This window comes from Peromyscus leucopus, chromosome X (genome assembly GCF_004664715.2).
Source record: "Peromyscus leucopus breed LL Stock chromosome X, UCI_PerLeu_2.1, whole genome shotgun sequence".
NCBI classification, from domain to species: Eukaryota; Metazoa; Chordata; class Mammalia; order Rodentia; family Cricetidae; genus Peromyscus; species Peromyscus leucopus.
In genome coordinates this window covers 74890044-75034222 of record NC_051083.1, presented here as the reverse complement: position 1 = coordinate 75034222, position 144179 = coordinate 74890044, and the positions used below count along the sequence as shown (strand labels likewise).

The following is a 144179-nucleotide window of genomic DNA, read 5'->3' as shown; positions in this document are numbered from 1 at the left end:
ATTCAAAATGGGAAAATATTGCAATGGGTATTTCTTTATAGAGATACATAACATTTTTTCCACAGGAACCAGCTACAGGGGACTCAGGCCAAAACCTGCAACATGCTCTTGGGACCTGTGTGTTCCAAATATGTGAGTCAAACATTTTTTTTAATATAAAGTTTTAAAAAAGCTCATGTAATGTTTAGTTTACAAAATGGAGTCCATGAGTTTGAAGAACATCAAACCAAGGAGAAAATTTGGATTTCCAGCTATATGTCATCCAAAATAAAAGGCAGGACATATTAAGCCTGACTCATTCAGTTTGATTAAATCAATTCTTATGCCTTGCTTAGGAGGGATAAACTAATTGGAATTATACTTTCAGGAAAAAAATTTTGTCTTCAACAAAAAATAAAACATAACAGTATTTATGTGGAAGCTCTATGATGACATGGACAATAGATGTTTAACTTCTAATTTATTCTCAGTATCTAACATGAAACATAGTAATGTATGAAACATTCCATATAGTAATTTATTGCTGTTTTTATTTTTTCTTTGGAAACTTCATAGGATTATACAGTGGTGACCCTATCCATCCATGATTCTCTCCAGTTGTCCCCAGGACTCCCCATCAAATCCCTCTCCAAACTTCATAAAAGGTTTTTATTTGTATAAAATTAAGGAAAAAATACATAATATAGAGCAAGGTAAATGGGAAAGAATTGCAAAACCTTGGAAAAGCATCAGAATTAGCAGAACATGGTGGCACAGACCAGTTGATCTCAACACCAGGGAGTGGATGCAGGAGTATGAATGAGTTTCTGGCCTAATGGGCTATATGGTGAATATGAGGCTAACATGAGCTACATAAGGAGATCCAGAAAAAATGGAAAGAAAGAAGAAAAAATGAGAGAAGAAAGAAAAATCATGAGAAGTGTTAATACATCCAAGGAAAGAAAGGTTAGCTTCTATGATGGGGTAGGATTTGGGGGGTTACCAGATGTTTTAAAGTCACTTACACTCCTGCATGTAACCACCTGTGATGCTTGGTAAGTAAACCCAATATACAAATTGGTTCACCAGGAAGAAGAAAAGAAAGTAAGAGAAGAGAGAGGAAAGAAGTGAGGGAGAAAAGACAAAGGGGCAAAGTGTGAACATAGTTGAAATTTTGGCTGATGTCTGAATCTGGAGAGTATGAGATAATTATAGGCTTTGCACAAAGAGGAATAAGACCAGATATAGTTAAATTTGAACAAGGCAACTTCATTGTCTTTTTTTTTGTGATGTATATTTTTTATTTTACAATATCATTCAGTTCTACATATCAGCCATGGGTTCCCCTGTTTTCCCCCCTCCCACGTCCTCCCCTTACCCCCAGCCCACCCTCCATTCCCACCTCCTCCAGGACAAGTCCTCCCCCGAGGACTGTGATCAACTTGGTAGACTCAGTCCAGGGAGGTCCACTCCCTTCCTCCCAGACTAAGCCAAGTGTCCCTGCCTAAGTTCCAGGTTTCAGACAGCCAACTCATGCAATGAGCACAGGACTTGGTCCCACTGCCTAGATGCCTCCCAAACTGATCAAGCCAATCAACTGTCTCACCTATTCAGAGGGCCTGATCCAGCTGAGAGCCCCTCAGCCTTTGGTTCATAGTTCATGTGTTTCCATTCATTTGGCTATTTTTTTCAATAATTGAGTAAAACTGAAATTTATTATATGCCACAGTCGTCCTAGGGACCTCCATGCTATATATATAGCCTCTATGGTTCTATGGGTTGTGGTCTGATTGTTCTTTATTTTATATCTAGAATCCACCAATGAGTGAGTACATACCATAACTGTCTTTCTGGGTTTGGGTTACCTCACTCGGGATGATTTTTTCTAGTTCCATCCATTTGCCTGCAAATTTCATGCTTTCATTGTTTTTCTCTGCTGAGTAGTACTCCATTGTGTATATGTACCACATTTTTTTCATCCATTCTTCCGTTGATGGGCATCTAGGTTGTTTCCAGGTTCTGGATATTACAAATAGTGCTGCTATGAACATAGCTGAGCATGTATCTTTATGGTATAAATCAGCATTCCTTGGGTAGATGCCCAAGAGTGGGATGGCTGGGTCTTGAGGTAGTTCGATTCCTAATTTTCTGAGAAACCGCCATACTGATTTCCACAGTGGTTGTACTAGTTTACATTCCCACCAACAGTGGAGGAGTATTCCCTTTGCTCCACATCCTCTCCAACATTGGTTGTCATTGGTGTTTTTGATCGTAGCCATTCTGACAGGTGTAAGGTGGTATCTCAGAGTCGTTTTGATTTGCATTTCTCTGATGATTAAGGATGTTGAGCATTTCTTTAAATGTCTTTCAGCCATTTGTAGTTCTTGTTTTGTGAATTCTCTGTTTAGCTCTTTAGCCCATTTTTTAATTGGACTGTTCAGTGCTTTTATGTCTAGTTTCTTGAGTTCTTTATATATTGTGGAGATCAATCCTCTGTCAGATGTGGGGTTGGTGAAGATCTTTTCCCAATCTGTTGGCTGTCTTTTTGTCTTATTGTCTGTGTCTTTTGCCCTGCAAAAGCTTCTCAGTTTCGAGAGGTCCCATTTATTAATGGTTGTGCTCAGGGTCTGTGCTGTCGGTGTTTTATTTAGGAAATGGTCTCCAGTGCCAATGCGTTCAAGAGTGCTTCCTATTTTCTTTTCTATTAAGTTTAGTGTAACTGGATTTATGTTTAGGTCTTTGATCCACTTGGACTTGAGTTTTGTGCATGGTGACAGATATGGATCTATTTGTAGTCTTTTACATATTGACATCCAGTTATGCCAGCACCATTTGTTGAAGATACTTTCTTTGTTCCATTGTATAGTTTTGGCTCCTTTGTCAAAAACCAGGTGTTCAGATGTGCATGGATTAATGTCAGGGTCTTCAATTCGATTCCATTGGTCCATATGTTGGTTTTTATACCAGTACCAAGCTGTTTTTATTACTATAGCTCTATAGTAGAGTTTGAGGTCCGGGATGGTGATGCCTCCAAGGGTTGCTTTATCGTATAGGATTCTTTTAGCTATCCTGGGTCTTTTGTTTTTCCATATAAAGTTGAGTATTTTTCTTTCCAAGTCTGTGAAGAATTGTGTTGGGATTTTGATGGGGATTGCATTGAATCTGTAGATTGCTTTTGGTAAGATTGCCATTTTTACTATGGTAATCTTACCTATCCATGAGCATGGGAGATCCTTCCATTTTCTGATATCTTCTTCAATTTCTTTCTTTAGAGATTTAAAGTTCTTATCAAAAAGGTCTTTCACTTGTTTAGTTAGTGTTATCCCAAGGTATTTTATATTATTTGTGGCTATTGTAAAGGGTGATGTTTCTCTGACTTCTTTCTCAGCCCTTTTATCATTTGTGTATAGGAGGGCTACTGATTTTTTTGAGTTGATCTTGTATCCTGCCACTTTACTGAAGGAGTTTATCAGCTGTAGGAGTTCCCTGGTAGAGTTTTTGGGGTCACTTATGTATACTATCATATCATCTGCAAATAGTGAAAGTTTGACTTCTTCCTTGCCAATTTGTATCCCTTTGATCTCCTTTTGTTGTCTTATTGCTCTAGCTAGAACTTCTAGTACTATATTGAATAAGTATGGGGAGAGTGGACAGCCTTGTCTTGTTTCTGAATTTAGTGGTATCACTTTGAGTTTCTCTCCATTTAATTTGATGTTTGCTGTTGGCTTGCTATAAATTGCTTTTATTATGTTTAGAAATGTTCCTTGTATTCCTAATCTTTCTAAGACCTTTATCATGAAGGGGTGTTGGATTTTGTCAAAGACTTTTTCAGCATCTAACGAGATGATCATGTGGTTTTTTTCTTTCAGTTTGTTTATATGGTGTATTACATTGACTGATTTCCGTATGTTGAACCATCCTTGAATCCCTAGGATGAATCCTACTTGGTCGTGATGGATGATTGTTTTGATGTATTCTTGGATTCGGTTTGCCAATATTTTGTTGAGTATTTTTGCATCAATGTTCATGAGGGAGATTGGTCTGTAGTTCTCTTTCTTTGTTGCATCTTTGTGTGGTTTGGGTATCATGGTAATTGTAGCCTCATAAAAAGAGTTTGGTAGTGTTCCTTCTGTTTCTATTGTGTGGAACACTTTGAAGAGAATTGGTATTAGTTCTTCTTTGAAAGTCTGGTAGAATTCTGCACTGAAACCATCTGGTCCTGGGCTTTTTTTGGTTGGGAAACTTTTGATGACTGTTTCTATTTCTTTAGGGGCTATTGGTCTATTTAAATGGTTTATCTGGTCTTGATTTAATTTTGGTATGTGGTATTTATCCAGAAAATTGTCCATTTCTTCCTGGTTTTCCATTTTTGTGGAGTACAGGTTTTTGAAGTATGATCTGATGATTCTCTGGATTTCCTCATTGTCTGTTGTTATGTCTCCCTTTTCATTTCTGATTTTGTGAATTTGGATGCTCTCTCTTTGCCTTTTGGTTAATTTGGCTAGTGGTTTGTCTATCTTGTTGATTTTTTCAAAGAACCAACTCTTTGTTTCATTGATTTTTTGTATTGTTCTCTTGTTTTCTATTTCGTTGATTTCAGCCCTCAATTTGATTATTTCCTGGCGTCTATTTCTCCTGGGTGAGTTTGTTTCTTTTTGTTCTAGAGCTTTCAGTTGTGCTGTTAATTCATTGGTATGGGATTGCTCCATCTTCTTTATGTGTGCATTTAGAGCTATGAATTTTCCTCTTAGCACTGCTTTCATAGTGTCTCATAAGTTTGGGTATGTTGTACTTTCATTTTCATTGAATTCTAGGAACTCTTTAATTTCTGTTTTTATTTCTTCCTTGACTCATTGATGTTTCAGGTGGGCATTATTCAGTTTCCATGAGTTTGTGGGTTTTCTATAATTTTTGTTGTTATTGAGTTCTAACTTTAAGGCATGGTGGTCTGATAAGATACAGGAGGTTATTCTAATTTTTTTGTATCTATTGAGATTTGTTTTGTGTCCAAGCATGTGGTCAATTTTTGAGAAGGTTCCATGGGGTGCTGAGAAGAAGGTATATTCTTTTGTGTTAGGATGGAATATTCTGTAGATATCTATTAGGTCCATTTGAGTCATAACATCTGTTAGGTCCTTTATTTCTTTGTTAAGTTTCAGTCTGGTAGATCTGTCTTTTGGTGAGAGTGGTGTGTTAAAATCTCCCACTACTAATGTGTGGGGTGTGATGTGCGTTTTAAACTTTAGTAGTGTTTCTTTTATGAATGTGGGTGCTTTTGTATTTGGAGCATAAATGTTTAGAATCGAGACTTCATCTTGGTGGATTTTTCCCGTGATGAATATGTAATGTCCATCCTGGTCTCTTTTGATTGATTTTAGTTTGAAGTCTATTTTATTAGATATTAGGATAGCTACACCAGCTTGTTTCTTAGGTCCATTTGCTTGGAAAACCTTTTCCCAGCCCTTTACTCGGAGGTAGTGTCTGTCTTTGGAGTTAAGGTGTGTTTCTTGTATGCAGCATATGGATGGGTCCTGTTTTCTTATCCATTCTGTTAGCCTGTGTCTTTTTATAGGTGAGTTGAGACCATTGATATTGATGGATATTAATGACCAGTGATTGTTAATTCCTGTTATTTTTTTGGTTGTGTTGTGTTGTCCTTCTGTGGTGTATGTTGGTGTAGGATTATCTATTGCTTGATTTTTCATGGATGTGTTTAACTTCTTTGGGTTGAATTTTCCCTTCTAGTGCTTTCTGTAGGGCTGGGTTTGTGGACAGGTATTGATTAAATCTGGTTTTATCCTGGAATATTTTGTTTACTCCGCCTATGGTGATTGAGAGTTTTGCTGGGTATAATAGTCTGGGTTGGCATCCGTGGTCTCTTAGTGTCTGCATGAGGTTTGTCCATGATCTTCTAGCTTTCATAGTCTCTATTGAGTAGTCTGGTGTTATTCTGATGGGTTTGCCTTTATATGTTACTTGGTCCTTTTCCTTTGCAGCTCTTAATATTTTTTCTTTATTCTGTGTGTTTAGTGTTTTGATTATTATGTGGCAAGGGGACTTTTTTGGGGGGTCCAGCCTATTCGGTGTTCTGTAAGCTTCTTGTATCTTCATAGGTATTTCTTTCTTTAGGTTAGGAAAGCATTCTTCTATGATTTTGTTGAATATATTTTCTGTGCCTTTGAGTTGGTATTCTTCTCCTTCTTCTATCCCTATTATTCTTAGGTTTGGTCTTTTCATGGTGTCCCAAATTTCCTGGATGTTTTGTGTTAGGACTTTTTTGTCTTTATTGTTTTCTTTGACTGACGAATCTATTTTCTCTTTCGTGTCTTCAGCATCAGAGATTCTCTGTTCCATCTCTTGCAATCGGTTGGTTATGCTTGTTTCTGTAGTTCCTGTTCGTTTAGTCAGGATTTCTATTTCCAGCATTCCCTCAGCATGTGTTTTCTTTATTGTCTCATATTCATTTTTCAGATCTTGGAATGTTTCTTTCATCTGTTTATTTGCTTTTTCTTGGCTTGATTTGATTTCTTCCCATTTTTTGTTCGTTTTTCTTCCATTTCTTTAAGGGAGTTTTTTATTTCCTCTTTAATGGGGTTTTTCATTTCCTCTTTAAGGGAAGTTTTTATTTCCTCTTTAAGGGAGTTTTTTATTTCCTCTTTAAGGTAGTTTTTCATTTCCTCTTTAAGGAAAGTTTTTATTTCCTCATTGAGGGAATGTTTTATTTCTTCTTTAAGGGCCTCTATCATCTTCTTAAAGTCATTTTTAGGGTTAATTTCTTCTGTTTCTTCTGTCATGGTATGTTTAGGTCTTGCAGGTGTAGAATCACTAGGTTCTGATGTTGCCATATAGGTCTTTATGTTGTTGCCTGTATTTTTGCACTGGCGTCTACTCATCTCTTCCTCTGTGCGGTGCAGGTGGTGTCTGCGTCTGAGAGTGCCTCTCTTGTTCTAATTTTTAGTCTTGGTTTAGTAGTGGTTCTTGGTTAAATTGGTGCTATTGGGCTATTTCTTCAGGGGCAGCTGATTTCAATCAGTGAATTATACACTTATGATTCTGGTGATCTGGTTTGGTGTCTGGGTAGCGCCTTCTGTGTTCCCAGGTCACGTTTTGTTCATTTGTCAACTCCTCAGCTGATCTTGTTTCTTCAGACTTTAAACTGTAGGCATCTGAATCCTCTCCCAGATGGGTTTCAGCTGAGCAGGGTAGTCTCACCAACACCTCCAAGTTGTTGGGTTTCACAGGATCAGCAGCTGGGCCCTGGGTTGTCCTCAGAAGGAGTGTTCAGATTCGTTCTGGTTCTGACCCACGGAGATAGCTTCTTCCCCAGATGTTGGGGTTAGGGGCGTCCCTGTTCCAAGCTGCGTCTGCTTGTCTCCGTCCCTGGGTCTGTCTGCCTCTGGGGGCCGCCACCAGGCCTGAATGTCTCTGCCAGCTGCAGCCAGGTCTGAATATCCCTGTCGGCTGCCGCTGCTGGGCCCGTCTACCTCCACGGGCCGCCGCCACAGGCTTACCTGCGTCTGCTTGTCTCTGCCGCCGGGCCTGTCTACTTCTGTGGGCCGTTGCTGGGCCTGAATGTCTCTGCTGGCTGCCACTGGGCCTGAATAGCCCTGTTGGCTGCTGCTGCTGGGCACGTCTACCTCAGCGGGCTGCTGCTGGGCCTGTCTACCTCTGCGGGCTGCCGCCGCAGGCCTACCTGCGTCTGCTTGTGTCTGCCGCCGGGCCTGTCTACCTCTGTGGGCTGCCACTGGGCCTGAATGTCTCTGCCGGCTGCCGCCAGCCCTGAATATCCCTGTTGGCTGCTGCCGGGCCCATTTACCTCAGCGGGCCGCCGCTGGGCCCGTCTACCTCCTCATTGTCTTTTTGTGTTATGTCTGAATTACTTAGATAAAGAGAATCAGTGGAAGAAAAAAGAACACAGAGATAGACAAACACAAAGAAAGCCATTTATTTTAAGACAACTGTTCACATGATTTTGGGAGGACTGAAATCTAACATTCTAAGGGCAGAATGGAAGCTGCAAAATTCTGGTAACAGTCTTTGGCTTGAGTCTGAAGTGCTCTCACAAAAGCTTTCTATGTTGAAGGCTTGTTTCTCAGTTGTTGGATCCAATTAATGGGAGATGACTGGATCAATAAAGCTTTGACCTAGTGGCTGGATTAATCCAATGAAGGATTCATAAACCCATTGGCATGATTAGAAGGTGATGGAATTTTTGGAGGTGTGACCTAGCTGGAGGAAATAGGTCACTGGGCATATGCCTGTGTCTTCTTTCTGCTTTCTGTCCTCCCTCCATGAGGGGGAATCCTTTGCTCTACTGCATGCTCCCTCTATTTATATCCTGCTTCCCTGTCATCCATGAATCTCAGTTTCCACAGACTGAAACCATAAACCAAAAAAGATGTCCTCTGTATAAGTAGATTTCTCTCAGGTGTTTGTTGCAGCAACAGAAAACACATGACTAACACAATTGACATTACTGTGTTGACACTAAATTTAACAGAGCAGCAAATGCAAATACTTCAGGGTCTGTGTGTTGCCAGTTATGGAGAAAATTTCTTCTTGCATGAAAAATTGTAATTAATGCCCTAAAGCCTTCAAGTCCTTGGGTAAGGCACTCTCATTTACTCAAAGTCCACTGATTTAAATGTTAATACTATCTAGCAAACACTTTCACAGGAACCTTTATATTGTTTGACTAAATAGCTGGTAATCACAAGCTGTTTGTGATACAAACTGGCAAACATTATTTTGTGACCAGTTCTACTTATGTGTCTCCTATTTACCAAAGACCCAACATAATGTTTGCTTCTCACTATTTTCCACTAAAATGTGAAAATAGCCTTTATAATACATGCTTTGTTTAAGACCATATATCCATTTTTTTCTGAATAAAATTTCAAATATTTTCACACTGTGTCCCTCTGTCTTTTCTTCCCCCACTTCCTTTCTCTCTTCTCTTTTTTTTTTCTTCCTGGTGAACTAATTTGTATATTGGGCTTACTTACAGAGCATCATAAGTGGTCACTTACAGGAGTGTGAGTGACTTTAAAACATCTGGCTTCAAATGAATAGTGCAATGTAATTAGATTGCTAATGCTATTAAATTATTAGTTTATTTTTAATTTTTTTTATTTTTGATGTTACAAATATAAAAGTTCACCCTTCCCTTTCCTACCTCCAAATTCTCCAATATAACCCTCTTTAAAAATTGTTTCCTCTTTTTTCATTAATTGTTGTGGTTGTTGTTGTTATTGTTGTTGTTGTTGGTGGTGGTGGTGGTGTGTGTGTGTGTGTGTGTGTGTGTGTGTGTCTGTGTCTGTGTATTTCTAAACACATAAATAAAATCTGCTTTGTATGTATAATGTTACTTGTACGGATCTTTTCTGGGCTATTAGACATTGGATAAAAAATTGCTATACTTTCCCCTCTGGGGGACTATTTCTCCCACACTCTTGCTCTCTGAAGTCCTTAATTGCCTGTAGTTCTAGGTTGAAGCCTAATGGTCTTTTACTTGTCCACTTTGACATATCCACTGTTGTTGTTTTAGTTCAGCTCAGTTTGGGGCATTCATGATGGTGAGAATTTATGGTACAGCCTCTGATATTACTTGGTGACACAGTCTCATAGCAAATCCCCTTCTTCTGCAGTCATCCCATACCCTCCTCTGCAATGATCCATTTTGTAGATGTATCCATTGTGACTGGGTTCCACAACTCTGCATTTTCTTTGGTTGTGGTTTTTGTAGCAAGTATTATCTGTTGAAAAGAAAAATTTCCTTGATGAGGAGTAAAGGCTACACTTATCTGTGGGTATAAGGATTACTATTTAGAATGTAGTTATGGATTTTGCTGGTTTAGTCAAGTGTTAGCATTGTCAGCCTAGATGAGATTTTTTTAAAATTATATATGCATATTGATACAGAGACTTATGTGTATTATACTTCTAGATTTTTTTTAGACAAATCACGAATATTGTGATTCCTTATGCTTTTTTTCAGACATCTTTATTATTATTTTACTTACTTCTTCCTCTTCTTCTTCTTCTTCTTTTTCTTCTTCTTCTTCTCCTCCTCCTCCTCCTCCTCCTCCTCCTCCTCCTCCTCCTTCTGTTTTTATTAGCTTTAAGGGATTCCAGGTTTGGCTCAAAATGGGTTTAAAGATAAAATCATCTGTTCCTTCATAATACAGAAAATCCAGAGTTCATAGGTATAGCAAGATCACAAACTGTAGTGAATTAAATTTTCAGTACCAGATCTGTGAAGCCATGCTCGTTTTAATTACAGCTCTGCAATTTACTTGTTAGTTCCACTTTGAGACAGCTAACAGGTAATTTTGATTCAGTACATTTGGTGAACCAGTGATACTTTTTATATTACACAAGGACGTGTACTTAATCTATAATATGAGGATCAGAAATTCAATATCATCCTCAATTCAAGGTCATCTTCAACAATGTGTGTGTGTGTGTGTGTGTGTGTGTGTGTGTGTGTGAGAGAGAGAGACAGAGACAGAGAGACAGAGAGACAGAGAAACAGAGACAGAGACAGAGAACCAACTGACCTAATTTGATCTAATTGTATAATCAGATTTCCTCGAGATATATGAGTGAATTTGACACAGAAGTGAAATGCTAATTAGGAATTTAAAAGATAATGAATCCTAGGATTACAATGAACATGATGCTAACAGCATTTTTACCTAGTTGAAAAGAGTCTACACTTGTATATGATTGTGGTGCTTTGAATGATAATGGCCCCCATAGGCTCAGATGATTAAATGTCTGATACCAGTTGGTGGACAATGTAGAAAGGACCAAAGAGTGTGAACTTTTTAAAGGAGGTGTGTGGGGGTATTGTGTTCCCCAAAATATTGTGTACTCTAATAAATTTATCTGGGGTCAGAGAACAGACAGCCACTAGATACAAAGGCTAGAAAATGGTAGCACTCACACCTTTAATCCTAGCATTCCAGATATAGAAATCCCTCTGGATCTCTGTAAGTTCAAGGCCACATTGGAAATAGCCAAGCATGGTGACACGCCTTTAATCCCAGAAAGCCAGCCTTTAATCCCAGGGAGAGGTGGTAGAAAGCAAAAAGATATATAAGGCGTGAGGACCAGAAACTAGAAGCATTTGGCTGGTTAAGATTTTGGCTGGTTAAGCATTCAGGCTTTTGAGCAGTAATTCAGCTGAGATCCATTCCAGATGAGGACTCAGAGGCCTCCAGTCTGAGGAGACAAGACCAGCTGAGGATCCGGCGAGGTGAGATAGCTGTGGCTTGTTCTGTCTCTCTGATCTACCAGCATGGACCCCAATAACTGGCCTCAGGTTTGATTTTATTAATAAGAACTTTTAAGATTCCTGCTACAGAGGTGTGTCACTGAGGGTGAATTATGAGGTTTCAAAGCTCATACCAGGCCCAGTCTTGCTATCATTCTGCCTCCTGTCTTCTGATCAAGATGTAAGCTCTTAGCTACTGCCTTAGCTACATGCCTGCTGACTATCATGTTCCCTGCCATCATGGTCACAGATTTAACCCTCTAAAACTGTAAGCAAGCCCTTAACTAAATGCCTTCCTTTATAAGTTTCCTTGATAGTGGTGTTTCTTCACAGCAATAGAACAGTAACTAATATAATGATACAGTTGACACTGATGAAGAAGAAACACATTTATTAGCTTAATTGAGAAGTTAAGGAATACAAGCTAACCTTAACAACCAAATATGTTACTGTAAAGTTTCAATATCATGTTTTGCAATTGAAAACTTTTATTTACCCATGGTTGTGCTATGGTTCCAATTAGTTTTCCATTCATTTCATAGTACACATACTCATTCAAACTAAGTTAAGAAAATGTAAACATTGTCATAAAAAGGAAGACCAGAAGATACAACTGAGTTGTTCAAAGTCAGGAGCTGAGAAATGGAAAAGATTATAAGTTTTAGTGTTTTTTATTGGCTATGTTTATTTTGACATATCTGATGATTTGGTATTCTTTTGCCATTTAAATTGTTGTCTTGACTACTATGTTTTGACAATTTCTGTTTGAATATACCTTTGTTATGCCATGAAACCACCAATTGCTCTTATTTTCTATGAGTTTTGTATTCAAATATTGTAATAGTTAATGTTACAAACAACTTGAGTGGATGAAAAGATACCCAGAACGTTTGTTAAACATCATTTGTGTATAGGTTTCTGAGGGTAGTTCCATAGCAGACTGGTCTATTGCTTAGACAGAGAATGAACATTCTGTACTCAATGTGCATTCAAGTCTTCAAAGAGGAAAAGGGCAGAAGAAGTCATAATCATATTCATAGCTCTCTTTTTGCCTTTCCCTCTCTCTGTCCTCTTCTCACCCTTTCACTCACAACTCGCTTACTAATAGCTATTAAAGCTGGGAGACCCTAATCTCCTACGTTTCAAAACCAGAATTCAAGTTTCTCTGGCCTGGTAAACGGCAAGAAATATTCTAGCACACCAGTTTCTCAACCAATTGGCTGTAAACTATGTTGATTCTGAGTTCTTTTAATTTAGACTGGGCCATGCTATGAATTTCTCTTCTTCCTCCTCCAATCATAGGCCTTCTCTTTCTATATAAGGATAAGACTTAATTACACTGAGAAGTTCTTATATGTCTACCTACTTAAATGTATTCTATTAGTTTTGTCTCTTTATAGATTCTTAATTAATAAAAATTCTACTCTAAACCAATTAGTTTCTCTGTTTAAACTCATAGTATAATCTACTTGGTTACTGGTTAGATTTTAATTCAACCTTAAGTAACACATTCTTCCCTGAGCTACGTAGTCATTTTTGTAGGTAAAAGCTTCCTAGTGATATTAGTGCGACTCTTCTGATGAGTGCTGGGTTATGTATATAATAAAATATTCCTAGGACATGGATAAAGGTTAGTATCATTTAAGTGACACTAAGTTCCCAATGAATTACTTTGATTCATTCTAGTTAATCTTCAATTGTCATTGACCTAGGCCTCATTACACTTCTTTTTCCACCTGAACTTTCTTTAAAATGCTTAATGAGCTATAGGTATTCATTTAAAAAGATTGCCCTTTCTCTCTTTAAAATAACCTTGTTTAAATAGCCATAAATCATCAGTAATATTTGATGGTCATTTAATTGTTATTTTTTTCAAAATTTACTTATGTCAATTAAATTTGTAAAACATAGTCAATGCAAATATATAGTCTCTAATATATATGTATAATTTATTCTGGCCTGTTGCCCATCTTAGTATTCCAGCAGGTATAGTTGATGCTGGATTATGACTGCAAATGGGTACACTAGAGGTAGTAAGAATACATAAAACCAGTGCAAACAGATGCTTGTATATTTAAGTATACAGGGATTTAAAAGCACCCAGTAATGATGAATGTAGCTAAACTTTATAGATGTCTCAATCCTGGGGTGGAAATTGTAAATTGAAGAAATGAAGATATCCTAACTCTGTTGTTGGAGACATAGGGTGACTCAGTTCTTTTGTCAGAATTTTTCTTTCTTTTTATAGACTCATGAAATACAACTACAATTGGGTACCTATCAGAGACTGGTAGATACATTTCCTAGCTCTTTTGTTTTATTTCTTAATTACCGGAAAGTATCATATTTATTAAGATTAGTTTGGGAAGTTGACACCTCATGTCTCATCTCCTTTCAGCAAGAGCTGCAATAATAGAGTTCTCTAAAGAATGCTCTGTGTAATCAGAATGCAACAATGTGTGAAACAAATTATTCTTTCTTCACATGTTAAAATAAATAGTGATAATAAAGACATTTCTGTAACAAGAGAAGTTTTATTCTGTTACCTTCCTCTGGAATATGTGCTGGTACAGTGTCTATAACTGAAGGAGAAACACTGAGTCTGAAATTTCAATGAAAAATACCTTTTATCTAACTGCTTTACCATATCTTGAAATCCCACTTACCAAAGACCTAAAACCAGTTGCACCTAAATGTAAGGAGACCAATTGATATTTTTCTTTCATGTTTTACATTCCTCATTAAAACTAAATTCTTTAGAGTTATGAATGTTCTAGTTGCCTTAAGAAAACACATTATGCTGTGGAAAAATACCATTTATCACCAATACATCTTACCTATGTAAAACTGGAGATTTACATAACCGTATTTCATATGCATTCTTTTTTCAATGGAGTTGTGTACAAGGACTGAAAATTGCATCTTATTCATGTCTGATTTTTAACTTATTCTCACTCCCCTCATCATATGGTACATTTCTTATCCATGAAGAGTAGAATAATAAACTTTTCATAAATTTATTTTATTCGAAATGATATTTACCAATATGTATATGCAAATTCTGTCCCATATAAGAGGATGCAACATAAAAATCATTAAATATCAATGATTCTTTTAACTATAATGAAAATATAAGGATGGGGAGGGAAACAAGTACTCACTGACTTTCATATCATTAAATTTAGACACTCTCCATAGTAAGAGTAACAGAAAATGAGATTCATTTATTAGGTTAATCAGTGAGTATAGGAACAAAAAAACTCTCCAGTGGAAAAGATATTTTTTTCTATTACCTTTGTTTTTTTCCTCACTCCTATCATGCATGCAAAGCATAATGGGGCTATTATATTCAGCCTCATATATAAAATAATTAATGCTGACATTTTACTTCTTCCACTCACTTTGAAAGTGTATTTGGTTTCCTTAGTTTTTAACTTTTCCAATATGATGTGGTGTGATGTCGAGCCTGAGTACTGAATTTTATTGCATTTGAGATCAAGTAAGAGACATTCCTCTGGGTAGGTATGGTCAAATATTTCTTACAAAGATTAACTGATTGGATAAAGACCCTTGAGCAAAGAGGGCAACATCTTCCAGTGGCAGCCCAGATATGAACAGGAGTTAGGAGAAAACTGCTGCTTTTCATATGCCTCCTTACTCCTTAGTGCGTATATCTGTGTTATTGCTGTAATTAGAACTGCTGGGACATCCAACCTCAAGGACTGAGAAGCTACTGAGTTCTCAGACTCTTTAGCATGCAGATAGCTGACTATTAAAAAATCCTATCCCATATAATGTATCCAATTTATTTAATCATTTTTTGTACTATTTCTAAAGGTACCATTCCTCTTGAAAGAACAAATACACAAGATGAATCAATGACTTCGGGAATACATGTAATATGTATGATTTGCCTGAAGTTAGAAGTAGAATAAATATATTTCTGACACTTAATATAGCATTAGCAATATTATATTAATTCATTTTACTTTCCTAAATTCAAATACAGTTAGGATATGCTGTTTTCTTTGTTCAACTGACCACCCTTTTTCTCCATAAAAGTTACTTAGATTATGTTTTTGCAATTATAAAATTTATTACTTGCTTCTATTTGAACAAGTCCTTTAAATCATAAATACTTTTGTTTTTTGCTTGTTTATTTGTTTGTTTTCTCTATCTGTACACATACATGTACTATAATTGATGAGAATCTTTTTTTCTGTTTGCATTTGATTGGACTTCCTAAAAGAAATTTCTGATACATTATAAAACTAGATTACTGTAGGACTGTTAGTGCTTAAGTGTGTTAATATGAATGTCCTTACCAAAAGTCTCTTTAAAAAGCCAGAGTTCTAGGACAGGCACCAAAACTACACAGAGAAACCCTGTCTCGAAAAAAACAAAACAAAAAGCCATTTTTTTTTAAATCTCCACAAGTTTTTTTTTTTTTTTTTTTTTTTTTAATGAAAAGAATCTCAGGACTAGGGAGAGGTGTTTCAGATATTTGACTCAGACAGACAGAAAAAAATAGAAACAAAGAGACACAGAAAGTGTATGTGTATGTGTATGGTGGTACATACTTATAAAATGCAAACTACTTTAACTAACAAGCTCCAGGTTAATGAGTACCTATCACAAAAACAAGGTGGACGACTTCTGAGGATAACAACTCAGATTGACCTCATGTCTTTACACGCACTCATGTGGACAACAGAGAGAGAGAGAGAGAGAGAGAGAGAGAGAGAGAGAGAGAGAGAGAGAAGAAGAAGGAGGAGGAGGAGGAGGAGGAGGGGGAGGAGGAGGAGGAAGAGGAGAAGAAGAAGAAGAAGAAGAAGAAGAAGAAGAAGAAGAAGAAGAAGAAGAAGAAGAAGAAGAAGAAGAAGGAGGAGAAAAGATTAAGGAAAGACAAAAAGATTACTTCATAGAGTTCAGAATGAAGTCAAAAAATGAGTACATGACTACAAGAATTTAAAAATGAAGCAAACAAACTCCTATTCTCATTGTTTTTTTTATAACCCATGACTTATTCCTTTGGGAAAATTACTTAATTTATACTTCATTTTCCATACCAGAATAATATAGTTCTTGACTTGTTGATATCAATGTCTTCTATTTCTCTTCAGTAAATTAGGGGGAAAATGAGAGCTTGCCAGGCATGGTGGCACACACTTTTCAGGAGGCAGAAGCAGTTGTATTTCTAGGAGCTTGAGGCTATCCTGATCTACATATTGGGTTCCATGACACCATATATTCTTTCAAAAACATAAACAAATAAACAATAAGAAAAATGAGAATTTTTGATAGATCTAGATTTTAATTCTGACTCTGCTTTATTAAAAATTTATTTATTTGACTTTGTTTTCTGTGCTTTGCTGTTCTTTCTTGTTTTAGAATTTTCTTTTGTGTTGAAATATATGATGTTAGCAGCCACATAAATGGCACTTCTCTACTATAGTTTAGATCCAAAATGAAGACTGAAACTCTTAGGAACTGCAGATATATTTCAAGCTAATATATCTAGGAACCTAAGTCAAAGAAGCCTTTTTCAATTGAGCTAATAAAAGAAAGGAATTGACTCTAGTGAACAGCTCATTGAAGTCTTGATAGAAATTAATTGAGTGCCAGACTTCTCTGCACACCCAGAGTAGCATCATCAATATGGTGCCACTGCACACAATGACAGGCACTGTAGGGCATTTTTAAATACAATCTGGGGACTATGTGAATGTTTCTATTGGAATGATTTTTTTCTGTCCCCAGAAACACTAACCTCCTATGTGGATTTTATCTAAGTGTTAAAGTCCTTTATTTGGGAGAGCTTTTCTAAGTACTTGTGCTAATTTTGATGTTTTCCTTCTAAACCCCAGAGCATCCATGAAGTTAAAGATCAAAATAACTCCACTTACTACAGCATTCTCACTAGGAGATTATTAATATATGTCAGTGAATAAAAATTAGATATACAAATGGAAATAATCACTTTAAGAAGTTTAATCCAGCCGGGCAGTGGTGGTGCACGCCTTTAATCCCAGCACTCGGGAGGCAGAGGCAGGCGGATCTTGGTGAGTTCGAGGCCAGCCTGGGCTACCAAGTGAGTTCCAGGAAAGGCGCAAAGCTACACAGAGAAACCCTGTCTTGAAAAACCACAAAAAAAAAGAAGTTTAATCCAGTCTCAGAAACAAAACTATCTTAATTTTTTCTAATTTGTGGTTTCTAGAATGTATATAGCCACACACAAAATCATGTATACATAAATTAAATCAAAGTAGAGTTAAAATAAATTTAGAGGGTTTTGATATGACTGTAAACTTAAAAAATAAGGAAATAATTGGATTGGTTATCATTTTGAAACTACAACATAATCTATTTTCAAATTTGTTGTTGTTGTTGATCTGAAAATTATGGCACAGAAAACAACCCTGCTCCCTCTAAGGAGAAGCATGTAGTTAAGCATGGGTCCAGGATTTATTTCTTCTGCTGAGGCATGCAAAAATGAGGATGATACAAGGTTTTCAATTTACTTAATCTTACTTAGCTTTAGTTAACTCATCTATAAATGGGTAATATGTGTAAGACATTCTTTCCTACTTAGAGTCTCCGGCATTGTGATGTAAAATCAGTAAGAAAAGTAATCAAATATAATGAAAATATAAACTTTATTCAGAAATCATATAATTATTGAAATAATGACTATGACTCACATGTTAACCTTATATAGATATGACACAAGAAACAGAACTCTTATGTCAAAGGAGATAATTGTTTATTCTAAAATCTAACATGAGTGATCACAGCTTAGGAATACAAATTTGTGTTACCCCAAATTTCAAGTTCCAATGTAGTAACAGTAATAGCAACAGAACCAAGAAAATCATAAAGCAAGACACTTTCTAAATTCAGTGTTGGAAACATCATTTAGCAAATTTACAGGAAAGTAGAGAAATCCCACATATGCTGAAAATATTCTTAGCCTTTTGGTTGGTGGAAACTAGTTATCTGTTAAATTAACACATTTCAAGGTTTTCACCTGATGGTCAGAGGGATGTTAGGTCAGACACAGATATTGGCAAGAAATGGCCATTAAGGGACCTAAAGATAGCACAAGGAAAATTATAACCATATTTGGGAGCAGTGACAACCTTCCTCTCCAAAATCACTAAAATTCTATTCATTTATTCAGCTTTGCAGAAGGTTCAACTTAGAGTCATTCTTTCCAGGAAATTTAACTCACATGAGTATACCATGCTTTTGTTCACATGAATATCACATGTTTGTATAATTTCAATGTTAAACAAAAGTGATTCCTAGATATTATATGAAGAAAAATTCCTTATAACTATGGAAAGAATGCATATATATATATATATATATATATATATATATATATATATATATGATGAACAAAATTGGTGAGTAAACAGATTGTACCTATGCCTGTGATTTTATTGAAATTTAGAAAAGGTCAGTGAAATCTATTTGTGAATAGTGATATATCACTGGAAGTTTCTTCAAACTTGCCTGGCACTGCAGTCAGAACGAATCTCTACTACCTGTTTTCCCACAACTGCTTGGCCCCAAGTAAACACAGAGAGGCTTTTATTACTTACAAACTGTATGGCCTATGGGTCAGGCTTCTTGCTAGCTAGCTCTTATAACTCAACCCATGTTTATTAATCTATATGTTGCCATGTGGCCATAGTGTTACTGGTCTGCTGGCATCTTGTTTCTCCTTGGGTAGCATGCTAGTGTCTCCTCTTAATCTCCTTTCTTCTCCTGTTTCTTCAGTTCAAATGTCCCACTTAACCTTATCCTGCCTCACCATTGGACAAACAGCTTTATTTATCAACCATTCATAGCAACACATATTCACAGTATACAGAAAGATATACCATAGCACATCTCCTTTTCTGTCTAATCAAAAAGGAAAGGTTTAACTTTAACATAGTAACATTACCTATAATAGAACAGTTATCAAGCAAGAATTACAGTTACAATACCTAGTCTATTTTTATTTGGCAAAATCAAAGAAAATATTCTATCATCTATCCTATATTTGTGAGTCTAACGTTTCATATCTAATTTATTTTTTATCATAACCAAGGAAATTATAATTATATCTAACTAGTCTTCAATTACATCAAAGACCCCAGATGGATACAATATTACCTAAGTAAACAGGAAGTGCATTGCAAGCAGATTCCATGATTCTAGAAATGACAGAGACATCTGGCTGCCTGAACAGTCATTTAAATTTCCTCTGTAATGTTGGGTCATCTATCTCTAGCCTATAGGCCTAGAGTCTCTGGCATCACTTTCAGTGAAGCAGAAAATTTGAAGGATTGTCTTGACTATTGGTGAAGTTCATCAGTTGCTGCTATCTGTGTCCTGAAGAATGTCTGGCAGTCTCCTCTATGAGACAGGAACCTGAAGGACCATCTCACCCCCTTTAGGCGAAGATTATTGGTCATTTTTCCATGGATCCTGCATGTCTATTCTATATGACACATTGTCAAGCAGTCAGGCCATAGCAGTTTCTTGCCCAAATGGCCAGTTTTACCAAGAAGAAGATAAATTCCATATAGAGTGTCTTCAATTCCCATCTTCTTCTTTGAAGTAAATCTGTGCTGCCTGGAGCAGACATGTCTCACTGTCCAGAAACGTCTAAGTGTTGCTGGAGAGCTTCTCTCCAGGTTCCACCAAACCCCGCAGTCCCACAATCCACGTATAAAATAATCACTCAGACACTTATATTACTTGTAAACTGTATGGCCATGGCAGGCTTTTTGCTAACTGTTCTTATATCTTAAATTAACCCATTTTTATAAATCTATACCTTGCCACATGGCTGGTGGCTTACCGGTGTCTTTACATGCTGCTTGTCCTGGTGGTGGCTGCAATGTCTCCCCCTCCTTCTTCCTGTTTCCCCAATTCTCCTCTCTCTTTGTCCTGCCTATACTTCCTGCCTGATCACTGGCCATCAGTGTTTTATTTATATAGAGTGATATCCACATAATCTAAGTTTTTAAAACATTTTGAATGCCATATTCTGTAAGTCTTTGAAGATTACCTACCTAATTGAAATATATCTATGTATACCTAGAAAACATAACTAACATGACTACAAGTTAGATTATTATAGATAACTATTAATCTGTATTTCTTAGTTATATATTATAATTTTAAATGAGTTGCATAAACATAATACCTTAAACAAGAGTAGAAACATATATAGTGTTAACTTTAAATTTGTATCAATAAACTAAAATTGATATCAATGTAAAACACTTTAAACAAGTTGTTACTTTTTAAAAGTGATTCAATAATCTACTCTTTCATCCTATCATATCTATAATATCCCCTTTTCTTATTGAAAAGGAAATTGTATTTATAATCAATTCCCTTTAAATAAAAATAAACATTTATAAACAATATTTTTAGAATTTGGTGATAGCTACTTCCTGCTGCTTGGAGGCACTGGCAGTCTTATAGGGATCCTGAGAAAATTAAAAATTATAGTTAAATCTTGGCTGTAGTATTCTGTGAGGCGCTATTGACCTTTCAGGGGTCTTGGTTGATCAAATCATATTAGCCTGGAAGTAATCCACAGGTTTTCATCTTCTGTGGAAACAGAAGCAGAATTTCTTTTCCAAAGCAATATATCCTTAGACATGAATTTTGGAGTCAAGATACCTTCAAAATATACATATTGGTTTATCTGAGTAGCCTTTATAATCAAATGTCTCTCCTCTGTTAAAATCCCAAAGAAAATATAATAATATGCAATATCCAGATTCTTTGTAATATTTTCATCTTTATGTGGTTTATCTTTTATATTACTTTTATTGTCTCTTTAAAGACTACTTTTAAAACTGTATAACTGCATGTATTCTTTTTCTTCTCTCTTCCAAGCCTATATACATTTTTACACACACTGTAAACCTTTTAGAGTTTTATCCCATCGGAATCTGTCTTATTATGAATCCTTCTCTGACCAAGAGATTTTAAACTGTTAAGCTGTAAGGTGACTTGACTTTGGCTGTTGACTCCGCCCCACTCAGCTTCCAAACATGGCGGAGGTACGTTTACCTCTGGGGTCCATGCTCACTGCTGTTTGGAAATCAGTGTGTTTATGTCTCCATCCAGCAGCGTGTGGCCCAGAAACTTTTTTTTTGTACTAGAAAAGGCTAAATCCACCATGCAGTATGCTGCATGTCTTGGAAACACCTCTGTGTACTGCTGCAGGAATCTGCCATGCTATAGCTCAAGCCTGCATGTCTCCGCATCTCTGTATCATGACTTATCTGAGAGATACAACTAGTAAGCCACTCTTGACTGCATTTTAGAACCCTTTTAAAAGTTTTCTCGGGTTTTGGGTGGGAATTCTTACTACCATGTTGAGCACCAGATAAAGTGATAAATCAATGGGATTTAGAATCTTAAGTAGATAAAAAGGGGGAAATGTAGTGGTCTTTGCTCTACCCATGACCTTGGACTATAGGGCCCAAAGGAGGCAGTGTTTCCTGCTGTTGTATGTGACCTCTCCCTGTTTCTGCCTGCCAGGTGAATTCGCTTCCAGTAAGATCACAGGACAACTTCAGCTGTTTAGTCCATTCTGTATTCATGAGTGCATTTCCTCAATTTACTTTAATAAATTTCCCTAATACTTCTTAAACACACTTCCATGGATTTATTGCTTTATCAATATATGGTAAGAATTTTCATACACAGAAATCCATCACAGAGGCTCATAGTGTAATAGAAGTGATGGCAACATCAGCAAGAAAAAGAAAATGGGACCATGAGTTCTATTAGATTGTCTCCTAACTCTATCATGCTAGTCTTTAAAATCCTGATTTATTTAAATTGTATTTCCACCAGTATGAAGACCATTTGAATATCTCCCAACACCTCAATTGATAATGAAAAATTAGATGGTTTTTAATTGCTCATTGGACTGACTTTACAATTAACAAAACCAACAAGGATCAGCAAATAGTCATTTTGAACTTTAAGATAGGAAAATAAATCAAGAGCATCCAATTTTCTCTCAAGAACTTACATATGTATTCTTGAGGTACTTAGCATTGCTTATTGATAGCATATATTCATCTCAATAAATGATAATTGTAGTACATTCAACATAGTTTCAGACACCAGACAATAAACTTTACATTCTAGCTAATCTAATGTAATGATAGGGTGTAACTCCATTGTGAACTTTGCTCACACAAGGGCAAAGAGTACCAGCAAATCAGCAAAATTGTAAGGTAATTGTTCTTTCAGCTTCTGAAAGCTAAAACAATATAAATGCAAGTCACAGTGTTCAACACTTCTGTTTCTTCGTAGATTTAAATTAATAAGGAACTAGAGAGCTCTGCAGTTAAGAATACTTGCCGTTTTTGCAGAAGACCTGAATTTTGTTTCCAGCACCAACATGGCAGCTCACAGTCATTTAAACTCCAGTTCTTGAGGATCTGGTTTTTGATTCTAGTGCCCATAGCCACTAGTCACAAGCATGGTGTACACGCATACATACATGAAGCAAAACATTCACAGACATAAAATAAAAGTACTAAATTCTTCAAAAAATAAAAAAATATGACTTTTCTGATTTTACCCATGAAATTGCATAGTGTATAATGTTTTGAAAAAAACTGTAAACATTTTCTCATGTTACAAATTTGCCTAAAGGTAATACTGAGACTTAAGTTAATTTTATATTTAGCCACTCAAATCCAGGATGAATTTTCCTCCTTTCAATTATTTTAGCCTTCACTCCAGATTGTAGGTGAGTTTTCCTTTAATGAAAGCTTGCCTTCTTTTATCTTTCCTTTTAACAATATTACAGACCGAATTTTAAATTTGTCACATACCATTTAGTGATTCTCACTGGTTAACATACCATTTATGAAAAATAACTGAATAAAATAGTTCACTAAAAAGGTGTTTTTGTGAATTTCATATAGACATGTCAAGTAAAATCACCAACTATGAGGAGCTTACATACCATTACAGTTTTAAAAACTTGCATTAAAATGACAGCAAACTTAAGGCTGGGAAAGGTCAGGAAAGTTTTTAGAATTTAAGTTCTGTTTTAGCTTTTGTCTCAACTATGACCATAATCACAAAAAGTACAGGTAAAGGTATTTAAGGAATAAAGAAAGTTAGTTGTAAACATTCTGAGGAACAATTATTCATAGTAACCTTGAAAAAGAGAAATAATCTCTATATGACTCTAGTGTAAGAGCTAAAAAAAAAGGCTGGGCGGTGGTGACACACACCTTTAATCCCAGCAGAGGCAGGAGGATCTCTATGAGTTCAAGGCCAGCCTGGATTACAGAGTGAGTTCCAGGAAAGATTACAAAGCTACACAGAGAAACCCTATCTCAAAAAAATTGAGGGTGTTATGATACAAAGCTAGTGAGGTTGACAAAGGCAAGAATCATGAAGTGTTTTGTCTGTCACATTGTGGGATTTTCCCTTCACTCCCATATCAGAGAATTCTCATTAGTTGATTTTGAGTGTTCCTCAAAGTAAAATGAATTGAAGGTTTATCTTCTACTATGAGGATAATGTAAAACCTTCAGGAGGTGAGAGCTAGTGTGAGGTCTTTGAGTCTTTGGAATTGTGTCTTTTAAAAATTAATCAATATGTTAGCCCTTTCTTCTTCACTTTTTCATTCTCAGTTTTGAGATATGTAGTTATAGGCCAACTTTACATAGACTGAAGTATATGAGATTGGGAGCCAAAATAAATCATTTCTCTTTAGAAGTTGATTATAACTTATTTATTAGAGTAACAGCTAAATAACACAGGATATTAACATCCAAAAGTTGGTCGTTTTCCCTAACTATATACTTGAAGATGTGGAAGTGTCAATGAATTTATTCTTTAGTAGGATTTAGTGAAAGTTTAGAGAACCATGATAGAGAAACCCAACAATGTTGTAATTGCAGCTTAGTAGGTGATTCTGATGAGTGTTCAAAATATCAGAATGCTAATGGAATAGAATCAGCAAAGGTGATGTGCTTAAGGTTTCAGAAGGAAATGGTAATAGTATTAGGAAATGCACAACTGAAATAGGAGGTGAGTTAGGATCCATGAGGATAACAGAGGTTTTTTTCACCTCAAGTAGACTTAAAAACAGGAGACTGTTAGGGTGCAGGACAATCAATGGCCACCAATACCATAGTGGGCCTGGGGATTTCAGGTTCTTTGTGAATGGAAGGAGTGAATCTTATAGACAATAGAAAGGTGAACTTTAGAAAAGAATTTTACTCTACTATAGGTGAGAGCTTAAGAGAAAGGATGTAAGCACAGCTTCCATATAGCAGGATCAGTCCCAAGGATGGATTGCACTGATGGTACCATTCTATGGGTAAATATGGTTTTACTGGATTGAGGCACTGGGGTGGGGTAAGATGATCCAAACTGTCCAATCCATGAAGAGACCATGTGCCTCCCCATTGCAGGGTCTGCACTGGAGTTTCAGCACATTTTCCAGTAGCAAGAAAGGATGCATAGAGGAAAGTAGAGTGTGTACCTCTACAAAATTCAAAAACTAAAGCATATTCAAAGATCAAAGCATTCAGTTACACACAAGGCTTTTTTAAGGTATTCAGTGATGACTCAGATTTTCTCAATCAAAGTAAAGTACCTCTAGAAATCCTAAGATCCTGCATTCATCTGAGCAGAAGCTAAAAATAATTAGGAATTATCTGAAAAAGACAGACCGCTGGAGTGGAACCGTGTTATTTGACATGGGCCCACAAGTTTCTGCAGTGAATTGATAAATACTAAGTTCAAGATAACCAGAAACAAGAAATAGGCAAGGAGATGGTTTTTTTAAAAAAGAAGATTTGAAAACAGTGAAGGAGTAATCACTAAGAGAAGAACAGCACACTAGAGAAAGAGGGACAGGGATTTGGGAGTGGGAACAGGTATTTGACATCAGAAAGCAATATGTACATTTTTCTTGTCATTTTCTCAATTGTGTATGTTTACAACATTTTCCTTACATTTGATACAATAAATAAAAAAATGAGAAAACGTTTTAAAGTCGTATCAAAAAGAAAGAATATGAACAACAACAGCAACAAAAAGCTTGTGAGGGTGAATATTTTACTGGCAGGGCGAAGATTCATAAAGCTACTCAGATACAAAAACATGTTCCATTTCATCAAAAAAGAGGGCTGACTCAAAGGATAAAATCAAGAGCTCAGAGAAAATAATGAACACACCAGTGACTTCAAGACCCCAGGGAGTTAAATAAAGGGACCAAGAGAATGGTGCCCAGACCGTGGATTAGAGTTGAAAAACATCCAAAATTTTCTTGTTTCCAAAGTGTTTGGGCCTGTGATTTCTCACCTTCTATTTCCTCTCTGCTTGAACTCTATAATCTGCTATAACCATTTGCTAGTACTTATTCGAGCATTGTGTGTTGAAAGTAAGAGGGAAAAATACCTTGCCTCTTTCATTTTGTATCTTCTTAAATGGCAAAGTTTTAGTTCCAGCTACCTTGTTTCTACCTTCACACATAAATTAAGTGGTGAAAATTTGAAATTTGAAACAAAGCACCTTAAGAGAGGCTTTATCTTAAATTTATTTAGATAATAGCATTATACTTGGAAGGTGAGATTTTGAAACAAAATGAAATGATTTTTGTTTGTTTTCACTCTCAAATTGAGAGGATCTAGGGTTAACCTAGGAAACAAACCTCAGGCTATGTCTCTAGGGGATAGAAGTCCCCTTTTAACTGTAAGGAGCACTATTCCATGGGATGGAGGCCTAGACTGAAGAAAAAAGGAGAAAGCAAACTCAGTACCAGCATGTATAGCTTTCTGTTAAGGATACCTTGTGCCCAGCTGCTTTAAGTTCCTGCCATCATGATTTCTCCCCGAAGACAGACTGTACTCTCAAATGTGTACCAAATTACATCTATCTTTCCTTAAGCTGCTTTTATGGACTATTTTGTTGCAGAAATGAGACAAGTTACTAATAAGTAGAAAGTGTAATGAGATCAAAATACAAGGAATTTAAGAGACAATAAATTTACCTTTGAATGAAGAATAGCAATACATCAAATGAAACAGATCTCTGCCAACTGATATTATCTTGCTTCTATGTTACATGGAAAACATGAGTTTGTAGATATAATTAAATTGTTAATCAACTAACCTTAAAAAAGAGAGGGAGATGATATGAATGGACCTACAAAAGTTCATATCAGAAATGTATTTTCTCGACAATTGCAAGTAGATGGATTATTTGGAAATATGGAAGCAACATGAGAAATATTCGTTTGGGTTGTAATAGATCATTTCCTTTATCAGATAAATACTATTAAGCCCACTATAATCTACTTAAACAAACAAATGAAATTAACTTTTTTTTAAGTCTGGATTTGTAGCTATGAATATCTCTAATCATTCTATATATAGAAAACCATGAAAAATGCTATCTGTTTTCTTATTTATTTCATTTTCTTCAACTCATTTCAATTATTTTTTTCCCTCCAGTAGACTTTCTAAGAACTCCGAATGTTTTGATATTAAATTCAATAACCACACTTGGTCTTCTTCTTAGTAGTGATGTTTAACACAGATCCTAATCACTGCTTTAGGTCTATCACTGCTTTAGTTACTGTTGCTGTGAGAAAATGCTCTGAAAAAAAAAAAAGAAGCTTAAAGAAGTTTTTATGTTAGCTCACAGTTCAAGACACAGTCCACCATGATAGAAAATGAAGGCAACAGGAGATTAAAGCATCTCCTTATGTGGCATGCATAATCACAAAGTAGAGAACAATGGATGTGTGGTACTATTCTACATACATCATAGTCCAAGATCTGAGCCAAGGTATGGTACATTAACAGTGGGTAAGTATTCCCACCTCAACTAATGTAATCAAGGTAATCCTCCCACCCTTAGGAATGCCTGGATGCTTAATCCCCCTAGAACACTATAAAATGTTTTGAAAAACACGTATCTTATTTTTGTCTCACAAAAGAAGTTGAACAAAGTTCAGATATTAATCTATCAACATTATTGACGATTTGACAGTTATTCTTGGGAGAGTAACATTAAATTTTTAGATTTCTCTGTTTTTTTTTTTTTTCTGTGTAAGAACAGATTGCAATTTAGTATCCAGAGACAATGCTAAAAATAAAGTAAAAATACATTGCTGCTGACCTTTTGAAATTGGGCTGATATGTATAAAGATGGTAAATGACAAGGCACCAAATAACTTTGGATGTTTTTGGTATATAGGGTTTTATTTGTCTTTCTTATTTTTTAATCACTGCTAAGTATTTTTGTTATTGCAACCAGTACCATGAAAGGAAATTCCTTGTGGTTCATATTCCATATCTATTTTGGTAGTCTCAAAAAATAGTCAAAATGCCCTATTTCAGAAACTGGAATGTTGTTTAAAAAATATAAATTAAGCTGGGTGTGGTGGTTCACACCTAAAATACTAGCACTGAAAGCTGAGGCAGAAGGATTAAGTTTGGGCTCACCTCAAATAATCCATATGTTCAAAATAATTTCATTACTATGCTCAAAAGCTCTAAATGATTTATCTTTCTCAGAAAATAAGTCAAGCAGTTTTTATAACACATAATATCATGCATGATTTATATTTCATAGTTCTCACTACCATTTACCGGATACAATTTAAGATATTCATCAGTTCAAATCCTGTACTTTGAATCTTTATGTAAATCTTGTTACCCAAAAGCTGTGCTTTCTTCACTCCTACTCTTATATTTCATATTTAGTTGTTTCACATATATTTGAGTAACAATTGTTATGTCATTTTTCATATCACTTTTGGTATAAGATATGGCTGCTCTTATATACCAACTAATCATAGTTGTGTACATTTAAGAAAGGTTTCATGGACCAGTTATTAAGGACTTATAATTTTCAAATGAGGGTGCTGGTATTCAATAGACATATTTGAATGACATAGAAAAACAAGGATATCAAACAAAATATAATAATCACACAAAAATTTATTATGGATGAACTCACTTAAGGCTCAGAGAAACACCACACAAGAAGGAGGTAGAAAGATTGAAAGAGCTAGTGGACAAGGTCAGGACATGTGCCACGATATAATGTTTTCTACCATATTACAGGAAGCTGTACCCATGAAATATCAAAAATATTGTCACCTAAATCCCTTTTGTACAATGACAACACCAATAAACATATCAGTACAGATGTGAGTAATCTCACAAGGCCCCATCCCTAGAGGAAGAACTACAGGAAAAAAAATGGTTGCTAAGAAAAGTAGAATAAGTTTTCTCCAGGGTCAGACATCATAATAGGTTATCTAATCTCAAGGTCTCAGCCCCAAACACATATAATCAACACTAGATGAACTCAGCAAGTGTTATTTATAAGTGTGTATGTGTGTCTGTGTAAAATTAATAATTAAAGAAAAGAGGCCCACATTTTTGGACATTTAAAAACAGAAAAAAGAAAGAAAAGTAATGCAAAAGTGAATCACAAAAAAACTTGCTATTAGCTCCATGGTCATTATTTTATTGAGAGTATGTCTAAAATGTTAATAAATCATGTTTAGAAGAAAATAAACCAATAATTTTAAATAAGAGTTGAAATATAGAAGAGTAATGACTATTATATATAATTTCATTGGCGTTTTGCTGTCTAAGCCAAGCAGGATTAGTATGTATGACAGTAGGGAATGATTGTTTACATTGGTGCTGAAGGAAGAAGCCTGCTGTATGGTATCACATTTTGACTGTGACAAGTAAATTGTTATGGGTCATGATGTGACCCACAGTATGCTTAGATCTTTGCTGCAACAAACCACATTGCATAGGATTCTTAATATATTATCCATTTTCCTTCAAAAGGTGATTTCCACAAAATCAACCTCATGCTACATCTCTGACCAGTGATCATTTGCGCTATAGAAAGTAATCACATTTTGTTGCTGAGGCTTTCATTTCTATCAAAAGATTTTATACAGAAACCAAAGTGGTAAATAATTTAGCAGTTGGATAAACTAAAGAGGATTTTTCAGCAAAAACATTGCTTTGCTTCATCCTTTGATGTAAAAGAGAACAGGGGGAAGATGAGAATTTAGTCAGTGCAACTTTCTCAGTAAATCTGTCTATAGTCAGTCACATAAAAAATATTTTTTGAAATCCTCTAAACTTTGCAGTCAGAGAAAAAATGAAAGGAGAAAAATAGAAAGCAGCAAAAAATGAGATTAACTTTCCCAAGGAAAGTGCCCTAGAGGAAAAAGAATTCAATTTTTCCCAAACATATCCAGCTCAGAAGATGAAAACAAACATACCTGAGTTTATAATATTCCTTCCTTTTAGAGTGGTTTAACACTCTGTGTGCTTTATATCTATTTGACTTAAGAAGGAAACATGTTAGAAATACAGTGCTTATTGGAGTTGATATCCCATAATATTTTTCATTTATCAGTGGTAGGGACAGTACAGTAATGAAACAACTGTAAATTACAGTGAATACTTGCTGATTTTTAGAAAATTATCTTAATTTTGAAATTTAGTAGAAAACTAAACTGGAAATGTCCATTGTCAATTGTGTTGTTTGTTTGCTTTGCATTTTCTTAGCCAGAATACCAAGGAAAGGAGAATACCCTCTTAAATTTAAACGTTTTCTGAGCCTTAGGTTCAGTGGTATGTTATGGATGTATCCATTAAGATTGGACTTCACAACTCTGCATTTTGACAGGCTGTGATTTACTGTAGTGATCTCCATCTGTTTCAAAGAGAAGTTTCCTTGATGAAGGTCAAGGGAATAAAAAAGAAATAAATTCACATTAAATGAACATTGAAAAAAAGAAGTTACTTATCTATTACTTATAGGTAAACTTAAATATTTTCAAATCAAAAGAATACATGTGGTAAAATGTAAAGAGTATCCATTGAATTAATAGCTGTAATGAATAATATAAAATCTAGAATATTAAACAATACACTATTTAGAACAAATTTCTTTAAGAAAAAACGTGGTTGAATGTTCTTTGTTGATAAGTAGGAATTAAGAAATGAAGCACAGATATCTTCTTTAGTCATCACATATCTGAAACAGTGAATGGAAAATGAGAAATGTTATTGTCTACAAAATGATATTAATCTGTAAAGTAAAAGGAAATGTAGCAGACTCTATATATAATATAAAATTACCAATGTTTGGTGTTATGTAAAATAAGAAGAATCAGCAAACATTTGCATGAAGGGACAGACAATAAATGTTTTCATCTCTCAGTGTGTTAAAAGACAGCTCATATGTCTATGCTCATTTCTGCCTCATCTCAGGAAGTTGTTGAAAATATAGAGACACATGATTGTGGCTGTGGCCAATTAAATTTTGTGGCCACATAAATTTGAATTTCACACATTTTCTTCTGTTTCTGAATATTCCTACCTTTCTATCTCCTCTGTATCATCTCCTTTTTTTGTGTTTTAAAATAACATTCTTAAATCACAAACAGATATAAAAATAACATGAAAGCCCTTTAAACTACATCATCTTATTTTTCTCATCTACTACCAGAAATAATTATAATTCTGTATGAAAACAACCAGGATCAATGAAATGAGACACTGTACCAATTGCCCCATCAACATATTGAAGTTAAATGTTATTCCTGCATATAATCACACACACACAAAAAAAACACTACCCAAACTTTCTGCCACACTGCCCCATTGTTTGACTATACTTTGTACTCTGTTTCAAATTGTTTGTACTCCCATAAATATATATCTTTTCTCTATAAATAACTAACACTGTGTTGAGGTTTTAGATGCAACAGATCATCAGACGATGTTGAATTAAAAGATTTGGCTTAAGAGGAAATCATTTTCTCCTTCAGTACTCAGTATCAAATAGTATGCTCCAATAAGCTCTGCCTTCTGTATCTGCAGAACACATTAGGCACAAAGTCAATGAATAATAAGGGTATGCTTTTATTTTAATTTTTATTTAACCCTCAATTTCAGAGCTCCGTTGGAGACTTGTGGTAAAGAGGGATAATTGGTAAGTCAAGATTTAGACTATTAGAGAGAAAAAACACTCAATACTTCAATTTGAGTTCCAATACTTGGCATTTAGCTTCAGAATAAATGCAGCTATTATTACTAAAGTGCTTGGTCAAGCATATTTGTATTTCTAATAATTTCACATTTTCCTTTTACTTCTTGGCTACAATGAAACACATAATTAAATTTCCAGATTGAGATTTAGTTTTCTACAATTCTAATACACAGACTTCAAGTACAAAGATTATTCATGTTTTATCTACCCAATTTTGAAGGCTCTGAACACTGTTTTATATACTTGTTCCAAAGTTCCTAAATGAACAAATCAATTTTTCAAATATATTTCAAAGACATGAGATATCTGAGTACTGTGTGCATTGGTTTAAGGTAACTTGAGTTCATGTAAAATTTTATTTCCTTTTTATCTATAACAATATCCTTTTTATTAGAAGTTTATTAGAATAAGAAATTGATGATAACAAAGGATTTTTTTCTCATAACCTTGTCATCTTAGTAGTAGAAAATCAAAGCTGGTTTCAGGCTAATTTTTGTCACATGTACAGTACAAAGTCACAAGTACAAAGATTCTACAAATACAAGATAAATAAATCACATTTATACCATTTTATTGTCTCTGGCACCTCCTTCTATAAAATTATCAACATTTTTCTAGTTGGATCATTTAAACTCTGTTATTGAAAAGAGTCCCAAGAAATATAATCAGTAAAAGACATATGATGGATGATAGAGATAGACAGCTAGCTAGCTAGATATACATTTGTTGATAGATTTCTAGATGGATAGGTAGTAGATTTGTAGGTAGATGATTAGTAGATGGGATGGTTTATTAGGAGAATTAGCATATGTGCTTAAAGAGACTATAATTTCCCTTGGTAGGCCATCTGCTAGCTGGACATCCAAGGATGCACAAAAAATGATTCAATCTATGCCTGAAATCCACGGAACAAAGAAAGATGATACTATTGTTCTCTGGGGCTTAAATACCAGGAAATACAGGAAGATTATTGACATAAATTGTCAAGCCCTAAGGCCTATGACCTGGAATTTTTTTGTCAATAGCTGACGAAGTTTATCAAAGCTGCAAAAGATAGCCAATTTCTTTCCTCTGTCCTTTTAGATATTCCTTCATCTAAATAGATGGTTATTATCTATATTTGTAAAAAGTGGCTCTTACACACTCAAATACTGTCTCCTGGAAACAGTATGCTAGTTAAACTTCTTACTGTTGTGACAAAAATTTTGACAAAAGAATCCTAAGGAAGAGGAGATTAACTTTGGCTTATAGTCTTAGAAGTTGAGCAAAGCATTATGACTGGAACCTCTCTAGCTGTTGAAGTGGGATCATCAGTCAGCCACTCCACAAGTGTTGTTAGATCAGGAAATGAGGAAAGAATAAAAAGTAGAGGACTGAGAATTTTCAAGCTCCACTCCGAGAGAGTATCCTCTGCCAGAGAGGACAGCCATTTTTTCTAAAGTTTCTAAGCTCTTAAATTAGTGTCCACAACTGGACACACTTGTTTAGAACACATTCAAAGCATAACAAAAGTAATACTTTAGAGCCAGAAACTTGGTTTAATGAATAAAAATGGTTACTGCAAAGCCTGAACACATAAATAAGTTCAATACACAGAACTCACAATACTGGGAAGAGAAAAGCAACTTCTGAGATTTTCCAATCACATTTCCAATGTGTGCTATGCCATGCATTTACTCTTCTCTCATACTAACTAGCTAGCTAGCTAGCTAACTAACTAACTAACTAAATAAATAAATAAATAAATAAATAAATAAAAAATAAATAAATAAATAAATAAATAAATGAAATATGTAAATAAATGTAATAAAGTATATCTGGCCAACTATTATTCCTATTAACAGCTAAGTGTAGCCATCACAGTCAATAAGCCTCCTCAGAAGTTGGCATCTAAATAAAGGACCACATAGAAATCAAATGCACAAGAATAATTTTAATGGTACAGATTAGTAAATGGATAAATTTTGATATTCCAAGAGTGAAAATGTAATAAATACCTTAAAATTATTTCTTTGGTCACATTTCCTCCTTTTGTCTTTTACAATACTTAGTTCTTAGACAAACCAGTTTCATTTAGGTATAAACTGATAGCATTTGTTTTTAACTAACTCTTATATTTCTTAACATTTTGCTCTAGGGTTTCACCAAATTCTACTATATGGGATGCCTGGAGAAGCCTATTGAGCACTTCCTAGTGAATGAGATACACAGATATGTACTCTATCTTACTTTTCAGGTAGATAATTCTCAGATTCAATCTATTCAATTTCTCACATTGCCCTAACTTGATGTTGCCTGTTTGCCCACAGTAATTACTAGCTTGATAGTACATTCTATCACTGGTTTGCCTTCCATCCTTAATTCACTGTCCTCTTTCTTCTTTGTTAATTCTCTAGAATCATTGTTAACAATAATCAAACATGCCAGAAATTCTTAAATTACTAGTTTTTGCTTTGTATACATGGGAAGCCAATATAAGATGGTGATGATCACTTCAAATACATACATACACACACACACATACATACACACATATGTATATATAATATATATATATATATCAACTCACTCTATGTCTTCAATATGATGAATATTAGCAATTTAAATTCATTTATAGTCTCTAACATGCTAATTTAGAACCACTTATATTGCTTCAAAATAACAAGAAAATCAATTATATTAAGTAGCTTACTATAAAGCTGTGTTTACGTGCATAATGAACACATCCTGAATGTGAAATTTTGAATAGGAAAATTGGGCTTCCCAAGACTATTGTTTAAAAATCAGTGTGCAGAATCTGCACACACTGTGAATGTTGACATGAATAAAAATAAATTATACATAGATAGCATATATTTGATTTGCTTTAATTCTTCATAGTGCATGTTCAAAATTATTTGGAGAGCTAATCCTAAATTTACTTATGACTTGTTGATGGTGTTTTCAATTTCTCTTTTTAAAACAAACTGAAACAACTGGGACATTGCTTTGTTGTTATATCTATATGACAAAACCAATTCATCAACTATGGTTACTCTACCTTGGACGCCATCCCTTCAAACTAAATGAAATCAGTAGTTAATGCAATTGTGAGAAAGCATTAAATATGATAAATATAGAAGACACAACATATATTAGGACATGTATACATATATTTATTATTATTCTCCCTAATTAATGCTAATACATTCCTCTGACTGCTTATATCAAAATTATCTGCAAACAGATAAATAATTAGATAAATAGATGTAGATGATAAATAAATGAAAATATAAGATACACAGATGCATGGATACATGTTACACAGATAGATAGGTTGTGCAGACTACTTTTTGTAAACTTAACACAAGTTAGCATCATCTGGGAAGAGGAAACTTCAATTGAGATAATATCTCCTACAGGCTGGCCTGTGAGGTATGTTCTTGGTTCATGATTGATGTGGGAGTGTCTGACATATGATAGGCAATTCCATCCCTGGGAAGGTGGTTCTGAATTGTATAAAAAAGCAAACTGAACAAGATATTGAGAGCAAGCCATTATACAATATTTTTCCTGGTCTTTGTTTCTGCTCCTACCCTGAATTCCTTTCAGGATAATGTGTAATTAGGATATGTAAGCCAAAAAAATCCATTGCTACCCAAGTTGCTTTTGCTCATGATATTTCATTGTAATAATAGAAAGAAACTTGAATACATATTACAAATAGACAAATATTCTAGGTCTATATACCTGTAACTTTGAGTCAGCCTCTCAGAATGTGTAAGCATGAAAAAAAAAAATGGGGGTGCTCAAGAGATTGCTGAGTAGTTAGGATTATGTATTATTCTACAGATGACCATAACTCATTTCTATCCACTCATGTCCGGCTTCTTTCAACTGCCAGTTACTCCAGTTCCTGGGGAGCAGATATCCTCATCTAGTCTTCTTGGATCCTGCATTCACATACAGAAACCCACACACTGACAGATGCATATATGCACAATTTAAAATGAAAAAACTCTTAAAACAACATTGTGTTTTTTTTAAACACATTCCCACATAATGTGCACCCTAAATTTAAAAAGTATAATAAAAACCTCACACTCCCTTAAGAAGGCCCCATTCATTCTGGTCATTCTGCTGCTACCTACCATGGATTATAACCTCTTCCTGGATCTTCCCCCTCCTTTTTTCATAACACAGACATCTCCCCACCAGAGACACTCCTGGTAAACAACTTGGCGTGGAGTCACAGGTAAGCTATTTGTATATTCTTTCATATCTTCCTTCCATTGTGCTTGCCAAGGACCTTTGATATCCTCATGGCCCCACTCCATCTGTAATAAATTCTCAATATGCACCACAGGAGTGACTTTCTAACTACTGTTTATACCCAAGAGATCCAGATGACTCTTTCCCTCAGGACTCACCACAGCCCTGGGAAATGTCTGATAGGGACCCTGCCTTTGACCTATATGACCTTAAGATGGAGGACCAGTCTGTGTTGCCAGGGGAAATGTATTTCATGCTCATAGACAAAGCCTCTGAAAGTATTAGACTATAGCCAACAAGTAGAAAATATGGGGAAAATATTGTAGTCCCAAGTATCAGACTAACAGATTAAATTTATATCCCAATATTTTTTATGAATTTACCCATTCATGAACATTGTAAACACCCCTAATGAGAGAAGAAAGGTGGCCTGTCAAAAAAAAAAAGATGAGAAATTCAATGAACAAAATAAATCCAGATGTTCAAATCCCAACAAAGACATAAAAACAACATCCAAAAAACCCACAAATTACATAACAATGGTCTCTGTTGAAAATGAAATAGAAGAATGCTCGTAGAATTTAGAATAATGATAATAACCATGGTCAAGTAACTCAAAGATGACAAAGAGAATGATATGAATGAAATGAAGAAGTCAATCGAAGACATGAAAATAGAGTTTGAAATTTTAAGACAACCCAAACTGAGATAATGCTGGAAATGAACACTTTAATAAGCCAATTAAAACTTCAGTGAAAAACCTTACCAACAGAATGGATTATTTTAAAAACAGTGAGTCAAAGATGCAAGACAAAGAAGAGTACCACTAGGTAAAGGTTATTGAAAACACACACACACACACACACACACACACATATATATATATATATATATATATATATATATATATATATATGGAACATGGGAAAGTTTGATGGTACCATGAAAAGAAATACATTCTGAATTACCAGTAGAAAAGCAGAATACCATAATGAAGATATAAAGAATATCTTTGGGAAATTCATAAAGGAAACTTCCCCAAACCTAAAGAAAGTGATGCCGATTCATATATAAGAGGCTAGGGTTACAGAATGATAATGTCTGAAACAATTCACTTATTTAACCTTTTTCCTGGTTCATAGAAAAGAGTCTTGAAGGTGTGAGGCATGAGTAAATTTATATCTGAGACAAACAGAAGAACATTCTAAACCATGAATGAATTCATATAGAAAACCAGAGGAAGCATGAGATCAAACAATATGCTCAATCATATATATTGTAAGAGCATAGTAACTAAATGTCTGAGAAACATAAATGGGAATCACAATGAGAGAAATGAGAATAAAGAAAAATTTGTTTGACTGAAGTTGTTAGGTATTACTAATAAACACCCCATACTTGTTCAAAATGTAAACTTTGCATCAAGTAGTTCTATATTTTCTTTTCATTTAGAATAGAGAAAAGTGCTCTAGCTGCTTACAATGTGTCAGATAGTTTTGTGTATTTGTGATTCAAACATGGCAGCACCAGCTTCAAATGTAAAGATTGGAAAGGGGAAATATTTCCCCTGTTTTATGTGTCAAAACTCTCTATTAAATTCAGGACCACATAAAATAATTCAAGTTAACTTTTGCAAATGATAAAGGTTACAGTTTTACATTAGATTAGGTTGTGCTTAAAAGGTAGTTCAGTTAAGTGGCAGTTAGAATTAAAGTTTGTATACCATTATAATATGTTCTCTTTAACAGGTCCAGAAAAGCTTCTTATTTCTCTCCAGGAAAAGTATCAAACTTACTTAAAGATAATCTGAGAATTCCAGACTGTACATTTTAAGGATGAAATGTAATATGGTTCTTCTTTGTAAAAATTTCTGAAATGGCTCCCATAGACTTCACATCCCATTGAAAGTGACAGCTTACACACATATAGTCACATAAAAGTTGCTATTTAAAAGAATTTCATGGTATTGATAAAGAAAATTACCTGTGAGGTGCATTATATGCAAGTACTTGATATTCTGTTTCACATGTAAAAATTAAGCACAGATTACTGTGTGAGTTACTTTTTCTGCTGAAGTGTTATAAAGTCCTATCAAAGCGACTTAAGAAATGAAAGGTTTATATTGGCTCACAGTTCAAGAACACAGTCAATCACTTTGGAGAAGTCACAGTAGCAAGACCTTAAAGTAGCCAGTTACACTGCATCCAGTGTCAAGCCAGACATAACAAGCCCAAGGAATGGCACCATTTACTGTGGTCAGAGATTCTCATTTCAAATAATCTAACCACAGTATTTCTCCACAGTCATGCCTGATATCCTATCTCTCAGATGATTCCGGATCTCATCAAATTCAAAACTGAAATTAAACATCAAACAAAAAAGCAAACATCCCTCTCTGCTGTTTGCTTTTCCAAACAAAAAGGATGATTTGAAATAGGAACTGAAGCACAGAGCTCAAGAATGTGCATCTTAGTTCTGTAGAGTTACCAGCACACATGTTGAAAAAAATCATACACACAAATTAAACTGAGGAAAGTACTCAAAATACATGATTATGATTTTCTAGAACACCTGAGTATTATAGAAGATCAGAGAACAGGCCATGTAGGCTAACATATGTAACATGAATTGCTAAATAGTCTTATTAATAAAAAAATGAAGCCTGATACTGGGATAAAAACTGAGAGATCAGATGAATAGGAGAAGCCATAGCTAACCTCTTCTTATTGACTCCCCGGATTATAAAGAGTCCTACTTCCTGTATACCCATACCTATATGCCTTTCTGTCCCTGAAATCTCACTTCCTCTCTCTGCCCAGCTACATCACTTCCTTTTCCTGCCCAACCCTGTCACTTCCTGTCTGTTTGTGCAGACCTCCAGACCTTTATGGTTAACTAGTGTTAGAATTCATTGCATGTGTCACCATGCCTGGCTCTGTTTCCAGTGTGGCCTTGAAGTCACAGAGATCTGTATGGACCTCTGCCTCCTGAATGCTAGGATTAAAGGCATGTGTTACCATTGCCTGACTTCTATGTTTACTATAGTGGTTGGCTTTTTCCTCTGATCCTCAGTCAAGCGTATTAGGGTGCACAATACATTGGGGGACACAATATATCACCACAAACACACTCACAGCAAGCTTTACAAGAAGGTGGAAATTATCCGGGCAGTAGTGGCACATGAATTTAATCCCAGTATTTGGGAGGCAGAGGCAGGTGGATCTCTGTGATTTCAAGGACAGCCTAGTCTACAGGGTGAGTTCTAGGACAGGCTCCAAAGCTACACAGAGAAACCCTGTCTCAAAAAACAAAAACAAAAAAGGATGGAAATTAAGCTAACCTTATATATAGGTAGAATTTGCATAGGAGAAAAATTAAGATGATTCATACAATAGCACAAAAGAAAAATAAAAATTGTAAATGAATGATAAACTTTTAGAACAGTGCTGAAAATAGTAATGATATAAAGTGTGACTGTTGCTTAGTAAAGAGATTTTCTTTTGTTTCTGACATTTGACAGAATCCTTATCATTGGTGTATTATAATGTCTTAGAGTAATTCAATTTCAGCGAATATGAACTTCATAGAGGGTATCGGGAAATTAAGATAGAAAAAGAGGCATTCTAAAAGTCATGTTGCTGCTCAGTTGGAAAGGTCACATTCAGAAGGAAATTATTAAAGGAGTATTGTAACTAAACTTTTTTTCTGTGCCCTGTTTGTTCTGCAGCAGCTCAGACCCAAGTAAACACACAGAAGCTTATATTAATTAAAACTGCTTGGCCATTAGCTCAGGCTAACTATTGACTGACTAGCTCTTACACTTAAACTCAGCCCATTTCTGTTAATCTATATGTTACCATATAGATTATGTTCATATATATTCAGTGGATTTACTTGTGTGCCATTACATGCTGTTCCCTGGATGGCAGGCTCATGTCTCCTGACTCAGCCTTCCTCTTCCCAGAATTCTTCTTGTCTGCTTATCCCACTTATACTTCCTGCCTGGCTACTGGCCAATCAGCATTTTATTTATCAACCAATCAGAGCAACACATGTTCACAGCATACAAATCATCCCACAGCAGAGTATTATAGTGCCAAAATGTCATGACATTATTAGAATTAGTAGTTAAGTTTGGACCACATGAACAAGATATTCTAGATTATCACCAATTTCTGAGTTTTGAAATTCTTGTATTATTATCCTGAAGAAGAATTAATTTTTCCTATGGAGAAAATCCTGATTATTCCTCAATTTCAAATTCTCCTCCCCTCTTTCTTTAGTTATCAAAAGTTTTGCACAAACTTTTGAATTATCCTGCTGTTTTTAACAAACCTACAGTTAATTCTCATCATAGTGAGAGTTCTCTGAATTGTTCATGAAAAAACCCATGAAACTCAGTGATGATTTCTCAATATTAATTAAATCAGCTATAACAATGATAGAGCAAAGCATCTCTCTACTGTTTCACCATTTCTTAAACTCTTCTTAATTGGTTGCCTTTAAAGGGTTGGCATCATTGTATATTTTCAAATTTATTTTCTCAATAATTTCATCACAACATCAAAAAAACCACTTTTTTATGTCTTCACTTTCCATTTAGGCTATTTCTCAAAATACCTTAAAATGTAACAAATGTTTTCCAGATCCACTGCTTGTAATCCCTTTAATTTTAGATGTGTCCTTCTGACCATCTTTCTAATTAAGTCTGATCACATTTTTTGACTGATTGTAGCATTTAAACCTATAAAGATGATACCAAAATTTTAAAACTCATTATCATTACAAGGTTCATCTTTCATCAGTATTTATGGGGTTATTAACACTTTGATTGAAATTTCTGCATTTAACTACCAGAAAACAATAACAAACTCACAAAATTAACTTTTATTTTTTTTTCCATCTGACTAGTTGCTTCTGCTTAATGTAGCCAAGATCATCTTGATATTTCTATCTTCCTCCTATTACATGGAGTATAAACTTCAGTGAATAAGGGGACTCCTCAGCCAGCTGCAGGTAACATGCACAGACCTGATACTATGTACAATATATCGGTCAACCTGACCCTAAGTGGGAAATCCTCCTGCCTTTATATCATATGGCTTCGATTATAATAATATATCACGATGTCTGCTTTCCATAGGAGAAAACACTCAGTCTCAAGAGAGGAAAGAGAAATATCTGCCAATCACCTATTAAGAAACACTGTCTGGTTACAAATGCAGAACAGATGCCATTTTGCATAACTTTCTCAAATATGCATTTGATTTAGTGGAATTTCACTTATTTTTACATTAAAATTTAGATTGCCATTTTTGATAAAACAAAGTCAAACTTATTGTATTCACGAATGATTCTCAAAATTGTTAGAAAGTTATTTCACAATAATTTATCCAGCTTTCAAACAAGTGCTAAAATATAGACACTGTTTATTGGTATAATGACTGATACTACAGTTTGGCATGCAATCCAATTATGAATGCATATAACAGCCTATTAAGAGCTTGATGCTTGAGTTCACTTTCTAATTAATTAAAACCTTGTAAATGTGACATAAATTATACTGAACAATAAAGTTTCTAATACTTATAAACAGCACTCTTAGAACCAATTACTCTCATATAGGGAGAAGGAGACCATTCATTTTTAACATTTTAAAGTGAGAAAATAGAACTTCAGACTTTCTGGAATTCATTAAATTAGAAACCTAGTCAGTGGTACAGTGAAGATATCAATTCAGGCTTTTTACAGAGCTGATTGTAGTCTGTGTTGACTATACTATGCCATTATGATACAGGAAGCATGAAATTAGCCTCAGTATTTTTACTTTACAAATTTTAACTTTAATTTAAACTAAATTTTTCTACTGCATAGAAATTATCTCAGAAATGTATCAGTGATTTCACACATATACTCTTCTATCTTTTCATTATCGTAGAATTTATCCATGTGTTTTTTCATGTTATAGGCATAAGAAACTAAGATGTGACAGGTTTTGATCATTATATATACATATGTGTGTGTGTATATATATATGTGTGTGTGTGTATATACCATATGTCTAAATATTTAAATATTTAAAAACCAAGTTCACTGTATAATAAATATATTCCTTATGATAAAATATATTCTCCTAGCGATCTAGGAGGACAAAAACAATCTAGGAGGACAGATTTCCTTAGTGTTTTATACATAAAGGTAGTGATGCCAAGGTCGCATCAATAACCTTCTCCCAATTATACCTTAAGAAATCTAGCATGCATATCTGTGGACACACCATCTTAAATGTCTTGTGTTTATCCATAACTCTACCCTGCCTTCGGCTATGTCTGTGATAAACATTATATGTAAGGATTGCTATCAAACTGAAAGAGAGGCAGATGTCACATCCTAGCTAATTGAACCAGCAAAAACTTCATACCTTCTTGGAATATACATTCAGAAACTTTTAGAAAAAATAATATTCAATGTGTAAGTTTTAAAGAAACTCTCTACTCGCTTGGGATCTGGTAAGTATATAAAACAAACTGATAGATACCATGCAGACTACTAAGAGAAATAATAGAAATTCATTTTTTTTTTTTTTTTGCATTTGGGCATCACAGAAAAAAATCTGTAAGTTCTAGGATCTCGTTCATTGTGGTCAAAGTGGAAAGAGGAAAAGAGATGTAGGTAATTTCTGTGAGAATAAATTACTTTTGGTAAGACTGAGTAGGCTTTTAGAATAATAGATTATAGTTTGTAATAGTTTTTTTGGATATGATGCATATTCTGGAGAAAGATAAAGATTTTCCTATATGTTAATCCCTCATGAGTCCTCAGTATGAGCTAATTTGCAATCTATAGTGTTGTATTTGAAAGTGTCATTTTCTGAATTCTGTTACAATGAATAAAGAATATTTTAGATACAAGATTGAAAAAAGAGACATCCCTGGTCATTTTCTTTTCAATTTGTGATCTTCCTTATCAAAGTGACATGGCCTTAACAAATCCAGAGTGAAGCTCTGCAAAGCATGGGGGGTATTAGGGATTGAGTTAGAGCATCCCAAAATATGACTACAGAAAACTACCATATGCTATCCAAAATATACGCCTTTAGTATATTGATTACGTACAAGTTCAGAAACTGTAGACACTGAAATAGCATTGAAAAACATTTATTGTAGGAAGCAAATGAAGTCTGGATTGAATGTGAGCTTATTTACATGAGGATGGCCATATGATGCACACCTGCCAAAGATAAATGGGAATAGCAATGCCTTCTCTGGGTGAGGCTCAGAAGGATGTTGAAGACTTCCTCTGATGCAAGTGCAAATGTTGATAGTGTTTGCAGAAAATGTCCACCTTAGCTATGTTCCCTTGGAAGTTTATGACCTGAAGACTGCTCCTCTACAAAATTCTCATACTGAGATTAGCCAAACTTGCCTCCTTGTTCAGCTATATATTAGAATCCTGCTACCTTGTTTGTCTGTAATTAATTAACATCCAATTCCTTGTTCAGTTGTATTTAATGACTCTGCTTCCCTGTTCAACCATTATATAATAAACACACTAGGCTTTTTCTATAAGAGAGCCCAGAGCACCTAATCCCAGCTTTCTGTGTCAAGGCATCTATCTTTCTTTAGTCTCTTGCCATTCCAGTTAGGTCAATCCCTGAAGCTGTGCAGAGCACAGAAGTTTATAGAGGAAATTTTCTTTAATAACGGTATCTATATCAGGAACAGGATGACACTAGACAATTATTATCACCTAAGACGTTCAACCACAGAGTAAGGTAAACATTATTCACCATGTACTCCTCTCTGTCCCATCATTCTTCAGTACATATGTAAGAATTTATGTTTCCACCACCATCCAGAAGCCTCACACACCTGTTCATTCCTGTAGTTGATGATGATATAGAGCAGTGGTTCCCAGCCTTCCTAATGCTGTGCCCATTTAATACAGTTCCTCATGTGTGGCGACCCCCAACCACAATATTATTTTTGTTCTTACTTCATAACTGTAATTTTGCTATTGTTATGTATCATAATGTGGATATCTATATTTCCCAATGGTCTTAGGTAATCTTTGTGAAAGGGTCACTCAACACCCAAAAGGTTTGTGACCCACAGGTTGAGAACTGCTGATAAACTTTCATCTCATGGTTCTTCTTTCAGTCATCTTGTATTTTTCGACTTTTATTTGTACATGCACAATCATTTTTTTTTTATTTCTTCTGTTAATTTGTTTTATGTCAATTTAATGCCTTGTGAAGCCAAAGAACTTAGAATACTAAAGGGAAGTCGTTCTCCCAGCCCTAAGGTCAGAAGCTATTTGCTTCTTTATCTTCTAAGAGAGATAGCTAGTAACTGGGATCCTACAAAAGTTCTGATCCAGTAAATGTTGACTCAGTGTTTCCTTTGGCATTTTATAAGAAATACTTATTCTCTTTTCAGCATTCATAAATTACAACATGTAAAAATGCCTTTTTATACCCTGGATGTATGAGACTCCTATTTATCAGGGTGAGTGAAAATGCCATTCACTCACCCCCAGTATGAATGTACAAAATTATAAATAAACCTTCCAAAAAGCTCAATCTTAAAACTATTGTTTTACAGTAAAAGGTATGGGCTTTGAAATCCAAGGCTAAATTAAAATGTAGTTCAGCTATTATCCCTTTTTGTAAACTTGCTCATGTTATTTAACATTTTAAAATTCAACTTCTTTTATCACACAACATTTATTGCAAAAAGATTTTCAACTAGTCAGGGAAACAAAAAGTTTGTTGAGGTTTACCTTAAGTTAGCATGCACCCAATTTCAGAAGATTTGCATCAGTACAAGTTGGAAAGCACGCTGACTAGAAGACATTTGAGAAAGCCTCTAGAAAGAAAAACAAGTTTCATAAACTGAAATGACAAAAGCTTAGCCTCTAGTGAGTTGGTTTCAGCAAGAAACCTGTATGCAAATCTCTTTAGCAGTAACTGGATGATTGTATTTATTTATGCAGCTGGTGTGGTTCAAAAGGATTTGGAATGCATGTATTCTGTAATAGATGCAAGTGCCTATTTAATGACAAGAGGAAGCATACATAAATTCAAAATGGTGACCTCAGGCATTTATTTTGTCATGAAAGATACTGGTAAAATGAAGACTAAGCCATTAATTCATCCTTCCAAGAGCTAGTAGACAATGGCTTTCGTTTCATCATTTATTTTTTGTGCATATATTTATAGTTTATAGAGTAGAGCTAGATGGCAGGCTGGGGTTGATAAAAATGTATGAGATGTATGACAAAAAAGGCAAGAATAGCAATGAAAGGAGTTAAAACGGAACAACTGTTAATTTTAAAATTAAAATCAAGACACAGAGAGCTGGGCTTCGTGTGTATATGATATAATTTGAGGAGGATATTCTGTGATTGTGATGCCTAATGTTACAATTTAAGTTTAAATTATTGTGCTTAAAAATCTATAAAACAAAAATGCCTTAACCTGTAAGTCCCAGTTACTTGAAGATGTATACTTCCTGGAATACTGAGTACTTTTGTTCATGTAAGATATGTAAGCTGCATGTTTTCACTTCTGTAAAAAAGCTTTGTTGCCCCCTATCATACAAGATGTGTGCTTGATCATATATAGGCATAAAACATGTCAAGATATATGCTTGCCTTGGATTGTATGATGGCAGGAACTACACAGCCTTGTGAGTTTTGCCTTTATAACCCCCTGAAAAATGGAATTCAGTGCCACACTCTGAGCATGAGTCTCGGCTGTAGATCTGGTCAGTATCCATGGTCCTGGCCAATATTTAATAAAGCCTCTTATCTGTTAAAATTTTTTTCATGGTCAGATTGGTGAATCTCTGGATGAACTTAGACATGATCTTTTGCCAACCAAAACTTTGAATTATTAAGAGATTGCCAGTCATTTAGATTGGCAAATTCTTCTTTGAAATTCTAAATCTCTGAATAATATTGAACAGTAAGTTACCTAAATTTATAAATCTTTTGAAAATTAAGTGAAATAATGGATAGCAAAAAAATTGCATTTTGGTAAATATTAGCTCTCCTGCCCCTTAGTAAGTAACATTAACTTTAATATTTCTTTGACCTGGATTTAAATATAGTTATATATTATATATATGTGGAAGTTGTATATTATAAATAGCCTTTATAATTTTATGTGGTAAGTCTAATTATCAAGCAACATACAAATCAATGGATTTAAATGCATTTCCGAGGTTTTGGAGGGTAATATGATGAAGAGCAAGTCTCCACAAGATAAGACTTGCCTGGTTAGGTATGAGGCAAGATATCCAGCAGGGAAAACCCTGGAAATATAAGAAAGGGTACAGAAGTTCTTCACCCAAGTTGAAGCCTTTGCCAGGCATGGAGCCAGAATTCTAGAATAACTAACAACTGCTTAAAACTTTTCTCTATTCCCAGGTTAAGTCAGAATCTTAGGGGAATCTCATCAGAAAACCCATTAACTGCAGAAGGTCATGTACTAAACTCTTTGTGTAACCCTAGTGATTTCTTAACAAATTATAATTCCCCCCAAGGCATCTCAGCAGTCACTTCATATATCTCCCTTACCAACAGATGGCAAGAAATGGAAAATAAAAATGGCTTATGAATAGATTTTGAGATGTAATTTGAGGGTCACCAAAATAGTATTTATGGCAAATGCTAAGATAATTAATTGCTTAATCTGTCTATGGAGAAACCACTACTCATTCTTGGGTATGTTTTCCTTTCCCCTGCTCTCCCTTGGAAAACACATGCCCCTACTTGATTATGGCTTCCTTTCCACTCTGTGCCTGTCTTTCTCTTAACCCTCATACTTAAGCATGTATTAAAATAACTTTAGGCAAATTTTCAACTCTGCTTCTTCACTATACTAGCTACTCTTGAAATTTATTTTTAACACTGAAGCCAGGAATCCCAATGTGACCAAAGTTGAGGACCCCAAAAGTCTGGAGTACATCATCAGGCTACTTATTGGCAATTTGAGCTGTGTGTCCCTATTTTCTTGTCATTGACAGACTATCACCACTGAAAAAAATCTAAGTAACTATAGAATAGTAGTATCTTGAAGATCAAAGAAACAGAAAAGTATATGTAAGGGATGATGAAAGAAAGGTTAAGTAAAAACACTGTAACTGTTTTTTAACTGGACAAAAAAAAATACTAGTAAGCAATCATATTCTCCTAGGTTCTTCAACCTGTCTTTTATACAACTTTACTATTCTAGGAAGTTTTAGCATATAGTAGGCTAGAGCTTTCCTTTCCCTTCTTTTCTTATTTATTTATTTGTTTATTTATTTGTTTAAGTCTTTTTTTCCATAGAAAGAAAATTTGTAGACATTTTTTAAATGTCTATTTCACTTACCTACTGTCTTTACAGTGTCAAGGGGACCTTAAAAATCAAAATTTCTGCAGGAGATTCCAAGGTGGGGGCCGGAAGAAGCTGAAGGTCTGGCCTCATTGGAAGAAGTGTCTTCCAAGAAAAGGTTAACATCACATTCTGATAATTTATCTCACACCTAAATCTATGTATGTTAATTTCCTGCATTGGGTTTATTATTTTTTCTATGAGTTGCAAGAAGGCTACCAGTAAAGTGGAGAAAAACTGAGGATTTTTCTCTCTTCATTGTATTTTTCCAATTCTTATGTCCTGTTCAGTGTTGATGATGATGTTTTGCGAAGCAGTAAGCAATAGCCTCAGATTCTAGTAAACTCTTTAACAAATGTAGTTTTGTTACTGGACTTGGAGTTATAGCCTCTGATCCAACAAGCCAGTTTGGCAACCATCCTTTACAAAATAATTAAAAGAGCAAAATTATTAGTGAGAAACTGAAAAAAAGATATGTATTACATGTGGCCAAATAGGAAAGAAAAATAAGAAATATAGTGAATGCCCAAGTCCATCTTCGGGGTCCCAAAGAATGATTTAAGTTTAAATAGGAGAATATTCATATTTAAATATTTATAGCCAAGTATGTGGTGATGACCACCATTGACCCACCCTAGTTTCTTCTGTAAGGTGTTCTAAAATGTTGTAAATCTGTATCTGGGAAAAAAATTTCTGCTCTGGGTGGCTGAGGCTTTAGGCTTTCTCTTCTCCCAGCATGAGATTTCTGGTGGAATTCCAGTTTCTTAGGCTTCTTGTTTAAGTTATCTAAAAGCCAAAATAATCTATGTCTCTTGAAAATATCTTTATCACTGCCAGGCCCAGTATAATATTTGTTCTTCTGATTCCCCATAGAGTTGAAATTTAAAGCAATATGTTGTTAACACAGTACCCAATTGGAGTATTTGACTACATCAATTGACATATATTTGCTGCTCACCAAATTAATATGTTTGTTGTTTTTCAAGACCCTATGAATTAAAAGGACTTCCAACTAAGGCTGAGTACAACTATAAGCCACAAACAATATCAGAACTGTAACAGAATAGACAAAGATATTAGAGGAGAAATTAAAAGAACAAATGTGTAAAGAAGGAGATATGCCTTATCAGAAAGCAACAGTCTTTTCCTAGCTGAGCACTAATATGGAAAATAAAGCAAGCCCTGCCAAACTGACTCCTCCTCCTTCTGTCTCTAATTCACTTGCCAAACTAATCCTTCTCACCTGGTGCTTGGAATTACAGAAGTCACCTTCCCATTGCCTATTTGTTTGTTAGTAGGGACACTGGACATTGCTGGGACTGAAATAATACTTCAAAGAAAACATAGAGCAAGTCTCTGCTCTTCAAGTAACTCAACAGAAGAACAAATCACTTCTTCAAACACAGGAACCTTCAACCCATCATGCCTTACAAACATTTAAAAAAAAGGGAACACTTTCCTGTGAGACATACAGTCCTGGGCATACATAAAAGGATCTTCTTCACCATTTTTTGTCTCTCAGTTAATTTCCATAAAGGCCACTGGTACTAGGGCACTCAGGCCCTAGGAACAGAAAGATCCCTGTCAACGCAAAACATAAATCTCTCATCAAAGCAGGTAGGGTATAATTTATTTTATAACCAAATATGAATGGCAATGACCAGGGAAAACAGAGTTAAGTTACCCCAAATTCCATGTTTGAAAATCATAACAATTTGAGGAAGCATTTTACAGTAACAAAACAAAGAATGTCTTAAGTCGAGACACTTTTTAAATATATCTGTGAAAACATTAATTAGGTCTGTTACTGAAAAGCAGAAGTCACATCTTTAGACCTCAGATGCTACCTGATGGCTTTCTTATCTCTTTGGTTGCTGGAAACTAGGATATGTTACATTAATACATTTCAAAAGCTTTTACCTAGTAGTTACTAGGATATTTGATTAGATACTGTGGTGTGAAAAGAATGGATAATAAGGGGGCTAAAGAGAGGTCAAGGTCAATTTTAACTAGGCTCTGGACCTCTAACCTTTCTACTCATGTAAGTACTAATCAGCCTTGCAGAAGTTTCAGTTGAAAGAGTATTTCTTTCCACTCACACCACTGAAAAGCTCTCAGAAATTCAGTAAAATTCAGAAAGATTAACTGGATGGGATCTAAATACTGGAAGACTATTGGATTAAGCCTTTTTATGTGTAAGTGAGGCTGCAGTGAAACCACTGAACTAGACTACTCAATAGATAGAAAAGTTTATTGGAACAAACTGCCAGTCTGCCTCTGAGAATAGAGGACAGCACCTTTGTGGGAAAGCAGGCAAATTTTCCATGATAGTCACAAGGGCTGAGGGTCTTTGAGATGATGCAGGCTGTTTGAATTAACGAGGAAGTAAATGACCTTGCCTGAGACAGTTGACCCAAGTGAAGTAATGGTTTTTCCTAACAGAAGCCCACTTCACCAGGTTTCTGAGGCATGGTGAGTTTAGGTTTTTGTTTACACACTAGCAATTTTTCTGTTTATCCAGTCAAAGTCAGCCCAAAACTGAGCCCTGTCTGACATTTATGTCATTGCCAGCAGCACTGCCATTTTTGGACCAAACATTAGGCCCCTACTGTATATATTCAGCAAAGAATGTCACATATACCATTACTTTCTGACATCAAACAAGAGAAGATCACTCTGATGAACTGATTACTCCCAAATTAAACAGGAATCTCACTGAGAGCATCACCACTGTCCTTTTACCACTGTTCTAATGGTTCAAACAAGAATATCCCCATAGGATCATATATTTGAATTAATCCCTAGTTGTTAGGACTATTTTGAGGAAGGATTAGGCAGTGTCACCTTGTTGGAGAAGGTGTGTTACTGGGGTGGGTTTTGTTATTTCAATAGCCCATGCCATTGCCAGTTGGATCATTCTCTGCCTTCTGTCTGTCAATGTGATGTACACTATCAGCTACTGCTTCCATGCCATGACTGCCTGCCTGTTGCCATTTCCTCAATATGATAGTCATGAACTAATCCTCTGAAATTGTAAGCAAGCCCCAAATTAATTTTTTTTCTATAAACTGTCTATGTCATAGTGTCTCTTCACAGCAACCTAAAACAATCCTCATTGTCACCATCACTGTGTCTAACACAACACCATTCCCATGCAAAGAGATAATGAGGAAGAAATAGACATATCTGGTGGTTTGAATAAGAATTGCCTTCATAGGCTCATTTATTTGAAAGCTTAGTAACCAGGGTATGAAACTGCTTTTTGTTTGTTTTTATTTTTTCAAGACAGACTTTCTATGTGTAACTTTGGGGCCTGTCCTGGAACTTGCTTGTAGCTAGAGTTTTTCTGCCTTGCCCACAGTCAGGACAAATCTCTGTCACCCGCCAGTCCCACAGCCGCTCAGACCCAACCAAGTAAACACAGAGACTTATATTGCTTACAAACTGTATGGCCGTGGCAGGCTTCTTGTTAACTATTCTTATATCTTAAAGTAACGCATTTCTACAAATCTATACCTCGTCCCGTGGCTGGTGGCTTATCGGCGTCTTCACATGCTGCTGGTCATGGCGGCGGCTGCAGTGTCTCTGGTCATGGCGGCGGCTGCAGCCAGTCCCTCTGCCCCCCTGTCCCTCTATTTCTCCTCTCTGCTAGTCCCGCCTATCCTTCCTGCCTAGCCACAGCCGATCAGGTTTTATTTATTGATCAATCAGAACAACTTGACATACAGACCATCCCCCAGCACAGCCAAGTGCAGACCATCTCAAACACCTGCACTCAGGCCCATGGTCCTAATCATCCTCTATACGGACCTGCTGTGTAACGCCACAAAGAACCCAAGAAGGGCTCCCACAGGACATACAGAACATCCCACAGCACTTCCCCTTTTCTTTTTTTTTTTAAAAGGAAGGTTTTAACTTTACAATCACATGTCTTTCTGCAGTTAAAAATCCCAAAGACAATATAATCCAAACTCTTTGTGTGATATCCATCTTTACATGCCTTATTTTTTATATTACTTTTACTTTCTCTTTAAAGACTTTATTATTTTAAAACTTTCTATTGTGATATCCATCTTTACATGCCTTATTTTTTATATTACTTTTACTTTCTCTTTAAAGACTTTATTATTTTAAAACTTTCTATTTCTTTATATAACTGTCTATGTTCCTTTTCCTCTCTCTTCCAAGCCTATGTACATTTTTACACACATTGTAAAGCATTTAAAGTCTTGTTCCATCTGAATCTGTCTTATTGCAAACTTATTGCTTTAAACTGTAGCCTTCTAAGCCTGAAACAGCTCTGTGGCTGCTGGCTCCGCCCCCTTCAGCTTCCCAACATGGCGGTGGTACGTTGTCCACCAGCTCTGGGAGCCATTGTGGGTCTGTGCTTTTATCCAAGCAGCGTGTAGCCCAGAAACCTCTTTTTGTTTTGTAACTAGCAAAGGCTAAATCCACCACGCAGCTTAATGTGCCACTTGCAGAGGCCTCATTCCCGCCATACTGCAGGTCAAGCACACATGCCAGGAACCCGCCTGTATGGTCTGTATGTCAAGTTGTTCTGATTGATCAATAAATAAAACCTGATCGGCTGTGGCTAGGCAGGAAGGATAGGCGGGACTAGCAGAGAGGAGAAATAGAGGGACAGGGGGGCAGAGGGACTGGCTGCAGCCGCCGCCATGACCAGAGACACTGCAGCCGCCGCCATGATCAGCAGCATGTGAAGACGCCGATAAGCCACCAGCCACGGGACGAGGTATAGATTTGTAGAAATGCGTTACTTTAAGATATAAGAATAGTTAACAAGAAGCCTGCCACGGCCATACAGTTTGTAAGCAATATAAGTCTCTGTGTTTACTTGGTTGGGTCTGAGCGGCTGTGGGACTGGCGGGTGACAGAGATTTGTCCTGACTGTGGGCAAGGCAGAAAAACTCTAGCTACACTTGCTCTTTGGACCAACCAGCCTAGACTCATAGAGATCTGCTTGCCTTTTGCCTCCCTAGTGCTGGGATTAAAGGTGTGCACCACCACCACCTGACTGGGTGTAGAACAGTTTAGGAAGAATTAGGAGGTCTGGTCTTTTTGGACTAGGTGAGGCCTTGTTGGAGGAGGTGTGTTACTGGGAGAGGGCTTTGAGGTTTCAAAAGTCTCTATCAGGCCAAGTCTTTATGTGTCTCTCTGTCTTTTGCTCCTCCTTCTTTCACTTCCTGCTCCCTATAGATCAGGATGTAAAGCTCTCAGATATGACTTCAGCATCTCAGCATCAAGCTTGCCTGTTAGTGCACTCCTACCATGATGATAATGAACTGATCCTCTGAAACTGTAAGCAAGCCCCGAATTATTTGTTTTCTCTTTTAAGTTGCTTTGATTATCATGTCTCTTCACAGCAATACAATAATTAAGATAACATATAATACTAGCAAAGGAGATTCTCTTTTCCTTCGCAAGCCACCATTAAAAACAGTTTATGTTCAATAGAGGAAATCCCCAAACACGTTCCAAGTGTACTAAAAACTTTTCTACAATGTGGGATGGAAACTCCTCTCACGAACCTACATGAGCCACTTTTTTTCTTCTACCCAGTGAATGATTGGACATGACAGGTAGCATCAGGTGAGATGAATGTGAAACTGAGCAGATACCAAACAATATAAGTAGATCAAATAACATCAGAAAAGCTCACAAAAATAATTTTTCAATGGAACAAAAAACACCCACACAATTGATGAGGCAATCTGTATTACTTACTTTTCCATTGCTTTAATAAAACACTGTGATCAAAGGGAAATTAAGGGAGAAAGAATATTCTTGCATATGGATCCAGAAGACTAAGAGTATAACATGGCAGGAGTGGCATGAGGCACAGTAGCAGAAGCAGAAAGCTAAGAGATCACATATTTGATTGCAAACATGAAACAAAGAGTGAATTGTAAGCAGGGCAGGAGTAGAAATTCTCAAAGTCTGCCCATAGGGACAGTTTTCCTGCAGGAAGATTCTACCCAGCAAATATTCTGCAACCTACCTCAAAGAGCACCAGCAACTGGGACCAAGTATTCAAATAAATGAGCATGCAGGGGTCTTTTCTCATTCAAACCTCCATGCAATCTGATTGGAAAACTGGTAAAAGCCAGAAACAAATAATTCATAAAAGAGGATGCACAAAGAATAAATAAGGATGTGAAAAGGTGTTCAGCTTCGTAAACCGTCAGGGAAATAAAAATGAAGACCACAATAAAATATACAATTATCAGAATAGGTTAAATGGAATATTTTAACAACACTGTAGAAAAGTTAAGCTGTGGAAAATCAGGATAATCTACATATTTTTTAATGGCAATGTAAAAATTATAGCTACTCTAGAAAAGAGCTTGAAGGTTTATTATAAAACTAAACATATAACAGCCATACAATACAGCAATGGCACTTGTCCTAGAGAAATAAAAACTTATCTTCACGAAACACACACACACACACACACACACACACACACACACACACACACCTGGATATGAATACTATAGCAGCTTATTTATAATGACTAAAATATCTTGCTAGGAACTATTTTTTAAAAAGCTAAACAATCTGTTACACCCATCATAGAATCCTACTCTCAAAAGAGCTGCCACTTCATCCATTGGGAAACTTGTTATTATTCTCCAGAGTATGAAATGAAGAGTCCCACAATCAATGATATACACTGATTCCGTCTCTATAATGTTATTGACAGGAAAAACTTTTAGAAATGGAGAAGAAGTTGGTATTTTTTAGGAATTAGGGACAGACAAAAAGGAACTGGATATGGCTATAAAGGATGGCAACAGAGATCTTTGTGTGAATGGAAATATCTTGTATCTTAATTGTGTGTTGCTAGTATTTCTGTGCAAAATTTCTAGTTTAGGGTTCAAGCTGGATACTTAGGTGGATTATCTTTAAGGATGTGAGGTTTACTAGAAGACTAATTAAGCTGGTTACTCTTAGACACTCCTTTTAATCTCAGCATTCTGAAGGCAGAGAGAAGTGGATCTCTGTAAGTCCCAAGCCCATCTGGTCTACTTAGTGAGTCACTGTCTCCAAAAAAACTTAACAAGATTTAATAACGCCATAGTCAGACAACAGTGTGTTATTTCTTAAAGCTGCATAGGAATATCAGTTCTGGTCTTAATGGTTCAAACCTATGACCATGAGGCAAGATTAAGAGGCTCTCAAGATGCTGGTCAGGATGAGTTATAGTGAGACCTTGTACCTAAAGCAGAAACCATCAAAAAATATGTATTGAATTTATGTTTTTCTACAAAAAGAATTTTATTCTGGTTCTCATAGATACAGGGTCTCATGTTGTACTTAGATCACAGTAGGTGGCCTAAGCTGGTCTTTAACCCATAATAGTCTTTTTTCCTCAGTCTTCTGAGTGCCAAGGCAAGAAATGTGAGCCACCATGTCCAGGTAACAAAATAAAAAGTTTAATTTTAAATGTTATATATATTTTTGACTGAATAAAATATCAAACCTTCTTTGGCCAAATAATAACATGGAAGTTTAATTAATAAGAATGATTTTATTTCATTCTCTTTCAGTTTTCATTATCAAAGTTTCAGGTACTTAATCTTGATTATTTAAAATGTTTATTATATTTTTGGTTGTGAGCCCATCCTGCTCATTTTTATTTTTATTCTTCTCTCATATATTGTATTCAGACTGCAGCTTCTCCTCTCTCCTCTCCTCCAAGCCCCCAGCGTCATCTCTCCTCTTCCACACATCCACTCCTCCTCCATTTCCCTTCAGAAAAGGGCAAGACTCCCAGGGATATCAACCAAATATGGTGTATCAAGTTGCAATAAAACTAGGCACATGCCCTCGTATTAAGGCTGAACGATGCAACCCAGTAGGAGGAAAAGGGTCCTAAAACCAGGCACAAGAAGAAGAGACAGCCCTAGCTCCCACTCTTAAGAGTCCTAAAAGAAGACCAAATTACACAAGCATAACATACATACAGAGCAGCTAGGTAAGAGCCAAGCAGCCTCCTCATTTGTGGGTTTGGTTTCTGTGAGCTCATAAGAAGGGAGGCCTGTGTGGTGTGACACCTTGCACAGCCTTAGTGCAGGGTGAAGGGGCTTGGACTTGCCTAGGCTCAGTGTGCTGGGCTTTGCTAACCCCCCATGGGAGACCTCGATTTGGGGGATGTGGGGATGTGGGGTGGCTTGAGAAAGAGGGCTGGGCATGGGAAGAGGGAGGAGGGAGGAGGGGAGGTCTGTGGATAGCATGTGGAGTGAGTAGAAAATTTCTTAATAAAGAAAAATGAAAAAAAAAAGGGAGGCCTGCAATTTTCTGAAGGGAAATAGAGGAGGGGTGGGGGAGGAGCTAAGGGAGGGGAAGACCATCAAGATGTACTGTAAACAAAACAAAAAAAAAAAAAGAAAGAAATGTTTAACCATTCACTGGCATTGAGTAAGTCGTAGTAATGTTGGCAGCTAACTACTATAATGGTTTTCCTAGAGAAAATATACCAAAATGAGTAGCATTGGTTTTGGGGAACGTAAAACAGATCAAGGAGGTCTCTGTTTACCATGCTTCAGATACATTCTCCGCAGTAGTACTTTGCTACTATAGGCTTTTTGATTAGGTTGGTAGTAACTTTGTACTGAGCTATACTATGATAAACTAGTTTTCATTAATCTTTTGAGAATGTCCTGTTTCTTCTAAGTCACATATTGATTGAAACAACATTGAATTCATTTCCTGCAAAACACTTAAACAACAAGTTGTGGTATAATTGCCATAGGTTTGAGGCCTGACTAGGCTATAGAGAATCAGACCAGCCAGGGCTACAGTGTGAGTGACACCTTGTTTTAAACAAACAAACAAAGAATTACCGAAATCCTAAGGAGATTTAGCCTTTTACATTAAAACCTGGAACATCAGACTGGCGATGGTGGCCCACACCTTTGATCCCAGCACTCCGGAGGTAGAGCCAGGCAGTTCTCTATGAGTTGGAGGCCAGCCTGGTCTATAGAGCGAGATCCAGGACAGGCACCAAAACTACACATAGAAACCCTGTCTCGAAAAAATATAAGCTACAACATCAAATTTAAAGTATCTTTTCTCTGAGGCTTCACAGTTCTCTAATAAAATCAGTCTCTGGTATGACTAGAAGACAATTTACATTGTCCTTTTAATTGAAGACAATTAAATTTCTTCCTCCAAATATTTATGACTGAGGCAATGTTCATTTCTTGTCCCTTACAGTTTACTATACTCTCCCCTCTAGATTGACAAGTTTCCTGCCTACCTCTCAAGAACCTGCTTACCTTTCAGAGAACCACTCTTGGACTCCTTCTTTTCTGAGCTTTCACGTCTATGGCATATAGACTTTCTGTTTTATTTGTTCTCACATCTTGAAGGCAAAGAAATAGGATTCTAAAAGAACATGATTAACTTTCATCTCTGAATCTCTAGTACACAGCATAGTGCCTAGCACAATATAGATGTCTGGAAAGAGAAAACGAACAGGTTAAATGACAATATTTACATGTAGATAATTGGATGACTGTATGGATAGAAGTCAAATTAATGCAATTCAAATTGGAGTTTATACATACATTTTTTGTCACTGCCAAATAAATGTCATCTGAATTGTGTTTGCTATCACAAATAATACATCAAATATTCATTAAAAATATATTTCAAAAAGTTAAAATGCATTTTGAAAGATATTGAAATTTCCATGAAAGTAAAAACTTTATGAATTTTGATCTATCAAATGTGCTGTAAGATCTCTTTCTAATTGTATATGAACAAACACTGTACTATATAGGTCACTCTTAATAATATTCATAGATTAATGAGTAATGTCTATTTTAAAAATTTAAAATTTTGTACATCAAATTCAACTCAAGCAGAAGTAGTCAGAAGCATTAAATTAGGAATGAACTGATATTAATAATTTCTATCTGTTCCTATAAATTTGTTGAATGTATTTTTTTACTTAGACACTGAAGAGGATTTTTGTTTTGGAACAAGAATTATTTAAGTTTCTTGAAAAACCAGTAGAAATATTTCATATGAGAGACACTTCTGTGTTTTTCACATGAGAAAACACTTCTGTATTTTCTATGAAAGTAATATCAAAGTAAAGTGGCCTAGTAATTTGAAAATGTATTGATATTTAAACTTTAAATAAAAGTGGGTGCTTCCTTCCCATACAAAAGTTGAATAATAGAAATGTTCATAACTTACTCATCAGCATTTGAGTCTTCTTTCATGATCTGTTCAGTGATAAAGTAATTGGCAGCTTATTCTGCACAGACATTTATGTTCTCCTCAGTAAACAGGGGGTAATTTGAACTGCACTGTACTGAAAAATGAAAATGATAAAATGTCATGTTCTGATTATGAGTAGGCTAATATTAGCCTAAAGATACAAAACAAAATATACTGGCATGAAAACTCACAACTTGTCTTGATCAGAAATCTGCAAAAATGATTTCTTAGTCATACATTCAAAGTATTTGTGAAGATAAGTTTTAGACTACCTATGAAGTTCAGTCATTCTTATGCCTTAAGATGACCATGACAAAGATTAATTTTTAAAAAATGATTTATAGACTTTAATTTCTAAACCATACCTCAAAGAAAAGTAACTAATTAGAGGCATTAATAATTCGTTTAAAATATTTCCATATTAACTTAGTAGAGAAAAAGCACCATCTTTAAGAGTAGCTAATCATGGTATTGATATATCTCTTCTTTATTTATACCATCTTCTTACTTCACATAAATTTAAATGTATTAATTTATCATTTTTTCATTTACGAGGTATATGATATGTGCTGAAAATTATTTCTGACACTGAGATAACCAAAGTGATTAGTACTCAGGCTTACCCTAAGGAAAATCATGAGGGAGTATAAGAGACATAAAAAGGCATAAAATAGCAATTATTAGCTTAAAGAAAATAAAATCTTGATATTTGTATATATTAATAATTGTTAAAGTCGATATATGCACATATTTTTCTTAGGAGCTTGAATTCTAGAGTCTACTTATGAAATTTTTAAAAGATGCACTATGAAATAAAGTGTTCTAACTAAGATTACAGGGAATGATGGCTATAATGTTTATTGAAGAAGCTTCTATTTGTGAGTCTGACCACTTAGAGTAATTCCTCTTGTTTCTTTAACATTAGTATACTCAGTAATGTTAACTTAAGGAAGTGACAATATTTTATCAGAGATCAAGTAAAAATTAAGTATAGAGATTTTTGAAAATTTTCTGTGTGGGCTTTTTTATGCTGGTAACCAATGGCATTGTTTCTTTAGGTACAGAACAAAAAAAATTCCATATACACAGACATACATCCAATTGATGTTTAAAGCACTGCTTTCTATTTTCTCATATTTTTTTTCCTCCAAGCAAGAGAAAATGAACTCTTGCTGCTTATTTGTTATAAATGCCAGCTGGATTTCTTCCATACTCAATCAAAGGTAGTGGACCTAAACGCTTCTTGGCCAGGTGACTATGAACTATTTTACATCTAGCACTATGGCTGTCAATTTAGTCTCCAGACACAGTTTCTTCAGGGGCCAATGTGTTTAGGATTATGTATGGACAGTGATCTAACATAACGTGTCTCTGCCTGAAATTTGTAAGAGCCAAGAATATGTTTTCATGACTTCATAGCAGTTTTTCCCTATGTAGGAAAGGGGGAGGAGGTAGTGAAAATGGATGGTTGGCAAGTGATTCAAATCTTTTTTTCTTCTTTTTCCTTTATTATTAAGAAATTTTCTATTCATTTTACATACCAACCACAGATTAAAAAACTATTAATAGCCAGATTTTCTCCAAATATGCAAGTGTAAAATAATACCACAACATGAAACCCAAATAAGTATTAGATAGAAATTGGCTTAATTGAATTTTCTCAGTTTACTTTTAAAGTTATTGGTGCACATATTTTAGTTTTGAACAAATTTTAGGACTGAATTTACCACTTTTTCATAAAATGAACTGAGTTTGTTTGAGGCAAAGAGTTTTAATTTTATAGTTATTGATTTTGAAACATTAAAATACATGATTGATCACTCAATCAACATTATAGCTCTTTATTCTGTCTTACTAAAGCTCCAGAAACAATTCTTCAAACATTTAAATTATGCAAATTTTTACATTTAACTATAAATATACTGTAAGTATGTCATGTCTATTATACATACAAGATAGTAGACTAATTCTTCAATATCTGATGTTATAGATACAATATCTTCAATAAAATTTGTTTAGTATAGTTGGAGCTCATATTTTAAAAATAAAATTACATCACATTGTTCATTGCGTTCCCAGAAATAATATTTTCTCTTAATTTATGTACTCTATATTAAAATAACCTAATTACCAGAAAAAATATTTTCTCTTAATTCATGTACTCTATAGCAAAGTAACTTAATTATTATTTTATAAGATAATATTTGTCACACAGTGTATCTGCTATTGTTGCTGTTATTTGTTTGTTTTTGAGATAAAGTCTCATTATTTAACCCAAGCTGACCTCAAATTCATGAAGATACAATTCCTTCTGCCTCCCTAGTAATGAGATTAAAGGTGTGAGTGAGCACTCCTGGCCTACAACTAGTGGTCATAATACATTTTCAAACATTTGGCAACTTAATATAAAACAATTTTAATTTTAGAGCTCTAAGGAATCAGAAATTCTTTAAACAAAATCTCTTTAAACATATATTTGAAGTCAAGAAAACCTTACATATTCTCCAACTGTTATGTATATAATTAATAACAGAGTAAAAAATAGAAACTATGTTTATTTAATTCTCATTCATCAATTTATGTTCTTTTCTATCATTGCCTTCCTATAAGAAGAATTTAAAAAATCATTAAGAGTGTTTGACTGATAGAAAATTTTTTGTATGTGTTGCTTTTCTCGGCTGTTAAATATGTTGATAACTACAATAAACAATTTTATGTTTCTTAGCTTTTCTGTATTTAAAGGCTTTCAAAATTTTCAAATTAGAAATTTTTCAATAGTAATTACCAAAACTACATTATGTATCTTAATTTTTCTCCACTTGCAATTTTTTGTTGTTGTTGTTTTTTTGAGACCGGGTTTTTCTATGTAGATTTATGCCTTTCCTGGAACTCACTCTATAGCCCAGGATGGCCTTGAACTCACAGAGATCCGCCTACCTCTGCCTCCCGAGTACTGGGATTAAAGGCATGTGCCACCACTGCCTGGCTCTCCACTTGCGATTTTATAAACACTGAGCACTTATGTCAATGTTTATGTATTTGTACAAGTATGCAAGTTTATGCATAGCCTGTGATATAAGAATCCGAAGATGAGACAGTCAAAATTGTTACCACCCAAGAACATCCTTAGAATGTAACTATGAGACACACATATAAAACAGTAGGGAGTAGCTACTAAAATAACTATCATGCACAATAGATTAAAAAAGAAAAAAAAAACAGTTGAAAATAGGGGAAAGGCATTCTACATATACAATGAAGTGGTCAGAACAATTTCAGTCCTCACTTTTGACCTTACTATCTCACTGAGCACAAAGAATGAATTACTAAAATGAATTTTTCAAATAATGTATTCTATATAATTTTCCTTGATCTTGAGGAAAAGGACAAGTTTCATTCAAATTCTGAGAACAGCAGATAGTAAATAGTTCTTTAACTCAAGGTGACGTGAAAATATTTAAGGCATATTTAGCAAAATTATCACTCAGTTGCTATCTGGATGAGTGTAGTTTATTTTCTTATGATTTTTAGAGGTAGGGTTACACTGTGTTTTGGGAGTCTCTACAAAAATAAGGGCCAGCAGAGTAAAGATCTATGTGAGGCAAGAAGAAAATATGGTTGAATACAACATAGTCATTGTTGGTTTAAACTTCTAGAGTCTGACACTGGGTAGTTACTGAAGACATATAGGTGCAGTACAATTTAGAAAAGTTTCCCATTGTAATACAGTCTCCTGTGCACAAGAAGCCATCATTACGTTGAAACACTTCTCAGTGTACATGCTACTTCTTTAATGAAGGTGGGTACTAGAGATAGGCTACATGTATTATGTTAAGGGGCTAGTGAATGATCTGTTGTATTCTGGATTATACAGATAGCATAGAGGTCATTTGGACCATTAACCACTTCTGGTCCTGGCTGTGGGAGCTTGGGGAGCCCTGGGGCCATACAGATAACACAAAGGTCACATATACTATTAAATATCTCCACTTCTGATTGTGGGAGCTTCGGGACTCTCCTTGCCATACAAATAATGGAAAGGTCACCTAGACTATTAGCCACCACTGGTCCTGTTTGTGGAACCTTGATATGGTGTTGCCCTACAGATAGCATAAATCACCAGGCTATTACCCACCTCCATTCCCAGCCTACTAGGTGGAAAAGCAGGTTATACATCTTTCTTGTTGAAGAGGTAATCCTATATGTTTAGCATTCCAGATTTCCCTAGTGCTTTCTGTGAGTGCACTGACCTTTTTACTCCCAACTTTACATAGATGAAAATGACCTTAAATTTATGGTCCTTTGGTTTTATCTCCCAAGTGAGGACACTGTAGGCATGTACCACAAAAGTCAGTTAATTTAAAATATTTTCTAAATGTTTTTATTTACTACCTCAAAATTGATTGCATAATCTATGATTCTGTTAATACAGAGAAAAACTCAAATATAGAGTTACCCAATTTCTTCCTAGACTGAGGAAATAACGTAGCAATAAGAAAATTAAACAGATGTATGAAAGCTAGTGAAACTTTTAAATGTTTGCTGTCATATTACTTGTCTTTATTTCACCACAGAATTCTGCTTATCTTTTATGTAATACTGATTATTGGAATCAATGGAAGTAGTTCTCTTTTTTTTTTTCACTGTAAATCTATAGAGTTTTTCTATGGCATGTCTTTCTGTATGCTGTGACTATGTGTTGATCCTATTGGTTAATAAATAAAGCTGTTTTGACCAATGGCAAGAAAACTTACAGCCAGGCAGAAAATTAAAAAGAGATATAGAGAGAAGAAGGGCAGAGTTGGGGGAGATGCAATCCACCCACTGAAGAAAGAAGATGTGAAAATTCAGGTAAGCCACAAAGCCACGTGGCAGGACATAGGTTAATAGGAATGGGTTGAATTGAGTTGAAAGAGCTAGCTAATATAAGCCAGAATCACAGACCATACAATTTGTAACTAATTTTAACTTCTGTGTAATTGTTTTTTTTTTTTTTATTAAGGAAGTTTTTACTGATTTTACATACCAACCACAGATCGCCCTCTCTTCCCTCCTCCCACACCTCATGCCTTTCCACAAACCCAGACCCCATTTACTCCCCCAACAAGGTATGTCCTCCCACTGTGTAATTATTTTGTAAGTGGATGTGGGACCACAGGTAGAACAGATTTGTCACTGGACCAGATGGGACCAAGAAACTTGCGACTAGAGAAATTTGTATTTCTTGCAAATCAATTAAGTACATAAAAGTGGTCATATGTGGATGACCAATTTGAGAGATAGTCAACAAATTAAAATCTGAAAAGAAGATTTGTAATAGCTATTTTTTGTATTTTTTACATGGTGTATGCAGTTTTTTAATTAAGTTTTAAAAAATATTAAGTTGATAGATGTACTTATATCAATAAACATAAAAATTATGTTTTGCTAATACTTTAGTCTTAGATATTTTTTCTTTCTTGTCACATGATCTCACTATGTAACTCAAGGCCAGTAGGAAGCTCCAGTGTCACACTTGTGTATGCTTGAGCTATAGGCATTTATTACTGGAGAAACTTACCACTTTTTTCTTTGTTTCTTCATTGTTGGATAAATTCTAAGGGGACTTTTTGGTCTTTGTAAATATTACATATAGATATGAAGTAGCTTAATATTTTTTAAAGATTTATTTGTGTTTTATGTGTATGGATATTTTGTGTGCATGTATGTGTGAGCTCTGCAATTATGCCTGGTACCTAAAACAGTCAAAAGAGAGCCATTTCAGAGCTAAGAAAAAAATCTGTATTTCAAAGTCTCAGGAACAAAAACTGAAGTCAGAAAACAAATTTCCAGCTGAAACTTGGTTATGGGTGCTATGGAGCACTGTTCCATCCTTTACTAACCTGCCTCAACACGGTTCACTAACACAGAGGAATAAGTGGTTCAGGAAGCCACACTGCAGCCTTTGTTTTTTAGGTTTTATATTAAAATTTCATATACATATATATATTTATATAGACATAATATGTGTATATATGTTTATATTATTTTCCCTCCTTTCTATAGCCATTCCCATGTGCCCCCACCCTGTTGCCTCTCAAACCCATGGCCTCATTTCTTTAATTATAATGGTTTTAGATAAATAAGATTGATTGATTGATTGATAGATAGATAGATAGATAGATATGCTTGCACAATATAACTATGTAAGTTTATTTGAATCTATGTTTCTGAGTGTTTGTCAAAGTTGTTATTTTACATTTGAAAGGGACAGATTATGCATAACTGTTGAGGTAGTGTATCAGCACTGACTAAATGTCATAATTATTAGGTGTATTTTTATATACAACAACACGATGAATATTGATTTTTAGAGAGATTCTCTGCTATTAGGCTATATTCATATTCGTTTTCTATATGATATTGTTTTATTTCAGTTGGAGAGAAAATCCAGTGTTAACATCATGAGGCAGGCAAATTTTCTCTTATTCAATAGAAGTTCAGACTTTTGTTCTGTTCAGGCTTTAAACTGAACAAGGCCCATCAACTTTAGAAAGAACAATCCACTTTAATAGTATACTTAATTTAATGTTAATTTGTATCAATTAATTAATTTTGTTTTAATTGATATACAATTATATCACTTTCTCCTCTTCCCTTTCCTTCCTCTAGCCCCTTCCAGATACCTTCCTTCAAGCCCTTCCCATGCCCACCCCCACAATTAAGTTGATATCCTCTTTTTTAGATTATTGCTCCATGCTTTTTTGTGTGTGAATATGCTTTGCTACTTTGTTGCTGATATATGCATAGTTTCAAGGCTATCCACTATGCACTGGACAACCAATAAGGGGTTCGTCCTTGGGAGATTAATTCTAATTCTTGAAGCAGATATTCCACTCATGGAACATACATAATTATATTTGACAAAATATCTGAGTATCATATCAACCAGTGATGTTTAAATACAAAATAAATCATCCCAAAGCCAGTTGGTAACCTTTTCATTTCATGTGTTTTCTTATGTAGGAAATATAATTAAAAGTAGTACACTACTTTATTTCTTCCTTATGTGAATTAAGAAGGTAATAATAAATATAATTACAAATTTCCATGAAACAATTCTCAACAACTATTAGGTAAATTGTTTTTAATAGCCAATACAGAAATTGGATAGAAAAATATAAATGTTTAGTCTAATATAATAAAAGGTATGAATCTGATATTTCTGCATTTAACTAACTTCTAACATGTTAAATGTAAAAAACTAAAACATATCCTGACCCCGCACAGTTTTTATTAGAGTAACTTCATTCATTTTCTTTGTATTGCTGTAAAAAAAGACTATAACCAAAACAACTCAAAGAAAGAATTTATTTGTCTTACATCTTCCTAATTACAGCTAGTCTTAGAATTCAGGGTAGTCTCCCACTCCCCTAAGCTCTCTTTCTCTCGATCCTTGCCCTTCATTACCCCCGATTACATCCATGTTGTTCATGTAGATCTCATCCATTTCTCTGTCATTGGGCAATCCCTGTGTCTTTCTTGGGGTCCTGTTTTCTACGTAGCCTCCCTGGAGTTGTGAGTAGCCATCTAATTATCTTTGTTTTACACCTAGTATCCTCCTATGACTGAGTATATACCATGTTTGTCTTTCTGAATCTGGGTTACCTCACTCAGGATGATTTTTTCTAGATCCATCCATTTGCCTGCAAACCTCATGATGTCATTGTTTTTCTCTGCTGAGTAGTATTCCATTGTGTATAAGTACCACATTTTATTTATTCATTCTTCAGTTGAAGTGCATCTAGGTTGTTTCCAGGTTCTGGCTATTACAAATAATGCTGATATGAACATAGCTGAGCAAGTGCTCTTGTGGTATGATTGAGCATTCTTTGGGTATATGCCCAGGAGTGGTATAGCTGGATCTTGGGGGAGATTGATTCCCAATTTTCTAAGAAAGCACCATATTGATTTCCAAAGTGGTTGCACAAGCTTGCATTTGCACCAGCAGTGGAGGAGAGTTCCCCTAGTTCTACATCCTCTCCAGCAAAAGGTGTCTTCAGTGTTTTTGATCTTAGCCATTCTGACAGGAGAAATGTGGTATCTCAGAGTTGTTTTGATTTGCATTTCCCTGATAATTAGGGATGCCGAGCAATTCCTTAAATATCTTTGCGGGAGATCCCAGCTGGATCAAGAACAGAGAGGGAGAACAAGGGATAAAAGACCATGATAAATGAAGACCACATGAGAATACAAAGAAGCAAAGTGCTAGAGAGGCCCACAGAAATCCACAAAGATACCCTCACAATAGACTACTGGCAATGGTCAAGAGACAGCCCGAACTGACCTACTCTGGTGATAGGATGGCCAAACACCCTAATTGTTGTGCTAGCAACCCCATCCAATGACTGAGGGAACTGGACGCAGAGATCCATGGCCAGTCCCCAGGTGGAGCTCCAGGAGTTCAATTGGCAAGAAAGAGGAGAGTTTGTATGAGCGGGAATTGTTGAAACCAAGGTTGGATAAAGCACAGGGACAAATAGCCAAATGAATGGAAACACATGAACTATGAACCAATGGCTGAGGGGCCCCCAACTGGATCAGGCCCTCTGGATAAGTGAGACAGTTGATTGGCTTGATCTGTTTGGGAGGCATCTAGGCAGTGGTACCGGGTCCTGTGCTCATTGCATGAGTTGGCTGTTTGAAACCTGGGGCTAATGCAGGGTCGCTTGGCTCAGCCTGGGAGGTGGGGACTGGACCTGCCTGGACTGAATCTACCAGGTTGAACTCAATCCTCAGGACAGTCTTTGCCCTGGAGGAGATGGGAATGGGGGGTGGGCTGGGGGGAAGGCGGAGCGAGGGGGGAGAACAAGGGAATCCTTGGCTGATATGTAGAATTAAATTAAATTGTAAAATTAAAAAAAAAAAGAATTCAGGGTAGAAGCAGAATCAGGAAACTAGAGGCAAATATAGACACCATATAAGCTTACTGACTTGTTCCCCATGCCTTGCTTAGCTTGCGTCTGTAAATATCCTAGCACCACTTGTCGAGGTGTGACACTTCCCATCAAGCACTAATCAAGAAAATGTCCCACAGATTTGCCTATAGACAGTGTCAAGGTTTAATTTCCCTCTTATTATATGGCTGTAGCTTATGTTGACAAAAAACAAACAAACATAAAAACAAAAACTAACCAGCAGAGTAACATAATGCTGATTAATGTATTTTGTCAACACAAAAACACTATTTTCCAGTATTTCAATACTTTGTTAAGTTAAAAGTGATAAAATTCTAGAGGGATGGGTTTCTGTTTTTCTATACAATAAACATATTAAGTTACTATGAAAAAAATGTCTAAACAAAGACTAAGCTACTTGAAATTTCAAATAAGTGAGAGGTGAGGGTACTCTCAGGTTTTCTTGAACTAAGCAACAAAAAGTGATTTGTATTGGATAACTACCAATTGGTTTACTCTTTCCTGGGGGAAGACTATTTCTCCAGCACTCAGCATTCCTTCATTCCCTGTATATATACTATAATCTCAAAAAATTAATCAAAGGTTATTTGTAATTAATCAGTAAGCGTTTATTATTAATAATTTGAGTTGTTAAAAAGCAATAATTCTCCCAATTGTGTCAAGCCTGGGGCTTAAGAACCACATGCCTCCAAGATAGCTATGAAGAAGGCCCAATACATCTGGCAGATAATGACATCATATTGCAATGTCAAAAAGCTGGAATCTCCTACTACATTAATTTAAATACATTCCCCTCAATAGTCTTTCAAATTTGCTATTGCACAGCCAGTGTAAAAGTAAAAATCCAGCCTAGCCAAGAATTCTTTGTAATTTTTTCATCAGTAAAGTACATTAGTGGGCATTTAATTCATAAAAGGACTAATGATTACTGAATATAGGGTTTGAAGGAAGTGAATTGTTTCTTCACTCAGGAAAATCTGAGTCTATCATCCAGAATGTGATTTTCTGACAGGTTTGCTTCTTTCCGTTATTTTTCATCTTTCATTTTAAAATGTCTACTTTCTTTTTAATATTTTATTATTGATTATGGCATTTTCATGCTACCTTGCATAGATGTCAACTCAGGAAGTATAAACACTGAATGAATTAGAAGCAGAAGAAGGCCTCATTCTGTCTAAACTACATCAAATCAAAGGCTTTCAAACCTAATTTGCTACTAGATTTATGTCAAAATTCTACCTGATCCCAAACACTTTAGAGGTTGAAGGGAGAAGCTATATTCTACTTTGAAAATGTTTTCTGACTTACCATATATATAACCTGATATCCTCACTTTTGTAAAGAAAAGATGGAAAGTTGTGAATATGTATTTGCTTAAAATTGACTTCCCTACTTCTCATTCAGGAAAAAAAAAAGTTTTGAATGAGATAAAAAATGTGTAACATTCAACATGAAAACCGTTATGGAATATTACTTTAACTATGTAAAGTTGTGTTACATTTGTTTATGTTGCAGATTATTACTATATCTATGTAAAGGTGTGCTGCATTTGTTTAACTAGGCAAAGGTGTATTACATTTGTTTATGTTGCATTTATTTAATGATGTAAAGATTTGTTGCTTTGCCTTCCTAAGGCACCATGACTGGTCTGATAAAAAGCTAAATGGCCCATAGCCAGGCAGTGTAGGGATAGTCAGGGTTGGCAGAAAAGAGAATATGTAAGAGGAGGAATGTAGGAATGAGAAGAGTAAAAGACCTCATGGGGGAGAGAAAGAGGGAGATGCCAGGGGCCAGGCAGCTGCCATTCAGTCCAACATAGGTAGGACATACAGAATGAAAAAAAAGGTAAAAACCTCCAAGGCAAACATAGATGAATAGAAACAGGTTAAATTAAGTTATAAGAGTTAGTGGGACAAGCATAAGAGAAGGCTGAGCATTCATAATTGATAATAAATCACCATGTCTTCTTTTGGGACTTAGTTGGCTAGTTGGTGATCCAAAGAAAGCCTGCTACAGAAAACCGAATTGCATTTTCTGTTTTCTTCTTCTTTTTTTTTTTTTTTTTTTTTTTTTTTTTTTTGTTTTGTTTTGTTTTGTTTTTTTCAAGACAGGGTTTCTCTGTGTAGCTTTGCGCCTTTCCTGGAACTCACTTTGGAGACCAGGCTGGCCTCGAACTCACAATGATCCACCTGGCTCTGCCTCCTGGGTGCTGGGATTAAAGGTATGCGCCACCACCGCCCGGCACATTTTCTTTTGTTTTATTTTTTGTTTGCTATCATATGTTATGAAGAAGCAGTAGCATAGAGAAAGGAGAGGTGGAAAATCAAACCAATCAAGAATAGGAAGTTACTTACTGTGAGTAGAGTATAGTGCTTTGTTTGGTAAGAGCTACTGTTATGAAAGAAAACCATTAGACTTTCAACTCTCCTGAATAATACCTAATAATCCTTTGCACTGTTCAACAGAGACCAGTATGAAAAACAGGAACAGCCGAGGTATAGCAAAATAACTAAGCTTGCCTCCTGGAACAATATTATTTCCAGGTACACAATTTTTGTGACCAACTGTTTTAAAAAACACTTATACTATTTGATATTTAGTAGTAATCTTTGATTTTTAAGTGTAATAGCATTTACTGAAAAAATTAAAATATCATACAATTTCTGGTATTAGACCTATAAAAACTTCCCATACCATTATAATGTTGAAAAACAAAGACATAAAAATTGAATTTTCTAGCCGGGCGGTGGTGGCACATACCTTTAATCCCAGCACTCAGGAGGCAGCGGCAGGCAGATCTCTGTGAGTTCGAGGCCAGCCTGGTCTCCAAAGTGAGTTCCAGGAAAGGCGCAAAGCAACACAGAGAAACCTTGTCTCGAAAAACCAAAACAAAAAAAACAAAAAAAAATAAATTTTCTGAATGCCCTTGCCATTCTATCTCCCATCCCAGTACTCATTTTGCTGTGTTGCTATGTTGCTAATCTAAATAATGAGATTTTTTCCCCTTTATTTCATATACATTACATTCTAAGTCCCTCACATTGTTAGGTAGATAGATACTAGTAAAATTAGAGGATATCTGAGCTGGACCTCTTCCTTATAATTAAGAGCTTATATAGCCAAATGTTCCAACTGACAGATTTAAGTACTAGTCAGTGGGATGGGATGAGACAAGACTTTATCTATCTGAATGGTTCTTATATAAGAAGCGTGATATCCTAAACTATTCATAGGCCTTTAGTAATAATTATCTAAACATATTTCAAGTAGTACTAAACCTTACAAAATTACCATATAGCAGGAGATTTCTGATAAATGACAAAGGCATAGCATTGTTTCATTTTATACAAATTATTCCAGATGGACCTGGCAATCACTTGGACAGGAAAGTATCCCTCATGAAAACTGTCTGTTTTAGGGGCAGAAGAACGAGTATAAATTCTTCCTAAAATGTAAATTAACACCATGAGCTCTTTGATTTGGTCCACTCTAACCCCTTGAGAATGTGAGCTACACAGTTGCTTTTGTATATGCTTATCTTTTTGGAGTGTGCTTTATAATGCTTTATTTTGACATTGTCTACTCTTATGCCTCAGGAGCATTCAACTTTACAGTAAACTCTACCTGTTTTCTACAATAAGGTGTGTGCTTCCTCTTTTTAAACATGAAACATGAAATATAATATTTTTATTGTTTTTGTTTCCTTATTACACATTGTATTTTCTCTTAATATTAATAGCCTTTTACTTCTTCATAACAAATTCGCTTGGGGTTCACATAATTTACTGGTTGATTTTCAAAGATTCCCTACATAGCAAAGTTCCTTTATTTTTTTAAAAAATGAAATTTAAAACATTCTACAGTTTTATTTCCTCTTATTTTTTGGTCTTTAGCTTTTAGATTTTTGCCACCTCCATGGAGTGTGTAATGCATGTGGTGGCTTCAAAGACAAATGTCCCCCCAATAAAATCTAGTGTTTGAAGAAATAGGTCCCTGGGTGGTGTTACTGTTTGGGGTGATTTAAGGTTGTGATGCCTGATGGGAGGGAATACATCACAAGGGATGAGGTTTGAGGTCAGATAGTTTGGCTGCATTTCCAGTTTTCACTCTCAGCTTTGTTTTTGCATTTGAAGATGTGACTTTCCAATTCTTGTTCTTGCAGCCATGCATGCCATTTGCTGCCAAACTTACCTGCCTTAATAGACTCTTATGGATTAGAGTTGACTTGGATAGTGTTGTATCACACAAAAGAAAAATAATGGATACAATGCACATATTTTTGTGACTTATTCAGTAATGATCACAAGTATTAGAACCTGAGGGGAATACAGAAAAGGATCCTGATGCCAAAAGTAACAATAAATATACACAACTTCTTTGGAATAACTCTAAAATTTGAAATCTATATGTTATTGGGGATAGCAATGTATCATCCTAAAATATATCTTTCTCATCCATAAATAGCTAATTGGTCCTGGCCATGCTTTTTATATATACAAACGTAACCATTTTGAGCCAGATGACTAAGGTTTTTTTTTTTTTTTTTTTTTTTTTTTTTTTTTTAAATAAATGTAGTGACAATGGAGGTAGAGAAGTTCACCAGAGTAATAAGTCTCTTTTTGCCAACATTAGCAAGCCTGGCACACAGAACTTGCTTAAATGATCAACAGGCTCTTTGCATAAGTATCTTGTGTCTTCATCCCATATTTCATATATTTTTTCATGTAAAGTATATCAGACAGAGATGGAAGAGCTTGATAGAGTAATCCTAAAATTATATAAACATCCTTATTTGGTAGCCAAAATAAGGTAAAATTACAGCTACTATCTTCAGGTTCAGTGAATTCAACTACGCATCTGGTCCTTGTTTATGCCATCTACTTCTAAGGAAACTGAGAGGATCATTTTTAAAAAAGCAAACATATAAGTGGTCTTTTAGTATCAGTAAGAATAGAGTAAGAAGTCTACCTTTAAGATAATCTATAGGAGAGCCACTGATCTGAGTACAGGGGAAGGCTAGTTCAAGCACACTCTCTACCATTGCTATGAGTCTACCCTAATTGTCATCATAGAACCTACATCCAGCAGCTGATGGAAGTAGATTTAGAGACCAACAACCAAGCAGTTGGCCAAGCTCCTGGAGTTCAGTTGAAGAGAGAGAGGAGGGAGTATAAGAGCAATGGGGGACATGATCATGATGGAAAAAAACCACAGAGACAGCTGAACCAAATTAGTGGGAGCCCAGGGACTCTGGACTGACAGCTGGGGAGCCTGCATTGGACCACACTAGGTCCCTTGAATGAGGGTGACAGACATGTGGCTTGATCTGTCTGTGATTCCCCTGGGAATGCGGCCAGGACTCACCCTAAATATATGAACTGGCTTTTTTAGAGCCCATTCCCTATGGTGTCATGCCTTACTCAGCCTTGATGCACTGGGGAGGGGTTTGGGCTTGCCCCAGTAGTATGCCAGCCTATGTTGAATACCCAAAGGAGGTCTTAGCATTTATGAGGAGTGGGTGGAGTGGGATGAGGGAGGTTGGGGGAGAGTAGGAGAAGAGGGGGAAGGGGGAACAGTGGGCAGTATGTAAAATGGAAAAAAAAATGAATAATATGTAAACCTTAAAAAAAAGATAATCTATAGGAAGCAACATTCCTAAGATCCTTTTGCTTGCCCATTTAAGTGAGGCTCAGAACACGGCCAGTATACAACCACATGAATACATAGACTTGAGGACAGTGGACATTGGAAATACTTTTGAGAAATTCATAGAGTAGACCTGGCCAAACAAGATGAATCAACATTTCAGAAATTTCCTTCCTGGATTTAACTGGAGCATTTGAACATTGAGGTTATATTTCAGAATCTGACTATGGCCAACTTCTTTGAATGGTCCAGGGAAGACTTTTTTGAACTACCATTAACAAAGATCTGCTAATGTCCAAGGACATGTACAAGAGGAGAGCAGGGACGCTTTGATGGCCACAGCCACCATCAGGATGTTGAAGACTGTTATGTTTACCATTTGTCACACATGCACAGTTATCTTTCTTTCTGCCCTTCTTATCTTTCTTTTTGCCCATGATAGGACAAATGAGATTCTGTTTTGCAGTTGACATTCCTCTTCATTAGAAAATGGCTCTTGAGTGCTGAGCTAAGTGTCACTATTAGTGTGGTTACTGTTCAGAATTGAAGAGTTTGATCTTAAAAGATCCCACCATAAACAAACAAACAAACAAATAAATAAAACAAAATAGTTTGATAACACCAGAGTCTAAAACAGAAGTATTTTGTAACACTTTCTTCAAAAGCAACATGTTATTTATGCTATTTTTGAGTGTTTGAATTCCCTTTGGAATAACCATGATGTATACCAATAACTCTAATTCTGAAAATAGCTGTAGATTATCAGATACCCTTTATATGACATTAGGCAGCTTCTCATCTTGAAGATTTGGAAGAGGTTAATGACTGGGAAGTCATCAACATATGTGGCCATGAGTAGACTCATATATGTAGCTGGAAAGTCATTTTCCAAAAACTGCTGTTTCTGTCAATAACAGAGTTCATATTTTCTAACTGGCTTCAACTATAGTTTTTTCTTATAGAAGATTATAATCGTAGTATAACTGAGATGTTTAGGGATGTAATTGTAATATTACTGAAGCATGAATAGAGAAGAACATTTTGCATTATGAAACTGTTTAAGTGGCAAGAGCAATCAAAAGAAATCACAGCGATCCAAAACAGGTCTTTTCAGAGAACATGAAAAGATTATATTTTAAGAATATGTTGCTTGATTATTTCTCAAAATCTATTTAAGAATGCAGGCCTGAAATGTCAACATTGTTTTTTGCCTAATTGTTCATTAAATGCATGGAAATTTTAGTGTGTCTGTGCTTGTTTGAAACTTACAAGGATGTTAGCTTTGATCTATTATTTTTATCATTATAAACTTTGGTAGTACAATGTTTCCACATTTGAAACGTTATGCACAAGCTGGATTATAGCTTTTTAAAGAAAATGGCTTTGGAAATATAACAGCAGGTTCCTGGATAAAGCATAGCCATTAGAAAACCTATTTTTAGAAAGAAAGGAGAAGAACATTATATTATTCTCTGGCATACAATTCCATAATTGTATTTTACTTGTGTATCTGGGGCATGTTATATAATGATATTGCTTTTTTATTTGGAATTTTACTGTTTAAAGTTTACAAGCACCAGCATTTAGTTCGATAATACTTTGTGTTGACAAAAACTCTCAACACTTTTAAAACACTGGAAATAAAATAAGTGGTTAAGTATTTACAAAGCTTGCCTGCATTCAAATGTGGAGGCTTAAAATTACTTGTCCTAATACAGTTCATCAGTATTGACTAAAGGAGGCAGAAGTTGCTGTGAAGCAGATAAGTGTTGCTGTAGCAGTTGTCTCAAAATGTCCCATTCTAACCCATAAATGACTTAATGACATTAGCACCATAGTGGATTAGTTTGGGAGTTTTGTTATAAAATTGATTCTTTCTCACTTTTTTTTTTCTCTTTCCCTCTATCATGCATGCCCAATTGCTCCCAGAACCTATTCTTGCCTATAAACTCTTCCTTCATGCATTTTCTTCCACAAAATAGTGCCATATCAAGAGTCCACCCCCAAGTTAATGCCATGTTGATATTGGATTGCTCAGTTTCTATAATTCTGAGTAATACATTTCTTTTCTTGTTTAATCACCCAGTGTGTTTGTTAGATTTTTGTCAACTTGACACAACAGGAGTTACTTGGAAAGAGGGATCTTTAGCTGAAGAATTACCCAGTGGACATGTCTGTGAGCATTTCCTTAATTGATAGTTGATATGGAAAGGTACAGTCTGCAGTGAGTGGTGCCATACCTAAGCAAGTGGGCCTGAGCTGTATATGAAAAATAACTGAGTAAGCTAAGGGAAGCAAGCCAGTGAACAACCTTCCTCTGTGGTTTCTGTTTCAGTTCTTGCCTCCAGATACCTTCTTAGATGTAGCACGAATTGTTAGGAGGTCTTATTAATAAAAACAAGCCTGGAGCCAGGTATTGGGTTAATGCCGGAAGATCAGAGAAGCAGAACAAGCCACAGCCACCTCACCTCGCCATCTTCTCAGTTGATCCTGTTTCCTCAAACTAGAAGCTTCTGAGTCCTCATCCAAATGGATCTGAGCTGAACTGTGCTGCTCAAAGGCTAAAAGCTTAACCAGGATATAGTTCCTTGTTCTCACACCTTAAATACCTTTCTGCCTCCTGCTATTACTTCCTGAGATTAAAGGTGTGAATCACCATGCTTGACTCTTTCCAGTGTGGCCTTAAACTCACAGAGATCCAGATGGATCTCTGCCTCTGGAATGCTAAGATTAAAGGCGTGTGTGCTACCACTGCCTAACCACTTTGTTTAATATTGTGGCTGTTGTGTTTTCTGACCCCAGATAAGTTTATTAGAGTGCATAATATTTCGGGGAGCACAATACCACAATATTTAAATTCCTGTTTTCACTTCCCATAATAATGGAATATAACTTGGAAGGTGAAATAAACCCTTTCCTCCCCATGCTGATTTGGTCATGGTATTTATCACAGCAACAGAAAGTGAACTAGAACATCTAGTGCTATTCCATTATGTTATAAGAGAGTGGACATAGTTATGATTTCTTAAATTGAAATTTTTCAGTAGTTAGGCAACATATTCAGTAAGAGTTGGTATATTTATAGTCTATAATTAGAACATTAAGGCATTTGGGAGACACTTTAGCTAATTTCCAGAACAAGATTTGAATATGTATATATTAATCACATGGAACAATGCTTCACATAAACCTGTTCTTTAGCATTGTGCTTATATCAAGCTGAATTCAGTCTAGATATTCTGCTTTAAAGACTTTCTTTATATTATATATAAAGAAATTATATATTTCTTGACCTAACAAGATGTCTCAGTGGGCAAAGTCACATGCCATAAAGCTTGACAACCTGAGTTCAATCCCTGAGATCCACATGGTGGAAAAAGAGATCAAACTCTCACATGTTGTCCTGATTTTAACATTCATTCCATTTCACAAGTTTGTATGCATGAGTGCACATATACACAAAAAATAAATATATTGAAATCTAAATGTCTTTTCACAATTTCATGCATATGTATGTGTAGAAATATAAGTATATAGTGAATTTTGATCATACCCCCAAATTTTATCTTTCATCCCTTTCCTCCTGTGCTTAAACCCTTTCTTTTTCTAATATGTCTCTCTCCTATTTTCAAGTCTTTTTTTGATTGGTTTTTGTTCTCCACTTTATTTTATTAGGGGTAGTTGCATGAGCATGTGTTGAGCATTATTTACTTGAGCAAGGGCTCATCTGCCCCAGAAAACATTAAGTGCCTGTAGCTCTTCATGGAGTGGTAGAACTTAATAATTCTCTTCTCACCCAAAAGGAACATTGTTGAACCTAGTCCTGTGCAGGTTTTATATATATATATATATATATATATATATATATATATATATATATATATATATTAGGTGAACCACCAGTGCTATGAGTTCATGGATAGAATAACCATACAGTATCAAGAATGTATTATTTCACTGCAGTCCTTCTAGGCTTTTATACTCGTTCTGCCCTATCTTCTGTGAAGTTCCTTGAGCATTAGAGGGGATGATGTATTGCCTTTATGTTGAGGACTCAACAGTTATTTTCTAGACACTTTGACTAGTTATCACTATCTACATTAGTCAGTGTTCTCAGGAAAAATTTCTCTAAGGTTCAAAGCAGCACAGATCTATGGGTTTAAACACAAACTTATTAAGTAGGACACTATGTCCATTTACCAAAATAGCATAATGGACTTTCCACTATGGCCTATGACTTCACCAACTATGGGTTATTAAACAAATTTACAATACCAGGCATGAATTTCTTAAATGGAACAGGCTTCAAAACATACTTGGTAGGGCAGTTGGTTGCCCACATATCAGTAATTCCACTATTGCATGAATGGACATATCTTGGCTGTCGTGTGGGTATTGAAGCTTACATGGATAACAGCTTTCTCCCCCAAGAACCTACATGTAGCCTTTCAAGTCTATAAAATGCAGCCAAGAAAAAGTAAGTTCCTACCTCCCAGCTTAATTTGTCTAATCCTTGAATAAATGTTTTAGGTTGTTCAAGACAAGCTTATCATCTACTTCTGCTAGGGCAATATCCAGTGTTCTTTTGGAGTACCCTGGACTTCCCTGACCAATGTGATAGGGTGGTATCTTTCAATGCATATTTTTAAATTGCCTAGGGTTTCAGAGTGCATATTATCCACCCATACTGAATATAGCCCTTCAAATGCTTTTTAGTTACAGCTTTTAGTTGGCATTGTGGGTTTCCATATAGCTTTGTGAAAAAAAATCTATACAGTGATTTTCCTAGTTGCTAAACTAATTTATACCCCCAACAACAGAGAACAAGTATTCCCCTTTCCTCATATCCTTACCAGCATTTGGTTTCATTGAAATTCTTGATAATAGCCATTCTTACTGGAATGGGAGAGAATCTCAAAGATAGTTTTAATTTGAAAAAGTCTAATCATTAAGGATGTTTGTAGCCAATTTTCTAAATGGTCTTATTAAATAAAAAACACAGAGCCAGAAATTTGGGTTAAGGCCTTAGAGATATGAGGGAAATATGGAAAAAAAACATGAACTAACCTCACCTCACCAACTCTGTAGCTTCCAAAGAGTGCAACTTCTTGTATACCCAGCTTATATCCCTTGCTTTTCTGCCCTCTCATTGTCTCTTAGTCCAGCTACCCCACTTCCTCTTCCTACACAGCTCTATCATTGTCTGTCTGATTATACAGACCTCCAGGTCTCTATGGTTGGTACTGGGATTAAAGACGTGTGTTACCATGCTTGGCTCTTTTCCCTAGTGTGGCCTCGAACACACAGAGATCCTGCTTACTAAGGGATTATGCGTGTGTACTGTCTGACTTCTTTGTTTACTTAAAATGGCTGGCCTTTTCCTCCTGATCTCCAGGCAAGCTTTGTTTATTAATGCACAAACAAAATATGACCACATTTCAGCACAAATAAAGTATCACCACAAATGCTGAACATTGAGCAGTTTGTGAAATATTATTATGTGTTTGTATTTCCTCTTTTCTAAAAGTTTCTGCATAGTTCCTTGGTTCCTTTCTTTCTAAATGTGGTTGTTTGATTTCTTGATCTCTTTTTTAGACTTTACATTCTTTTTTTAGCAATAACAATAGCTACCTCTATAGAATTATCTCTTTCATTGCTCTCCAACTCCATCCCTCTCCCAACTCAATCATTCCCTCATGTTCTCCTCCCCTTTACTGCCACCACTACTCCCTGTTTACCCAGAAGATCTTATCTCTTTCCCATTCCCAGAGTAATCCATGCATCCCTCTTGGGGTCCTCCTTGTTAGCCACCTTCTCCAGAGCTGTGGATTGTGGTCTGGTTACCCTTTGCTTTGTATCTATTTACAATATTAATATAAATTAATAATTAATATTAATTCTCTATATGCTGCATCTTTAATCACTTAACAGTTTCCTTTATTGTACATAACAGTTTATTGGATAAGGTCCACTTGTCAATTACTGGGGGTTTCTCTTAATAAATTTTAGTTAGTCCTGCTCATGAAATCCTTAATTATGTGTCTATCAAAAATCATTTTTCCTAATTTTTCATCAGCAGTTTCAAAAGAATATTTTGTCTTTTTTTCTTATGTAGGTAAATTTTATTTTCTTCTCATCTTATTTCTTTAGTTAAAATTTCAAGCAATATACTAAATCAAACTGGGAAGAATAGATATTCATATCTTGTTCCTTTTCTTAATATAAATGCTTTGAGTTTTTCTTCATTTGGCATGGAGCTGGATATAGGTTTGTCATAAATTGTTTTTTATTGTGGTGAGATATGTACGTACCATTTGCACAATTCAAGGATTTTGTCATGAGAGGATGTTGAATTTTTATCAAATTTTCTATTGAAAAAATAATTATGTAACTTCCTACTTGGGTCCATTTATGGAATGAATCACATTTATTGATTTACAGTGACATATTTGCAGTTAAGAATTGAGACCAAGTTGATCATGCTGATTCATACTTTTGATGTGCTTTCAGTTTGAAAGTATTTTACTGAGAATAATTTTTTCTATGACCATAATTAAAATTGGTCAGTAATTTTTTATTATTGTGTTTTTATCTGATTTTTAATCAGTATAATGCAAGCTATATAAAATGGCCTTTAAAACATTTCTATCCTTTTTATTTTGTGTGTTAATATGAGAACAATGGGTATTAGCCTTGCTTTAAATGCCTGGTTGAATTCCTCAGTGAAACCAGCTAAGCATGGGAAGTTTTTGGTTGAGAGATTTTTTTTATTATTGCTGCTTCAACACCACTGCTTTTTATAGGCCTTTAAACATATTTTTCTCATCTTGCTTTAAATTTGGTAGGTCATATTCATGTAGAAAGTCATATATTTCTCTCAAAATTTCCAATATATAAGTTTTTTTAAGGTACACCCTCATAATTTTATAAATGATATTGATATTTCTAACAATGTATGCATTATCATGTCTAATTTTAATAATTTAGGACTTCTGTGTTTGTTTTTTGATTAGTTTGGCAATGATGTGTTGCTTTTTTACTTATGTTTTCTAAGAACTGCTTCATAGATCTTTGTATTGTTTCATTTATATTTCATTAGTTTCAGTTCTGGCCTTAAGTATTTTTTAAAATCTGCTCTGTTGGGGTTTGGTTTCTTCTTGTTTGTCTAAGACCCTAATGCACATCATTAAGTTATTTGATTGATTTTTTAATGTATATACTCACAGCTCAAACTTGCCTTAGTATAGTTTTTATTATGTTAAGATATGTAACTTCTATTCCTACTCTTCATGTACTTTGTCATGAGTGGATGTTGAATTTTATCAAAGGTTTTTCTGCTTTCACTGGATTCCACAGGTTCTGGAATATTGTGTTTTTATTCTTATTTAAGCTAGGGAATGACATTCTTACTTATGCATCTTTTTTTTCCACTTTGAGAGTTTATATAGGATATGCCTCACTTTGAATTCCATCTTTGGTGTATATTTTGCTCCTTAGAGATTATACATTCAAGATATATTTAGTAGCATAGAAGCAATTAAATATTTATAATGCAAGAGAGTCAGATATTAAGGATTGACATTTGATATCTTAATCTACTCATGGATTTATTTAAATGATTATAGTATTTTGGCAAACTGTGTCTAAAATAATTTCTTCAGGAAGCACAATATGTAGAAGTGTATACTTGGCTAAAATATACCATTTTTATGATATCATGAAATATTCTATACATTTTCATTACTACAATTTTACATAGATAAAACTTAGATCATTAATTGACTAATGAAACTTATGGATTCAACTCTATTCTCAAGCATTTTTCAGATTTCATCTTAAATCAGTCATAATGACTAAGATCAATAAAACAAGTGACAACTCATGCTAGTGAGGATGTGGAGTAGAGAGTACACTCATTCATTCACAGTGAGAGTGTAAACTTGCATAGCCACTACGGAAATTGTTGTGGTGGTTTTTCACAAAGCTAGGAATCAATATACCTCAATATCCAGCTTTACTACTCTTGAGAAGTACCCAGAGCATATTTTATCCTGCTACAGAAACATTTCCTTGAGTATGTTCATTGCAGTCATCACTCTATTCACAGTAGCCAGAAATCAGAAACAACTAAAAATGCCTGTCAATGGGTGAATGGATAAAGAAAATATGGTACATTTACACAATGGGATATTATCAATAAAAATTTTAAATTCCCATGAAATGGATGGAGCTAGAAAAAAAAAAATAACCTGGGTGAATTAACCCAGACTCAGGAAGACAAATGTATGTATTCATTTGTATGTAGAAGTTAGCTGTTAAGTCTTTGATATGCATGCTACAATCTGTATAACCACAGAGGTTAGATATAGAGGAAGGAACTGGTAGGAGGTTTGTATTTCCCTGGGAAGGAGAAATAGAATAAATAGTTATGGGAGGATGGTGGGGAAACTGGAATGGAAAGAAGAAAGAGAGGTGAGGAGAACAAAGGGAGGCAAGGGAGAGACTACTGCTAGGTATAGCTAATACTAAGAGTAATTTGAAGGGTCACATATAAATGTAATGCAGTAGAGGCTTCCTAAAATATGCACAGATTTGAAGGTTATTTTAATGAAATTGCAAAATAACCAGACACAGACCCCAATTCAGGCATCTCTTGTCACCAAATGAAGTACTGGGAATGGATTACATCTAATTGGGTTATTGACCAAGGTGCTTCATGGGAACCCTGACACAGCGCAGGCTGCCAGTGCTGCTCTCCACAAAATGCAGTATTGCTAAAGAGAGTGCTGGTAAAACTCATTGAACATGATGAAGTCAATATGGTGCCTACTTTAACCTACACAGCTATGGATTAGTTTTCATGATACTAGAAAATACTCTGCATACTACCAAAGAAGAAAGCTAAACACCAATGCAGATACAAATTCTTTGATATGCAATGGTAAAATTCCTGCATGATACACTGGTACAACAGCAGTACAAACCCTGTGGGAGTAATCAACCAATATCTGCTAGGATCTAAGGCCTACTCTTTGAGATGGAACCCATACCTGGCACTGCCTGGGTAGCCAAGAATCTGAGAATAAATAAGCCAGAGACCTAGGGGAAAGTTAAATACTACTCTTCTTCTAAAGTAAGAGAACATTAAAATGACTACTAATGCCACTCTTCTGTATACTTTCACTGGGGTTCCTTGTTCAAACTGAAGGACACAGGGACAAATATAGAGACCTACAACAAGACAGAAAGCAGAAAATGAGCAACCTTTGAACACTCAGTCCTAAATGGGATGTCTTCATCAAATCAGTTTCCCTAGGTCTCAGAGAAGCCAACGGAAGAGGAGGTTCTAAGAGTGTAAGAGCCAGAGAGGATAGAAGACTGCAATGAAACAAGACCTTCTAAATACAGCAGAACAGATGCATATTTGAACTCACAGAGACTGTGTCATCATGCACAGGGCCTACATGGGTTTATACCAGATGGGGTCCCTGTGCTGTGAAGAAACTCCCATCCCTAACCCAGAAGCTATCTCCAATTGATAAGTAGTTGTGAATGAAAAATTAGTTTTCTCCAAGGGAGCCTCACTCAGGAAACAAACCACTTCTAAGGAAATGCCTCATTCCTAACAGTAGAAGGCCTATAGAAAAAGAACTTAATGACATCTTGGGGGTTCATTGTTTCATAATGTTAAGTCAGGGCATTATATTTTTAACCTTTCAGGTCCTTGGCATATTGATTATAGCTTCAGATATTCTGTATTTTTTGTTTTTATTTTTTATTTTGGACTCTTGTGTGCACAAGCATGTGTCTGTGTCTATGTGTTTCTTGTGTTTTTACTTTGGTTATTTTTTTTTTCTGTTTGTGTGATTTGTCCTGTTCTTCTTTGTTTGTTTTTGTTTTGTCTTATTTTACATTATTTTATTATTAGTCATTAGATGGCCATTTGTTTTCTAAGGAGAGACAGAAAGGGTGAGGATCCAGATGGGAAGGGAAGAAGGCAGCAATTCTGAGGAGTTGGAAGAAGGGAGAACACATTCAGAAATAATTGCATGAAAAAAAATCCACTTTCAATAAAAGAAAGAAATCTGAAAAAAAAGTTTATAATATTTGACTTCCCAGTAGATAATTACATTTCATAAAATAATATATATTATCTTCTGTTAATCTATTTTGTCTTAGTTCAGGTTACCATTGTTCTGAAGAAATAACCATAACCAAGGTAACATACAGAAGAACCATTTAATTTGGGACTTAATTACAGTAGTATAGGGTTAGTCATGATCATCATAGCTGGAAACAGACAGGTATGCCACTAGAACAGCATCATAGGAGCTTTATATCCTGATCCACAGGCAGTAGGAAAAGAGAGACTCTGGACTTGGTGTAGGCTTTTGAAATCTCAAATCCTACCCCCACAACACACCTTATCCAACAAGGATAGACATATTCCAACAAAGCCACACCTCCTAATCCTTCTCATACATTTCATCAACTGAGGACTAAACCAGCAAATATATGAGCCTATAGGGAACTTTCTCATTCAACCTATCACATATTATTTGTATGAAATATCATTTACATATATTTAAATGTAGTTATTGTATGTTAAAAAGCATATCAAGGAAATAATTTTTATTGTCAATACAATACATTTATCACATCCATGTACTGTTATAGCCAGGTATATATTCACATCAGATTGCAGAACAAACTGATACATCTATTTGTATAGCTTAAAAATGATTGTGTACATAGTTAGGAGATTCATTAACATCTCTATATATTTTAATTAAAATGTTATAATGTAATCTATATATCAAAGATTAATTTCTTACTGTGCATAATTAATTTATTTCTTTTATATATACCTATTCAAATATTAACAATTATAAAATTATGTTTCCACAAATCCAGTTCATATGTTTTCAAGATTCACTATACTAGTCTAATATATCAAACATTTTTAATATATAGATATAGAGAAAAGTTTCTGTTAATATAAATTACCAAATACATATAAGGAATAATAGAAAATATTAACAAATAAAAAAATCTCAGAATAAATAATGAAAGATATTTAATAAATGCCTTATTATGAGTACTAGTAAATATTGTTATATATAAATTATCTATCTGCATTGAAAAATAAAATTTTTCCAATTCATTAACTGTAACTGGAATGCCTTCATAAAACCCATTTGTAATTATATAAACATCTATTGATATATGTTATATCAAGTTTTACACATATATTTCACAAAACAAAACTTAGAAAATCATTTAATCAATAATTCTATGCTGGAAAACAAAGGCATTCTCCCAAGAATTTAGACATGATTTTTTTTGGAAATTTCTGTGTTAAAATATCTGATCAACATTAAAAATACATAAAATATTTTCTTGGAAAGTAGACATTTCATAGTTTGCATGTTTTCCCAATATGTCAGTCAGTTTTGTATATTACAACAAAATACCTCAGATAACTTAAAGGGATGAAAGTTTCCCTCTGATTCATAGTTCTGGTGCTTTCTGTCAATGATCTCTTATCCTCATTATTTTGGAACTATGATGAGGATAAATATCATGGTAGCAGGTAAAGGTATGTTGGAACAAAGCTGTTTAAATAATAACACCCCAGAAGTCAAGAAAGAGAGAGGAATGGGTTAGGATGCTTTTGACTTGGCCCCTATAAGGTCATGATTCTATATCCTTTATCTACTCTGCCTCACCTTTTCATTGTCTTTCTACGCTGGTGCCACAGGCTTTAGACCAAAGTTTACATGTATGGCCTTTAATGGAAATTTAAGATGCAAATTAAAACATTATGGCCTCAGAATCCAAAAGGCCTTTGTCTACCTCTGTTGTATTTAGAGTTGCTATTGTTTTGATGAAACACCAAAACCGAAAGCAAAATGGTGGTGGTGGGGGAACAGTTATTTGTCCTATATATCCTGACTCACTGCTCACTGAGGGAAGCCAAGGCAGAAACTCAAACTGGGTGGGAACATGGAGGAAGTAGCTGATACAAAGGCCATGGTGAAGGGCTCCTTGTTCTTCATGGCTTTTTCAGTCTGATTTCTTGTAGCTCCCAGGACTACCAGCCCAGAGGTGGCCGCAACTACAATGGGCTGGGCCCTCCCAAATCAATCACTAATGAAGAATCTACCCTACAGGTTTGCCTATATCTCAGTCTTATGAGGCACTTTTTCAATTGAAGTTCTTTTTCCTGAGAGGACTCTAGCTTATGTGAAGTTGCATTAAAACTAGCCAGCACAACCGCACAATAAAAATGCATTTAATGTACCACTTTAGTTCTCAAAAGACTTAATTTTTCCAGTATTGCCAAAAATTCTAAGCTTCAACCCTCTTCCATGCCTCATGGCAAAATATAAAGCCATGAAAAAAGTAATAGAAAAGGAAGTTGCAAAATTTTACTATATGAAGAAACATGGTAAACATTCACCTTCTTAAAAAAGAATTAGAAAAGAAGACCAGAATTAAGATTAAAATCCATCAAGGAAATTATTAAACTTTATTTCTATTTGTAGCATCCATCCCACACAATGGTAAGCTACAGCTTCAGTGTTCTTGATCATCCATCCATGTTCTTATGGCCTTGCCATCTATAGCTCATATAGCCTCCCTATTGCCTTGTTCTAGAAACTGTCTTACCACTTTGCTGGGCAGGCATTCTACATCCTCAGCTTCTCTACCTCTGTGGGGTCACCAGTGCAACTTCCACTTTGTTCTCACAGGTTAATACATCACCACCTCAGGACTCTACATAGACACTGAGACACTGTCACACACTGCCTAATCTGCCAAGTTTTTCTTTGAAATTGTGTTGAAAAGCTCCTTGACGGAAAAGCTTTTCCATCCTACATGTCTGCAAAACTAACATCCTTTGAACAATGTCAAAATCTGTCACTGACTGAGCATTAGTCATGTCGCTATTATAGTGTTGTCTGAATGGGTAGATAAACAGAGAAAATTAAATCTGAGAGGAATGATGCACAAGAAGCTATTAGGATGGCCATGGTCTTTTTTTCTCAAACAAATGTCTTTGATATTGTGCCAGATGGGATCTTCTTCATTATTATGATGCTTTCAAGTCAGCTTTTGTATTATAGTGATGCAAAGTACATGGCTTCTATTTTGTTGTGGTAATCCTTGTATCAATCATAGTCTACTTATCCACAAATTTAAATACACTGCTCTGGCCAAACAATAAGTATTTCAAGACTTTGTACTGTGCCTTGTTTGCCAGCTTCTCACATTAAACCTAATAAAGTCAGCCAGTAATACCTATCTCATGGCCTGAATTCTGTGCTGCTTTCAGTTAACTCTATTAGATAAATTAGTCCATAATCATTAAATTGAAATATTCAAGATATGGCAAAATGTGATTTTTTATGTTCTTTTGTCTTGATGTAACAAGAGTAGCCTCTAGTCTAAACCTCAATGGAATTATCCTCGTCTTTTGAAATTTGTAAACATAGTTTTTACATTCTAAAGTATATTTTATTCTTTGAATCTCCTATCAATATTGTCTATTAAACTCTGATGATGGTATTCTTTTGTATCATGTAATATAAAAGTAATTGCAGTGGGACTAGGAAGCCAAAGGTTCATTTATGAGAAGCTTATTCATGTAGAGAAATTTCAATATGGAATTCCAGTTAATCATATCGACTTCACCATTTGGGTTCTCCTGCTTATTTGTAATCATGTAATTTGATGTTACCTTTCTGCACTAATTTGTACTTACCTGTAAGTTTTATCCAAGAGAAACTTTATTCTGCCTGGCACTATACCAAAAACTCAAACTGGCTCTGCTAGAAACTTTATTATTTTTAGAATGTGCATGAAATGATTCTATCTCAGGGTGTTTACACTTCCTATCTCTTCAGCACTATAAGTGTTTCCCTTCAGATAATCATTTGAGTCAGTCTCATATTTATAGGTAGTAGTAAAATCCTACAGTTCTGGCATTACCCAACTCAGAAAAAATTCAAAGTGTACAGTTGGAGGAGAAAAGGAGCACCAGGAAGTATAAGCAGAGAAAAAAAAAGCCTGATGAGAAATGGAATTAAAGAAGAATTGACATCAAAGCAAGACCCAGCCCAACTAAGTATCTACCCCGTGAAAAGGAAATTTTTAAAAGTGAAAAATAATTAAAGAAAAGCTTAGGGCCAGGCATGCTGGTGCATACCTATAATCCCAGCACTCTGAAGGCAGAGGCTGGCAGATCTCTGAGTTCAAAAACAGCCTGGTCTACAAAGCAAGTTCCAGGATAGCCAAGCTTAGGCAGTGAAAGACAGAAAGCTGGGGAAAGATGTGACTGAATAAGGGGGCCATGATACAGCCCCAGCAAGCAGCAGAACTTGGCAGTTTTGGCCACATAGTTCTGGCTTTAGAGTTGAGGATAGATGAAATAGGTTATGAAATTTGTCTCCACATCTAAGGAAAGCCACTGAGACCGGGGATGTATGAGGGGTATCCCTGAATGGAGGCCTAGAAAGGTCATTGCATGAAGCTGTGAAGTTGAAGCCTGGATTGCCTTGGCTAACCAAAGATGTTAGAGATACCAGAACTGTGGGATACCAGGCAAGGAGAGCTGCTATTAGTAAATGGCATCAGCCCAAGAGAAAGAAGAGTGTTGCAGTCAACAAAGCTGAACTGAGTTGGAGATCTGAATAGAGATTTGACATCAGAGTTGGAGATGCAGAGTTTGGAGTTTGCCCAGCTGAGTTTTGGTATTACTTTGGTCCAGTATTGCTCACTATGCTCTCCTTTCTCCCTTTTGTAATTGTAATGTGTATTCTGTGCTATTGCATGTTGGAAGTATGTGATCTGCCTTCTAATTTTGATTTCATACAAGGTTATAGTTAAGAGAGTGCCATGATTCCCAGGAGAGACTTTGGACTTTTAAATGGTGTTGGAACAGTTATAGACTATGGAGACTTTTGATGTTTGATTAAATGAATTTTGCATTATGATATGGTTACAAGGCTATGGCGGCCAGGGAGTGGAATGTGGTAGTTTGAATGAAATGGCTCATATAGGCCCATAGGGAGTGGGAGTTTTAGGAGGAGTAGCTTTATTGGAGTAGATGTGGCCTTGTCGAGGAAGTATATCACTGGGTGATGGGCTTGAAAGTCTTAGATGTGTGTAAGTCAGGCCTAGTATTTCACAGTCTCTCCATGCTATCTACAGATCCACATGTCGAAATCTCAGCTACCTTTCCAGCAGCATGTCTGCCTGCATGACTGTGGCTGGAGAGTTTTCTCTCTGGGTCCCGCCAAGCCCCAGCAGTCTGAAAGCCCACTTATAAAATAAACACATAGACACTTATATTATTTAAACTGTTTGGTCTAATGGCTCAGGCTTCTAGCTATCTAGTTCTTACATCTTAAATTAATCCATTTCTATAAATCTGTACCTTGCCACGTGGCTTGTGGCTTACCGGCACCTTCACATGGTGCTTGTCATGGCGGGGACTGGCAGTGTCTCCCTCTGCCTTCCTGTTCTCTCACTTCTCTTCTCTATTAGTCCCGCCTTTACTTCCTGCTTGGCTACTGGACAACCAGTGTTTTATTTATTGACCAATCAGAGAAACACATTTGACATACAGACCATCCCACAGCACATGACACCATGCTTCCCACCATGTCCAGGCTGACACATCCCAGCCAAGCCCATTGCCTTAAACTGTAGAACTTCAACCCCATACAGTTGTCACATAACTGAATGTGGGAGTTGGGAAAATCTTTGTAGCACTAAATGGTTTTTTTTAGTGTGCAATGACCAAAAACTAACTCAAAACTTAATGTATAACAAATCTAAGGTGTTCATGGCATTGTTCATTCATGTCGTTTTTGAGGAATTCATTGTCATCCAGGACTAGGATCTGAACACATAACATATTGACTTTAGGTTATGCATGTTCTGTACTACATCCCACCAAACAATATTGCCTCCAGTGTTTTGGCTTGAATTAAGTATTATTTATTAGGAATTACAATGTATTTTATTATATATACAATGTGTTTGGTATGTATATTTTTTTTAAATTTTAATTATGGAAAACAAGGCTTTTAATGTTTTCTTTCTGCCATTATTCATCATATATGTATGAAATAAACATATCTTTGGGTTACATTATGTTGTCATATTTGATTTTTAAAACTGTTGATGTTGAGTTCATAAAAAAATAAAATGTTAAGTGAGGTTTGGTTTGAAATTGAGACAAAATTTCCAACAATTGCAGGAATTTCCCTAAATATTCTTCTATCATTTGTACTAAAAATTTACCTAAAGCAATGCTTGCATAATTGGTGATTACAAAGTCAAAATACTAACCAAATCTGAAAAATGCTGAAGATGCTCAAAGATCTGTAGTATCAAATATGCAACCAATATATACATACAAACATATGTATGTATGTATGAGGAGTCACTTAAACAGTTCTCTGGTTAAAAAAGGGTCAGTATCATCAAAAGTTGAAGTTCTTGGTGTTAGAGTTGTCTTAGACATACATGGGAGATCAAAGTCCTCATTTTCTGACTTTGTGCATTATGGGGAAGATGAGATGAGAGCAAAGTTTTGTTAGAAGTCTTGATATTGTTGAAACAACCATAGAAAATTCTTTCCTCGTTCACTTTTCAGGGCTGTGAGAAAAAGCTATTATAGAAATTCTTTTTGTAGAGGAAATCCTAACAATGAAAGTATCAAGGAGAAAGCTTAGGTTTATATTATAAATTTATACTTCATTTCATATTATAGGAAAGACACATCACATTTTTGTTCATGTATTAAATATATGTTTAGTGAGAGATCAGAGGGCTGCAAAAATGAAGTTAGTAGAAAACATATTACTTCTAAAATGTGTTAGTCACATTTTCATTATTGTAATGAAATAACTGACATAATAAATTTAAAAAGAGCAAGGGCTTATTTTACTCCATGGATTTTTGTGTTTCATTCTGTGATTCTTTAGCTATAATGTTATTGAGCCTGTGTTGAGGAAGTATATGATGTTGGGAATGAACCATTCAACTAATGGTAGTTATACAAGAGAGAGGAAGAAGGAAGGCCTTAGATCCAACTATTCTCTTTTGCAGTATTTACATTATAACTGGAAGAATTCCTACTACATTGACTTTCTTAAAGTTTTTACTATTTCCCAATAGGACTATGGGTAGGAGACTCTACTCTTTTATTTTCCTTTTTATTATTACATTCATTTAGTGTGTGTGTGTGTGTGTGTGTGTGTGTGTGTGTGTGTGTGTGTGTACATGCATGTCATTGTGTGTATACTTGCAGATGTTAGAACCAACTGTTGGGACTTGGTTCTCTCCTTCCACTATGTGGATTTCAGGGATATAACTCAGTTCCTGTGGTTTGGTGTTAAACACTTTCACCTGCTGAGCCATTTCATAGGCCCAGAGATCCAAATTTGGAGATAGTAAATAAGAGTCACAGCCAGAGAAGTGGAGATATGCAAAACTGTTGGGGTCAAAGATAGAAAGCTCAATTAGAAGAACTATAAGGTTCTGGGTAAATTGATAGGGTTGACTGACTATGAGCTATACAAACAGTAAAATATAGCTTTATATTTCATCAAAATACCCTATTACAGTATGATTTACTGTACTCACATGCTGGATAACTATTGTCTGTAACTCAAGTTCCAGAAGATCAGGTGCACTCTTCTGGCTTCCATGGACACTGAACACACATGATATATAGACATATATCCTGGAAAAACACATCCACATAAATTAAAAAAATAAAATAAAAAAATAAACTTTATGCCAAATAAAATAAAATAAAATTCTCAGAGCATTACTAAATTATCAGGCAAGAAACAAGATCCAGTTTGTATAAACAAGAGTGTCCAAGGATATATTTCTTTCATTTGAAACATTTGATATTATAATTTTGAACATTTCTTAGTCTAAAATTGTAACTATGCAACTACAACATGATTTTAATTTCCATTTCTTCCTATCATTAATGTTTTTGAATGTTTGGTCATATATTTCTTTGTTAATTTTATTTGGGTATTTGATTCATCATGACACTAGCATTTTCTTTTTAGTTTTCTTCTAGAAAGTGCTTCTTTTTCTTGAGAGGTACCATAAGCAAAAGTTAAGTCAAGGTAAGGCAAGCAATTTAAATAGACCTATAAATAATAATAAAATAGAAGCAGTCACTAAAAGTCTCCCACCCCAATAGCCCACAAAAAAAGCCAAGGAGCAGAATGTTTTAGATCAGAATTCTTCCATATTTTCAAAGAGAGATTAATGTTGATACTAATCAAATTACTTCACAAAATTGAAACAGAAAAAAAATTACCCAATTCATGTATGAGACCACAGTAATATTGACCCCATAAAACATGAAGGCCCACCAAAGAATGAAAATTACAGACCAATTATAGATGCAAAAATACTCAATTAATATTTGAAAACTGACTCCAAAAACACATCAAAAATATCATCCACAATGATCACTTAGGCTTAATTGCAGAGATTCAGGGATATAAGAAAATCAATCAATATAGTCTACTATATAAACAAACTGAAAGAAATAAAAACATACGACCATCTCAGTAGATTCCAAAAAAGACTTTGACAAAATCCAACATACCTTTATGACAAAAGTCTTGGAAAGATTAGGAATCACAATGTGCATATCTAAACATAATAAAGGCAATTTACTACAAGCATATAGCCAACATCAAATTAAAGGGAGAAAAACTCAAAGCAACTCACGAAACTCAGTAAACAGAAAACACTGTCCACTCTCTCGTTATTTATTCAATATAGTACTTGAAGTTTTAGGTAGAGCAATAAGAAAATTGAAGGAGATCAAGGTGATAGAAAATTAGAACTGAAGAAGTCATAGTATCATTATTTACAGAAGATATAATAGTATATATAAGCAAACATAAAAATTGCTACTAGTGAACTTCTACAGCTGACAAACACCTGGATGAACACAAGATTAACTAAAAAACCAAAAGCCTTCTATATAAAAAATGACAAATAGACTGAAGAAGTCAGCGAAACTGTGCTATCTTAGAGGGTTTTTTTTTTAATTTAATTTATTGTTTTTATTTTACAATACTATTCAGTTCTTTATAACAGCCACAGATTCCCTTGTTCTCTCCCCTGCTGCCCCCCTCCCCTTCCCCCCAGCCCACCCTCCATTCTGACCTCCACCAGATCGAGGTTTCTCCCGAGGACTGAGATCAGCCTGATAGACTCAGTCCAGGCAGGTCCAGTCTCCTCCTCCCAGATTGAGCCAAGCGTCCCTGCATAAGTCCCAGGTTTCAAAGAGATATCTCTTGCAATGAGCCCAGGACCTGGTACCACTACCTAGATGCCTCCCAAACAGATCAAGCCAATCAACTATCTATCTCACCTATTCAGAGGGGCTGATCCAGTTGGGGGCCCCTCAGCCCTTGGTTCATAGTTCATGTGTTTCCATTCGTTTGGCCATTTGTCCCTGTGCTTTATCCAACCTTGGTTTCAACAATTCTCGCTCATATAAACCCTCCTCTTTCTCACTAATTAGACTCCCGGCGCTCCACCTGGGGCCTAGCCGTGGATGTCTGCATCCAGATTCCTCAGTCCTTGGATGGGGTTTCTGGCACAACTATTAGGGTGTTTGGCCATCCCATCACCAGAGTAGGTCAGTCCCGGCTGTCTCTCGGCCATTGCCAGCAGTCTTTTGTGGGGATATCTTTGTGGATTTCTGTGGGCCTCTATAGCACTTTTTCTTCCTTTTCTCATGTGGTCTTCATTCCCATGGTCTCCTATTACTTGTTCTCCCTCTCTTTTCTTGATCCAGCTAGGATCTCCCACTCTCTTTCCCTCAACCCTCGCCCTTCATTGCTCCCACTCATGTCCAGGCTGTTCATGTAGATCTCATCCATTTCTCCGTCATTGGGTGATCTCCGTGTCTTTCCTGGGGTCCTGTTTTCCAGGTAGCCTCACTGGTGATGTGAGTAGCAGTCCAGTCATCCTTGTTCCACATCTAGTATCCTCCTATGAGTGAGTACATACCATATTTTTCTTTCTGAGTCTGGGTTACCTCACTCAGGATGATTTTTTCTGGTTTTATTGCTATAAAGAAATATGACAATGACCATGTCACCTCTTAGAAGGAAACAGATTAATTGACTGGCTTACAGTTCAGAGGTTTAGTCCACTACCTTCATGGTGGGAAGCATGGTGTCATCATGCAGGCAGACATGCTGCTGGAAAGGTAGCTGAGATTTCGACATGTGGATCTGTAGATAGCATGGAGAGACTGTGAAATACTAGGCCTGACTTACACACATCTAAGACTTTCAAGCCCATCACCCAGTGATATACTTCCTCGACAAGGCCACATCTACTCCAATAAAGCTACTCCTCCTAAAACTCCCACTCCCTATGGGCCTATATGAGCCATTTCATTCAAACTACCACATTCCACTCCCTGGCCGCCATAGCCTTGTAACCATATCATAATGCAAAATTCATTTAATCAAACATCAAAAGTCTCCATAGTCTATAACTGTTCCAACACCATTTAAAAGTCCAAAGTCTCTCCTGGGAATCATGGCACTCTCTTAACTATAACCTTGTATGAAATCAAAATTAGAAGGCAGATCACATACTTCCAACATGCAATAGCACAGAATACACATTACAATTACAAAAGGGAGAAAGGAGAGCATAGTGAGCAATACTGGACCAAAGTAATACCAAAACTCAGCTGGGCAAACTCCAAACTCTGCATCTCCAACTCTGATGTCAAATCTCTATTCAGATCTCCAACTCAGTTTAGCTTTGTTGACTGCAACACTCTTCTTTCTCTTGGGCTGATGCCATTTACTAATAGAAGCTCTCCTTGCCTGGTATCCCACAGTTCTGGTATCTCTAACATCTTTGGTTAGCCAAGGCAATCCAGGCTTCAACTTCACAGCTTCATGCAATGACCTTTCTAGGCCTCCATTCAGGGATACCCCTCACACATCCCCAGTCTCAGTGGCTTTCCTTAGATGTGGAGACAAATTCCATAACCTATTTCATCTATCCTCAACTCTAAAGCCAGAACTATGTGGCCAAAACTGCCAAGTTCTGCTGCTTGCTGGGGCTGTATCATGGCCCCCTTATTCAGTCACATCTTTCCCCAGCTTTCTGTCTTTCACTGCCTAAGCTTGGCTATCCTGGAACTTGCTTTGTAGACCAGGCTGTTTTTGAACTCAGAGATCTGCCAGCCTCTTCCTTCAGTGTGCTGGGATTATAGGTATGCACCAGCATGCCTGGCCCTAAGCTTTTCTTTAATTATTTTTCACTTTTAAAAATTTCCTTTTCATGGGGTAGATGCTTAGTTGGGCTGGGTCTTGCTTTGATGTCAATTCTTCTTTAATTCCATTTTTCATCAGGCTTTTTTTTCTCTGCTTACACTTCCTGGTGCTCCTTTTCTCCTCCAACTGTACATTTTTGTATTTTCCTTGCTCAACTTGCTCCCTTTATAGATCTGCATAAGACTCACCGCTAATTGCCATACAACACAGTCAATAATTTTGGCTCTTCCAAAACTGTTAACTCATGAATCTTTGATTTAGTTTCAGACAGATGGTTTAGACAAGGCAAAAAAGAGCCACAATTCTTCACCAAAATATCAGAAAAATGGTCTGTAGGCCACATATTAAAATTCTTGTCTCCTGAAACCTCTTGTGCCAGGCCCCCATAGTTCAAATCTCCCACATGACCACTCTTTTCCATGCCTCTATTTGTATGGCCCATTAAGGCCCACATAAATTATTCCATCATTTTTCTATTTTTCTATTCCCAAGTCCCAAAGTGTTCCATATTCCTCTGATCAAAAACAACTTCTAGCCAGTCTCAGTGTTACCCCAGATCCTGGTATTAACTTCTTTCATAGTTAGAGTTTCTATTGCTATGAAGAGTCACTGTGGCCAGAGCAACTCTTATAAAGGAAAATATTTATTTGAGGATGACTTACAGTTCAAAGGCTTAGCCAATTATCATCATGGTGGGAAGCGTGGTGGCATGCAGGCAGACATGGTGCTGGAGAGATAGCTGAGAGATCTACATAGAAGTACTTCTGGAGGAATCACCATCTTTTATTTTAATCTGTACTACAGAGCTTTTATAACAAAAATTGCATAGCACTGGCATAAAAACAAACATGTCAATCAATGGAATTGAATCAAAGACCCAGGTATAAATCCACACACCCATGGACACTTGATTTTTGACAGAGAAGCCAGAAAAACACAATAGAAAATAGAAAGTATATTTAACAGATGCACTGGTCTAACTGTCTGTATATAGAAGAATGCAAATGTCCATATGTATCACCCTGCATATACTTAAGTCCAGGTGAATCAAATGCTTCAAGATACAACCAAACACACTGTACTTGATAGAAGAGAAAGTAGGGAACAGTTTTGAATTTATTGGCACAAAAGTCAACTTCCTAAACAGAACACCAACAGCACAGACATTAAGATGGACAATTATAAATAGGAGCTTATATAACTGAAAAGGTTTTATAAGGCAAAGGACATAATCAATAGGAAAAAACTGATATCCTACAGAATGAAAAAAATATTTTCATTAGTTCCATATTTGATAGAGGACTTTTTTCCAAACTACATAAAGAACTCAAGAAACTAGACAAAAACAAAACAAATAATCCAATTAAAATGTGGGGTACAGACCTAATCAGAGAATACTGAATAAAGGAATCTCAAATAGATGAGATACCCTTAAGGAAAATTTCAACATCCTTATCCATCAGGGAAAAGCAAAGCAAACCTACTTTGAGATTCCATCTTACACCTGTCAGAATGGCTTAGATCAATAACATGGTTGATAGTCAAACTAAAATCCCCAAACCCAGAAAGGCTAAGCCACAAGCAGGGCATTATCTGGGAAGCATGGATCTCTGTGGGAGGGAAAATACAATAGATATTCCAGGAAAATTTTGGGCTGGTGGGGATGGGAATAGGAGTGATCAGGTGAGGGCAGGAAGAACAGAGAAATGGAGTGCAGGGAGAGACAGCTGTGATTAGGATACATTTGTGGGTCGACCTGGAAATCTAGTGCCGTGGAAACTTCCTGGAATGTATGAAGGTGACCCTAGTGAGGATTCCTAATAGTGGAAGATATGGAGCCTGAACTGGCCATCTTCTGTAACCAGGAAAGGCTTCCAGTAGTGGGTCTGGGACACCAACACAGCCACAAAAAACTTTGACATGTAACCTGCTTTGCCTGTAAGATGTGCTTGGGCAATTGTGGCTCAACATTTGTGGGATTGACCAACCAATGCCTGGTATAAGATGAGGCCCCATGCTAGCAGAGGAAACTTCTGCTGATACTGCCTGGATGGCCAAGAAGTGGAGGCTGGATAGTCCAGTGACCTAGGGTAGATCAAAATATGATTGGGGGAAAAAAGCCAATGAAATGATTTCTAATGACATTCTGCTACACTCAGATTGGTGCATAGTCCATCATCATTAGAGAGGCTTCTTCAGGCAACTGATAGGAGCAAATGCAGAGACCCATAACCAAACATTAGGCAGAGCTTGAGAACATTGTACATAGAGGACAAAAAGGCATTGTGCAACCAGATAAGCACTGGAGAAGCCAGGAATGTTACACACACAGCTTAACTCATCGATAGAATGAGGTGCATATCTGCTCTTCTTGAATGCCAGGAATGATGTAGTTTTACAACTTGGTGATTCATTGCTGTCTGATGAGACAGGCTCTGCCCATGTCTCTCAGAATTTTTATTTTTACTTATTCTAGACACTTACCCCCTTGAAACTTGAGCATTGCTTTTAGGTTATAAAAGCCATTCTTATGAGTAATGTCATTGGTACTTTATAACAGTCAATGTGACTTCCACGTTATCTTAGTAGCTGACCAATCCTGACTCCCACAGGCATTGTGTTTACCTCAAGTCATTCTTTATAGACCCTTATCTTGAACATTATATCTAAGTCATCAGGAACTGATCTTACAGATGAGGCCATATGTACTTTCCAAAGATCTTCAATGTAAATATGTCTTAAGCTTTGTTATACTCAAGGGGCTAAGTTAATTGTTATTTAAATACTATTTTTTCCCAAAATTGTGATAGGCTTGAATATGGTTAAAGTATAATGATCCAGACCAGTCTTTAAAAGTCCTGTTCTAGCACTGGTTACAATAAAATAAAGCCAAGCAGAGATTCATTCCTATCTCACCCTGGTCACCTTTTCCCTGCCTATTGTGAATGAAGCCTGTGGAACAGGGGGATAACAGACTGTAGGAGCCAGAGGGGTCAAGGACACCAGGAGAACATGGCCCACAGAATCAAGTAAGCAAGGTTCATAAGGGCTTCCAGAGACTGAAGCAGCAATCAAGGAGCCTGCATAGGTTTGTTCCAGGTACTCTGTATATATTATGGTTGTATACCGTGCTTTGTGGGACTTCTAACAGTGGGAGTGAAGGTGCCTCTGACTCTTTTGCCTGCTATTTGGACACCTTTACTTCTACTAGATAGCCTTGTCCAGGCTTGATATGAGCATTTGTGTCTAGTCTTATTGTGTCTTGTTATGCCATGTTCAGTTGACATCCTTAGGTGTCCTGCTCTTTTCTGAAGTGAAAGGTTGGCAGTGGCTCTGGGGGCAGAGACAGGTCAGGAGGAATTAGGAGGAATTGAAGATGGAGAACTGTGGTCAGGATGTAGTGTATGAGAGAGAAAAAAAACAAATGAATGTAGCTAGAGTTTTCCTACCTTGTCCACAGTCAGGACAAATCTGTCACCCATCAGTCCCACAGCCACTCAGACGCAACCAAGTAAACACAGAGACTTATATTGCTTACAAACTGTATGGCCGTGGCAGGCTTTTTGCCAACTGTTCTTATAGCTTAAATTAATCCATTTCCATAAATCTATACCTTGCCATGTGGTTCATGGCTTACTGGCATCTTCACATGCTGCTTGTCATGGCGGCAGCTGGCAGTGACTCCCTCTGCCTTCCTGTTATCTCAATTCTCCTATTAGTCCTGCCTATACTTCTTGTCTGGCCACTGGCCAATCAGTGTTTTATTTATTGACCAATCAGTGCATTTGACATACAGACCATCCCAAAGCACTTCCCCTTTTCTTTTCTTTTTTTTTTTTTTTTATGGAAGGTTTTAACTTTTATACATCTCCAAAGCCAGCTTGGTATATTTGGGAATTTGGGTGTAGCTTCTCTTACTACTTCCTGCTGGAGGGGGACGCTGTATCTTATGGGGACACAAAGAAAATTTTAGGATTATGGAGTAGTGTGTGAGCGTGTATCATCTGAACCAGTTGCCTTGAAATGGTTCTGGATGTTGGATCATCTGGGCCATGGTGTCATCAGAGACCTTTCAGGGGGTCTTACCTGGTCAAACCTGATGTATCTTAATCTGGAACAAATCCATGGCCTCTGGCTTTCTGTGGAAACAAAAGCAGAGCCTCCTTTCCAAAGAAACATATCCTTACATCCAAATTTTGAATAAGTTACCTTTAAAATATACGTTTTGGCATAACTCAACAGCTTTTGCAATCAAATGTTTTTCTTCAGTTACGAATATCAAAGAGAACATAATCCAGATTCTCTGTGTGATAGACATCTTTACATGTTTTTTTTTTAATATTACCTTGAGCCTATTGCTTTAAACTGCAGCATCCTAAGACTGAAACTGTGCTGACACTGTGGCTGCTGCCTCTGCCCACATCAGCTTCCCAACATGGAGGTGGTACATTTTCTGCCAGCTCTGGGAGTCATCAACTCTCAGAAATAATGGATCTATGCATCTATCAAAGCAGCATGTAGCCTAGAAACCTATTTTTTTTGTTTTGTACTAGCAAAGGCTAAATCCACCACACAGCTTAATGTGCCAATTGCAGAAGCCTCATTCCCGCCATTCTGCAGGTCCAGTGCACACACCAGAAACCTGCCACAGTAGCTCAAACATGCAGGCTACCACTAACTTGAGAGAAACAACTAGGAACTGTTTTTAGCTCCATTTTAGAATCTTTTTTCTCAGGTTTTAGGTGGAAACTCTTGCCCCACATTGGGCACCATTTGTAGCTAGAGTTTTCCTACCTTGCCCACAGTCAGGACAAATCTGTCACCCATCAGTCCCACAGTCGCTCAGACCCAACCAAGTAAACACAGAGACACATATTGCTTACAAACTGTATGGCCATGGCAGGCTTCTTGCCAACTCTTCTTATAGCTTAAATTAACCCATTTCCATAAATCTATACCTTGACACGTGGCTCGTGGCTTACTGGCATCTTCACATGCTGCTTGTCATGGCAGCAGCTGGCAGTGACCTCCTCTGCCTTACTGTTCTCTCAATTTTCCTCTCTGTTAGTCCTGCCTATACTTCCTGCCTGGCCACTGGCCAATCAGTGTTTGATTTATTGACCAATCAGAGCATTTGACATACAGACCATCCCACAGCAAATGAATCTATGTTTAATAAAACAAACAAATAATAAAATAAGTAAATATGAATATTTTCTTCTAGAAAGCCCTGTTCATTACTGACATTCCATCAGTATATTTTTTCTGCTAGTACTTTGAGTGATTATTTGCATATTTTGTTTCTTAAGCAATTTATATTAGAATATAAATAGGTTTGTTTCTTAAAAAATAATTAATTAGCTTGATTTGGTCTTGCTGGGTTTCAACTAATAACCTCACCAAAATATTAAGCAAATATTCTATCATCAAGTTGAAGGAAAACATCCTGTAAAAGTTCTACAGGAAACTTCTTAGGCCGTGTATGGCATTAATGATTAAATCAATCACAAGTATACATGATTGTACTTTACTTGTTTAAGTTATTCTGTGGACTTGGGAAAAATCATTTTCTTAAGTATACAGTTTTTCAGAAAGTGAAAGCAAGCAAAATTTGGGAATTGCCAATTAAAAGAATTTATTATTGATAATTTAAGTAATGTTTTAGAATAATAATGAATGCAAGTAACTCAGATTTGTTTTCCTAGAAAGCAGATTGTGAACTCTATAATTACAAATATCTTTTAAGATAAATGGAAAATTCTCTCATAAATAGTATGTGCAACTAGTAAAAAAAAGAGTATGACAGATACCACTAATGCATATATACTGGAATTATGAAAAACAAATTCGCTATCCTGCCCCCAACTTCCCTTCTGGACCAGAGGTGAGTATCCAGGACCAACCCAGACCCCATCCCTGGGCACCAGCCACTCTGGGAAGACCTGCCCAAATTGGCCCCAGGTTCTGGCCACCGGGCAGGTCCCCTTCTAGCCCCACCAGGAGGGATCCCCTTTTCCAATGCCCCCCGGCAGCCCCTGCAATCTCTACGCCCTGCCCCCACGCCCATCTGCCCGAGACCCCAGCCACTTCCTGAGACATAGAGACCGGGCCCCAGCTCCCATCCTGCCCCCGAATTCCCTTCTGGACCAGAGGTGAGTATCTGGGCCCAACCCAGACCCCATCCCTGGGCACCAGCCACTCTGGAAAGACCTGCCCAACTTGGCCTCAGGTTCTGGCCACCGGGCAGGTCCCCTTCTAGACCCACCGGGAGGGATCCCCTTCTCCAAGCCCCCCAGCAGCCCCTGTAATCTCCACGCCTTGCCTCCACGCCCATCTGCCCGAGACCCCAGCTACCTTCTGAGACTTAGAGACCGGCCCCCAGCTCCCATCTGGCTCCGAACTTCCCTTCTGGACCAGAGACTTCAGGTCCAGATAAGAGCTTCCATCCTGCCCCAGAGTTCCCATTTGGACAAGAGAACTCTCATCTGGACAAGAGAGAGAGAGACTTCCTGAATCTGTCAGCTCTTTCTGAACCAAGTACACTGATAAGACCAAGAAGGAACCACAAGGAGATGGGCAGACGTCAAGGCAGAAGTACATACAACAAAATGAAGAGCAATACAGCATCACCAGAACCTAGCCTGCCTCCAACATCTAGACCTGAACAACAAAAATTGGAAGAAGCAGAAGAAAACAGCCTTATGAGTAACATCATGAAGAAGGTAGAGGCTTGTGTAGGGGAAAAGGCAAGGAAATTGGAAGAATGCTGTAAACAACTAGAGGAAAGGGGAAACAAATTAGAAGAAAACAATAAAGTCCTACAAGAAAACAATAAAGTCCTGGAAAAAACAATAAAGTCCTGGAAGAAAACAATAAAGTACTGGAAGAAAACAATAAAGTACTGAAAGAAAATCATAAAAAAGCAATGAAACAAATAAAGGAAATGGTCCAAGACCTGAAAAGGGAAATTGAAAAAATAAAGACACAAACAGAGGGAATGCTGGAAATAGAAAACCTGAGTAAAAGATCAGGAAATTCAGATGCAAGTATAACCAACAGAATGCAAGAGATGGAAGAGAGGATCTCTGGCATTGAAGATACAGTAGAAGAAATAGTTTCATGAGTCGAAGGAAACACTAAAGCCAACAAAGTCATGAACCAAAATGTCCAAGAAATTTGGGACACCATGAAAAGACCAAACCTACGAATTATAGGGATAGAAGAAGGTAAAGAATACCAACTCAAAGGCACAGAAAATATAATCAACAAAATTATAGAAGAAAACTTTCCCAACTTAAAGAAAGAAATTCCTATGAAGATACAAGAAGCCTATAGAACACCAAACAGACTAGACCCTCCAAAAAAGTCCCCTCGACACATAATAATTAAAAAACTAAGGAAAAAGGCCAAGTGACCTATAAACGTAAACCCATCAGAATAACACCGGAATTCTCAATGGAGACTTTGAAAGCCAGAAGAACCTGGACAGATGTAATGCAGACACTAAGAGACCATGGATGTCAGCCCAGACTAATATACCCAGCAAAACTTTCAATCATCATAGATGGAAGGAACAAGACATTCCAAGACAAAGCCAGATTTAAACAATACCTATCCACAAACCCAGCCCTACAGAAAGCACTAGAAGGAAAATTCCAACCGAAGGAAGTCAGATACACACTCGAAAACACAGGCAGTAGATAAAGCCACAACAGTAAACCCCAAAGAAGAGAAGTACACACACACTACCACCAAAAATAACAGGGATGAACAATCACTGGTCGTTAATATCCCTTAATATCAACGGACTTAATTCACCTATAAAAAGACATAGGCTTAAAGAATGGATACGAAAGCAGGACCCATCTTTCTGCTGCATACAAGAAACACATCTCAAATTCAAAGACAGACACTACCTAAGAATAAAAGGCTGGGAAAAGACTTTCCAATCAAATGGTCTTAAGAAACAAGCGGGTGTAGCCATCCTGATATCCAACAAAATAGACTTCAAACTAAAATCAATCAAAAGAGATCAAGAAGGGCATTACATCCTCATCACAGGAAAGATCCACCAAGATGAAGTTTCAATTCTGAACATTTATGCCCCAAACACAAGGGCACCCACATATGTAAAAGAAACATTACTAAAGCTTAAACCACATATAAAACCCCACACATTAATAGTGGGAGATCTCAACACCCCACGTTCACCACTGGACAGATCTCCCAAATCGAAACTTAACAGAGAAATAAAGGACTTAACTGATTTCATGACCCAATTGGACCTAATAGATATCTAGAGAACATTACATCCTAACAAGAAAGAATATACCTTCTTCTCAGCACCCCATGGAACTTTCTCTAGAATTGACCACATATTTGGCCACAAAGCAAATCTCAACAGATACAAAACAATGGGAATAACCTCCTGTGTTCTATCAGACGACCATGGTTTAAAGTTAGATTTCAACAACAACAAAAACTACAGAAAACCTACAATCTCATGGAAACTGAATAATGCTCAACTGAATCACCAATGGGTTAAGGAAGAAATAAAGAAAGAAATTAAAGACTTCCTAGAGATCAATGAAAATGAAGACACCACATACCCAAACTTATGGGACACTATGAAAGCAGTGCTAAGAGGGAAATTCATAGCATTAATGCCCACATCAAGAAGTTGGAGAAATCCCACACTAGTGACTTAACAGTACACCTGAAATCTCTAGAACAAGAAGAAGCAAAGTCTCCCAGGAAGAATAGATGCCAGGAAACTATCAAAGTGAGAGGTGAAATTAATAAATTAGAAACTAAGAGAATAATACAAAAAAATAATGAAACAAAGAGTTTGTTCTTTGAGAAAATCAACAAGATAGACAAGCCCTTATCCAAACTAACCAAAAGACAGAGAGAGAGAATCCAAATCAACAAAATCAGAAATGAAAAGGGGGACATAACAACAGACATTGAGGAAATCCAGAGAATTATAAGGTCATATTTCAAAAACCTCTACTCCACAAAACTGGAAAATTTAAAAGAAATGGACATTTTTCTGGATAGGTGCCACATACCTAAGTTAAATCAAGGCCAGATGAACTATTTAAATAGTCCAATAACCCCGAAGGAAATAGAAACAGTCATTAAAAGTATCCCAACCAAAAAAAGCCCAGGACCAGATGGTTTCAGCGCAGAATTCTACCAGATCTTCAAAGAAGAGTTAATACCAATACTCTTTAAATTGTTCCACATAATAGAAACAGAAGGAACATTACCAAACTCCTTCTATGAGGCTACAATTTCCCTGATTCCTAAACCAAACAAGGATGCAACAAAGAAAGAGAACTACAGACTGATCTCCCTCATGAACATTGATGCAAAAATACTCAATAAAATACTGGCAAACAGACTCCAAGAACACATCAGAACAATTATCCACCATGATCAAGTAGGCTTCATCCCAGGGATGCAAGGGTAGTTCAACATACGAAAGTCCATTAATGTAATACACCATATAAACAAACTCAAAAAAAAAAAAAAAAAAACACATGATCATCTCACCAGCTGCAGAAAAGGCATTTGACAAAATCCAACACCCCTTCATGATAAAAGTCTTGGAGCAATCAGGAATACAGGGAACATACCTAAACATAAAAAGGCAATATATAGCAAGTCAACAGCCAACATCATATTAAATGCAGAGAAACTCAAAGCAATTCCACTAAAATCAGGAATGAGGCAAGGCTGTCCACTAACTTATTCAATATAGTACTTGAAGTTCTATCCAGAGCAATAAGACAACATATGGAGATTAAGAGGATACAAATTGGAAAGGAAGAAGTCAAGCTTTTCCTATTTGCAGATGACATGATAGTATACTTGAGTGACCCCAAAGATTCCACCCAGGAACTGATAAAGCTTATAAACACCTTCAGCAACATAGCAGGATACAAGATCAACTCAAAAAAATCAGTAGCCCTCCTATATACAATGGACAAAGAAGGTGAGAAGGCAATCAGAGATACATCACCCTTTACAATAGCCACAAATGACATAAAATACCTTGGGGTAACACTAACCAAGCAAGTGAAGGACCTATATGACAAGAACTTTAAGTCCCTGAAAAAAGAAATTGAAGAAGATGTCAGAAAATGGAAAGATCTCCCATGCTCATGGATAGGCAGGGTTAACATAGTAAAAATGGCAATCTTACCAAAAGCAATCTACAGATTCAATGCAATCCCCATCAAAATACCAACATAATTCTTCACAGACCTGGAAAGAATAATACTCAACTTCATATGGAAAAACAAAAAACCCAGGATAGCCAAAAGAATCCTGTATAATAAATCAACCTCTGGAGGCATCACAATCCCTGACTTCGAGCTCTACTATAGAGCTACAGTAATAAAAACAGCTTGGTATTGGTATAAAAACCGACATGTGGACCAATGGAATCGAATTGAAGACCCTGACATTAACCCACACACCTGTGAACATATAATTTTTGACAAAGAAGCCAAAAGTGTGCAATGGAAAAAAGAAAGCATCTTCAACAAATGGTACTGGCATAACTGGATATCAACGTGTAGAAGGCTACAAACAGATCCATATCTGTCACCGTGCACAAAACTTAAGTCCAAGTGGATCACGCACTTCAACATAAATCAAGCTACTCTGAACCTGTTAGAAGAGAAAGTAGGAAGTAGTCTTAAACGCATTGGCATAGGAGATCACTTCCTAAATATAACACCAGTAGCACAGACACTGAGACAAACAATCAATCAATGGGACCTCTTGAAACTGAGAAGCTTTTGTAGAGCAAAGGATACAGTCAACAAGGCAAAGCGACAGCCTACAGAATGGGAAAAGATCTTCACCAACCCCACATGTGACAGAGGACTGATATCCAGAATATATAAGGAACTCAAGAAATTAGACATCAAAATGACCAACAGTCCAATTGAGAAATGGGCTTTAGAACTAAACAGAGAATTCTCAACAGAGGAAACTCCAATGGCTGAAAGACATTTAAGAAATTGCTCAACATCCCTAATCATCCGGGAAATGCAAATTAAAACAACTCTGAGATACCACCTTACACCTGTCAGAATGGCTAAGATCAAAACACTGAAGACACTTTATGCTGGAAAGGATGTGGAACTAGGGGAACTCTCCTCCACTGCTGGTGGGAATGCAAGCTTGTACAACCACTTTGGAAATCAATATGGTGTTTTCTTAGAAAATTGAGAATCAATCTCCCCCAAGATCCAGCTATACCACTCCTGGGCATATACCCAAGAAATGCTCAATCATACCACAAGAGCACTTGCTCAGCTATGTTCTTATCAGCATTGTTTGTAATAGCCAAAACCTGGAAACAACCTAGATGCCCTTCAACTGAAGAATGGATAAATACATTGTGGCACATATACACAATGGAATACTATTCAGCAGAGAAAAACAATGACATCATGAGGTTTGCAGACAAATGGATGGATCTAGAAAAAATCATCCTGAGTGAGGTAGCCCAGACTCAGAAAGACACATATGGTATGTACTCACTCATAGGAAGATGCTAGATGTGGAACAAGGATGATTAGACTGCTACTCACATTACCAGTGAGGCTACCTGGAAAACGGGACCCCAAGAAAGACACGGAGAAATGGATGAGATCTACATGAACAGCCTGGACATGAGTGGGAGCAATGAAGGGTGAGGGTCGGAGGGAAAGAGAGTGGGAGATCCTAGCTGGATCAAGAAAAGAGAGGGAAAACAAGGAATAGGTGACCATGGTAAATGAAGACCACATGAGAAAAGGAAGAAACAAAGTGCTAAAGAGGCCCACAGAAATCCACAAAGATACCCCCACAAAAGACTGCTGGCAATGGCCGAGAGACAGCCGGGACTGACCTACTCTGGTGATGGGATGGCCAAACACCCTAATAGTTGTGCCATAAACCCCATCCAAAGATTGAGGGATCTGGATTCAGACATCCACGGCTAGGCCCTGGGTGGAGCGCTGGGAGTCTAATTAGTGAGAAATAGGAGGGTTTATATGAGCGAGAATTGTTGAAACCAAGGTTGGATAAAGCACAGGGACAAATAACCAAATGAATGGAAACACATGAACTATGAACCGAGGGCTGAGGGGCCCCCAACTGGATCAGCCCCTCTGAATAGGTGAGACAGTCGATTGGCTTGATCTGTTTGGGAGGCATCTAGGCAGTGGTACCAGGTCCTGGGCTCTTTGCATGAGTTATCTGTTTGAAACCTGGGACTTATGCAGGGATGCTTGGCTCAACCTGGGAGAAGGGGACTGGACCTGCCTGGACTGAGTCTATCAGGTTGATCCCAGTCCTCAGCAGAGACCTTGATCTGTAGGAGGTGGGAATGGGGGGTGGGCTGGGGGGAAGGGGAGAGGGGCAGGAAGGGAGAGAACAAGGGAATCTGTGGCTATTATGTAGAACTGAATAGTATTGTAAAATAAATAAATAAATAAAACAAATTCAATATTTGTGAAAATCTATTTCTATAAACATTCTAAATCATTACTACTCCTGTCATCAAAAAGTAGTTACTTAAATAGAACAGTCAGCATAGAATAGGCAAAAAGATAATTTTTATCAATGTCATATTTTATTCTTCAAATATACTCTATCTTATTATTGACTAGAGCCTCAATTCATTATGATGCTTTTGAACATTTGGAGATTAACTGTCATGTTCATCATTAAATTTTCTTTGTGTAGTTCAATTATATAGTGTAACTGCCTTATTTATAATGCATTTGACCATTACCCTATAATGTTGGACTACAATACATAAAATTGAATAAGATTGTTCTTCTATTGTGTACCACACCTATTTGAACATTCTCAACATCAAGTTACATAAAGATTTTCAGTATAATAATGCTTTTCTCTTCTCCCACCAAATACACACACACATACACACACACACACACACACACACACACACACACACACACACACGTTAACCTGTAGATAGTTTATCTTTGTGGGGCAAAGAGAGATTTATTGATATGCTTAAGCATCTTGCAAAAAGGATACTTTCAGGGTTAATTAAGTGGAACCAGTGTAATCTGAAGTTTTTTTTTTTCAATAAGGTATAAGGGGAAGTGTCATAGTCACAGATGGAAATGTGACAAAAGCAACAGCTTGGTTTTGCAACAAAACAAAAATTACAGGTTGAATTGTGTGATATAAAAGATATCTTCTTTTACTTCTATAAATGTTTCTCACACTGTGGATTTTCAAAATTGTCAGATAATATTTGGTTTTGTTATTAAAATTTAGTGTTTTAGAGTAACAATAGTACATATGCATTTCTATATTTTGTTATTTCATAGTATCTTATCTACCTGGCAGACATTAACTAAAAATCTATGTTTTCTGCTTAGAAGAGATTTTTGCTGATTCCAAAGATCGTTCGTCTGCAAGATGGTCATAGTCTAGAAAGTGCTAGCCTTAGTCAAGTAACGGAACATTCACTGAGAATTATTCAAATCGGTTTCACCTGTGAGAGATTATTTCAAAACAGGTATATTATATAATACATGAAAAATAACCTAGAAGCACGCCTATGACTCAAAATAATGAATTCAATTAATAATATACATATAATTTTAATGGCTGAAAGTTCAGGCCATTCTACCTCTCTGAAGTTGGTTAGTGAGGATTATTTACATTTGTCTATTCATTATCCATTTTGTTATAAATAACGGTTTGTTCTTTTTATTTAGCATATAATAATTGCATATACTTTTGAAGAACAATGAAAAATTTCAACACAATGTATCTTACATTGACAAACAATGTAACTATCATTTCTATGTTTGGAGTCAAGGAAAGTTGCTCACAACAGACTGGGGAGCTTGAAGCAGAGATACGTGCACATTCATTTTTGTTGAAGCACTGCTCAGAACAGGCAAATGATAGAATTTAGCTAGGTATCCACTAATAGATGAATTGATAAAGACTATATATATATATATATATATATATATATATATATATATATATCAGCTTTATTTGCCATTTGCAGAAATTATTTTATATATTAGAGTTTTCAAATTTATATATAATTACCTATTATATAATATATATTGCATATTTATATGTCAGTGTGAGTGTGTGTTTTATTTGTCACTGGCCAAAAATGTATGTCACCAGATAACATTGAGTTAAAGGAAATTTAAGAATGAAAAACTTAGAAGGTAAATATTGGAAGTGTTTTCTCATGGTCACAGAGATAGCCCTGTTAAACTTAGTTGGTCATACCTTCCCCCTCCAATGTCATGAATATGAGAAAGGCACCTACAGAGAAGAGGAGTGGATAGAGAGTATTTGGAGGAAGATAAGAAAGAATGAGAGATGAGAATAGTATACAAACACACACACACACACACACACACACAAATAACAAATTCAGTGAATAAAAAGGCAGGATGCAGACAGGAAAATATTTTAGAAGAAGGAGAAAAACAGAAAGACGTTTGAAGAGAGGGTGACTACAGATGAACATGATCAAGGTCATCATACACATACATGTAGGAAAAAATGTTATGGTGACATTCACCGTATTGTATAACTTGTGTACATCAATAGGAAAAAGGCATAAATGGGGCAAAGTATTTTTGATGCCAGCATCACACCTTAGGAAAGAATAAAAAATTGAAGATTATGCACATTAAAATATTGGAAAGAATAACATGAAGTTATAATTTATTATTCTTACAATAACCTTTAAATATCAAATTTCCTAGTGCTTCTTATATTATAAGTATAGTTTCATTTTAAGTTTTTTTATTATATAAACAAAATTTTATTATATAAAAATAAGTGATTATAAAGAACTTTTCTTCCAAGTGGAATTGATTTTTTTTTGTTTTATTGTTGTTTTTATTTTTTTTTTTTTGAGACAGGGTTTCTCTGTGCAGCTTTGGAGCCTTTTCTGGAACTCACTCTGTAGTCCAGGCTGGCCTTAAACTCACAGAGATCTGCCTGCCTCTGCCTCCCAAGTGCTGGGATTAAAGGTATGTGCAACCACCACCCAGCTTGGAATAGATTTTTAAGTCTTCCTTTTCTTAAATTGGTAATGGGCAACTGATGAAAACGTTACAAATGCATAGGGAGAAATCACCATTAATTTACAGAATAAGAATGAAATTAACAGAAGAGAGACACACTGACTACTGAATGAGAGGAATAAAATGAAATGTGTGGATTTTTTTTACATTTTTATTTTATTTTTGAGATAATATAATTATATAATTTCTCCATTTCCTTTACTCCCTCCCAATCATTTTATATACCTGTTTCCACTCTCTTTCAAATTCATGACCTCCTTTTTTCCTATAATTTTTATGACATGCATACATATATGTATATGTATGTGTGTGTTTGTATACATATATGTTCCTAAATAAGTGTTCAGTCTCTATATTACTACTTGTATATATGTTTTAGGGCTGAATATTTGCTACTGGATAATCAGTGCCCTTCCCTGGGAAAACCTCCAACTCTCAATATTCCTATCTGTCTCTAGTTCTTTCTGTAGGGCTAATCATCATGGGTTTTCCATGGGCCACATTAATATGTCTACTCTTGTTCAACTCATGTTTAGGCATTTGTCTTTTTGAGAATTTACAGTAGTAACTTCTGACATTACAAAATCATGGTTTTATTTGTACACTGAAATTAGGTAATGCATTTTTTTTCTGCATTGAATTTACTCCTAAAAGAGTTACCTGATCCTTGGGTGGAGGGGATGTGATGTAGATGTCCCATTTAGAGACGAGCATTCCATACTCTCTTATTCTACACCATGATCACTTGAGGTTTCTTCTATTAATATCCATCTACTATAAAGAAAAAGAAGCTTCTCTGATGATAGTTGAAAGATACACTGATGTATGGTATAATAAGTACCATAAGTCATTGGGAGTTGGTTGAATACTATGCCTCTTCAGTAGAGTAATAGTAGATTCTCTCCTAAGGTTTATAACCTGTCTAGCTGCAGGTTCTTAGCCCTAATAACTGCACTGAGTATTAAAAGAGAATCAGGGCCAGAGTATAACTCAATGGTACAGCATTTTCCTAACTGTACAATGTTCTCTCAGAGAGAGAATAAAACCACCATTACATATCACATAAAATCCATAAATGTAATGAAAATGTAAAAGAAATATTCCAAGAGAAAGTTCCAAAATAAAACAAAATATTTATATGATAATGATATAAAAGTTTATTTTAAATATATACTACATTTACTGTCTATAATTTTTTTGGTTTTGTTAGTTGATGTATTAGCTAGTTTTGTTGTTGTTGCTATGAACAAATTCCTGACAGAGAAGAAGGATTTATTATAGATAATTGTTTAAAGAAGAATACCTACAATGGTGGCTTAGACCTAGTAGAATTCATAGCAGTGTAACCTTAAAATTGAGACTTTTCAAATCCAGGAAATGCTGGAATCAGAGAGAAAATAGTTCTGGTATTCTAATCTTTCTTTTATACTCATTCAGGTACACAAACCCATAGGATGAAACCATCCATATTTAGGGAAGGTCTTCCCTACTCAGGCAAGCACCTCTGGAAACAATCTTACATTATATCCAAAGGGTGTCTCCTAGGTAATTCCAAATCCACTTCAGTTGACAATAACAATTACACATCACCATTGAATTTCCATCTTTGCAATAGAAACCTGACGCAAACCACTTAAAAGCAGGAACATTTTTATATTGACTACTGGATTCACTGATTTCAGTCCATAATCATGTCTTACTGTTGGCTTTGGCCTGTGATACAGGTAGTATATTATTGATAAGCACGTATGGTAGATGATCAGATTGTGTTTGGAGGTGGATAAAGAAAGGGAGAGGGAGCGAGAGAGGAGAATAGGGAGTACAAGACAGCAGAAGCAGTGTCACCAGGGTTCCAATATCTCCTTCAAAGGCATTTGCCCAATGATCTAACTTCTGTCTTTTAGATCCTGCTGTCTATAGATTCCATCTTACCAGTAATGCCACATCTTGTGACCAAGCACATAAGACACGGGCCTTCAAAATCTAAAAGAAAGTATTTCTTATTTGAAAGTTCATTATAATAATGAATAAGACTTTTTTCAAAGGATATCAATGCATTACTAAGACCACAGAACACTATATGGAAAAGATAGAATGCATATGACAAAGAAGCAAACTGAATGAACAATAAATAAAGAGCTACTACAAATCAGAGAAAAGTAAAGAGACAAACAAAAAAAATTCAAGATAAATTAACAAACACACCCATGAAAAGGAGCTTAAACTCTCTCTCTCACCTTCTCTCTCTATGTCCTCCCTTCCCTTCTCCTTCCTCTTTTCCTCCCTCTCAAGTTCTCATTCGTTAGTTCAAACAGGAATGAAATCATTATGTAATCAAGGCTAATGCTGGATTTATGATTCTACTTCCTCGACCTCCTGAGTGGCATGGGCCAACATACCCAGCTAGAACTTGACCTCTTTATCAGAAAAACACAAATTGAAGCCAAGAAGACAAATTCACAAAGAAAGTTAAAACAAAAGATATTTCATTACTCTCTGTTGGCAAAGACAGAAATCTGGGGAGCTTTCACAAATTTCTAGTAAGTTCATAAATTAATTGAGCCCCTTTGTAAAAGCTAATATAGAAGTTGTCATAGTTTTTGTCAACTTGGCACAAACATATACACATGGGAAGAGAGAATTTCAATTAAAGAATTGGGTACATTAGACTGGCAGGTGAGCATATGTGGGGGGCATTTTCTTGACAGCTAATTGATAAACAATGGCCCATCTCACTGTGGGTATGGTACCACCCATTGGCAGGCATGTTTGGGCTGTAGTAAAAAAAAAAGTAGCAACAAGAGCTTGGAAGGAAACCAGTAAGCAGCATTCTCCTGTGGTATCTGTATCCAAGTTCCTGCTTCAGTTCCCCCTGATGATGAACTGTAGCCTATAAGCCAAATGAATCCTTTCCTGGCCCCAAATTGCTTTGGGTCAATGTTTTATCCCAAGAAAATAACAAACTCAAACAGAAATATCAAGAAAATTTAGTTATAAACATCCTAGGATTGTCAAGAACATTATCGCTGTTTTCTATTACTGTGCAACAAAGTTTATTGATGCTCATTTTCAAGTACATATGCAAGCAGTACCACCTTTCACTATCATAGCATTCTTCCTGTCAAAATATACCAAATTCTATAACTTACATAAGAGCAGTATGGCATTTCAATGATAGTTTGGGTAGCAATTTCTATTGCTCTTTATGATCACCAAATCTCACACCGAGTCTTAATTTTAACAATACAGCATGCACATGGGCATGCATTATAATGGCTATAGTGTTCTGTATGTAATAGCCCCCATAGAATACCATAAAATTTTGTAATAGGTAAATTATTTACTCTGTAGCATTAACAGATTTTACAAATAGAGTAAAATAAGTTGAATTCATACAACACATATTGTGTAATGCATATGAAGGTAAAATAATAAAAATGAAATTATGGTTTTAGAATCAAGCAAGTGAACAATGGTGCTTTGAATAAAGTATGGAGAGCAATTATGGAATACAAGTACTACTTTATTAAAGTTTGCTTTTAATTTTTATTCATTTGTATGTGTCTGTATGTGATACAATGTGCACAAAGAGGTCAGAAGAGGGTATCATATCCCCTTGATGTATACTTACAAGCAATGTATACGTTCACTGAGACATCTCCCCAGCCCCTACTTTTCTTGATATAAGTACATGTTCATTTTGTTTTCTTTTAGCTAGATGTAATTTAGTACAATTTTGAGTTTATCTAAAAAGGGAAAATCTGTAGGCCAGGTGGTGGTGGCACAAGCCTTTAATCCCAGCACTCTGGAGGCAGAGCCAGGCAGATCTCTGAGTTTGAGGCCAGCCTGGTTTAGAGTGAGATCCATGACAAGCACCAAAACTACATGGAAAAACCCTGTCTAAAAAACAACAACAAAACAATCTTTAAACATTGAAGAAAATGAAACTGCTAGAGTTATCACAATGTTTTGACAGTTTTCTCTTTAAAATTCATGTTAAAATTTAGATGACATTATGCCAACATCATGGATGGGCTGTCTTGGGGATGAATTTGCTTTCTGCTGATCTCTCGCTCTCTCTCCATATATATATATATATATATATATATATATATATATATATATATATATATATATATATAAATCTTTCTCTTTTTCATATTTGATGCTTTCTGCCAAGTCATGATACATTAAGTGAGGGCTCTACAAGATGACACTGGATCTTTCATGCCTACAGAATTGTGAGAAAATGAACTTCAGTTCTTTATAAATAACCAAGGTTATGGTACTCAATTAAAACAAACAAACAAAATACTTTCACTAGCAAGATGGCTTAGTATGCAATGTTGTTGCTGATCATATTAATTCCCAGTTGACATATATTGGAAAAATAAAACCAACTCCTACAAGCCAGGCGGTGGTGGCACACACCTTTAATCCCAGCACTTGGAGGCAGAGCCAGGTGGATCTTTGTGAGTTCAAGGTCAGCCTGGTCTACAGAGAGATATCTAGAAAAGGTGCAAAGCTACACAGAGAAACCATGTCTTGAAAAAAAAACAAAAAAAAAAACCCAACTCCTACGTCTACGTGTGCACATTCAAAAACATACATAGTTACAAACAAATAAATGTAATAAAAAGATTTAAAGAATCAACTATTGCAATTATATTAGGCTTTGTAATACAGCAAAATCATTTTTTCTTAACAATTTTTTTAAATTTTAGAGAAATATTTCCCCTGTATCTTAATAATAAAAAATATGCACTCTCCTGGGTTTTTACTTGCTAAGATTTTATGTTTACTTCAATAGATAATGACAATTTTACCCTTTTTATTATAATTTTACTTTATTGAAAATAGATTTTTATACCAATGTATTTTGATTACAGTTTCCCTTCCAACAACTCCTCCCTAAATCCACTCTCATCCAAATACAAAGCTTTTCTGCCTCTCCTTAGAAAATAAACAGGTGCCTGTGGGAAGGTCCCCCCCCTTCTCCAAGACTCCCGAGCAGACCCTGTAATCTACATGCCTTGCCCCCATACCCATCTGCTCGAGACCACAGCCATTTCCTGGGGTTAGGAAACCAAACCCCAGATCTTATCAGGCCTAGAGAGAGAGCTCTCATTGGACAAAGAGCTGTCATTGGACCAAGAGTAACCTCATGAGACAGGGAATCTGCCAGCCCTCATTAGACCAAGAGTGGCTTTCTAAGAAGTAGAATCTGCCACCTCTCATTGGCCCAAGAGAGGCTTCCTGAAACACAGAATCTATCAGCTCTGACTAGACTAAGAGCCCTGATAAGACCAAGAGTGGATCAGTGAGTCACAGAATCAACCAGCTTAGATTGACCCAAGAGCAGCTCGTTGAGATACACAAGCTCTAATTAGACCAAGAGCTAAGATAGGACCCAGATGGGCCCCCTGAGACACAGACACAGCAAGCACAAAGTGGACCAACAGCAACTCACTCAGACATATGAACCTCTTATATCTATTAGAGGAGGATATGGGCAGACATCAAGGCAAAAACACATACAACAACATAAAGAGCAATAGAGCATCACCAGAAACTAGCCCTCCTCCAACAGAAAGACCTGAACATAACAAGGTAGAAAAAGCAGAAGAAAGAGACCTTAAGAATAGCATCATGAAGATGCTAGAGGCCTTTCAAGAAAAAAATTGAAAAATGAAATTGGAAAAAGACAAACAAAAATGTAGAAGAAATCAGTAAAGAAATTGAGAAAGAGACAAAAAATGGAAGAAATCTATAAATAGAAAAAAAGACAAATAAAAATGGGAAGAAATCAATAAATCCCTTAAAGAAAACCATGAAAAAGCAATTAAACAGGTGAGGGAAATAGTTCAAGACTTGAAAAGGGAAATGGAAACAATGAAGAAGACACAAACAGAGGGAATGTTGGAAATAGAAAATCTGAGTAAATGAACAGGAAACACAGATGAATGCACAACCAACAGAAAACAAGAGATGGGAGAGAGAATCTCTGTTATAGAGGATACAATAGAGGAAAAAGATTCATCAGTCAAAGAAAATACCAAAGCCAAAAAAATCATAACACAAAATGTCCAGGAAATCTGGGATACCATGAAAAGACCAAAACAATGAATAACAGGGATAGAAAAAGGAGAAGAATACCAACTCAAAGGCACAGAAAATATATTCAATAAGATCATAGAAAAAAGCTTCCCCAAATTAAAGAATGAGATACCTATGAAAATACAAGAAGCCTATAGAACACCAAACAGACTAGACCACCCAAAAATGTCCCCTCTCCACATAATAATTAAACAACTGAACCTAAAGAATTCAGAACGAATATTAAGAGAAGCAAAGGAAAAAGGTCAAGTGACTTACAAAGGCAAACCCACCATAATAACACCGTGCTTCTCAATGGAGACTTTGAAAGCCAGAAGGGCCTGGATAGATGTAATTCAGAAACTAAGAGACCATGGATGCCAGCCTAGACTAATATTCCCAGCAAAACTTTCAATCACCATAGACAGAGTAAACAAGACATTCCACATCAAAACCAGATTTAAACAACATCTATCCACAAATCCAGCCCTACAAAAAGCACTAGAAGGAAAATTCCAACCTAAGGAAATCAGATACACCCATGAAAACACAGGCAATAGATAACCCCACAGCAGTAAACTCCAAAGAAGAGAAGTACACACACACACTACCACCAAAAGATAACAGGAACTAACAATCACTGGTCATTAATATTCCTTAATATCAATGGACTTAATTCACCTATAAAAAGACACAGGCTAACAGAATGGATATGAAAGAAGGACTCATCTTTCTGCTGCATACAAGAAACACACCTCAATTTCAAAGATAGATACACGTCAGAATAAAAGGCTGAGAAAAATCTTTCCAATCAAAGAGTTTTAAGAAGCAAGCTGGTATAGTTATCCTAATATCCAGCAAAATAGACTTCAAACTAAAATCAATCAAAAGAGATCAAGAAGGACATTACATACTCATCACAGGAAAGATCCATCAAGATGAAGTTTTAATTCTGAACATTTATGCCCTAAACACAAGGGCACCCTCATAAAAGAGACATTATTAAACCTTAAATCACACATAAAACTCCACACATTAATAGTGGGAGACTTCAATGCCCTACTCTCACCACTGGACAGATCTGCCAAATTGAAACTTAACAGAAAAATAAGGGACTTAACCAAAGTTATGACTCAAATGGACTTAATTGATATCTACAGAACGTTTAATTTGAACAAAAAAGAATATACCTTCTTCTCAGCACCCCATGGAACCGTCTCTAAAATCAACCACATACCTGGCCACAAAGCAAATCTTAACAGATTAAAAAAAAAAAAAACCTGGAATAACCTCCTGTGTTCTATCAGACCACCATGGTTTAAAGTTAAATTTCAACAAAAATAAAAATTACACAAAGCCTACAATCTCATGTAAACTAAATAACGCTCAATTGAATCACTAATTAGTCAAGGAAGAAATACAGAAAGAAATTAAAGACTTCCGGGAAATCAATGAAAATAAATATACCACATACCCAAACTTATGGGATGCTATGAAAGCAGTGCTAAGAGGAAAATTCATAGCACTTAATGCCCACATAAAGAAGTTGGAGTAATCTCACATTAGTGACTAACAGCACACCTGAAATCTCTAGAACAAGAAGAAGCAGAGTCACCCAGGAGGAATAGATGCCAGGAAATAATCAGACTGAGAACTGAAATCAATAAAATAGAAACAAAGGGAACAATACAAAGAATCAATGAAACAAAGAGTTGGTTCTTTAAGAAAATCAACAAGATAGACAAGCCCTTATCCAAACTAAACAAAAGGCAGAGAGAGAGAGAGAGCATCCAAATTAGCAAAATCAGAAATGAAAAGGGAGACAACAACTAACAGTGAGGAAATCCAGAGAATCATCAGGTCATACTACAAAAGCCTGTACTCCACAAAACTGGAAAATCTAAAAGAAATTGGATAATTTTCTGGATAGGTACCACATACCTAAGTTAAATCAAGACCAGATAAACTATTTAAATAGTCCAATAACCCCTAAGAAAATAGAAACAGTCATTAAAAGTATCCCAACCAAAAAAAGCCCAAGACCAGATGGTTCCAATGCAGAATTCTACAGATCTTCAAAGAAGAGATAATACCAATACTCTTTAAATTGTTCCACACAATAGAAACAGAAGGAATGTTACCAAACTCCTTCTATGAAGCTACAATTACCCTAATGAACATTGATGCAAAATTACTCAATAAAATATTGGCCAACAGATTCCAAGAACACATCAAAACAGTTATCCACCATGATCAAGTAGCCTTCATCCCAGAGATGCATATGAAAGTCAGTCAATGTAATACATCACATAAATAAACCAAAAGAAAACAAAAACACATGATCATCTCACTAGATGCTGAAAAGCCTTTTGACAAAATCCAACACCCCTTCATGAGGAATACAGGGAACATACCTAAACCTAATAAAGGCAATTTACAGCAAGACAACAGCCAACAACAAAGTAAATGGAGAAAAACACAAAGAGATTCCACTAAAATCAGGAACAGGACAAGGCTATCTGCTCTCCCCATACTTATTCAATATAGTACTTGAAGTTCTAGCCAGAGCAATAAGACAACAAGAGGAGATCAAGGGGATACAAATTGGAAAGGAAGAAGTCAAACTTTCACTATTTGCAGATTACATGATAGTGTACATAAGTTACCCTAAAAAATCGACCAAGGAACTCATACAGCTTATAAACAGCTTCAGTAATGTAGCAGGATGCAAGATTAACTAAAAAAAAAAAAAATCAGTAGCCCTCCTATATACAAATGACAAATGGGCTGAGAAAGAAATCAGAGAAACATCACTCTTTACAATAGCCAATTGTTGCTGGAGGGCTTCTCTCCAGGTTCCCCAAGCCCTGCAGTCCCACAATCCACATATAAAATAATCACTCAGATGCTTATATTACTTATAAACTGTATGGCCATGGCAGGCTTCTTGCTAACTGTTCTTATATCTTAAATTAACCCATTTCTATAAATCAATACCTTGCCACGTGGCTGGTGCCTTACCGGCGTCTTTACATGTTGCTTGTCCTGGCAGTGGCTGCAGTGTCTCTCCCCCTTTCTTCCTGTTTGCCCAATTCTCCTCTCTCCTTGTCCCGCCTATACTTCCTGTCTGGTCACTGGCCATCAGTGTTTTATTTATATAGAGCGATATCCACAGCAGCCAATAATGATATACAATATCTTGGGATAACTCTAACTAAGCAAGCAAAGAACCTGTATGAAAAGAACATTACGTCCCTAAAGAAAAAAAAAATGAAGATGTGAGAAAATGGAAATATCTCCCATGCTCATGGATAGGTAGTATTAACATAGTAAAAATGGAAATCTTACCAAAAGCAATCCACAGATTCAATACAATCTTCATCAAAATCCAAACACAATTCTTCACAGACCTGGAAAGAACAGTACTCAACTTCATATGGAAAAACAAAAAACCCAGGATAGCCAAAAGAATACTTACTGTACAATAAAAAAAAAAAAAACCTCTGGAGGCATCACAATCCCTGACTTCAAGCTCTACTATAGAACTACAGTAATAAAAACAGCTTGGTACTGGCATAAAAACGAACCTTTGGACCAATGGAACTGAACTGAAGACCCTGACATTAATCTGCGCACCTATGAACATATGATTTTTGACAAAGAAGCCAAAAGTGTACAATGGAAAAAAGAAAGCATGTTCAACAAATGTTGTTGGCATAACTGGATGTCAACATGTAGAAGATTGCAAATAGATTCAGATCTGTCACCATGCAAATCCAAGTGGATCAAAGACCTCAACATAAATCCAATTACTCTGAAGCTGATAGAAGAGAAAGTAGGAAGTAGTCTTGAATTCATTGTCACTGGAGATCACTTTTTTAAATATAATACCAATAGCACAGACACTGAAAGAAACATTTAATAAATGGGACATCTTGAAACTGAGAAGCTTTTGTAGGCAAAGGACACAGTCAATAAGACAAAAGACAGCCTATAGAATGGGAAAAGATCTTCACCAACCACACATCTGACAGAAGGCTGATATCCAAAATATATGAAGAACTCAAGAAATTAGACATCAAAATACCCAACAGTCCAATTAAAAAAAATGGTCTATAGAGCTAAACGGAGAATTCTCAACAGAAGAACCTCAAATGGCTGAAAGACATTTAAGGAATTGCTCAACATCCTTAATCATCAGGGAAATGCAAGTAAAATGACTGAGATACCATTCTATACCCGTCAGAATGGCTAAGATCAAAAACGCTGAAGACATCTTATATTGGAGAGGATGTGGAGCAAGAAGAACACTCTTACACTGTTGGTGGGAATGATAACTTGTACAGCCTCTTTGGAAATCAATATGGCACTTTCTTAGAAAATTGGCAATCAACCTCACTCAAGACCCAGCTATACCACTCTTTAGAATATACCCAAGGAATGCTCAATCATACCATAAGGACACATGCTCAACTATGTTCATAGCAGCATTATTTGTAAAAGCCAGAACATGGAAAAAACCTAGATTCTTCAACTGAAGAATGATAAATAAAATGTTGTACATATACACAATGGAGTACTACTCAGCAGAGAAAAACAATGACATCATAAGGTTTACAGGCAAATGAATGGAACTAGAAAATATCATCCTGAGTGAGGTAATCCAAACTCAGAAAGACAAACATGGTATGTATTCACTCATAAGTGGATACTAGATGTAAAGTAAAGGATAAGCAGACTGCAACTCACAACACCAGGGAGGCTACCTAGTAAAGAGAACCCTAAGAAAGAAACAGGGATTGCCCAGTAACAAACGGATGATATCTACATGAGCAAATCGGGGGTGGGGGAGTTTAATGGAGGGCAGGGGTCAGGGAAAAGAGAGCTTAGGGGAGTGGGAGGTCTCAGCTGGATCAGGAACAAAGTGGGAAAACAAGGAAAGAGACAGAATGATAAATGAATACCCCACGAGAATAGGAAGAAGCAGAGTGATAGAGAGGTCCCCAGAAATCCACATAGATACCTCCACAATAGACTACTGGCAATGGTCGAGAGAAAGCCTGAGCTGACCTACTCCAGTGATCAGATGGCTGAATACCCTGACTGTTATGATAGAACTCTCATCCAGTGTCTGATGGAAGCAGATGCAGAGATCCACAGGCAAAACCCAGGTGGAGCTCCAAGAGTCCAAACAACGAGAGAGAAGAGGGATTATATGAGCAAGAAATATCAAGACCATGATTGGAAAAGCACAGGGACAAATAGCCAGACTAGTGGAAACACATGAACTATGAACTAAAGGATGAGGAGCCCCCATGGAACTGGACCATGACCTCTGGATAAGTGAGACAGTTGATGATCTTGAACTGTTTAGGAGGCCCCAGGCAGTGGAACTGGGACCTGTCCTTGGTGCATGAGCTAGCTTTTTGGAACCTAGGGCCTATGCTGAGACACTTTGCTCAGCCTTGGTGTAGGGAGGAGGGGATTGGACCTCCCTCAACTCAATATACCAGGCTGGCTGACTCCCCAGGGGAGACCTTGCCTTGGAGGAGGTGGAAATGGAGGGTAGATGGGGGAAAGCTGGGAGGTGGGAGGAGGGAGGACAGGGAAATCTGTGGCTGATACATAAAATTAAATTAATTATAAAATAAAAGTGTTTAAAAATAAATAAAATAAAATAAAACTATATAAAATAATGATGTCCCTGTTATTAGGTAACATTTCACCCTCCTGGGGTCTTTGATGGAGTTGAAGACTAGATAGTTATAATTATAGTTTTTCTTTTTTATGATAAAAAGGTAAGCTAGATGCAAAACTTTAGACTCACCAAGATAAGATAGATAATAGAGCGTTTTCTCTGGTTTTTGCCAAATAGAAATGGGTTGGACGTCATAACTGTAATTCTTACTTGATAGCTGTTTGGGGGGAAGGAAATGTGGAATATTCCTTTACACTGTGTGAATGGATGTCACTGTGGTTGCAAGGCTTATGGGACCACAGACACTAAAAACCGGTTGCTTATTTCTGTAATTTTTCTCCTGTGCCACTACATTTCTTCCCTTAAAATAACTATGGGTATTTTCCCCACTGCCTTTGTGTTTATCACACACACACACACACACACACACACACACACACACACACACATATATATATATATGTATATTCCATCTATTGGGCATACATATATCTGTGGGTGGATGGTCAGGAAGATGATTTCTTCTTAAGCTACATAACTCTGATGAATAGAAATAATACTAGGATATTTTTCATTGCTCAGGCTGACAAAGAAAAATAATAGTAGTCTCAACTACAAGGATTGCTTTTTACACATTTAGCTAATGTAAGACCTTAGGGCAAATTCAAAGCAGAATAGTTGTCCCTGCATATGAATTACATAGGGACAAATTCCAAAGTGTCTTGTTTGGTGGATCAAGGTCAGGCACAGAGCAACTTTGGTTGACAAGTAACTACCTGCACAATACAGCAATTGACTCTCTGCATGAACTCCTAACCACTGAAGGTCCAGTCAACTGTTTCTTGTTTAAGTCTTGAGTTTCAATGTTACTCTCCATCAGGGAAATACTGGGCACTGGGCACTACATGCCTAGTGCCCTCTGTTGCTGGAGGGCTTCTCTCCAGGTTCCCCAAGCCCCGCAGTCCCACAATCTACATATAAAATAATCACTCAGACGCTTATATCACTTATAAACTGTATGGCCGTGACAGGCTTCTTGCTAACTGTTCTTTTATCTTAAATTAACCCATTTTTATAAATCTATACCTTGCCACGTGGTTGGTGGCTTACCAGAGTCTTTACATGCTGCTTGTCCTGGCGGTGGCTACAGTGTCTCCCTCCTCAGCCTTCTGCTTCCCAGAATTCTCCTCTCTCCTTGTCCCACCTACTTCCTGCCTGGCAACCTACTTCCTGCCTGGTCACTGGCCATCAGTGTTTTATTTATATAGAGCAATATCCACAGCACTTCCCCTTTTTCTTCTTTTTTTAAAAGGTAGGTTTTAACTTTAACATGGTAAAATTACATATAACAAAACAATTTTCGAGCAAGAATTACAGTTACAATATTAAAGAAGATATCCTATCTATCTTATATTTGTGAGTTTAAGGTTTTATATCTAACTTATCTTTTATCATAACTGAGGAAATTACAACTATCTAGTCTTTAACCACATCAAAGACCTGAGAAGGAACATAATGGTACCTGAGAAACTTTCGGGAATCTTGCAAGAGTAGACCAAGACAACTGGCAGCCTGGACAGTCACCTAGTATTTTTCAGCATACAAAAAAAAAAAAAAAAAAAAAAGCCCAGCTAGCTCAGTCGGTAGAGCATGAGACTCTTAATCTCAGGGTCGTGGGTTCGGGCCCCACGTTGGGCGCCAGCCCTCACTTTACAGGGAATCTGGATGACAGCCAAGTGCCGCCATAGTTACTCACTTACTGAGGGGTCAGCATGACATCCCTAGCCTGAGAGAAACTGTAATTTCTTATGTGTTATCAGAATGACTCTCACCCTCAAAATGTAACTGATAAATTTGTCCAGAGGTTTTTTTTTTTTTTTTTTTTTTTTTTTTTTTTTCTGAGAGAGACATGTGTAGAAGAGAGAAGTGTAGCTCTGTAGAAGAGAGATGTATAGCTGTGTAAAAGAGGGACTTGGCTATGTAAAGAGATGTAGCTGTATGGAGACAGATATTCAGAAACAGATTTTTCAAGATGAAGTAAAAGACAAAGTTACCATGAGAACATGTGTGTTTCCTTCCTTACCCCTCTGATAGAAAAAGTTTAGTCCTCACCTACAATCATGGATTTTTCATCAATTCCCTGTGCTGCTGGAGGCTGGTCCTCTAGGCAGCAATAGTCCTGATACATAGTCTTGTGTTTTTTGAAAAAGTTTTCAAATCCTTGGTTTCTTTTATGCTCTTTGGTTATTAGAAATATGTGGTTGCTCTGGGTTTTATTGTAGGGGATGATTCTGAGATTCAGTGAGGTGGTGCCACTGGGGGTCCTGGGTAGCATGTGTTTCTAGGTATTGTGACCTGACATTATGGAATGAAGATAGTTTATAAGGGGGTGGTGAGAAGGTACAGGGGAGTGGGGAAAGTTGGGTGTGCTGCTAGGATCTGCACAGACCCTTGGAAATTGGTACAGAGAGGAAGGTGAGGCCATATCAAGTGATCTGCTACAAAGCTGGGGATAAGACTATGAGATTGGAGTAGAAGGGTAGAAGGGAGAGTGTTGTTGGTTGATTTTTTCTCTTTTGGGGGCCCACCATCCAGCTCCCAAATATATCAAACAAGCAAAGTCTTATTTTAATTATAAATTCCCAGCCTTAGACTGGCTTGGGTTTTGCCAGCTTTTCTTAACTTTAAAATATCCCATCTATCTTTTGCCTCTGAGAATTTTGCTTTTTTATATTTTTGTATACTTTTTATTTCCTTCTTACTCCATGTATGACTGTGTAGCTGGGCGGCTGGCTGGCCAGCCACTGAAGTCCTCTTTTGTTCTCTTGCTCCTTCTTTTACTCCTAGAATTCTCCTTCAATTTATTCTCTCTGCCTGCCTTCCCCACATATCCTTTCTCCTGCCTCACTTTTGGCTGTTCATCTCTTTATAAGACTATCAGGTATTTTAGATAGGCAAAGTAACACAGCTTCACAGAGTTAAACAAATACAACATAAAAGAATGCAACACATGTTTGCATCACTAAACAAATGTTCCAGAGCATAAACAAATGTAAGACATCTTAAAATATCATTCTAAAGGAAAGTGAATATTACCTACCTGATTCCCTGGCCAGTGTGGTCAGATGTTTCCCAGGGAGTGCCTGGGAGAGTTAGAAGCAGAGACAAAGGGACTGGATTTTCAAGGAAGCCTGGTTTTCTCACAGTACTAAACTGAATGCTTCCAGAGAATGTCTTCAGTAGTTGATGGGTGAAACAAAGGAATGAGGTGAAGAAAATTTTTAGAAGAAATCTGTGTGATCTGCTGGGTCTGGGGACAAAGAGGAAGGGGAAGCTGCAGCAGATGATCTGATACAAAGATGGAGATAGACAATTTACTTTTTAAAAATCATTTTGCAGCCCTTTTAAGGCTCTATTATTATGCATGAGTTTTATTGTTTTATTTCTATCCTTAGTTTCTTAATTCCTTAGATTATTTTGTTCTTTTAAATATTATAAATAGCCTTTTCCTTTAAAGAACTCTTACCTTGAAGTTCATAACTACCTTTTCATTTACTAGTTTTAAAAATATTCTTCAGACTTTCTAGCCTGTAAGTGGACTCCAGCAACAGCTCCACCCCACACCGTGGGGCTGAGGTGAGCAGGACTCAACCAAATGCAGCCTGGGCTTTCTAGCTTCAGCTGTTGAGAGGACTCCAGCAACACCTTTGCATCAACCAGGAGCCAATGGGGCTAGGCAGTTGGGCACTATTATGAACTCTTTGTGATAAGGAATCATGGTCCTACCCAGTGCCATGACAGACTAAGTGGGACAAGGAGACCCACACATGGGCCTGGGATGGTCCATCTGGGGCTTTGAGGGAAAAAACTCTGGCCCACCTAGCACCTTACAGCGCTACGCAAATGATAGCTACTTTGGTGAGCAAATATGTGGTGTTGTATTGGAGAGAAAGAGAGAATTGTTATGTCCTATGGACAGAAGCACATCGGAGGAGGATAAATAGGTAAGGAGCAGGCTGAGGTCAGTGGCTTAGTTGCCACCCAGGGACATGGTGATGTCTGGGCCTGGGCTGCTGCTGGGGCCCATGTCTGTGTTCATGACTCTGATGGAGCCATGGTCTGTGTTGATGTCCACGGCTCCTGAAACCACCAAAGAATTGGCCCCACCCCTCACTGGCTGCAACACTAGGGAGGACTGGTCCTGCCCCTCACTGGCTGAAACACTCAAGAAAGAGTTTCCTACCCCCACCTGGATAGCACAGCAGAGCTGACCCTGTTTATAGAACCATGGGTGAGCTGGCACTAAGGGCATGAGAAAGAAAGAACAGGTCACACCTCTACCAAATGTCTTGTGGTGGAATGGATAAGGAAAAGATGTTGCCCTCCCCTCACCATTCGCCACCTGCAGCAGATGGGGGATCTGACCCAATTCCTCACCATCTGCAGCACTCAGGAAAACAGGCCCTTTATCTCCCCTGGGCAGCACAGTAGAGTTGCCCTTCTAGAAGGTGGTGTAGGTCAGCAAGCCCTGAGGGCATCAGAGGGCCATAGCAAATACTGCCTCCCTCATCTGCAGTATGGTGTTGGGAGTTAGGGAAAGACTCCCCCACTTGCCCCTACAGTCTCCAGCTGGTGAGGGAGATGATCCTCCCCTTTACCAGCTGCAGCATTCAGGAAAATTGGCTTTGCACCTCATCTGGGCAACACAGCAGAGTTGACCCTCTTGGCAGAGGTGTGAGTGAGCCAGCCCTGAAGTTGTGAGCATGGGAGAGCTGTCCCTACTATGTGTCTGTCATGTGATGGCATCGGTAGGGGAGAGATGTCCCCCCTTACTCCTTTCTTGCTGCCTGCCATAGAAGGAGCTGACCCTCACCCTTACCAGCTGTAACACGCAGGAAATTGGGCCTTGCTCCTCACTTGGACAACAAATAAAGCTGATCCTATTGGTGGAGGCACCAGTGAGCTGGCTCTGAGGGTATGTGTGGTGATATATTGCGTACCCTAATAAACTTATCTGAGGATCAAAAGACAGAGCCAGCCCCTAGATTAGACATAGAGGCCAGGCAGTGGTTGCACACACTTTTAATCCCAGAAAATAATATGGGAGGACACAGAAAGGTATATAAGGAGTGAGGAAACAGAACTTGCTCTCTTTAGACTGAGGATTTCATAGAGGTAAGCTAGTGGCTAAAGCAGTTCAGCTGAGATCCATTTGGGTGAGAACCCATAGGCTGTCAGTCTGAGGAAAGAAGATGAGCTGAAAAGCTGGTGAAGTGAGGTTGACTGTGGTTTTCTCCCCTTCTTTGATCTTTCAGCTTTCACCCAAATATCTAGCTCAAGGTTATTTTTTTTTTAATTATAAGACCTTTTAAGATTTGTGTTACCGGTATGATATTGGGATAGCTGGACACACCTCCCTCATCTGCTATGTGATGGTGAGGGCAAGGGACAGATGTGCTACCCCTCTTGTTTCTGCCACCTGTGGTGGGAGAGGGAACTGGTCCCCCCACTTACCAGCTACAGCACTTAGGAAAGTGGGCCCTGCACCTTGCTGGGGCAGCACAGCAGAGCTGACCCTATTGACAGGGGTGTGGTTGACTTGGCCCTAAGAACATGAGCATAGAAGATGTGGCCCCACCCCTCATCTGCCATATGGCAGTTTGGGCAGAGGAGAGATGCTTCTTTCCCCCTTGGGCAGGTGAAAAAGCTAGCTCTGAGGTCATAAGTGTGGGAGAGCTGTCCCTGCCCCTCACCAGCAGCAGCACTCGGGAGAGTGGACCCTGTACCTCAACTGGGCAACACAGTAGAGCTGGCTGTGATGGTGTAGGTGTAACCCTGAAGGTGTGAAAGTAGGAGAACTGGCCCATGTTAGGGGTTAAATAGGCAGGACAATGCTGGAGAGCTCACCCTTACAGTGAGGATGGGAGATATGGCAGGCTGACCATCCCCGCAATTACCCAAGCTCAGAACCTGGGTTACAAGTTGGCCCAACATCCACCCTATCTGTGATCTGCAGGATTGAGTGAGGGAGCTGGTACTGAAGATGCAAAGATGAAGGATCTCCATGATACAGGGCAACAACAGGATATCCAACAGGAGTCCCTTTGAGGGACCAGCATTGATAATATAGCAGAAACCAGAGGACTTGAACCAGACCAATGACTCTTGCAATGAACACTTGCTAGTAAAGATCTATGGATAAAAGCATTTACTGTGTGACTCTCTGTGTTACAGTACAGTTTTCATGATGAGATTTTTTTCCTTTGTTTTTTCTCTTAAATTTTAATTTGTTTTTGGGGGGTATTTCAAGGGCAGAGGGTGGATACAAAGGGATGGAGAAATGAAAGGGTCAAGATGAATGATGAGAAAGACACAAAGAATAAATAAAAAGAAAGTTGAAAAATTATTTTCATTTTTATGTTCAATTTCTCACTGTTAAATATTCTTTCAATATTTTTCAAACACATGTGATAAGTTATTAAGTTAAAATTTCAAATCTTGAAGAAATATGAGGAACATTTTCTTTGGTAAGTAACCATCTGGTATCTAATTTTGACTGTATTATCTCTAAGAATGATCTCTAAGACATTAAAACTATCCTGCCACTTATTAAAATGCTAAGGTTGATTTTATTCTCTAGATATTGCAAAATGAGAGAGATGCTTCGACCAACTGTGAATACAACAAGAGATGAGAGTTTTAGGAGAAGTAACAGAGTAAAGGGGTCAATGGTTGAACAGTTACTAAGGGGAAAAAATCAAAGGCAACAGGATATATTTTAACTTAACAGGATTTCTTCTGACAAAAAGTCAAGGAGTGAGGTAAAAGATATAGATAAAGACAGATTAAAGAGAGAATTTATGTTAGTAGTCCTGGTACATTGGTGTCATATAGAAATTTACTTTTATTTTTATCTTGAAGTTATCTCTTTCTGGTTTTATCTTCTCACACTTCAATGATTATTACATTTTTCTTCTCATACTTTTACATTGTGAGATGTTCCATTGGTTTTATTTAGTTGTTTAATGTTCATTTATAATGTAACAGGAAATGAATGAATGCTATATGGTAGTCCATTTTCTTCACATTTTTTGAGGAAGCAAAACATGTGTTTGTTTTTCCTTACTCAAGCATATGCAAGGAATTCTTGGAGATTAGAATAGAAAAAGATGGATATATTAACAACTGCAAAATAACCAGAAGCTTATTAATTCAGCTCAAACAATGAGTGCTGAGCAATTCAAATGAGTGGGTGGAATTTTCTTTTGAGAAAACATTTCAGTACTGGGAAAAATACAGTGTCAGTAAGTGATAAGATTTAGGAAGTACTTTGAACCTCTAGGGACATAAAATGTAGCAAATGCATGGCGGGGGTGGAGGTAAGGTGGTGGAGTGGGGGTAAAATTCTTTGCACACTGACCTCAAATATGATGATTCTCCTGCCTCAGTCTTCTAAGTATGGGTACAGATAGTGTATCTGTTCTATTTTTTATGTTGGTCCTTAGAGTGGTTTTACTTATATTTTGTCCTTATAATATGGCTTTCTTACTTTTGTAAGCTACTATAATTATCTATATTTTGAATCTTCTCCTACCTCAGACATTTCTAAGCTTTATCTTCTCACGCTTCCATGATTTTTATATTTTTCTTCTCACACTTTGACATTTTGAGATGTTCCTTTGATTTTATCTAGTTAGTTGTTTAATGTTCATTTATAATGTAACAGAAAACAAATGGATGGTATGTGGTAGCCCATTTTTTGTTATTAATGCAAATACCTGAGTCTGGCCTTATGTAAAAAAGAGGTATTTTGGTTTATTATTCTGATTGCACTAGCACCTTCACAAGGGCACTCTGGGCTGATTCACAACATGGCATAGACAAGGGAAATAAAGAAGCTATATATAGCAGGAATCAATGCTATGAATCATTTTACTTTATAACAATATGTTCTCTTGATATGTTTCTGTGAATACTACAAGACTCCTTTGTTTTTCATGTTCCTCCATCTCTTACCATTGCCATGCTCCCACTCAAGTTTGCAACATGTGACACTGAAGAATACACTCAAGTGATTGCTAAACCACCTTACTGTTTATAAGTAGGTAAGGCTTCATTACCTTCACTTTAAGAATATTTTAATTATTTTATGTGTGTAAGTCTTTGCCTGCAAGTATGTATGTGTACCACATGTATTCCCGGTGTCCATGGAAGTCAGCAGGCAATGCTCTTCTGGCCTCTACAGGCACTAGCATATGTGTGGTACATGAATATACATGCAGGCTAAACACCTCTACACACACACACACACACACACACACACACACACACACACACACACACAAAATGATTAGATAATATCATTCTGAGTGAGGTAACCCAGACTCAGAAGAACAAACGTGGTATGAACTCACTCATAAGTGGATACTAGATGTAAAGCAAAGGATAACTAGACTGAAAACCATAGCTCCAGAGAGGTTAGCTAGCAGGGAGGACCCTAGGAAGGACTCATGGATCACCCAGAGAAGGAGAAAGAGATGAGATCTACATGAGCAAACTGGGGGTGGGGAGTAATAGAGGGCAAGAGATGGGAGGTGAGAACAGAGAAATGGGAAGTTCAAACTGGAACAGGGACAGAGTGGGAGAGCAAGAAAAGAGATACCACAATAAGCAACGACACCATGGAAATAGGGAGAAACAATGCTAGGGAGGTTCCCAGGAATCCACAAGGATGACCCCACCTTAGACTACTGGCAATGGTTGAGAGAGTGCCTGAACTGGCCTACTCCAGTGATCAGATGTCTGAATACCCTAACTGTCATCATAGAACCCTCATCCAGTGACTGATGGAAACAGATGCAGAATTTCATGGCCAGGAACCAGGCCAAGCTCTAGGAGTCCATTTAAAGAGAGGGAAAAGGGATTCTATGAGCAAGGGGCATTCAGATCATGATGGGAAAATGTACAGAGATGACAGCCAAATTAGTGGAAATGCATGAACTGTGGACTAATAGCTGAAAAACTCCCATGGTACTGTACTAGGCCCTCTGGATAGGTGATATAATTGTTTAGCTTAAACTTGAATTCCAGACAGTGGAATCGGGACCTGTCCCTGGTGCATGAGCCAGCTTTTTGGATCCCAATGGGACACTGAGCAGCCTTGGAGCAGGGAGGAATGACTTGGACCTGCCTCAACTGAATGTACCAGGCTCTGCTGACTCTCCATGTGAGACCTCGCCTTGGAGGAGATGGGAATGGGGGATGGTTTGGGGAGAAAGGATGGAGGGCAGGAGGAGGGAGGACAGGGTAATCTGTGGTTAGTATGTAGAATTAATAGAAAATCTCTTAAAAGTAATAAAAATTAAAATGATAAAATAAAATATAGTAAATCTAAATACATATTTGTAGCTAGAATTTTCCTGCCTTGCCCACAGTCAGGACAAATTTCTGTCACCCACCAGTCCCACAGCTGCTCAGACCCAACCAAGTAAACACAGAGACTTATATTGCTTACAAACTGTATGGCCATGGCAGGGTTCTTGCTAACTGTTCTTATAGCTTAAAATAATCCATTTCCATAAGTCTATACCTTGCCACATGGCTCGTGGCTTACTGGCATCTTCACATGCTGCTTGTCATGGCGGCGGCTGGCAGTGACTCCATCTGCTTTTCTGTTCTCTCAATTCTCCTCTCTGTTAGTCCGGCTTATACTTCCTGTCTGGCCACTGGCCAATCAGTGTTTTATTTATTGACCAATCAGAACAATTTGACATACAGACCATCCCACAGCACATATTTTAAAAGAAAATACACAAATTGCCTACAAGAATATAAGAGACTATGAAAGTCACCAGTTATGGAGGTTGTATAAAACCTCAGTGAAATACCACATTGCTTTCATTAAAATGAGTATAATAAGAGAAAAGGAAATATAACAAATACTGATGAGGACGTAGACACCAGGGAACCTTTTCACACTGTTGGTGGAAATAAAAATTATTACAGACATTATGGAGAATAATATGGAGGTTTATAAAATAATACAACTACTATGATATCCAGGATTGTCACTACTGCTGGGTGTAGCAATAATTAAAAAGGAAATTTAATAATTATTTCACATTTGACTAAGTCTATATTTATGGCAGCACTATTCTATTCAGTATAGCAGCATACAAACAACTGAAGTGCTCATCAGTTGAAAACAAAGGAAAAAAATTAGTACATATTCCCAATGGAAAATTATTCAACTGTATAAAAGGAAGAAATTCTGTAATTTAAAAGCACAGTGATGGAACGGTAGAATGATATGTTAAATAAACCAGGTACCAAAAGACAAGTACCACATAGAGGCTCTCACATGTGGAACCTAAAAATGCTCAAAATTTTATAGATGTTTAGTACTCATCCTGGTCACATGCCATGGAGAATAAAGTAAAACACTAAAGGTTTAATTAGGAAGCATTAACTTTAAGGGGCTAAAGAGATGACTCAGCAGTTAAGAACACTTGTCATCCTTGAGTATTGAGATTCATCTCCCACCACTCATATGGTGGGTAATAACAAACTATAACTCCAGTTACAGGGGATCCGATGTATCTTTTGACCTATGCAGGCTTCTGTATGCATGTCGTGCACATGCATCAGTTCAGGCAAACACACATTATTTAAAATAAAATTTTAAAAAAAGGATTAGCTGTAGTTAGATGAACAATGTGTTTGTTACATGATAAGTTTGGCATAGATAATAATGTACTAACTATATTTTTAAAGCTAGAAAAATATTGCTGTTTGCCACCATAAGGAAAGGAAGTGATATGTGAAGTGATATGTTTACAGTGATTTGTACATTCCATTTCATCATTGCCATCTGAGAGGACTAAGGCAGAAATAGACACAGAAGCCACTTAGAATTTTGACATGCATATACCATGATCTAGTTCCACAAATTATTATTCCATAGCCTACATTGAACAACAGAATGCTTTTCATTTCAAACACATTCTGAAAACGAGTCCAATTTTTAGCAACACTAAAGAGCATTTGTGCACATTATAATTTTATCAAGAAACTGCATTTACCATGCTACTGTATTCCAAACAAACTTTAAACAGTTCTAATGAGCTAGTGGGTATTGATATTGCAGAGAGTTTTACAGAGTGTGTGTTTGTGTGTGTGTGTGTGTGTGTGTGTGTGTGTGTGTGTGTAAATGACTTCAAAATCTTAACAGCATGGTATCAGTCATTAAATGTAATACAGGCTTGTTCTTAGATTTACAGGTTTTATATTATTACATTCAATATGATCACAACAAAGGAAATGGTTTAAATGTAGCATAATTAAAAGGCAAGGATTAATACTAGGTAAGTATTATTTATTAATATAGAATGGACTTTTGTTAGGATACCTGACATAATTCATTTGGTTAAGAATCTGTGCTGTTTGCTATAATCAATATAAATAATACAAATCATTCTTTGAAATCAGAGGTTAACAAGGTTCTATAAATACATTATTTTCTTTGGACTATGAACTTGATAGAGATAGAACAGTTTCTGAAGGAAATTGATTGCACTTTAAGAAGAATGAGAGTTAACGGAGTTTCTAATGATCAGCTCTGTCCATAGAGCTCTGGTATAGAAGACAGGAAGTTAGATAAATAAAGCTCAGTCTTCATTTTTCATTAAGGTGTTCATTGAATCTTAGGAAACAATGGCTAAAAGCTTTACATCTACAATAATGTGACAGACAGAATGATGAAGCTATTTATATCTTCTCAACAACAACAAAATTGAAATAGAAGAGTTGTAACATGGAGTTGGTTTAAAGGAATGTGGACCTCATAATAGAAAAACATACTGTAGATTAACAACTATTATTTTATTGTGGGTGTAATGACTAATCTTTTTGGGTCAACTTGACTGTATTGGGCTGTTGCTACAGTCAGTATTATATTCAATGTCTTCAGAATTCCAATACAGACTGAAAGCCAGTGGCTCTGCAGGAATTTTTCAGGACTTTTCAACTACAATGAGACTGTTGAGATATTCAGCCTCATGGACTGAACAACCTGGAGATTCTCAGCTCTTATGCTGTGACAAAATAAGCCAGTCTAATAAATAGACCTCATATATGGGTTTGTTAGATACACATACACACACATGTCTACATTCTCATTCTAAGATCTGTTCCTTTAGAGAAACCTGACTAATAAAAGTCAGTATCACCTTTTTTTCTATGGTTATCCCAAAATTTTATATAAGGGGAATTATGAGCTTTAAATAGAAATATTTTCTGCTTTTGATTTTTTGTTTCTATGTTCTCAGCTCTTTTGCTTTGTGCTTTATATTTAGTCCTATTTAAAAAACCTTTTCGCATAATAACATTAAAAGTTTTTGATATATCTAGTTTATAAATGTAGCCTAGTCTTAAGTGGAAACATGGGTGTTTAAAATAACAATAAAACAGAAATACTTTTGTATTATTTATATTGTGAAACGATAAACATCTAAGTGTTAATTCATTATAATTATTCTAGGAGAAATCTGTGAATGATGGTATGTTGGTTACATTTATGTCTACTTGACATAAGCTGAGTTATCTGAATAGAAGGAAATTCAATTGAGAAAATGCTTCCATAAGATCTGGCAGTAGGGTATTTCCTTAATTAGTGATTGATGTGGGAGGGATCATCTGAATTTGAATGGGGCCATTCCTAGGCTAGTGTTTCTGAGTTCTATAAAATACCAGCCTGGGCAATCCATAGAGTACAAGCTTGTAAGCAGCACTGCTTTAAAGCCTGTACATCAGCTCTTGTTTTCAGGATCTTACCAAGTTTGAATTCCTGCCCTAACCCCCTTCAATAATGTTTAGTGATATGGAAGTGTAAACCAAATAAACCCTTTCTGCCTCAAGTTCCTTTGCTCATGATGGTTCATCATAGCAGAAGTAATGCAAACAATGTCTTAACCAATAGTTTATATTTTTATTACAGGAAAAAGTATTTTTAATGGGAAATATATGAACTGTTTGGAAAAGAGATTTAGCTCCTAGGTTTTTCTTTTATTTGATTTTTTTCTGTATTTTATTGTGTCTATGACTCATTTGGAATATATCAAATATACTTTTGGAAATTCCATTTTTTAAATCCATAGTAGTCAGAAATAAAAAAAGATCCAGTTGAATATTTTAAAGTGTAGAACAATTGGGTATTTTGCAACATAGGTGTTCACATACTCAGAATGATGGTCACACCTCAATATAAATTAAAGTAAGTATAAAATATAATGACAATAAACAAAATGCTGTTTGAGATCCTTTTAGGCAGCCTTCAAGAAACTAAGTCTTTCAGACCGCAGCACCAAGAATCTGAATTTTGTCAAGGAAATCTCAAAGAAATTTGATGGTAGTTACTGAGATGCTTCTGGAACTGAGAGAAATTTGGAACTCAAAGCTGAGTCAATAAAGCAGAATAGTATGGCTCCATGGCAACTGGAGTTAAGGAAGCCATTATAATTTTTGTTCAAGTTCCTTGACTGTAATATTTCCAAAACACCTCCATTGAACTAACATGTAGAGTAAGGAAAAGTGGCCAGTAGGAAACAACATGTCTTCATTGCTATCACCTAAGTCAATAGAAAGGAAGGAAGGAAGGAAGGAAGGAAGGAAGGAAGGAAGGAAGGAAGGAAGGAAGGAAGGAAGGAAGGAAGGAAGGAAGGAAGGAAGGAAGGAAGGAAGGAAGGAGGGAAGGAAGGAAGGAAGGAAGGAAGGAATGGAGAAATGAAGGAAGGAAGAAAAAAGAACAGGAGAGAAGATAGGCAGGTAGGCAGGCAAAACCACATGAAGAACTTTGTTGTACTGGATGTTTGCTGTGTGTCCATGAGGATTTTGTCTTCACATTTCTATGGCAAAGAAAATCCAGTCATGATATTGGATAGTAACTGGTTCATAACATTCATTTTGACAAAGTTTATTTCCACACTGTGTAATGCAAGGTTAGATTTTATTGTTTACCTATATAAGACATTGACAGCCAAGGATGTTAATTTTGCATTTTCAGTACTAAATAAGACTGAGTAAAGTTATCTTTACAATAAATATCAATAGCCAAAACCTAGGGATTGACTTAAGGTTCTGCTGTTTTGTGCAGGACTTGACAGTTTATAAGGAAAATATTCCATATGAAAAAAATGAATAACTGATATTAAAATTTCAGTAAAATTAAAATTATAAACTTAAAAATTATCCAAGTTTCTCTCCAGACTCCAGACAAATAAAAGGCAAAATGTATACCTCAAAGTAATCCATTCATAGTGAATGCCATCCCTTAAGACTTGACTATAGGTTTTAAGATCTGTCAGCTAAATACGAATACTGATTTGTGATATGCTCTGTATTCTGCAGAATAGGAGCTGGAGGGCTGCAATAGAGAGAGAAAATAAAAGCACACGTTTTCCTTTGGATTCCCCCCCAGTTCTTGCTGCTTTTTAAAGACCAGTCAAAGAAAACTTGAGAGAAATGCAATTCAAGAGAATTCAGTAACTTTTCAAGGACTGATTTAAACACCTATAACAAAAGAATTTCATTCTATAGTTCACTGAATTGGATTATCATTACTCATGAAATAGGTTTTAAGACTCATATCAGTTATTATAGAAGTTATAAAAATATTTTGAAATTTAGACCAACTTTCAAGTTTAGTTAATTTTGCATTTCCCATAATTTCATGTGTATGAAAACATATCCTTTCATGTGTGCTTTTTAGAGAGCTGAATACTTTTAATCAATTCGTTCTTTTTATTCTGTTGTTTTTTCATTTCAACATATAGCTTTACTGGATGCACTAGTCTGCATTATCACCAGCAGTGGGACTTCATAGCACCTCTTTCCTCACATCCTCTCCAGTGTCTGTTGTTATTTATTTACTTGATAATTGTTCACACTGAGAAAAGATGCAACATAGTTTCAATTGCATTTCACAAGTGACAAAGGAAATTAAACACTGTGTTTTCTTATACTTATTGGCTATTAGTACATTTTCTCTTGAGAACTGTTTATTCATTTCTTTTACCCATTCATTGATTAAATAATTTCAATTCGGGGGTGTTTAATTTATTTTGTCGTTTATAGATTATAGATATTAATTTTCCATCAGTTGTATGTCTATAAAAGATTGCCTCCCATTCTATAGGCTGTCTATTCACTATTGATTGTTTTCCTATTCAGCGCAGAAGCTTTTTAATTTTATGCAATCTCATTTGTCAAGACTTGCTGTTATATCTTGTCCCAATGGAATCCTGTCAAGGAAATTTTTTTAGCAGTTATTGGTGAATATCAGAGATGAGAGAAACAGAATAATATAGTGGATGTCATTCCCCATCAGCTCCTTAGAATATCCTCCAATTACTTTAATGTGTATACAAAACAGTTCTTTGAATTTCATAAGCACTCAAAGCTTTCTTGGCTTTTTTTATATACTCTGAATAAAACAATGCCACATGTTTATTTAGTCTTCCATGGTACTAGGAAATAATGTGCATAAAGAAATATATTTTCAGCAAGAAATGAATAAAATAAACAAAGATGCAATAAAAAATAAATAATCTAGGTGCAGAGTATTCCTCAGTAAAAACATGATGATTTATTGGTGAAACTTCATTGAAATGGATGTCTGATCTGAGTAGATGCAAAATTATTTCAAAAAGTTAGAAAGAAAATTATGTATCAAAAATCGTCTTTGTTTTAATTTGCAAGTAGTTTGTAAGTCTTTAAGTGTCATTTATATACCACATCTAACTATAGCTATGTGTTTTGGAAAAAAAATAGTCTATTAAACAAATTCTACTAGGTAATGGAACTGCCAATAAAGACAAAAAAATAAAAATATAAAGTGCCATAAAGACACTTTTAATGGCTTCATGATAACCACAGATCTTATTTTTAAAAACATATATTAATTAAATCAAGCTATTCAACAAAATATAAATATAAACTATATCAGCTAAACATTGAAGATACTGACTCTTAAGATGATATTATATTACTTCCAAATTGTTTACCTTCATGCATGCTCTAATTTTGAATATATAATATTATAGAAATGAATTGAGTCAAAAATAAATGATAGATGTTGATAGTAAGTACAGAAGAAAAACAAGACTTTAGGGATTAAAGGAAAATGGATAAGAGGAAATTATTGGACATAATGGTAATGAGAAAAACCTTGTCACTGTGGAAGAAGAATATAAATTTTCAACAAGTAGTGAAGTTAATGGCTGTTTATTGCTAGAGGAAGACCAAATAGTTCTCTTTTGGAGGTCTTGTAAAATATTCATGTAAATTTATTATCATTATACATCAGAATTTAGGCCTCAGTAATAAAACATTAATTTTATAATTTTTGTGTATTCACCTATACAATATTAAATCTAGGCTCCATATATGAGAACAATCAGGTAGTATCATTATTCTGAGTCTCAATTTTTTTGTTGTTTTGAGTCAGGGTTTCTCTGTGTAGCCCTTGATGTTCTGGAATTTGTTCTGTAGACCAGGCTGGCCTTGAACTCAAGAGATTCACCTGATTTTACCTCCTAAGTGCTGGAAATAAAGGTATGCACCACCATCACCCAGCTACATTCATTAACATAATGATTTTCATTTGTATACAAAGGTATGTAAGTAGTTTTGAATACTAATAAAGTAGTTTTGAAAGGCTGGAGTTCAAATGATTGCTAATCATTGCATATAGAATGGTAAGATGACCTAAAGTTACTCCCAAAGATCATTGACTTTAAGCTCTTTGACATATAAAATTTAAAAATTGTAGTTAGGAAAGGAAAACTTTGCCAAGATTTTAAAGTTTGAATTAAGGCATTGCATTTTTCTAATCAGAAACAAATTAAATGAAAGAAAATAAATTTCAAGCTTAGGAAAATATACGAAGGAATTCTGTGTGCTTAGAAAATTTTAACGTTCATCTCAAGAAGCATTACAGAGAAGTGCTAGTTCAGTCTGGAATGATGGTAGAAGAACAGAAAAAAAATCCACCCCTAAGTAATAGAGTAATATTTTAAAAGGTTAGCAGAATGGTTTATTAGATCAGAATGATATTGAATTAAATTTTATTTAAAATACCTCAGAGAAGGATATAGTACTATGATTTTGTATCTGATTCATTCTATGTTGAATGTGGTTATTTTAAACATATGTATTTTGTCATATTGACAGAATTTCATACAATTGTTAAGGTTGATAGAAATTAGGTAACTTATCTATATGTGAGTAACATATTTAAACAATTTTCATCCTATCTCAATGGAAAGATATGAATTGTGATATAAAAACATCATAACCTTGAAATTGTGAGTAGGAGTAAAATGTAAGGTTATAGATGGACAGTAAATGAACACAGACCTGCTAATATAGCTGGATTTCTCTGTCCTGCAGTCAGAATGTGTGATATCTTCAGCAATAGGGTCTTTAAATGCATACATATTATTTGGACAAGTAAGACCAATAGCAGTATGTTGTATAATTTTGGAGTCTCCTAGGTTCTTCCTGCAAAAATTCTTAGGTGTCCCACACCCGAACGTTGGATTTTTTTTTTTTTTTAATATTCTATGGCTCTGGAAGCAACTGTATCTGTCCATGCAGTGTACCATACGAAATAATCTTAGTCATAATTTTAAGAAAGTAGTAGGTAACTGTAAGGCTTTCTCTGATATTCTTAGTATAAATTAATCTTCCCCTAAGAATTTTTTCTGCTATCTTCCCACCTAATGCTACTTAAACTGTTCCACTAACAATATCAGGTCCTGGGCTCGTTGCATGAGTTAGCTGTTTGAAACCTGGGACTTATGCAGGGACGCTTGGCTCAATCTGGGAGGAGGGGACTGGACCTGCCTGGACTGAGTCTATCAGGTTGATCTCAGTCCTTAGGGGAGGCCTTGCTCTGGAGGAGATGGGAATGGGGGTGGGCTGGGGGGAAGGGGAGAGGGGCAGGAAGGGGGAAAACAAGGGAATCTGTGGCTGTTATGTAGAACTGAATAGTATTGTAAAATAAAATAATAATAATAATAATAATAATAATAATAATAATAAGAGAGAAAAAAATCTAAGTTATATTTATGAAAGAAATATGATATCTTTCATTCATAATCTGAATTATTTTGGTTAACAATAATTTTCAATTTTTGCAAGTTTCCTCACTTCATTAATTTTCTGTATGAGTGAATAAAATTCCATTTCATATACATACAATATTTTCTTTATCTAGTCATCTAGAATGGTTCCATTAGTTATCCTTTGTGACTAGCTCATTAAGAAATGTGAAAGTGCATGATACACATTTTATGTTCAGCAAGAGTTTTTAGGTTAAATGACGAAGAGAGATATAGCTGTATTATATGGTAATTTTATTTCTAGGTTATAGAGATCTTTGACAATGACTTCCTTAGTAGCTTCACACATGAAGATTTCTACTATCATTGAATAAAAGCCACTCTTCCTCACCAACATTTCTCGAATATTTTTATTGAAGTTTGCACTTTGATTGTGATAAGATAAAATCTCAAAGTACATTAAATCTGAATTTCCATTATGGCTTTGGAGTGTACTACTTTTTGAAATTTGTTGACTATTTGTATTTCTTCTTTTATTATTGGTATTATTTCTTTTACTTTTCGAGATTATGATGTAATTTCACCATCTTCCATTTCCTCCACCCACCCCTCCATACTTCTTTCCATGCTGATTTTCAAATTCATGGCCTACTTTTACATCAACTGTTGTTTATACATGCATATATAGTGTAAATAAATGTACATATCCCTAAATATATGAGTAGAACCTGTTCAGTATGTATAATGTTCCTTATATGTATGTTTTCAGGGCTTTCCATTTGGTATTGTATAAGCAATTTTTATGCTCTTTCCTGTGGAAGGCTATTTCTCTAGCTCTTAGGATTCCTTAGTTGCCTGTAGTTCTTCATGTACTATTGAGGTCTCCTGGACTCCCCCCAGTCACATTAGCATGTCTATTTTTGTTTTGTTTGGCTCATATCTTGAAAACTATCTATCCAGTCCTTTAGACTATTTATTAGAATGTATGGTTTTATTGATTTTTATTTTTGTAATTTTCTAAAGTCTAGATCTTAAAACTGAATATTGTTGGAAATGAATTATGCTCTTTTTATAAGTTACCTCTTCACTATGTTGATAATTTCTGATGATGTATAGAGGTTTATTTATTTATTTATTTCATAAAATTCTATTTGTCAATTGGCTTAAGTTCATGTGCTATTGGGTTTCTTTTCAGAAAGTCCATGCCATTGTTCATTTCTTGAATTTTTTTCTACATAATTCCACTAGCAGTTTCAAATTTTCAAGTCTTATATTAACATAATTTTTTCCATCTTGAATTGATTTTTTGAGCAAGGTAAGGAATAAGAATATAAGTTCATATTTCTACATGTGGATATCTATTTTTTACAGTACCATTTGTTTCAGAAGCTATATTTTTTCCATTATAGGTTTTGAAACCTTTGTTAAAATTTAGGTGCTTATATCTTTGAAAGCTTATGTCTAAATCTTTTTTGTTGTTATTTTTTGTTTTTCATGACAAGGACACTCTTTGTAGCTCTGCCTTGCCTTGTATTCACTCTGTTGACCATGCTGTCCTGGAACTCACAGAGCTCCACTTGCCTCTGCCTCCTGAGTGTTGGAATTAAAGGCAAGGGCCACCACAGCTTGGATGAGTCTTCTATTCCATTGCTATATATGTCTACTTTCATTCTAGTAGGATGCGATTTAATTTACTTTGATTCTATAGCAAAGTATGATGTTAGAAATTTTGATTCCTTGAGCATTGTTACTCATAATTAGGATTGCCTTGAATATTTAGTGTCTTTTGTGTTTTAACAATTACTTTTCAATTATTTTCTTTTTAATTCTGTGAAAAATATCTGTAGACATTTTGTGAGAATTTGAATTTGTAGACAAGTTTTAGTAACAAAGTACTTTCTCACCATATTATATCTGCCAATTCATGAGCACAGAAGGTGTTCCCACCTTCCAATGTCTTTCACTATTCTTTCCTTAATGACTTAAAATTCTCATTTTTGAATTCTTTTTATCTCCTTGGTTAGTTTTGTTCTGAGACTTCTTTTAACCCAGCATGAATGGAATGTTTTTTGCTAATGTATTTCTTAGCAAGTTCATTTAATGTACAGAAGAAACTACTGTTTTTTTGTGTGTGCTGACTTAGTATCTCCCTATTTTTGGGGTGTGTTTATTAGATATAGCAGTTTTCTGCTTGAGTCTTTAAGGTCTTTTTAGTATATGTTATTTGGAAGTAGCTTTACTTTGACTTCTATTTCTATTCATGTCCCTTTAAATTTTGTGTTGGGTAATATATTGAGCAAGAGTAAAGTGCATGGTCATCCTAGTCTCATTTCTGATCATAAAAGAACTACATTCAGTTTTGTCCTTTTAATATAATGTTGGCTATAGGTTTATTTCATATAGCCCTAATTGAAGTGGGATATGATTCTTATATTCCTTGTTTCTTCTGGACTTTTAACATGAAGTAATGGTGCACTTATTCAAAGACTTTTTGCTGCATGTATTGAGATGCTCATTTGTTTATTTATCATCAGCTCATTTAAATGATTTGTTACACTTATTGACTTTCATATGTTCAACAATCCTTACATTCCTGGAATAAAACTTACTTATACATGATCCATAGTTATTTTAATGTGTTCTTGAATTAGATTTGGAAGTATTTTGCTAAAAAAGTTTCCATTTATGTTCATTGGGGAAATTTATCTGTAATTGTCCATTTAGATTGTATTGTTTCCTGGTTTTGATATTAAGATAATACTAGTTTTGTAGAATGATTCAGGCCATTTTTTCCCCTTTCTGTTTGTGGGATATTTTGAGAAGTATTTGACGGTGAACTTACTTAAATGTTTAGTAGAATTCAGCAGTGAATTGTAGCATGAATCTTAAAAGTTCTTACTAATAAAGTCAAACCCGAGGCCAGTTATTGGGGTGAACCCTGGAAGATCAGAGCCAGAACAAGCCACAGCTATCTCACCTCACCAGTTCCTCAGCTGGTCCTGTTTCCTCAGACTGTAAGCCTCTGAGTCCTCATCCAGAATGAATCCCAGCTGAACTGTGCTGCTTCAAAGCCTGAAAGCTTAACCAGCCAAATGCTTAACCAGCCACATGTTTAACCAGCCACATGCTTAACCAGCTACATGCTTAACCACCCACATGCTTAACCAGCTACATGCTTAACCACCCACATGCTTAACCAGCCAAATGCTTCTAGTTTCTGGTCCTCACGCCTTATATACCTTTCTGCTTTCTACCATCACTCCCTAGGATTAAAGGCTTGCTTCCTGGGATTAAAGGCTTGAGTCACCATGCCTGGCTGTTTCCAATGTGGTCTTGAACTCACAGAGATCCCAGATGGATTTCTGCCTCTGGAATGCTAGGATTAAAGGCATGTGCTATCACTGCCTAACTAGTGGCTTTTCTGTTCTCTGACCCCAGATAAGTTTATTAAGGTATACAATATTTTGGGGAACACAATACCACCACAGTGAATTTGTTTTATCCTGTTGTTTTGTTTGTTTTCTTGGTTGGTTGGTTTTGTTTTGTTTGATGGGGAGACATTTATTGTTTCAATCTCATTGCTTATTAGATATCTACTTAAATTTTATCAATTTAATTTTGGTAAATCATAAGTGCCTAAGAAGCTCTCCTTTACTTCCTTTTTTTATATGGGTTTTCAAAACCTTCCCTACTGATTCACTAGATTTCATTTTAGTCATTTAGTCTGTTATATCACAACCTTTTCAGTTCTATCATTTTAACTTTAGTCTTATCTCTTTCTTTTGTTTATATTGGCCAGGTATTGAGAAAAATCTCTGTATCTTATAAAGGAGCCATTTCTTTGACTAATTATTTTTTATTGCTTTTCATTTATTTTTATTTATATTTTAGTTTGTCCTTCACTAAATCTGCCCTAGTAGTTATTATTTCATGCCACGTATTACATTTTTGGTTTGTTTTGTTCTGTTTTCTATGACCTCAAAGTTTATTATTAGTTGGTTTATTTGAAATTTTCCAAATTTAAATTTGAAAAAAATGAATTTAAGTTAAAAATATAAACTTAAAATTTTAAGCACCTATAAATATAAAGTTTCTACTTAAGACTGCATCAGCTATGACAGAAAGTTATGTGTAAAGCCAAGTGGTGGTGGCACACACCTTTAATCCCAGCACTCAGGAGGCAGAGCCAGGCAGATCTCTGTGAGTTTGAGGCCAGCCTGGTCTTCAGAGCGAGATCCAGGACAGGCACCAAAACTACACAGAGAAACCTTGTCTCGAACAAAAAAACAAATAAACAAAAACAACAAAAAAGAAAGAAAGGTATGTGTAAGTTGTAGTCTCATTTTCAATTGATTTTAAGGTTTTAAAGAAATCACCTCTGTGTTTCTTTTCAATGACTTTACTGTGACTCAAGTATTATTCAGTATTTATGTAGTTTCTGTGGCTACTTTTCTTATTTATTGTTCATTTTATCCCAGTATAATCTGACACAAGAGATATGATCAGTTTGAGTTCCAATATTTATTAAGACTTACTTCATGGCCTATAATGTAAACAATTTTAGAAAATGTTCTGTGGATGCTGAGGAAGATGTTTATTTGATATCTATTTAGTGGAATAATCTGAACATATTCAACCCACTTTACCCTGTCGTATGCCCTTTCCATTTTCCTCTCTATTTCACTGTTGTCTCCTTTGAATTTTCATACCCTTTTTGTTAACCTATATGTCAAATATGAGAGAAAAAACAAGGGGTGATTGTATTTAAAATATCAAATGCTTTTCCCTTAAATTTAAACTAATTAAGTCATACTTACATTTTTATATAATATTTGAAAGGACAATTCTCAATTTTTCATAAATATAATTTGTTTGGTTTTTCTTTTTTGAGATAGAATCTCTCTATATAACCCTGGATGGCCTGGAACTCACTATCTAGACCAGGCAGGCCTCAAACTCAGAGTTCTGTCTGCCTCTGCATGCAAAATGCTAGGATTAAAGGGGTGTAGCTCCATGCCTGGTTTAATTTTTAATTTTCCATTGTCAGTTTTAACCATTTCTAAATTGCATTTGCTCATTCAAATATAGAGAGGTTTAGGCTGTATTTTATTGGGAGTGGAATTTATGCAGGTTACACCAACAGTTCAAATTAATATTCATGTTTTGTACTGCCAGTGTTTATCTATTTTTCAACTTTATGGTACAAATGATAGTTTCCAGTAATGTGAAAGATAAAATACCCCTTCATGTTCAGTCTGTTTTCCATGACACTGAGATAATATTACAACATACACATCAAAGTTGAAGTTTTCTAAAAGAAAAAAAATATATATCAAAATGAGCATTAAGGATTTCCTATGGTAAGAATACTATATAAGAAGGGAATGGTTAAATTAGAATTTAAAGATAAAAAATAAAAGAAAGACAGTTACAGGGAATTAGATTTTTTGTGAAACCGGTCACTGGGTCTCCCCCAGAGGCTGATAGTCAACTCTGTGGGAGTCCCAGAAGGGGGTCTAAAACTCATTAAAGTCAACTAACATTTTATCTGGGATGTTAATTTCTTCCTAGAAGCAGCTAATCACAGGAGACCAAAAATTCTGTCCCAGATCATGATCAGGGCAATTTTCTTTCTGTGTTCCAACTCTGCTTAAGATAATAATTAAAGATTTGCCTTAGCAAAGAATGATCGAGCTCACTGTTTTTGTTCTAAGATTATTACTTTAATTACTAGCTTAGTCAATCTTACTTTACATTTCTTGCATATTGTAAAAAATTTAACATTGGCTTAATTCCTATAATGAATATATAATTATGATCACTTGTAGTATTGGTATGTGTGAAAATTTTTATTCATTTTAGTAAGTCCAATACATTAGGAATTTTTTTTTCTGAGGTAATTTCTGTGGTGATACAGTGATAGCTACTACATATTGC

The 144179-nt window shown here is 36.1% G+C and overlaps 1 non-coding gene across 1 annotated transcript; it reads left to right on the top strand.

Moving 5' to 3' along the window:
* The first annotated feature begins 121748 nt into the window (after window positions 1-121748).
* Trnak-cuu lies at window positions 121749-121821 on the top strand. The gene has a single exon. It is a non-coding gene; the product is annotated as a tRNA-Lys (tRNA).
* The last annotated feature ends 22358 nt before the right edge of the window (window positions 121822-144179 follow it).